The sequence below is a fragment of the Lates calcarifer genome, linkage group LG19 (assembly GCF_001640805.2).
Source record: "Lates calcarifer isolate ASB-BC8 linkage group LG19, TLL_Latcal_v3, whole genome shotgun sequence".
Lineage (NCBI taxonomy): Eukaryota > Metazoa > Chordata > Actinopteri > Centropomidae > Lates > Lates calcarifer.
This window is the reverse complement of record NC_066851.1, coordinates 3,407,389-3,551,567: the sequence shown is the minus strand read 5'-3', so window position 1 is coordinate 3,551,567 and position 144,179 is coordinate 3,407,389. Positions and strand designations below refer to the sequence as shown.

Sequence of the window (144,179 nt, the reverse complement as noted above, 5' to 3'; positions counted from 1 at the left end):
CACACACACACACACACACACACACACACATGCAGAGGGTCAGGTAGAGGCAGTTCGACAAACACCCCTTCCCAGATACGCACGCACTTCTTGAAGGGCAGCCAAACCACACAGAAAAACTGTGCGGTGGCAACTGGATCAGGGTTACACTGTGTGCATGTGTGTGTGTGTGCTTTTGTTTGTGTGTGTGTGTGTGTGTGTGTGTGTGTGTATGGGGGTTTAGAGGGTGCCAGCAACAAAACCAGGGCAAAGCTATTTATACATCACTGATGCTGATGGAGTCTTATCTAGCACCAATGGCCTCAAGCCCCCTCACATGCACTCCATTACCCAACACATACCACTGCCACACGTACCCCACACACACTGCACAGCCACACATTAACAGCACGCAAGTTTGCCCCATTCACACACAGTCAGTGCATCATGAGGGTTTCATATCTAAGTCCAGAGCCCAGTATTGTTATTATTTTCCACATCAGTGGGTTTGGGCCACATCCAAGTGTGAGAATGGGAAAGCTTCTGGCGAGGGACACTCAAAGCGGATTGTAACAGTTAACTGTTTGCTAATTAAGCAAGCTGCACAGTTTGATAGCTCTGGTGCAGCGAGCACTGCAGCTGATGGCAGGTGAGGGTGATGTGTTACGCTGATTATTCTTAGAGCTTATTTGCTCCTTTTTCAACCTTGTTCTTTAACACCCCATGGATGTCAACAACACAGTCAGAGCAGCCCTGATGATGGTAAAGTCCTATTTATAGGTTGGTGAAGTTAAATGAGATAGATACAGACGGCTGACAAATAAAAGGTAAAGAAGCCTTCAGCCTTGGCATAGATTCTCCACCCACTGTCTTAGCCTCTCAACCAAGATACAGTGGTCCACAGCACCAACAGCAGAACTGAGATCTATTAATACAAAAATGTGGTGCTCATCTAAGAAAGCTGTACTTACATAATGATTAAAATGTTATTCATTATTTTGCTGAAATAAAAATGAAGCAGATGTAAAAAGCTGGTGAAGAAAAGATATTAATACAAATACTAAGTAAAATATTTTTAAAAAAATGTATGTATAATACATATATGTTGCTTGATTTCATCACTAATATGTGTGTTGGTGTTTTTGTACATATATAAGAATGAGTCATATGATCTGCTCTGCTCTGCCATGACACTGCATCTACATTATAAGATGGCAGTTGTTAGGATTTGTGCTAATTGGTGATGACAGTTTGTCTGGGAGGCCCTGGTGCAGTGTGATCAGCCAGCCATGTCTGTCTCCACACACCCTTTCTGTACACACAGATGCACGCGCACACACACACACACACACACACACACACACACACACACACACACACATTTAGCTGTAGCTAGGAGGATCAGCAAAGCCCAGGGTGGCTGTGATGGATGGGCAAGTGTTGTGGTGCATGCGTGCATGTGTGTTGTATTTGCTTAAATCTATGGATTAATCTGTCGTTGTGTTAATATTGTTGCATGTTTGAATGTGTGTAAGTGTAAGCTCAGGTGTACATGCGATGGAGAATGACAGTGCTGAGAGGTGATAGGTTTGATTCTGATTCTGATGTCTACAGGCAGCGGGGGTGAATCCGCTCTCACCTTCAGTTTCACTGCTCCACTTGGGAGGTGGTGGTGGGCCAGAGGGGGGGGGGGGGGGGTAGCTAGATAAATGACCTCTCCCTCTCTGCTCTCCTCCCTCTGCTTGCTCTCTCCTGCTCTACCCATTTTGAGAAGGTCAGAGAGTCGGAGGGAGGGAGCTCTTCTCCTCTCTCACTTTGTTCTGAATAAGGTGTCCTGTTTAGTGCACTACACAGAGAGCACTACAGCAGAGCCCCTGAACACATCCTTTCCCAACCAAACAGCACACCGCTCAACTACTGAGTGTGCTTACAAGATGATCACAGTTATTTTCAGCCTGCGCCTTATTTTCCTAGTTGTTGCAGACATGACAATCGATGGTGTTCAAAATATCATCACTTACTTCACTGTAGAGCTTTTCATAACTTCAGGTCACCAGTGGGTTGTTCCTGGATTCACACCCAGAGGGACGGTTGCGGTCTGTAACATTCAAGAAATAATTAAACATATCCTCTCAACACTTCCACTGCAGTTATACATCTTTTAATAGCTGTGTCAATCAAAAACATTTCAGTTATGAAAATACATTTGATGGCTCTAAACCTGAACTCATTTTCCAGTTTTAGTTTATTGGCCAGTATTCTGCAGGTCATATTAGGAGACAGACTTCAGCTGCTTCAACTTCAGGACGCACCTTTTGTGTGATTTACTCGTTTAAGCACTAGCATCCAAAATCATTTGTGATTTGTTTTTCATAAGTAGAATACAATGTATCACCTTGAACATTGAGTAGTGAGTGATTATCTTCATTGCAACGGACAGATACAACATTATGGTATAGAAATATCACCATAGTCCAGAAATTAAATTTATACATATTCTGCACCTCATGAGATGCATCTACAGAAGCAGAGAATGGCTGAAATGGACTTTTTTTTTTTTAATGTCCTCGAGATCACTTGTTAATTATTTTGTTATCTTGTTAGCTTGCTTTCTTGTGATACCAGGTTAATTTATCTCATTATCTCAAGAAAACGAGCTTTCTTATCTCAAGATAACAAGATAATCAACCCGTTATCATGAGAAGACGAAAGGTCACTCCCAGTTTTTAATTTGTACATCAAGAGGTCCCAAAACACAGAGAGGGTTCTGTTCTGGTGGGTCAGAGGAGAGAAGAAGTCACCCATTCAAAACTGGCTAGAACACAGGGCGTAGAAGTTCTTTTTACGAGCACAAAAAGCAAGCAGGCTGGAAACTGAACTAAGTCTTATGTCTGTCTATTGATCTCCTCTGCTCCAAGTGCTATTAGCACAGCGAGGTGTAATGATTGATGTCTATCTCTAAGTTACATTTAAAATGCATTCAAAATTGGCAAACAAGCAATTTACAGCTAACTACTATAACAGATAACATTAAATATGACACAAAAAGTATTTACACCAGCACAAATTTAACCCTGGTTGATTCCTCTTCTTCCTTATAATCTTCTTCAGATATCAGGAGTGCCATGACAGCATGCATACATAGTCATGACAGAGATCTTGAGGGACCAAATCATCGATTGATCTTGAGAAAATGCAATAAATTATCTAATCTCAAAATCTGCCTTTTGTTATCTCAAGATAACAAAATATGACCATAAGAAAAGCTGTTCTTGGTTTCAATAAAATCTATGAATTACGTAGCTTTTCCCCTGGTACTCTTTCTGTCATCTTTCCCTAACCTTAACGTACATTCACCTTAACTAAACTTTCAGATGCCTGACTTTAATCATTCCCAAATTATAGTTTATGTGCCATTACCACAACCTAGCTACTTGTGCTTGTACTTGTACTACTCCAGTATTTCCATATTTCAGAGGGAATTATTATGCTTACTTCACTACATTAATTTCACAGTTAGAGTTGAAGATTTAACATTTTTTAATATTTACATTTCCAGATTAAGTAACCCAACGGTATATGCAGTTGTTTGACAATACACTTTGACAATAGCAAAATGTTGCTGAATGCACCAGTAATAATGTTCCAATAATATATGCAGTATATCATAACTATAGGTTAGGGAACTATATGGGCACATACTCAATATTAAACCACTAAGTATCAGAACATTTGGAATTGGAACAATTGGAACAACCCTACTTTTGACTCCAGTCATCAGCAAGAAATAACAGTCACTGTATACACAGGCTCTGGCTTAGAGGCCCCCTGATTTGGTGGGCCCCTGAACCTGCACCCACCAGGCCAGTTTGATAATTCATCTGTGACCATGATTCTTCCCATCTCACCTTTCATATTTAAAAAAAATTGTAATTGAATATAACCCAAATTTTGTAGATCTGTCTGACATCAGTGTTCTTGTCTGGTGATTAGGATGGGTGTACGAGACAAGCTGCAAAATGTAAGAGACTGCTTAAGAGGAAAACATTGTATAAAGTGGAATACATGGCACAGGTTTAGGCAGGGACATCAAGTAATTACCACACACTTACACACACATACACTTAATAGTGTGTCTTATCTAATCTGTTCTATATATTTTACAGTCGTTGCTATCTGGACTCGCTGGAACTAACTGCCATTCACTGGACAGGACCTGTGACTGCATTGCAAGCTCATTCATGAACTATTGGTTCATCTTATCACTATGACACCGCAGGCATTTGAAAATGTGTTTTATCATCTCATATAGTCTTGTGTGTGAACAGATAACACTGAAGAATGGTGTTATATCTGGCACAGTTTAGTGTGTTCCCACAGGGAGGTTTTGTTTTTACCCAACAAGTTAAATAGCTTCAGTTGCTACTTATCTCACACGAAACAATTAAAAATGAATATGTACATTAACAGTTTCATTTCAGACATTTAAATGTTCAGTTTATGCCTATAATATAAATAGCATATGTGGAGCCCCTTTTCAGAACTATCTTACAGCTGACACTAATCAACATGCTGCGGCTCATTGTGATATGACGTGGAAACAAGTTTCTCAAATTTGTGTTTTCAATGAGAAATTTGGGCAACAAGATCACACATCAACACACTTTTACTTAAGTCTGTGTGACAGCAATAATTCCCAGGTTGAAGTGCCCTTTAAAGTTCCTGTCACAGGTAAGAGGAAAAAAAGAATGCTATAATCAGTAATGTGTGTATATTGTAACAGTTGTCAATCAGTGAAGCAACATCAGCTTACTGCTGTCAAATGATGAGAGGAGCAGCATTGTACCCAGAGCTCTTGATTTAGTGGTGACTGTGCGGCATCAACAACCTTGAATTATCCGTTAGGATAAAAGCAGCACCAAGGTGACTTGTAGCAACTATTGTCAGATGGCCCTCGCTTTTTCTTCAGCAAAGCGTGAAAGTGAAACGACCCACTGAATTCTCCAAGTCCCTCAGCGCTAAACGGAAAATATTAGAATGCACACACTCCTGCATCCAAATTAAACACCACTGAGGAGAAGAGGAGGAGAGCCAACTGGAAATGTAGAAATGCACAGATACCTATTTATAAAGAAAATGCTATATCCACATTGAAGATTAATTGCTCTAAATAAGAACACATCCTATATGTTCCAGTGGGTACACCTGTAACATTAATGGTTGAATTAGAAGTTCCATTGGGACTAATGAATGCTTGGTACTCTGATTTGCCTCTAAATGGCTACCAAAAGGCTACTGTGTTATATATAATAAATGTTCTTTTACTTGTTAGCTGTTGAAATATAAACTGCCCTTGAAAAGTTGCAGTTCTAGATTCATCAGAGACTAGACAAAATAAAATTGGCAGATACGAAAGCCTCTGATCCTTCTGCACTATAATGCTACATGTCTACTTATCAGTTCCTGTGTTTGCAGGTCAGCCTTCTCTTTGCTTCTTACCATGTCCCACGCTCCAAGTGAGCTTCCATGGGGGTTTGTTTATATCCTCATTTGTTTGCTTGTTTGTTTGTACATTCGCTCTGCTCTGCAGCTGAGCTAACAAGGCGCCATTTTGCCCAGGCCGCTGGTACGGTCCAATTAAAGCGTGTTATCAGCCAGAACGCTTTAATGATGGTTGTGTTGTGCTGGAGTTGACCGGCTTACAGCAAGACAGGGAGGGAAAGAGAGATGGCATGCTGTGAGGTGGTGACTGCAGCATACCAGTGTTGTGGCTCAGTGGCTCCACTGCAGACAGCAGACAGGGTAAAATTAGCCTTCTCCTCCTTTTGTCAGGAGGAAGGGAAAGGCCAGCCAGCTGTAGGAGCTGCCTGAAAACTATTGTTACAGTCCAAAGCTATGATCTTTGTTTGTGGGTGAGTTCTTTGTATTGTTGTTTTTAAGTTAAATGAACAATCACTGTGCAACGCTTATTGCAATGCTTATTAAGTTAACAAAAGTCACATCTTTGAGAGTCACAGGCTTTCATTTACACTTTAATTTTATTTATGCTTTTAAACTTTTCCTTTGTGTTCTTTGTCTCAGTTTGTCTTTGTGCTTCTTGGCTTTCTGGGTCTGGTCAATATGGTACAAATGTTCCAGGGGCAGGGAGTCTCAAAACGTGTTTCTGTGTACATACAGGCACCTTACTGTCGTTTTAAGACAGGCTCTAAAAAATAGTGAACCTATCCTTTAATGGAGGAGAGTGATGTAAAAGAAATGACATTTTAGGATCATGCCAACACCTATTTAAGCATTTAAACCCAGTTTCCAAATCACTAGTCACACATCCCATCCCTCGCTGCCCACTCACTGTTATTCTCCATCATACACACACTAGTAAATACACACACACATACACACACACACACAGAGTGACACTATGTATAGTATGTGTGTTTGTTTATCCATAGCCTAAATGTTGGGGCGTGTTTATGAAATACCCTCACGTACACATGCTTAGCTACACACATGCTGTCTATACCTAACTGTGCAAGCGTGTGTGCATGCTTTGGTTTGTGTGTCCATGTGGCACATGTGCAAGTGTGTTTGAACGTGTGTGTGTGTGTGTGTGTGTGTGTGTGTGTGTGTATAGCATCCGACCCTTGGCTCTCAGCAGAGGCCAGCGTCTGTTGTGGAGCCCTCTAATGGACGCCCAGCTGGAGTCAGGCACACACAAGGGCAGCCAAGGTCACAGCCACTGCCTCTTAGGACCCTATCATTTGGCAGAGCTCTGCAGCCTGCAGTCTGCTCTGGTCTGTCTGTGTGTGTGTGTGTGTGTGTGTGTGTGTTTGTATGTGAGCATGGTTCTGTATATGAATGATTACTGTGTATTTTTCAGTGTGATGTTGTATTTTTCTATATATCTGAATGTGTGTGTGTTTTTGTGCCTTGAAAAGAGGCAGCAATAAGGATACATTGTGGATCAAGAACCACACACTCATCCCTCTCATACACACAAAGCTAAAACACTGCAATTTATCTTATCGGTTGTAAATAGCTCAGAATCCACTATTTGCTTTGGCCGAAATATAATATATAATATAAACTATCTAACTTAATTAAAGGCCAGTCAAACAGCAATTGTCAATCTGATTGTTGCCTCTGAAGTTCTTTCAGGTTGTTTTGTAATTACATTGCATGGCAATGGAGCAAACAAAGAGGCAACAGTCAATAGCAGCCCAAAGCAAATACAGTGAAAAATGCTGAAAATATGAGGGTAAAAAACAATGAATATAAGGGAAAGTTCTGAGGATTATTTCATCTCTCAATCAAACTTTGTACATTACCCATTTATTCTTGCCTTGTGTTTTTGGTTTGATGTGTAGAGTCAGCACAGTAGTTGCTGTTCTCTCCAGCACTGTGAGAAAGAGAGAGCAAGCAAGAGAGTGTATGCCAGACTTGTGTGTCTTTTGTGTGGTCCACTGTTTTGATCTCCCATGCAGGCTGCAGGACTTGAAGTGCAGAGCATCAAACAGAATGCTACAGATGGTCAAGGTTCTTCCTCAAGAATCAAACATTCTGCTTAGAACAGACATGCTGCTACTTGATTTGTGTGTGATGCAAAATTGAAACCATTTTGGCTGCAGACTGTGTTTGGTCATCAAAAACACAAAAAGTCATTTGCAAGAACTTGCAACAAAAGCCACTGAAAGAGAATTATTCTTCACAGTTTATGGTTATGGCATGATTTCAGATTGTTTTAGATCAAGAATACTGAGACTTCTGTTGCATTTGTGGTGCTTGCAGGAATGAAACAGTACATATTTTTTTAAAAATTAAAAGCAGTGTGTCTTTCTAGAAACAATGTCCAGGTTACAGACCTGAGACCTGTTGAGCAGTTTTCAGGGCTGACATCACATTTGTTTAGCTTCATAACCCAACATGATCAGTCAAAGCATTTCTTTCACTGGTCTTTAAAAAGTAAAAACATGTTCCTAATAACACGAATGAGTATTTTCAACAAAACTTATTAGAATTGAGTAAATCCATTTAAGCAAAGTTAAATAGTATTCACAGCTCCCTGAAGTTCTTCCAGTGTGATAGTGTGTATACCACGTCATAACTGGATTTATAGTCACTGGTTTACAGAGCCTACGCTGCAGGTTAACATGTTCCTCCCAAACACTGCAACTAGATGTTGGAGAAATGTAGACACTGTGAGTGGCGTGCTTTGACTGCTTGTGTTTTCTCCTACAGCTGCCTGACGCTGCTGGAGATCATCGCAGTAAAAAATATGCAAAATCACAGTGGGGTATGTAATCAGAGCAGCCTTGTCATGGGTATACAGTATGTACAGTGGGATATATGTACCCACCAATGTAATCTCTTCTATCAACTATCAGTCTAGCTTTATCCAATACATCCATCAGTCATCTACACTACAGTGAAAGGCTCATATTTATAATATTTTGTCACGACTGAACTAGGACGTGAACCCAAATGCACGACTCAGACTCAAAGTACAAAAAATAAACAATCTTTATTAGACAAAGTAACAACAGAAAATCACTCAAGGTGAGGAATCCAAAAGGCAACAAAAGTATCAAACCAAAAATCGCTCGTGAGGAGGCAAAACTACTACACAAACAAGGCAGAATAAGACAAACACAAAGGATCAAAAACCTGGTGTGACTGGGACTCGAGGTGTAAACTGGCTTGGCTCTCTGACTGAACAAGACAAACTAGCACAGGACAAAGGGAGACACAGACTCTAAATAGACTCAAGGTAAGGGGAAACAGGTGGAGACAATCAGGGCGGGGCAAGCAATCAGGCAGGCGGGAAACACATGAGGGGAAGAGGCAAGTGACCTGAAACGAGAGAAGAGTAAGATTTCAAAATAAAACAGGAAGTCACAAGACAACATGAAGATGGGACAACACAACAGTGACTTAACATTTCCTGGACATGACATATTTTGTATGTTCGCTTTATTTTGAAAGACAGTTCGATCCTCCTCGGCATGGATGATGATGATATCATTTCAGCTGCTGTTTGCTGGGAGTGAGTTAGGGGTGATTTAAAATATTCCAACATATATTCCACATATTTGAGTCTATAAACATGCATGTGCTGTCTATAAATGTCATCTGTCCTACACCTTTTGCACTCATGCTGCCCCATACCATAAATCTGCCATGTTTCACATTCTGCGCTGCATAGTCACTGTGGTAGTCCTGGTCAGTTTCATCTGATCCTGTCTGATCATTCACTGAGACAGTTTCCACACAAGTGCCAAGTCAGACACACTTATCCATCTGTTTTTGTAAAAATGATATAATTTTTCCCCTCTGTTGGCAGTATGGCATTTCCTGTACCTCCCAATCACTGCTGCAACTGTGTTTCAGTTCATGTTCAGTAGCCTACTGTTGCTCTTCTACTCTCTCTCCAACCCTGTCTCTTAAAAGTTCCGTTCATTTACTGACTGCAACAGCAAATGCTTTTTATGAGGGACTGTAATTTTGACCAGATTACATTTCCCACTGACATAATGAAGATATGTTCCTCACAGTCTGGTTTCTTGCTCAGGCAATTCCTTACCACGTGGTTCCATGTTACATTACACGCAACCCAGGCTGTAGTGTTGGAACCGACTCTAACAGGAAATCACAGGTGTAGTCACTTTTGTTGCATCAGTTTTGTTATGTTCTGCATTTATGTGTTTGTGTGTGCTGTTTTAATGAAGTGTTGTTTTTTTTTTTTTTTTTTGCCTTTAAGGAACACGTGAGCTGCCCACACATCTGTTCCGAATGTGCCTGAAATGCATGTGAACATCTGTGCCTGACACATGCAACTGTCTGTCTATCTGTTACCGTCTTATATGTGCATCTCTTCCATCAGTGTACAGCAGTACGTGTGTGACTGTCTGGGTGAGGGAGAGTGAGCTGCAGGTGTGTGTGTGTGTGTGTGTGTGTGTGTGCATGTGTGGGGGCGTGCGCTTGTCAGAGTTTGAACACCACCACCAGGGATTATTTTCCTTCATGCCTGTGATCTGAGGGGAGAGATAAGTGATAGCATTAGCCCATAGATCAGGAGTAGGCCCAGGCTGGCGAACTACACCTGATCGTCAATTCATCTTGTGTACAACATAAGGCCTGCTCCGTGCGTTTCATCCCAGATGCATTGTCCGTATTGGAGCTGCTGATAAAATGCCTCAAAGCACAAGATAAACAAACAGTATAAATCTGCATTTTCAGAAAAATGTTGAGAATGCAGTAGGAAATCAGATAAAAGCCATTTTACCTTTTGTAATTGTGCATTGTGTTACAGAATGATGAGTTGTTTAGCATAAATCAGTATTGATGTATTTCTCTGTAATCATGTTCCCTTTGGAGCCAAAAACCCATTTCCACCGGTACTGTGTTATTACACAATTTGATCGACAGGTGATTTTTGTCAGATGCAATGCACAAATAAATGCACAAAAGAAAAAAAAAATCATGCAATGTTTCTTGCAAAATAAACCTCCACTAGGCAGCGTTGGGTTGGCATCTTAAACACAATGATGGTTCAATATTTTAGCACCGCATTTAATGAAGCATTATAAACCGGCTACGACATGCTCTTGGATAACAAAAGGTCAAGGCAAAAAGACCCAACTGTGTTCGCTCCAGCTTTGTTTGGAGGTGAGTGTGAAAATGTGAGGTGACTGGTGGTTGGAGCACCTCCAAGACTTGGATAGGATTAAAATTATCCTGGCTGAATCATCAGGGCAAAAGATGAAAATATCTTGTCCTTTTAAAGCTGCACTAATCAGTGGTTTGAAATTACCAATGGAATGCTTGTATGTAATGTGAAAGAAGTCACTTGTAGCCCCAAACCTACAGAGGATTGTAACAGTTTCACTGGTCTCACCTTTCTTGTTTGCATCTGCAGAAAGAAGCTGAAAAAGTAAAAAAAAAAAAAAAAAAAAAAAAAAAACCCTGTTAAACTCACTGCACTGACTCTGATTCTAACTGAATGCTTCTGCTGTTCTGTGTCTGTTGGATGTATAAATATTTGTATCAAACGCTTTGCTAGCTTACATGCTAGCCATAACACCATTCTGTTGTGAGCACCACTAACAGTGAGCAGAAGTTAAAATGAATGTTCTGTAAATACCTGATAAATCATTCAGCTGTTTAAATCAGATCACTTTCAAATCCTGCTTCAGTTGTGTTTGAATTTGGCGCAGTGTTTTCTCCCAGCTGCTGATTCACACAGCTAAGTCACTTCGTCTAGTACAGCTATGGCAGCAAAGGCTCACAGATGATGGAAAAAACATGATGTTTCTGAAAGAGGAAAAAAAAAAACTGATGACGTATCAAATCATTAAATCATCCAGATACTGAGGATACAGCATCATAAAAATATAACTCTGTCCATGTGCAAATAGTCATTCATTAAAGGATACCAATGTACACTTCTGCACATGCCTTGTTATCAGTAACGGTGACATCATTTCTTGTTATCAGCAAAATCCAAGATCTAATTTTGTACATGTGATCCCATGGTAGACTGAATCTACCATCTGGGTGTTTTTCTGTCACTATCAGCACTCTCTTTCTTCCAGCCTGTGGGCTTTGAGTTGTTCCTGTGTTCGTCTTTGGGCTTTCCACTGGAGCACAAATGCACAGAGAGCACATTCCATCACCGGTGAAATAGCTCTGATCAAATAACTGTTGGCAGGCAGGTGGCAGGGACTGTATGTGTGTTGTGCCTATGCCTTTTTAGCAGATTACTTACCTGTCATGTATATCTTCATATCTCCCTCAACTGGGTTTGCATGTCTATATCTGCATGCATGGATCTGTGTGTGTGTGTGTGTGTGTGTGTGTGTGAGGTAGGGGAGGGAGAGAGTGTGAGTGCCCCTACTGCACTGGCATGTGTGGTGGGAGAAAAGTCAACATCATCTTTTAAGTCTGTTTGACGCTGCTCCGTGCTCTCTCTCCCTCTGATCTACGGACTCTTCCTGTATATCCAGCGAGGCCGCTGGCTGTGTGAGTAAATGCCAGGCTCACATTCCCTATGCCCTTTAACAAACCCCTGTTGGGGCTGCAGTGTAGAGGCCTGTGACATATATGGGTGATTCTTCAACACGCATCGACCAAAATCTTATGTCTTTTTAAAATTATGATTATACTCAGCAATAAAATTAACAAAAGATTTTAAAAACAATACCTGAATCACCTTTTCTGCCACTTAATCTTTGTCTCTTAACATCTGACCGTGAGTAATTCTGAACAAAATGTTGCAACAAACTAAAAAGTTTCAATTTTAATTACATTTTATTATAGCGCCGAATCACAACAGAAGTTATCTCAAGACACTGTTCATATTGAGCGTTGCTACACTGTACTCTTTTCTATTTTTTTAATAGCGAGAGACAAAACAGTTCCCACCATGAGCAGCAGCAGTGAGAGTGGAGAGGAAAAACCTCAAACAGAACCAGACTCAGGGTGGGTGGCCATCTGCCTCGACCGGTTGGGTTGAGAAAGACCATGCGTTCTGAAGTATGCACACAGCAAAACTGCTGCCACGCTGCCCTCGGCAGGTTAAAACTTTCAAGTGTGTTGGGCCTCTTTACCAAGCTGATGATGTCACACTACAATAGATGAGCAATGACCGCAACAGGTTTTAATTGTCTTAATCAATAATGAATTAATTAGTCTTATATAAAATATGTACTTATGACACATATAGAAAGATCTCTATGGGTGGGATTTTAACAAATTTCAAGTATAATTCTTCAATTTTGATTTTCTCTGAATGTTGAGCTTAGTTTATCATATGTCATCACATTTTTCCTTTAGTCCACCTGTCTCTCTGGCACACAAAGCACATATTACATTTTACAAATATCAGAAATATAATTTTGTCCACACACTGTGAGCTGAGCTGTGTGTGTGAGCACACGCCTGTTTAACATTCTTGTCAAGGTTTGTCTCTTTGTGCTGCGGTACTGGCCTTGATCAAGCTTCTATTCATGTGACTGCCACTGAATTCTGTTCTATTCTATTCTGTTCTAGTGAATCCAAAGCTGTGGACTCTCCAGTCGTCCATTGTCACCCTTAACCTGAAGCTATTGTGGCATGTTCAGTTCTGGGTTGCAAAACACTGTAGTATTTGCACATGCAGACTAATGTGTAGAGTGGCATGAGGAAATCAACTTATACAATGTGCTCTCTCTTAGTCTCTCCCTCTGTGCATGTCTCTCTCTCTCTTTCACACACACACACACACACACACACACCACACACACACACACACACCACACACACACACTTTTCCACAGTGTCCTAGTGTCCTTCAGACAGCATCAGTGTAACCTGCTTCCCTCCCCTGGGTCCAGCCCAGCGAGGAGTGAGGCTGGCACACACAGAGCGGCAGAGACAGTAACAGAGCACCATGAAATGACTGTGTAACTGTTTCCACTGCTGGGCCACATTCAGACATTTAGTTGAATCATACAGCAGCAAAATCACTGACGGTGACATTTACTGACTAGACTCCTGATACATACTTCTCAAGTTTTAAGTTAATGACTATTCAAAAAGAAAAAGGAATCAACATGGCACTGTAAAGTAAAACATGGGTTTTATTTTTGTAGGTTTGGTCATTGTATTTATCCTGAATGATAAAACTGAATTAATGAATTAATGTTTTCTGGTAAGGTGAACCACTGAAATGTTGGTAATAGTTCTTCTGTTCCCATCATTTCACTGGTTCACTTCTGGTTTTGGTTTGGGGACCTGGCTAAACCATTGGCTTGTTTATAACCGTTGTGATCATCTGACCACTTGTGTGTGTGTGTGACATGGGCATTTTCATAATGGAAAGACATGATAGCCAAAAGTGAAAATGGGATCCAAGTTGTACTGAACCAGAATTATCCTTTAAAAGAGGACATAACCACCTAAATAACCACCTTTTTAGAGCATGGCCTAAGGGACACCCTGCCAAACATTGCTATTTTGTGACCTATTGCGTGTCGAAAAACTTCACTAAGGCAAAGCTAACCTGCTTCCCTGAGCACACCACAGTCTGCTGAAGGAAAAACTCACTTATCCAAGAGGATTGACTGTATACTTGCCTAGAGCTGCAATTAAAAAAGAGCATTTGCCCCCTGATATTTTAAGAAGGATTGGGTTATGAGGAAGAGTGACATTTTTAAGCCAGCTAAGGATTTTTTTTTTTTTTTTAAGGTGTTTTCTTGGCATACAAAGAGGGCATTTCTCAAATTTATTACTTTAACTAAATGGTTTAGAGCTGAATTGAAGTCACATAGATTTCTATATCTTGCACCAAAGACTGTGAGCAAAACTGGAAGCATCATTTTATGTAAAACTGGACAGAAAATGATTAAAAACACCTTTCTAAGCATTTCAGGTTGTGATCTGGGCATAGAACTAGTCCTGTGCCTGATAAAATACAAAACAACAAAAAACATAACAAAACAAACAAACAAAACTGCAGCTGCATCAAGGGTGATGTGATAATGTTTCTTGGCGGACGTATCAAAATGTATCTAATACCCTCAGCAAGACTTTGTTGTAGATATTTTAGAGGGTGCAGGATAAGGGAGAGCCTCAGATAATGAGAAAAAGACTCACAAAAGCAGCAGCAAAATATGCCGGGGACATTAGAAGGTGCCAGAGAGACAAACACGTTGATGGAGAACATACAGGAGGAGGGGCAGGGATGGAAAGAGAAAAGAATGAGTGAGATGAAAGATGGAAGAGAGGGGAAGCTGCTAATTCGGTGGCCAGGCAGGCAGGCGTGGAAGAAGGGATTTGAACTGAGCTCTGGTCCAGAGCCTTGCCTGTTAGACTGACACAGCAACAACCCTGCCACTGGCCTAATCCTCCAAATCACCCCTCCACCATGAGAGCAGAGACAAGCAAGGATTGGAGGGGAGGATTGTGCAGGGAATCCAGTGGATGGATACAGAAGGAGAGGGGAAGAAAGGAAAACAAGGGAGAAAAGTGGAAAGGACAAATGGATGGATTGACAGATAAGGGAGACTGAGAGTGGAGAGAAATGGAGGAAAAATAAAAGATGGACAGATGAGAGGTGAGCACTGTGTATAGAATCAAGTGGACAGAAGATAAAGGAGAAGCTAGGGAAGCAAACACGGAAAGAATAAAGAGAGGAAAGGAAAAACAACAGAGGGCCAAATTGGCTGAGAAGGATGGAGTGAAGACAGCGATAGAGAGAGTGTAGAGACAGATGAGAGTGGGAGACTAAGCGAGCAAGGGAGTGAGGGACATCAGGAGCGAATGAATGAAAAAGAGAGGGTGGGGGTGGGGTCTTGGTGGGGTGCTTTGAGCTGGTGTTTCAGCTCCATCCAACAGCGGGTCTCGCTGGCACTAATGAGTGTGGCTGCTCCTGGGAGTGGTGTGTGTGTGTGTGTGTGTGTAGACACAGAGAGAGTGTGTGTATAGATGCTGCGAGGGTGGGGAGGTGGGGGGCTGGAGGAGCAGGGTGTTTGCTTGGCAGTGCCAAAGCACCCCCACTCCCCACACCACCACCACCTTTTCTTCTGCCTTGCTGCTCACCCTTTCATCCCTCTCTTCTTCTCTTCCTCCCTCCCTCCCTTGCTCATTAGTATGATTGAATACCCCCCTCCCTCTTTTGTCTGCTATCTGCCAGGGTCAGTGAACATGCAGAGCATTTCCAAACCCACCACAACATAACCCCCCCCCACCCTCCCCACATCCACATCTCTCCCTATCTTTCCCCCCGCAAAACATGCACTGCCTCTGGGCACTTCTTACAGCAAGGCTGGCCTCGCTCCCAACATCCACAGAGCTGGAGGGTTGTGGCCTTAAGTAACCCCCCTCTTGGTCCTTTTACCACCTCCTGAGGAAATAACCAAGGACTCACTGTTGTTGTTTTCTTCACCAGCCAAGCTTCTTCTCTCCTCTACTTTCTCCCTTCCAACCCTCCCTCCTTCCTCCTACAGCCACTCCTCCTGAAACCAGGTCTGCCATTGATTGTTAAGGGGTGTGAAAGGGCAATCAATAAGGCTTTCCTGGTGTGCACAGAAACTATAGAGCCTATAGCAGGAGGGTTGGAATCGGTCATGGGGCTTGAGGTGGTGTATGGTGGGCATTTATGTAAATTGGCACAGTAGAAAGAGAGGAAGAAAAGAGAGGGATGCTGTGGTGTAGAGTTGTATTTAGTACGACTTCACACACATACAGTCACAGACACATAGCCCCTCCCACCCCCCAAATGAGGGACCTCTTTAAAAATTCATTCAGTCAATAATGACCCTTCGCCCTCCCAGTCCCTCCTAGGATCTAGCATAGCTGCCTCCTCCCACACAGCCTCTCACTTTCTCTTTCTCCTTCTCTCTCTCTCTCTATCCCTCCCTCTATCTGAGCCACACATAATACACATACTCACACACACACACAACTCTTAAACTCTCAAGCCAATGCGCACACATGTAAACCTCCACGTCCTCTAGCTTTTGACGGTCCTGTGGCATCACCATTAGTTAAGCTAGCACGTCAGGTTCAACTGGTTACACTTTGTTCACACCACCCGCATGCCACAGTTACATATCTCACGATTAACAGTAGTGGTATTTTCTAGTCGGACAGATTTTGAAGTAGTTTTCCCTCAAACGACAGAAGTAGAGTTACCTTGTGACTTCACCAGTGGCTCAACAAATTAGCAATGCTATCTGGTGGCAAGGCTAGCAGAGATAAGCGTCATGGCACACAGACGATGGGGCTTTGATCCAGTCAGCCATGTTGTCTGCTCTCCTCTGAGATGGCTCCCATTTATCTGATTACTTATACCACTGGATCACGCATCTTGGACCAGAAAAAAACACTAAAATGTATTTTAGGAATACTGGAGAGGCCCCAAAGTCTGGGCTGAGAGCCAAGCTTTTCCTTCATAGCAGTGTGTCATTGATGTGTTTTGTGTTTGTGCCATGTTTGGACTTTATTTGGTGGTTATGCAGACTAGGACTACTTATCTTACTTCCTTATTCAAATTGGCTGATAAAATGGACTTTTAATTTACTTAGCAAAGAATACTCTCATACTCTGTGGAGATGTATCCCGCCTTTTTACATAAATCACTATATTTCTCATTCAACTGACTGGAAGTGACTTTTTGTGACAGTGACCTTGATGATGGTTTGATTGTTGGTGCCAAATAGGCTGGTTTGAGTACTTCTGAAATCTCTTGGGATTTTCACATACAACAATCCTTAGAGTTTCCCCAGAATGGAGCAGAAAAAAACCTTGTGACGGTTCTGTCGAGAAAAACACCTTGTTGATGAGAGAGGTCAGAGGAGAATGGCCAGACTAAATGGAGTCCACAAAAAGGCTACACAAACTGCTCTTTGGTGGTGCTTGTTCTACACAGTAAGCAATCTAACAAACACACACACACACATTCACACACCAATAATACATCAGGGGAATTTTTGGGGCCCAAACATACTTCATGGGCTAGAGGAGCCAGGGAATGAACCACTGACCATCTGATTAGTGGACGACCCGCTCTACCTCCTGAACCACAGCTGCTGTAATTTATTGGGTTGTTATTGTACAATTGTAATTTTTGTGGTTATAGTGGATATATTAAATTATCTAAGAGTTTTGTCTTTGAAAAGACTTCAAAACTTGAACTACTGAATCACTGAATCAAGTCCAAAATCAAAACAGGTACTCATGCAGTCATTCCTGTGTGTTTCATATTTGGTCCAAATATCTTGTAATTTACACAAACAGACATTAAAAAAAAATACAGTTCAAATTTACTTTAGGAAACTAAATAACCACACCAGATTATATAAAATAATTTAAACATTTATAAGATATTTTCTGAAATCTTAAAGTCCCATCCTATTTACCTTGACACAAATCCTTTCACAAGTAGAACATCAACACTGAGCCAAAAAGAATATGGGAATGTGGACCTAAAACCCTGTATTCACCTTTGACTTCACCTGTGTCTGTCCCCATTACCACCCATTACCACCCATTACCACCTTTCACAGTTCCAAGAGGAGGTCCCTGGTGGCAGCCTGTTCCCCATGTGCTCAGCATGGCACTGCTCCTCCTCCCCATTCCTCCCTCTTTCCATTCATCCATCATGAGTAGGCTGCTAAATGGAGCAGAGCGCCTCGCCTCTGACCCCTTTCAATGAACCATCGGGTCTTCCAGGGGTGCAACACTCCCGTGGTCCCGATGGGAGCGATTTGGAGTGAACCGCTCGCATCGATAATGTCCCATAGCATTCAGGGTGCATTAAGCCTCTGGTCATCTCCTCCATCTAGACCTTTCTCTCTCTTTCCCTGTTCCTCAATTTTATTTTCTTTCTGCATCCATTCATTCTCTTACTCAATTTTGGTGCACATGACATGGCGAGACAAACTAGAAAGCACATATCAAGTACCAAAGATTCCAAAGTTATTGTCATCATTAAAACCACTCATCTTTAGCAGCAAGAAGAATATTCAGTGCAATTAATGTCTTAATTTGTCATAACTCAATATGAGTATCTGATGAGAACATAAGATCTGAAAGCAGGGGGATAAAACAGTATCGGTTATTTAATCGCAAACAATTCACTGACATGATGCCCACGTAACCAATTCTATTTGATCACTTTCTTAGTTTATTTATGTGTGCTAACCTATCTGAATTAACATGGTGTGACTCCCCCTCTGAAATCTCCTAAAGGTGATCTTCAGCTGCAGTTTCGACATACATCCATAATCAAAAATTATATACAAGTAGCTTATTCAACCAGTAATCATTTATGGATCTTAAAATTCAAGTAAGAAAAAAAAGTTACTTAAATAGGATTGGTAAAATTTAGACATCAAAATTAAAATCAAGATAAACTTCACTAGCAGTCTACCTCTGCGCTAGCAGCTCTGTAGCTACTTAGTCACAGCAATGCTGTGAGCTAAAGGCCAAATGCAAAGCTCATAATAATACCAACATGCTAATGTTTAGCAGGCATACCATGTTAATGGAAATCTATCCAGTAACAATTAAAATGATGTGGTATTTAATTTCAACATTGAGTATTCCACAGTGGTTAAATTTGACAGTCAGGTATTGAATTACTTGTAAAACTGATATTACTATGGCCTGTCTTTGCTTCCATATTGCATTAACATCTAAAAGGGATGCAAATTTGACATGTATATAATGTATTTCTTTTAGCCTATCTTCATGTTAGCCATGTTGACGTTTACATATTTGTCTGTCTCCGTTGTCAGCAGACTGTAAAATCCCAATCCCTCAGCTTATTATTATTATCGTTCCATTACCCCTGAACCATCCGTGCATCTCTGTCTACCCTCCCTTAAATAGGCCTACTTCACTCACCCTGTCTACCACCTGTCCATCCCATCAACACATCCTCCTCCTTCACCATTCCTCCTGCCAGCCATCCATCCACTTGTCTTCCTCAATCCATCAGTGCATTTATTCCTCCCCCCATGCCTTCAGTACTTCTACACTCACCCATTCATTATTTCATCCCTCCCTTCCTATTTCCCTCAGTTCATTCAACCCCTCCATCCATCTATCGTTATCCTCCTTCCATCCCTCATTTTACCCATCCATCCATTCCTGTTGTCAGTTTCTTTCCTTGCTGCCTGAGAGGTCATTTCTGTCCAGTTGATATGACAGTCAAACTCCAGTCCAGTCAACCCTGAGATAAAGTCACTCAGGTCAGGGGAGAGGGGCAGACAGAATGTCCTCAATCAAATGTCAGAGAATCAGTTCTTCTATTAATTAAAGGAATAACTCAACATTTTTGGAAACATTTTTTTTTCCTAGAGTGAAATGAGAAGATCATTGTCAGTCTCACGTCTGTGTTATGTATGAAGCTGGTGTCAGCTGGTGGATAGTAAAGCTTAACATGAAGACTGGAAGCAAGTGGAAACAGCTAGCCTAGCTCTGCTGTTTAACCCATACACAAACATGCAGATTAAAGAGTTATGTGGTGTAACTATTTCTTGGTAAGAGAGCCAAAGGGCAAACAGAACTTCCAGGCTCTATTCCAGAATGAAGAAAACCTCATTCAAAATCACATTTACATTTTGATAACACAAATAACTTAAGCCTTGGAATATAGCCTTGCTCGATAGTATGCAGTCCAGACTCCATATGTAAGACAAATATGGTATGTTTATAGTGACCTAACAAACACCATTTCCCAGAAGCCCTAGACCATCACTGGTTAAACATCATTTTCAGTGGGCAACTGCACTGAGTTACATGAGTTAGTGAAACAGGAACACAGGAGTGGGGGTGGTGGGAGCCTACTTCAGAGTGAAGCACATTGGAAATATCATTTTACCTTATATCTGATATTAAAAAATCAACAACGTGTATAGTTTTTAAAAAATCTTTTTTATATATATATAGTTTTTTATATATATATATTTTAAGTATCCTGACAGTATGCCTTCACATCAGCTCAAAGTTTACAGGAGATACTGAGCATAACTGGCCATAGCAAATTCTGATTCAAGAAGGGCATGTACAATACTGGAAACATGACATGTCATTAATGATGAATATAACCCCATCAAGTACACAGATCACCCACACCAGTTACCAGTTTTAATGTTGTGGCTGAATATGCATGAAGCTAACCATGTTCTGACTCCACTGCCAATATTTCTGCACAGACATAACATGCAGACATGAATGGACAGAATGGTGCAAAAAAAAAAAAAATAATAAAAAAAAAACCCTCTAGTGAGTGGCAGTTCATCGCCTTGTTAATGAGAGAGGTCAGAGGAGAAAGGGCAGACAGCTTGGAGGTGACAGAAATGTTACAGTAACTCAGATAACCACTGAGTAACCTGAGGCTGCAGTAGGCACAGGCTCACCAAAAGGTGGACAGTTGAAGACTGGAAAAAAAACAAAAACATATCCATGTCTGACGAATCTTAATTTTTGCTGAGGCGTGCAGGTAGGATCAGAATTTGGCATCAACAGCTTGAACCAACCTGCCTTGTGTCAGCAGTCCAGGCTGCTGCTGCTGCTGGTGAAATAGTGTAGGAGAATGTTTTCTTGGTCCACTTTTAGCCCCTTAATACCAGTCAATCATTGTTTGATTGCCACAGCCTATCTGAGTATTGTTGCTGACCATATATATGTATATGGCAACAATTTACACATCATCGAATGGCTACTTCAAGCATGATAATACACAAATAAGAGCTGTCTAAAACTGGTTTCATGAACATAACAATGAGTTCAATTACTTCAATGGCCTTCCAATCACCAGATCTCAGATTCACAGCATGAATGTACAGCTGACAAATCTCCAGAAATCACGCGATACAATCATGTCAACGTGTACCATAATTTCAAAGGAATGTTTCAAACATATTGTCACGCCACAAAAAACTGAGGCTGTTTTGAGAACAAAGGCCCCACCCAGTATTAGTATGAAGTTCCTAATAAAGTGCTCAGTGAGTGTACATACCAATCTTCAAATGCTTTGTGCAGTTGCGGAACTGAGTTTAGTAAAAATCATTTTCTCGGAGGAACAATCAGGCCAACCCAAACACAATTATTTGACAAACACACAATCAAGCTGTTTTAGATGCAGCACCTGGATTCTTCTCCAAATCCCTTGATGCATGGAGCAGAGAGAGAGCAAAACAAAGAGTTGGTGTCGTCAGCCTGCAATTGAATCCTCCATTGTGATCCCCTAGTTTTTAATCAAGGCATATAATTACTGCCTATAATACAGCATTAGTGCTCATACCCTAAATTATGATTGCACAGAGAAATTGTGATTATTTCCTTTTCCTAGATCTAACCCTTTCTTTGCCAGGTTCATTATAGCTACTTATAGCTCTCAGCAATGGCATGACATCAGCCCTCAAGTCGGGCCATTTTGTACCTTGTTCCACAGGTGTCCAAGACAGTTCTTAACAAATGTACCTCTGCTGCACCTCACAGAGTGAGAATAGTGCTGGATGAATGTGGCAATCAGTGCTTGGTGGGTATGAAAGAGTCATAGAGGCTGATTGCACGGTGGGAGCCGCAGAGCAGTGCTCCTCAGACTCTCTCCATGCTAGGAATAACAAGCTCCATCGCCCACAGTGTGAAACAACAGACTGCTAATTGGAATCAGCACGCCTCTCCCCGAGCTTATTCTAATATCTGCCGGCTGCCTTGTCCGTGATATAGGTAAGGTATGGGGGTGTACTGTTGCAGCTGTTGTCCATGTATGATGCAGATCTCTTCAGCAGTGTATTTATTGATGCGTTGTGCAGGAATGCCCTTCATGAAAATAACAAGGAAAACCTATCTAACCAAATGCACATGATGAATTTGACCTCAGTGTGCCTCAGCACTTGCATTCTCGGCATCACATACACTGTATAATTGCAATTGAAAGGTCTTAAATCACTATTAGGACATTATTATAGTTCAACTATAATAATAATCTGGCCCTCATTTCAGTTGATACTGTGATTAATTGTCAAATATATTCTCAGTACTAGTTTGCACCACAGCAAAAGAAAACAAAGAAAACAAACAACAACACAATAAAAACAGAACTGACACGAAGAGATGCAGGAGATGGTTTATGGCCCCGGGACAGATGCCCTTCTAGTTGGTAATCCAGCCTTGCTAAGTTGACAGAAAGTTCATACTGGATAATTCTACACAATCCTATATTATGTTCAAAGAATAGAATTTGAAAAACTCAATGCCAGTGTATTTTGAAATCATTTATTCCTACACTATCTGCACATAGTAATTATAGTATAGTTAAGTTTAGGTAATTATTGTTGGGGCATGGATGGTAAGAGCTTCAGTAACAAAGATTGTTCAATAGGCAGGTGTCTCAACAGGGACAGTGATTAAACAGCATCTGCATTTAGACCTATGGAAAAGAAATCAGTAAATATGGTTGAAAAGTGTAGATGACAGCACACATTTTGATGACTCTGTTGTTCATGCATGAGTGTGAGATGTTATCACATATATTCCTCAGGTGACTGAGAATGTAAATGCAGGACGTGATCAGACTGTGACAGCATAAACCCCTCATTAAAAAGATGAATTCATGTTGAGAGTATAGTGGTGCGAAAACCAGAAGCACTGGTCTACAGAGATGAGTCATCCACCACATTTTCAACAAGCAGGTGAGTACATGTATGGCATACATTGTATCTGCATGCTTGACCCCTACAGTGATGGGATCTGGTGGCTCTGTTATGCTGTGGGAGGCACTTGTTGCAAATCAATACAGTTCATCTGAGTGATCTTTTTCCTATGATAAAACATTTCTATATTAATGGGAGTGGTCTTTTCCAGGATGACATTGCCATCCATAGGGCACAAGGTGTCACTGAATGGTTTGATGAATATGAAAATGATGAAAAGTTCTAAATACATTGGACCAAAAGTCAGTCAGACATGTCCAGAACCTATGCAGATAGTCAGAATTTTTTTTTTTGCCAACTTGGCATTGTTGATATGGGCTCTGTGGAGCACAGCACTGCAGTAGGTCATGTCACACATACAGATGAAGAGCGCACCAGACCAAAGATGTCGCTCCATTGGATCTTGGAGATGTCAACACCAAAGTCACACTCCCAGAAGTCTCTGAAAGATACAGTGGGGAGTGGGCTTAGGTATTTGATGTTGCTATTGATAATAGATATGAGATGCTTTTGATCAAAGTCTAGGGTGAGAAACTGATTTCTGATTCAGGGAGACAGTTGGGGAAGTGGGGAAACTGCTTCTGGACAAAATATCTTATTTGGAAAACACAGAAGAGGTTACTGTTCTTCTGTTACTACTACCTTATTAGAGCACAGCATATTAAGATCATAATTCATGTGAAACAACTTCCGTACTTACTATAAATAAGCAGTAATTAGGAGTTTATTGAGGGAAAACTCTTATGATCATGATCATATGATCATGCAGAATAAGGGATTAATAAGTGCTTAATAATGACTAATAAAGAGCCACTATGCATGCTGATGTTGACTGATACCTCATTCAGAATTTGCACAGGTAAGATTTGGAGGCCATGATGTGCTTTGAAGCTGGACCTTGTAGTGTTACATCTGGGAATAACACGGGCATTTGGGCATTCCATCAACCTTTAACTGGACATCAAATACACATTCACAGATTCACACCAATGTCTTCATAATGCATGCACATCCACACCACTCAGCCACAAGCCATCGTCTGCAGGTGAAGACCATAAATAATGCAATGCTGAATTGAGAAACAAAGGAACTGGGTGACAGTGTTGTTTGTTATACAGTGTATCATATCACCAAAGAATTTTAATGACTGTCCAGCAGAGAGGGATATGTGAGATAGTGCATGTCTTGCTTAGATCACTGTCTCGCTGCTACATGCAGTGGATGAGGATGATAAATTACCCAATTTGACAATAGTGGGAGTAACCACTATCATCCATATCTCAATAGCTTAACAAGGGTTATCATGTGCTGTTGTGGTGAGAATGATTGTAGGGGTGGGGTTGGTGCTGTACTGTGTGTGCCTGTTTTGTGATTTCATATCTGTATTTATGCATGTGTGTGTGTGTGCTGTTTGTTTTTGCACTAGCTCAAGTATGTGTGAAATGCTGTGTATTTGTATGTCTGTGTGTGTGTGTGTGTGTGTGTGTGTGTGAATTACACTCCAGCTGCCAGTGCAGAGGATCAAAACAGTGGTGCCAGCGTGTGTTTGTATGTGTGTGTGGAGTAGAGTGGGAACGTAGCCCCTCCCCCCCCAAACAAGTCATTACAATCCTATTGATTTCTCATTAAAGCCCTGGTTAAAATACAGCCTGATGTTGCCGTTGAGGGAAAAGAGACAGTACATTTGTCATCCACCTGAGACCTGAGGAGTGAACACGCGAACTGTGCACGTGTTCAGGCCCACACCTACACAGCTAAAAATATCAAAACATACACGCCTGGCTCAGGACTACACACACATACCTGTAGGCACACACCACAAACATGGTGCATACTCACAACTGTCTGCACACATATATGCTCACAGTCCACCCTTTGTATGATGTGTGACTGAGTGCATGTACACCCCCCCCCCCCACCCCAATTTAATTAAAGCATGCAGTAAGTGTGAAATTAACTCTCTCCTACACCAGGCCTGACAGCTCTGAGTGGGAGGAGGGAGAATCGAACGCCTTTGTCTCTGCACATAATTAGAGAGATGGAAAGAAAGAGAGGGGTACAGGGAGAAAGACAGAGGACCAGCCAGTCCACCTCAATGAGGAACCAACAGCGAGACGGAAAAGATAAAAGAAAGACAGGCTGGAGAGAGAGAGATGAGGAGAGAAGGGGAGAGGAGGGCTCCGAGGATGATAAAGTGGAAGGAGGAAGATAAAGTAAGATCGAGAGTCAGATCAAGGGAGGGAGAGATTCAGGGAGAGGAAGGGTTGGGGGGGGGTAGAAGGAGGGAACAAAGGGAGGAGATGGGGCAGTGGAGAAAGAAAAAGAAAGAAAGAAATGTGGGGTAGGTGAAGGGGTGCTGTAGTCATTACCACCTGTAAAAAAAGAAAAAAACAGCTCATCCTCTCACGCCTGGGGATAATTTGATGATCCGCCACCGCACTGCCTCGTTCTGCAGTAAGAGCGAGAACCACAAGAGAGAAAACCACAGAGCAAGAAACGAACAGACAGGAAGAAGGGAGAGGTAGCAAGAGTAGTGGCGGGCTTGATAGATGGTACAATTTGGAAAAGGAGAGAGGCAGGGAGTCTTATGAGTTTAAGAATTGATGAAGACAAAATGGGCCTGGGTAGCAGGGGTAATAACTTGTGGGGCTTCACGTTGCTCCTTATGGGCTGTGTCCCGGCTCTGCCCACCTCTGATGGACGGTTTCCCCACCTTCCTCCGTCCAGCTGCACCGCCTCTCTGCAGCTGAAATGAGAAAAGGGAGGAGCATCGTGTTGGTTTAGTGGGTAGTCAGTTGCAGCATTGTGAGCTGCCACCATGACCGATTTATCTTCATGATTTGAGCTTTAACTGGGATGTTGATACTTTGGAACTTCTTCTAAATTGGCATCTTCTACTTCAAACACTGAAGAGTATAGGTATTAAGATAGTATACAGGTAGTACTAAAGAACATATAACTACGGTTAAAAAAAACTCTAGAGGACTTGTGGTCATTGCTCATCAAGTATACCATCGGCAATATCTATGACTTTATGTTCCCTAAGACTACAAAAGAAATGATTCAGTGTATCTGACTGTCAAAGCTGTGAGATAACAAGGGATATTCATCCAAGTACAGTTCTTGAGAACTTGAACATCCATCCATCCATTATCTATACTGCTTAGCCATTAAGGTTTGCTGAGGGGCTGTAGCCTAACCCAGCTGACACTAGGTGAGAGGTGGGGTAGAATCTGGACAGATCACCAGTCCATCACAGGGCCAGCACATACAGAGACAAACAACCATTCACACCTGCAGGCAATTTAGAGTCACCAGTTAACCTGCATGTCTTTGGACTGTGGGAGGAAGCTGGAGTACTGGCGAACCGAGAACATGCAAACACCACACAGAAAAGCCCTGGGTTAACCAGAACCTTCTGCACTACAGTGCTGCCCAAACTTACATAACACATAATATCACCATTCCACTGACTTTAAAGGACAACTCATCACCAGTGGAGAGTGTTTTACTTACGGTGGTTTAATGTCTCTTCTCGCAGCACTCCCAGGTGAAGTCTGACAACATTGTTGGGTGTAGTAACAGGTGCAACACAGCTGAAACTCTCAACCAGAAAGGGTGGTAAAAAGTTTCTCTTTTACTCAAATTATTGTATTTCACGAATAAATCAGACTCTTGAGGCACAGTATGATTTTACATATTAAACATACAGTATAGTTCTATATACATCTGAGACCCCACAATAAATGAATACATTACTAATATATAATTTCAAGAGTTTGTCATTTTGACATTGTGAAGCGAAGACTGACCACTTTCACAGTTGATAGTTGATGGGTAATTTCTTATATTTTCTGGTTTTTGTTTGGTTTTTCTTACAACTTCTTACAATTTTGAACTTGCAATCTGGACATATGGCAACATCACTACAACAGTGTTTGATGAGGCAAGTGGCAAGATGGTCAGGCAGGTTGTAAACAGTTTATCCAGATTATCTATGTAGATAGCCTATAAGACCAACAGTGAGTGTACCCTTAATGTTACATGTAGTAAGTAAGGCGAACCAAGAAGTTGTTGTATAAACAATGATAGTCTTGGTAATAATTTCACAGATAATATATATATATATATATATATATATATATATATATATATATATATAATATTATATAATTTTTTTTTGGCAAATAAGTTTAGAAAACCTGGGATTTTAAACCAGGTTTTCCAGGTCACATTTGTACGTGCATTTCACATACACATACAGATTCATAAAGTATTTTGTCAGTCACTCTCCAGATAGATTGTAAGTTGGGAGAGTGAAGGATAAAAGTGGGAGGAAGTGGTGTCATATAGTGGCGGAGAGAGAAACACAGAGAGAGAGGGAAGATGTCAACAGTAATCCCATGTGGATATCTCACCCCTGAGGGCATCCTGCCCTGCAGCTAGAGACGGGTGGGGGTAGGCTCTTCACCAACAAGCAGCTCTTATCTTCAACACAATATCCACTACCTAAAGCTTGGAACAAACCTTAAGATGATTGAAACCTGAAAGACTAGACATCCCAGACACAACTGTTTTCACCAACATACATGGATTTTTTATGAGGAAAAATAATCCTTTTTCACCAGGTATGTTTTTTTACACACACAGGAATTTAATCTCAACATTTTTCTCAGTCATGGACATTTTTTTCCTGACAATCCAGGGAATCAAACCAGCAACCTCCTCAGTCTTACGCTGCGCTGAGTCAGTACAAGTCCTTACCAATTTTACTGCAATTTAAATGCAACAGAGGAAGAAAATTGTTAAAGTTGTTTAATGAACTAAGTGGATTATAAAATAATTCTCACTCATCTGTTAGGACATTTATTCATTTATTGTTACCCCTCTTTTTTGTGCACACCTAGCAAAAGATTTAGATGGCTGATAGCGTACATTAATCTCCCACTCATTCCTACTGATTGCCTTTAAACACTGCCACAGCAGTTATAATGTCATGTTACTGTTAGTCTCAGTTATTTTTTCCCCTGCTTCTCATTCTATTTTTGGTGAGAAATCCTTCCAAGAACACTACTACATCACTGGCAGAGACATAACATTGTGCAATTGTAAGATGCTACTTATTACTGCAACAGGTCAAGCAGCTTCAGGGGAAGAAATATTTTGAAATATTTTAGGTGGCAGAGGATACACTTTTACTAATCAGGAGCGTGTGATGAATGATTATGCAGTCGCACAGGGTTTGTCAAAATATTAATTAAGTTTTTTCATTTGCATTTGTCTTGAGGTTTTCTCTACGCTTTTTGATGAAAATTAATACATTTATTTCAGCATCATTGTAGTTTTCACTGGTTGCTTTCCATTTTTGTTTTAGCTTTGTTTTCATCATGAAAAAACAAATGTCATCATAGTTTTTGGCTATGAAATTAACACTATATATGGCCCTGAGTTGTAAAAATCAAACCTGTTTTATAATGATGATAAGAACAACAGGCAGTAACTGGAAGTTACCTGTTGAAGTCATTAAACCCCACACACTGGATGATTTTATCTCTTCAAAAGCAACATTTGCTCAGCATTTGTAACGTGCCATAATGTGTCTGATTGGAGGTGTTACTTTGGATGGAACTCTCACAAAAGATGCCCTGTGCTAAAGCACTGTTTTCATGGCATCTATAGAAAAATAACATGCCATTCCTATACAGCTGGCCTCATCAATCAGGCAAAAATATGACAACTCATTTTCATGGGAATCATATGTAATTACACACATTTTAGCCAAAATTTTTGATTTATTTTTTATAATATATTTTGGCCTTGTTATTTCAGCTGTCAATCTTTTACACTAATTGGACATAAACAAGAGTAATAGTGTGTTTTATGGGGGAAACTGAGAAACATAATCCTCTACATGATATTCAACAAGGAGAAAAACAGAAATATTGAGTAATTTGCCACACAATGAATTTTGGTCAACTTGTCGATCCACTCTAAGTCAGCCACTTAAACTGTCTAAAGTGTGAAAGGAGGACTGTCAAAGTGTTGAGGGGGAAATCAACTGGTGACTTGACTACACTCTCTCTCATTGATCCCAGAGTCCGTCTGTCCAACCCTGCACCGCTCTCTCTGTCATGTTTACAACATCCCAGCTCTCAGCGTCCACATCCTCCCAGCCTTGCCAATAGCGTCCTGTCCAAGCCGTCCATCAAAACGCCCGCCTGGCCCCGCCCCCTTTTCCTTCGATTAGCTGCACACAAACCCCAGGCGGCTCCACGGGACCAGACAGCCCGCCTCGGCCCCTGGCTCCGGCTATCGATTGGTTCTTACGGTAATGGGTGTCTGTCTCCCAATTGTCTAATTGGCTAAGTGATGGGATTGATCCTCAGATTGTTCACTAAGTTCATTTGCTGTGGCCAACGTCGAGAACAGCAAGTGGACTGCATCGTATGTTCGAAGCTGCTGGGAGCTGTGCAAGACATTCAGTGTAATGGCTCTGTAATTGATCAACTGGTGATGGTGGGTGGGGCTGGATGCATTAGTGCTGGAGGACGTTAAGAGAATGTTGATTAAGGCTCATTATGGCCATCATTATGTGATAATCGATCAAGGTGCACATGTTGTATATGGCCTGATGTGTTCTTTTTAGAACAAACCTTTTATGTGACGTCTTGTCTACAGAATCACTGATCTCCAGTCAGTTTTCTTTCCATCTGTCAGGTCGCAGTGAAGAGCTGGGTAAGGATCCCAGATCACTTCACTTATGCTTTGGGGGTTGAAAAAAGTAGCCATATATCTGGAGGAAAACATCAAACCTCCTAAATGACTAAAGCTTAGTATAAGTTATTCAATATCTTGCACCCAGATGGAATTTTATCCAACTACACATTTTAACTGCATCAAGTATAAAGAGGTATTTTCTCTTCTCAGTTACAATCAGGGCTTCAAAGCTCTTTCTTAACTTTGTCATAATCTATTTACACAAATATTTAAGCAATACGGTGGTGTACACATGGTATTTTATTTTATCTCAAACCAAAATAGTGAGTACGGGCTGCCAGCGGCCTGCAGCCTCCAAGTCCTGTCCCAGTAGTAATAACACATACTTAATTTCATATCTGAGTCTCACCTTGCTACTCCCACACTCCTCTTATTGTTCCTCTCTCCACTTACACAGAGTGGGCAGGGAGAGAGCGAGGTAGACGGCTAGTAAGAGAGAGAGGGTTAGAAACACACAAACACGCGCATGAATCCACAGCACTTCCAATACCCTCAGCACAACACATACAGTCATTGATTAACACAGGATTAACACCTCCAAGCACACACACACACATGCACACACACACACACGCACACACACACACACACACAGAATCAACACCTATTATCATGCATGCACACTTGCCAGCAGCTTCAGCCCTCCACTGCCACCACTATGTGTTATCTCCCTCCCATATGTGTACCTCAGGGCCGTACCCTGTCTCTGTAATAGACTGTCTTGCTCAGTACCACAGAGTTTCTGTGCCGTGCCGGAGGGAATATGCATGCGAGCGTGTGTGTGGAGGTGTGTGTAGAGGGTCAAGGCCACCTTTTTTCAATGCCTGCCACTCTCCCATAAAACAATTAAATCCGAAATCCAACTCCACCCTACCCTACCGCAGTGGCCCGCAGTGACTGTGACACACAGCAGCAGATTCATGTGTGTGTTTGTGCGTGTGTGTGTGTGTGTGTGTGTTTGTGAATATGCATGACACCATATCCAGTCTGCACCAGTTACTGTGTGTGTGTTTGCGTGTGCCTGCATTCCATTAGCGTTCTCCTCCATCAGCCTCATTATGAGTCATGACTCATCGAGATGATGTGAAACTCCCTCTGAATAAGCTTCATTCATATTCAGGTGAACGCTGGATGTCTACAGTATGATCTCTCTTTGTCATGCACAGATGGCAGCCATATCCAAATGGAGTTCAGTGCCTCTGACCACATTAATCTGCTGGTCTCCTGTGTAGACGGCAGACTGGGATCCCAAAAACAGACAGGCAACACTGTGCATGCCATTGTTATCAGTCCCATCTGAAATTTTTAGGAGGGTGAAGATTTCCACACAGGGGAAGAGCTAAGAACAGGGGGAAAAGGGGGAGTGTGGTACATGGTGGTAAAGGAAAAGAAAGACAAGAGAAGAGGTATAGAACAGGATGTTGTGAAAGGAGGGAAGAGGAAAGAGACAACATAGCTAAAAGAGGAGACAGAGATACAGAGAGATATGTCTTCACAGAGGAAAAAAGGTTAATCCATTTAACATGCTGCATATGGTCCCATAAGCTGCAGCAATGATGGTATCTCCACAGTACTACCCTTTAGGCAATGTTGTTTGTACAGCACAAAATTACCCTCTTGAATGCACAATGTAGGTCACTGCTGAGGTCAGCACATACAAGAGATCATGAGATTGGCACAATTAGACAAATGAATTAAAAACCCTGCAATGACTGTCGTTTAGGCTGCAACAAGTCCCATGATGCTGCAGAGTAGCAGGATAGCCACAGCATGGATTAAAAGGAAGGTATAGCCAGAGTACCTGTGATTTACCAAGACAAGGAGGGATGATGAGTGTTAATGGTGACCTGGTGTGTGTGTGTGTGAGGAGAGTTCGTGACCATGAGTCTGTGCGCTAGCTAGCTGGGACTCCAATTATAGACAGCAACAGGAGTAGCAGCAGAATCTATAGGTCATTACTGTGATACAGACCGTGACTGGTTCCTATGTATTTAATGGACACCAGGGTGTCTGGACCATTAGGCTGCTTCTCTACAGCCATCTGGTCATCTGAACACACTACTGTAACATCAGAACATAGCACATTATTATGGCCTTGGCTGGACGGAGCATGAGTATGTGCATGTGCGTGTCTGAGAAAGTGTGTGGAAGTGTGTGCTTTGAGAAACGGAGGTTTGCACTCGGTCGATGATAGAATCTGCAAATGGACGCCACCTTTTGCAGCAGGAGGACAAGTCATTTTAGCAGCCTAATGGAATTTTACAGCATGGGAATACAGTGTATAGAAGAAGATATCATCTCTTGCAATAGGAAGATCCGCGCACTGTGATGAATTCTGATATTTCTATTTATTCCCTCATAGTGGAAGACAAAACTTATTTCCAGTTGAGGTTAACACAGATGAGATTGCCAGGACCTCAGGCACAGCCCACTAGAAGACTTAACATGGTTTTCACTAGTTCTGAAAGCAAGGGACCGCCCAGGTTCCCAGGTATGGAAAACACTCATTGATGTACTGAGAAATTTTAGTGCTGTTTACAGCTCAGCGTGCACTTCAGTACAAACGCCTGCCTCTCTGACAGCTAATTTAAGACCACCTTTCACTTCCAAGTCTGGCTTTTAATAAGCAAAGCTTGGAGTCATAAATAACTACAAGATTTACTAAATCATTAGCCATTAGCTGCTTTTCGTGTGTGTTAACAAAAGGTTCGCCAGGTGTGGTTTATTGACCTTGTGAATATTTAAGGAGAGCTTTAGAGAGAGCAGTAGATCGATAGCTCTTCTTTATACATTCTGCACTAAATCATTTCACGTTTGGAGTCAGGTTACATCTTTTTGACAGTGTTGATCATTGATGTTACAAGCAACAATGTGGCTGCCAGAATTCCTTTACAGGCAATCACTATTATCAGAATTGGAACAAACATCACTTTGGTGCAATAAAAAGATTTTCACTGGTCTTCACCTCAAGATTTTACCAACCAAATGCGACCAAAATGTTTCTGTAGCATTTGTTGAAAACTGTCAAATATCAAAAACTGGCATCAAATATTTGTTTGGACAAAGGCTTCTTTTGCTGCTTGTGTTTAGTTCATATTTGAGAAGTTTGGTTTCATTTGTGTAATTAAATACATTAATATTTATATTATATTATGTTCCTCAAAGACAGACATAAACCTGAAGTGTTGCACACAGCACATGGCTCCTCATATTGGAGCAGCATATTGCCCCCCAGGAAACAAAAAACAAACAAAAAAAAAAAAAACACAGATATTTGGCTGCATTAACATGCAACCACAAATCAGTCACAAAACATATTCAATTTAAAAGAGAACTGTTGTCAAAAAAAGATTTTTCCAAGGATCTCCCACTCGCTCTCTGTGCTCTAGTGTTTCAAATGTGTGCTACCCTTTGCAACCCGCTCACCCACTCCTGCTATAGATCACTGCATCCCCGAAAACGAATACTTGCTGATAGTCATCCACAACATTCTCAGTCCCACACAGAATGAAATGTCAAACTGCCTGTGACCAGCACTGCCTTGAATCCTTGTGTACTGTTGGCATCAAATTTAATAAGGCATTGTGTGTGCTGGCACTCAAGTTACAGACATGAGCAGTAAAAACAAGCAAGTATTGCTAGCATTAGCAATCAATCCTACTTCCAAATAATTCTGAATCAGATACTGGCCTGTAACTCCTCCTGGTTCATAAGGCCATGTGCTTGTTTTGTTTACAGGTAAGTGCGCCTGAACAATGGAGGAAATATAACTATGATCAAGTCACCAACATTTTAGTAAAATTCATCCAGCCAGGCATAAAAGTTCTCCAGCACTCATGTTTACTGCTTGACATCATTTTTGGGGGTAATTCTGATTCTGTGGGTCAAATAAAAAATCAGGAAATAAATTATTTAGTTTATTAACAGTTTAAATTAAAAAAAGTAAAAATATCAAATCCTCATTGTGAATGAATTAAATCATATAAATTGGCTTTGAATGCCAATATATCACATTAACGCAAATGTATTGTTTATGTATCACATTTGACTTTGTATCATGATATGTATTGAATCATCTGATGAGGGGAGAAAGTCTTAAATCATATTCAGCCCCATGGATAATCTGATGCTTTGCTGTTCAGCGTTTGATGAGAGGAGGCACACATTGTACATCAACTGGCTGCCAGAAACATAACTCTTTAGCCATACAACAAAGTCATGTCCACCACCAGCACTACTGCAGGTGGCCAAGTGCTGATCTCAAGCTCGGTTACTGAAGAGGACCAGGAAGCATAAGTCCTTATCTCCTTAGCAACAAGCTGCTTTAAAGGGGCTTCTGAACAAGAAACAGGCTTTTGAGAAGCTGTGCATAAAAAAGAATCAGCCACAGATAAAGAGGGGAGGAGAAGAGATTTCCTTTTCTCCAATTCCTTCCATGTCACTTCTTACCCACAAGGATGCTGGTTGGAGCAGAGAGCACCGACAATAAGCCGTGAGAAACACAACCATCACCATCCTTTGCCTAATTGCCACAGTGGCAGCATGACAATGTAATTTGCATAGGAGAGACAGCAAATGGCCGAATGAGATTTTATTCAAATCTGTCCACTCTGTGGCTATGTCTATCACCGGAGAAATGAAAGAGATGTATACACTGCACACCCCATTACAGCTCCACAAAAGTACGTCTGACCTCCGTTTTGGGTCCATTTGCATCTTGTTGACACATAGAAACAATGCTTCCTGCTTTCTCCCCACAGAGAACAGTTTTGGTGCAAACCTCGTCAGCCCTTTGCACTTCCAATTTCCAGTATTACCCAGATTTGAATAATCATTCTATTAAGCTGTCAGGTCTCAAAATCCCCATGCTAGTTTGGGAGGGTGCAACATTTCCAGACCTGTAAGCAAAAAACAAAACAAAAAACAATTAAAAAATAGTCCAATCATAAGACTAGAATGAAAAGATCTGTCCTTTGTTTTAAAGTTGAAATGGACAAATACAATACACGTCTTCTGTTTCATACGAGCTCTCCAAGTGAAATCCTGGAATATGTAGGCTACTGTATGAACTAGCAAGGAATTAAGATTCAAGTAAATAAAAATAAAACTGTAATTACTCCAGATTAATTAACTGGAACTAAGACAAATACATAAATTAAAGAGTGATTATCAACCAGTGATTATACATGGATGCAGCCTATAGCTTTTCCACATAGGTTAACAAGTTAACAAAAAAGGTTAAACATAGTAAAGGAAATCTTTAATCCATAAAGAGTGGGTTGGAAGGCAGGTGAGTTCCACTCCAACACTACAACTTTTGTGGCCAATAAAGGTACAAATGCTAAAAAAAAAATGTATAAGAATGGTTTGAAATTGGTTCTGTTGAGAGGAAGATGTCATAACTATGTTAAATTTACATCACATTTTAACTGTAGAACTTATGACACTGTAAACAATACCTTGATGTAGTAATTGTGTAATGATGGACAAGAACAGAGCATGTACATACATTAAAGAAAAGGACATCTTATGGCAATGCTCACAGACTTGGTTTATTTCTGGGTAAATGTAATAGAGTCTGACTTTGGTTCTGTGGATGTGGTGGAGAATCCTACACTGAATAATTCCATGTTTGGCACAAACTGAAGATGAGTGGGATCATTTTCCCACAAGCAAACATCTAAATCTTCTTTACACAAGAATTTAATCTTGAACAAAGAGTTGACTGACTGAATTAAGTCATAGGGCTCACATATCATAGTTAGGAAGTGACATTAAGAACATGTTTGGTTAGGGTTGGGAATTCAGTGTTTAGATCATAGGCCATATATATGTACAGTAGCTGGGCTAAACAGCTGGTAAAATGTAAAAGTAGCATCAAAGTATAAGTCCAGTAATGTTTGAATGGTCCAGTTAGTCAGATGTGAAAGGACATAGATTTGTATTGAGTTGGACAGGACGAAGGAAGAGACATGAAATTAAAATCCTTCTTGAACTGCTTCACTTCCACTGGATTTTATCAATATGGCCTGGAATGAGGTGTTTGAGTGGGGAACACAGCCAATAAGGATGGAACAAAGTAGGCACAAGGTGCAGTAAGGAGCCTCCTTACTGTAACCATTCTGGAGGAAGCTGTAAAAAGGGACAGTACTGTGATGTATGCAGATTAGCTGCTCAATAGTAAGACTGAATGTTAGGTATGCATTCTACCCACAAGGAATTTGAGTATGGTTGATGCTTGTTATGCTATACTGTCTCAAAGGCATTATACATTCACTGTCACAATTCAAACAAGATAGAAAAAATCTTGGATTCAATCCGGCTTCGAACTAGTTGAGATCACACAGCTGTTTATTATTACTCTATATGTACCATGCTTGTTGTGAAACTCCAGAGTTCAGAAGTTGTGTGGGCTGGTGAGGGTGGCAAAACTTGTCTGAGTCATCCATCATTGCTGGGGAGACTACCCACCTCTGGTGGCACAGCTGTTTGGGCAGTGACACCAGTGTGCCAACAGTGGCCCCTACATCTGCTGCTGGGTTGGTGTTGACAGGGTCATCTGTGGCTTTGTGGAACACAACAGCCAGCACAGTGCTGTCTGCAGCAGATGGAGTGAGAGACACAAAACATGGGGTCAGAGGGCTACAAGTGATATTTTGGGGGGAAATGAGTTTGAGACTGAAGTTGTTTTCATCAGCCTGTAGCTCTACTGTACTTATCTGGAGGAAAAAGGAATAGCTAGCTGGAGAAATCTAAAATGTAAACTATTCCTTACTGTGGTTATATTCTGTCTGTTTGATCTTGAATGTTCACAGTCTCTCTAATGCAGAGAACATTTAATTTGGTGAAAATGAAAGTATTCTGAGTGAGTGAGGTTGACAGATCAGGTTTTGTCTTTCATTATCCAAAATAATGAAATAAAGACGGGACTTCTTCTGCCCTGTGCTCTGAACAAGCCAACTCAGATTCATTCATTGACTCAGATTCATCATGATGCATCAATCAAAGTGAACAAAGTATAGATGGGGATTTAATGTCAAATTCCACTGAACCATTGAACCACCCAAGAACCACTCAGACACAGATTCATTCTTAAGTGATATATTTGAGTGATTTCTGAAAATTTGTGGCATTCACTTATTTTCTTGTCTTTAGAATTTTCTCTTACGTCCTAATGTAATTCAGGAGTGGTCCAGACTGGTACACGGTACGTGCCATTTACAGAATGTCTGCCTTTCTCCCTGAGGAAAATACATGTCTGTAATATAGTTCCTGAAGTTGGCTAAAATAATAGTTAAAGTGCAAATTAATTATTAATTAATAATTACATTTATGAAATCCAGAAACAGGTAGGTTTCCAAACAAGTATCTTGAATCATAATATTCAGGCTACATACTGTATTTGTAAATATTCACATCCATGCTATTTTAGTAATGAGGATGATTTTTGAAAATAAATGTAATGAACAGAATATCATTTTAAGATCTGACCATGGATCTGTGTGGAAAGACAATTACCCCAAACACAAACTGCTTTTAGTCTAGTATGTGCATATTTACAAAACACTGCAACAGAAATTGACCCTGTAAGAAATGAACCAATGTTAAATAAAGGCCAAATAAATATACTGTCCTCTATGCTCCTGAGTGTTTTGTGACACCATTATAATGCCCAGTATAATATGGTATTACATTTGTCTAATTACAGCCTGTGTTGTCTGTTTTGGATCTGATAGAGCACTGTGTTTGATTTCTTATCAGACCATGATATTTTAAAATGGTGTCTAATACTGTATTATCTATCTTCTATTTAGACTATAATTTGGTATAATATGTGTCTAAGTTTAGTATATTATGGGTCTAATATGGAATTATATGTGGTCTGTAATTACAGTACAATTTAGGTGTATAGTGCCTAATTAGGGTATAACTATGTTTGTTTACTGTCAATAACATATTACTTCTAATTTTTATTTGATTTGATACAAAGAACAGCTTAAGTCTTACTAGTAGACTGTGGAATAAAGTATGACGTCCACAGCGACTTGAAACAGCAAATTTCAGTACCTTTAATAAAAAAAAACACATTCTTTCCCTATCCTTATCCAAAGTGCTTTTGTGGCCTAAACCTAACCACAGACAGGAGTGCGTATGACAGGTCATGATGCTTTGCACAGCTATAATCCACCTAGCCAAAAATACTAATGCTACAAAAATGTTTTTACTGCCAAGTTCAACACAAATATAGTTTACACTGGTGAGTACTCCATCCAGGAATTAGCTGTATGCTTGCACTCTAAAGCTTGGTTTATACCTCTGAGTTGAAAAATGTGCACCTCCCTAGAAAGGTAACTACATGTTGCGGCAATGCAGACCACGATACACTGTTATTATTAATACACTGTGGCAATGCACTGTTACAAAGTGGCAAAGAAATCACACTGCCAACTAGTGTTTGCAGAAACACTCACAAGGACGTAAGCCACTTGCTTAGGCTTTGCGTCGATCCTACACAGGAGTGTACAACAAACTTAAATCTGAAACAAAAGCTTCCACTTTGTCCCACCTACTTGGTGTTCATAAAAAATATGAATAGTGTTAGTTGAATACTTTAGCTCGCTTTAAGCAGTGCAGGTGGTGACTGAGTCAAGTCCCCTTGGACTTACAGTAGCTGTATGTGCTAACAGAGGAGACTGTTCAGTTCTATAAACCTGAATATCCATACGCTGAGGAATGTTGAAAAGGCTGCTTGGGAGTGTCAGGGTTTGTCGGATTTGTTCAAGTACCACAGTCAGTAGAATCAGTGCCTGTTAGCTCGTTAGCCTGCGGATATTTTTTTCTGATTCCTGCATCTGTCGACTTGCTGCTGCAGTTTAGTTAAGTTACACTGGTTGTGTTAATAATTATCTGATCCTATTTATATTTCATTTCTGTCGTGTGTGCACTGCACTCTAGAGAAAGATACACAACAACAAATACTGGAAAACTAAAAATGCTCAATACATTTGGAGGTCAGCAACTGGTACATGCAGAGGGAAAAATACTCCAACATCCCAGGACCACACAGACTTATACACAGAGTTATTCATAAATGTAGCACTTCCAAAAAATGTTGTCTCTGAGCAAAGAAACAGCCAGTACATTTGTCACCACACTGTATTTGGGAAAACAGTTTAGTGATATATGAATGCAATTTTTGGAGACAGGGTTGCTCCTCTGGTCCCACTGATGGATCCTCAAAGTTAGCTCTAGTCCAGATCATATAGTTTGCAAAAAAAGCAAATGTTTCACACTAGAGTCCGCTTATTCGCAAACAAACGTATTCACAGTTTTGTAGTGTAACACTGCAGCCATAAAAATACTTATTTCAGTCAGTATAATCAGGAAATACTGTTGCTTAAATGAAGCACTGCAACAACAGGTACAGAATGCGCGTACTATATATTTTCAAACTGTGTGGAAAGGAATGTTTGACTGAATCTGACATTGCTAAACATTAAACCTGCAGGGAACAAAGCATTAATGCCAACACATATTTGACGTTACATGCATATTTTAAATGGAAGGGCCTTGGACCATAAAATACCACAGACAATACACATGTTTTCATCCTACTGTCAAATCAAATTAAAGTCATCTTTTGAAAGAGGGTGCTATGAAATAGCTTTTTTTTCTCTCTCTCTCTCTATGACTTGGGTTGAATTGCCCAGACTTCCTGAATTTCAAAAACACACCAGCAAAAGGAAAAAAAAAATGGGTACACTATTATTATTATTAGAACTATACAGGTTGCAAATAAGGAAAAGAAACCTTTGTCTGATTGAGATCTTGTGTTTCAATAATCTGTTCTCAGCCATCAGATCTCAGACTTTCATGCAAACACAACTGGAAGAAGCCATTGGCTGTTGTTAGCTGTGAATTCCAAAAACAAAAAGACAACAATGAATAAAGGAGAATTCTGTAGTCAGCATGATAGGGCTAGAGGAAAAAAAAAAAAAACTACCAGGAGGAGGAAGGATGAAGTCATTTTGGAGTTCAAACCCACAAACAAGCCCGAAGAGCTGATGGGAGGGAAGGATGCTGCTGCTCCTCTCCTCAGCTGCTCCACCCCAGCAAGCTTCTCCTCTCACCTCCCCTGCTGAGAAGTCAGCTTTCATGTTCTTTTCAAAGTCTCAGGTAGTATTACCCAGGGCAACCTTGACAGAGCCCGGGGCAAAGGCAGCACTCGCCTCTGTATCTGAACAAGCACGTAGAGCGTGCGGCAGGTACGCTCACTGCAACACATGCACGCGATTATTCAACCACACACCACCAGCCTGGCACTGATGTTCCTCTTCCTACCCACCCATGCGCTGCCTACACACACACACACACACACACACACACACCCTTTGATTGTCTCCACGCCGTGGCTGTCATTAAGACTCATTAAGGGGGATGGTTTTATTGAAGGCGGTCGTGTTGAGGCATCCGCTGAATTATTCATATACGCCTTCCACTGCAGTCTCTCTCTCTCTCTCTCACACACACATACACACACACACACACACATATACCACACATCGCTGAAATGCAGGAAGCTGGTGCAGACGAAAGAGAGAGAAAGAGAGAGGGAGAGAGGGAGGGAGAGGGAGCCTATATAGGTCACTTCCTCCTCCACCCGCATCGTTCAGAAAGTGGAACTGGAAGGCGGCAGGGAGACAAAGAGCGAGGCTTATTATAGCAGGCAGACACACACACACACACACACACACACACACACCGAAGCCCCAGCAGATAAAGGAGCATACACCTCAGAGAGTAGATTGTCACAGCTATGAATGAAGCTCAGAGTGGCTTTTGCCATAAGGTAATACTAATTCATTGTTGAGAGACCCAGTGAGACAGTGTTTTGTGTATGTATGTGTGTGTGTGTGTGTGTGTGTATTAGTGGATGGGGGTGGGGGTGGGGGGGCTGTTTCATGAAGGCCTGTATGGACAGACCTGAAGGATTTGATAAGATGCTCACATTGCATCACATGAACTGTGCTGAACATATGGCATAGAGTATGCACGGAAATGGATACACATTTACATTTAGTTTGATCATATATTCCATAAAATATTTATCACATACAATCAGTGTTAAATATGCACAATCACGTGACTCTAATACAAAGTAAAAAGAAAGGCTAAGTGCTGTGGGTAAATGCACACTGGAGGCTAAAATAATTAGACAGTAATGTTGATTGAGTTTCATTACAAAAGGGTCTTATTTTTCTAATTTGGCCATTATGTTAACCAGTTAAGATACTATTGTACTTACCAGGTTTTTTTTTAATTATTTGTTTATTTTTTGCTTAGACTTGGGGATACAGCAATATACCTACAACTTATTTCAGCTGGTCAAGACTGCAGCACCCCCACTCAAAGTGTGTAAAAATATTACCCAGAATGTTTGGATTTCAAAAAGGAAGGAGATCAAATGGAAGTAAATATCCAAAAACTTATTAGGACAGTGATCATCAACTGGTGGCCTGTGGACTACATCCGGCCCACCAAAGGCATCCGATCTGGCCCACAGAAAAATAATGAATTCAATAAAGGTGAGGAAGAAAAAAGCAATGCATGTCTATCATTTATTTTCTTCCTACAGTGTTTCCCATACATTGATTCATTTACGGTCACAACATATCAATCAACACTTGACCGCCACAAATTGGTTTTTGGACCCGTCCATCATAAGTCATGAGGAGGAGGCACAGAGACAGTCTAGACCTGAGACAGCAAAACAGAGTACCTTTAAGCTGAACAGTCCAACCAGTGTGATTAGTCATCCAATTTATTTATTTTGAATATTTCCAGACTTCAAGCAGAGGATTAATAGTGTCAAAAGTCAAAGTTGGTGATCAATATTTCTCAATAATCAGGACCATATTCTTCAATTAAGCTACTGAAATGAGAGATTTTAACCATCATTCCTCAGTGAACTGCCTCCTTGGTGAAGTCTGAGAGCTTTTTCCAGTTAGGTCTAATGTCTAGCTATTATGAATTTTGCATGTTTTATGAGAGTCTGCTCACACTGAAATAAAAAATAAATTCATTAGTAATTTTGTTAAGAAAAAAAAAATCAATAATAATAGGCTAATTAGGCCTAAATGAACGTAATTCTTTTTATTTTAAAGTCCAGCTCCCACAGGCTCCACAAGATGTTGGCAGCCTGTGAGACGGATGAACAAGCACCAGAGCAGAAAAAAAAAAAAAAAATGCAGCACGGAGAACGGTACGGCTGAGTGCTCTCCGTTCATGCTGCCGGGCTTCAGATGATGTTGTGAGATCTTGAGCTCGAGACCAGGATCTGCATCTGTGTTTAGAGGTGATTTATCATAGGGCTGTTCAGGATCTTCCTTACAGCTTCATGAGTGGTCACTGAGTGTTTTAAACACAACAGCAGGTCTGAGAGACAGGATTGCAATGATATTTACGGGATGGCATCCAGTGATCAACTGGCTCGAGGACAAAAAGATCATTGGTCAGTTGATTTAATATTGTACACACAGATCCAGTAAATGGTTACACACCTACAAAGTGTCTATGAGGAACTATTTGCCAGTATGTGGTCTATATAATCTGGCTAATCTCTTTTTGCTCATCTGATTGTTGCTATGGCAGCATCAGACTTTGTTGTAGCAATGCCTTCATGCTTCCAGATCTCTGGAATTATCTGGGGTAGTGCTGATCAAAACCAGTCTCTGAAAAGAAGAAGACCTGGTATTCAATGTTTCCTATTGGTGGCTCCAATTTCCATGATTTTCTGTGGGTGTACATAACACTCCTTTGAGTCGAGCCATATGATGAGAGCTCTGGAAGGCCAGTTGTCAATGGCGAGGCCTTCACTGGCTTTCAGAGCAGAGAAACGAGCACAGCAATTCCTGCTCATTTGACAGGCAAACACAGTGTGGAAAGAAGAGTGTGTGTGTGTGTGTGTGTGTGTGTACATGTGTAGTGTGTGTGTTTTTGGGTTCACAGGGGCAATATCACAGCAAAGGTTCACTGCTTCTCCTTGTCACCTGGGTTCTTCTGTCCTCACCTGATGTCTTGTCAGTGACCCAAATGTCAAGTGCATCTGTGCCTCTGAGTGTGTGTATGTATGTGTGTGTGTGTGTGTGTGTGGTCAACTGGGCAGAGGAGAAGACAGATCTGGGGCAGGCAGTTCCCATGAGTGTGTCCAAGCACTCCGTGGCGGATGACATGTCTGATGTGAGCAAGGAGGAGAGGGAGAAAGAGTGAGAGAAAGTGAGTGTGCAGCCAGACAGTGGAACAGCCAGGGGTCAGAGGAGGACAGAGCCTTCACATGATCACACACACACACACACACATTTCTGTAGCCTAGTAGCTAATCCACATGCATCAGTGCATCGGTGCTGTGACACTCACGCAAGTGGCTATGCATGTAGTGGAGATCTATAAACAGACAGTATGTACAGACAGTAACACACACAGGCTGTCTGTACATACAGCACATCCTGCATTATCCTCACCAGAGAGCGGTGTAACAAAATTCATCGGCATATTCTTTATATGTACTATCATACGTTCATTTTGAGTTTTTGTTGTGGAAAAATGGATACACAGAGGAAAGCTATATTAGCATCGCTTCATAATAGTCAGCGATAACCAAAATTGGATGTTGCAACATAGCAAAAAATATGATGCAACTCATGATTTACAGCAAGTTTCAACTTATATTTAGCTGTCTTGCCTGCAATTGTTTTGGTTAATTCTGAGTGCTCTCTTAGCATTGTTTTTGGTTGCAGCGGGCAGCTGTTTTCAGTGAAGAAGCTCTGACCTGCTGTACACTACCTGCTCAGCAAAAAACAGGAAGCGCACACAGTTAGCGAATTGCTGGTCAACATAGTGGACATTTCTCGCAGGAGTTGGTAGCTTCCAAAACAAAGTGAATATTGGACTTGGATTTGACAGGTGGCCATAAATTACAAATGAATAACCATGTCGCTCCATAACTACTGGATGTACGAACTATTGCTACTGCTTTCTACTGCCCCAAGTGGCCAAAAAATGTCTGTGGACACTGAGAGACCAAAACTGCTCGGTGTGAGTGCTAGCATCATAAAGCCTATTTGTGTGTGTGTGTGTGTGTTAGTGAATGTTGCAGCCATGCTGTTTTGAGCCGGTAATGTTGCTGTTGATCACTCCTAAATGTCTAACGAGGCTCAGGATACAGTTATCAGTTATTAGAGGGTTGCTGTGTTGTGTCTGCTATAATTGATAACACAGATAACATATGAATGGAGACGACCAGTTATTAAAGTTTAGGCTATATTCAACAGATCATCTCTTTTGCTCAGACTGACTGTGCTCATTGTACCCTGACTTCTTGATGTCTCTTAAATCATGCAACACCCCATGATGTAACTGGTGTGTCGGATGTTATAGACTCACTATAGACTTTGATGTGTGCTCTCAGCAAGTCCTCAAGGGCTGAGGGTTGTTTCACAGTAAGACCTGCTAGTGATTCAGATCTCTGTTATGGACTTTCTGCGAATCTCCTAATATCCAAGACCTTATCCAGGCCAACACCACATCGTATTGATCATGAACAGGTTGGGTAGGTCTATTCTATTGCTGTATGTCTATATGTGAAAATGTCTTAATACCTGATTGGAAATTAATGTATGCACATCCAGTTCTGTTCCACTTGTCTGTTTTAGATCAGATCCAAAATTTTGTGTGCCTCAGGACAAAAAAAAAATCATAGAGAAATCATTCCTTGTCACTAAAGTGGGATAATTTTCTGGAGCTAAAAACACAGAAAAAAAGAAAAAAAGAAAAAAAAAATTTAACATCAGACCAGGCTGGATAAAACCTATGCTGAATGGTCTCTCACTGAGATTTCTTTTCACCATATAATAATGAATGGCACACAGGTCCTAGAAATAATACTCAGCAATCAACTCAAACCACCAAAGTTTTGAAAATCCATCATTAATTCACCATGGGCTGCACGTTCATGGAGCTCTGAGCTGTACGGCTGTGGCTAAATTGGTTTTAATGGATTTCATGGGGTCCCGTCCGTGGGCTGTTTGATTGACAAAGAGGTTTGCAAGTTGCCACAGCCCCCTGCTCCTGCTCTGTCCCCAAGCTATGCACCATTGATCAAACACATACAAACTGTCACTCTGTATTGCCAGGATGCTGGTGATGGACTTACCAGTCACTTCAATCATTAGTCAATCAGCCTAACATCCAAAAGCTGGAGTCATTTCCTTCAGTGAAAGGTGAAAAAGAAAACAACAGAATGCTTGTTTTAGGTAGTAATGAATGACTCCCTTTGTGACAAAAAGACAGTACTTTAGTTAAATTTGCATAGCAATAAGGAGATACCATTGATCTATGATTACCTTTTAAGCCTTTTGCAGTTCAATTTTTTTTTAAAAAAAGAACATACAGTATGAACTACCCTTACTGACAGGCAGTTGCAATCAGCTTTATCTAAATTTCAGGTACACAAACACCTACTGCAATCCAATGTCTGACCTACGACCTGTGATGTCCTTCAGAGGCAAATGGCTCTCAATCTCCATGGAGATGCCACGAGGGCATGTCCATACTGGACATGAGAAATGAGCACAATTACAGCTTTTGAGAGGTAATTATATGTGTGTTGTGGTGGCAAGGGCCCATAAATAACACTGGATCCACCCCGTGTGCTTGTTCAGTAATTGAAGAACAATGAGGTGGGAGAGGGGAGCTGGGTGCATGCCGCATTGCGATAGCGCCTCGTCCATTGTGGTCCCTCTCACCCCGGAAGAAAGGAAGGTCGGTCAGCCAGACAAAGCCGAATGATATCAAGCACCAAGGCAACAACTCCGCCAATGAGTGTCTCTAATAGCATAGAGGAGAGTTAAAAAAGGGGGGGGGAGAGTGGTGCGAAGAGCTTGTCAGCCTTTTAGTTTGTCTTTTGTCACAACATTTGATAAGGTAGACATCTGTTAGTGCTAATACATGTAGTACTCAGGCCCTGGAAGATTTAAAACATCCAGATACCCATAGCATGGAAAGAACATATGCAAATGAATCAGAGATTTGAAAAAAAAAAAAAGCCATCATCATAAAGGTTTATTCAAAAAAATACACTAAATACAGACCCCTCCTGTAATTTCAATAATGGCTTAATAGTCTCTGTTCACCCATTCCCAAAGCAATTTATCTCCTCCAGAAGCGATAGGATGGTAAATAAGTAGCTTACAGCACACAGGAGCTTTTCCCCGACTACAGTTGTTGTCAGTGTTAAGTAGCTATCCTTGCACACTCCAAGCTAACATCAAAAGTGATGGGACCGTGTTTCATCAAGGCTCCCACCGCTCCTGAGCTAAGAGCCTGAGAAACTCACCAACAAAGAACACACTGCAGCTTGGGTGCAAGTAGGTTAACATTTACAGATTTTTTGCCAGGCCTATTCCCATGTACAGTAAATCCTTGCCCATTTCAAATGGTTTGTTTATTTTTAGTCCTCCACAGGCTTTTTGCACTGTAAATCTTGTCTCTTGATACGTATTTCAACCGCAGTGGGTGGAATACTAGCCTTCTTGCCCTTATTGGCAACTTTCTGCCTTACTGAAATGATCTTGTGCAAGTCCCGAATCCCTTCCAGCTCAGTAGTCATATGAAGTAAGTTGCATTTTGAAAACACATGCACTAAAGAATGAGAACATTAAAAATCCAATCCTCCTCCACACACACACACACACACACACACACACACAGTCTCATCTCCATGACTTTAGGGGACATTAAATTGACTTACATTCATTTCCTGGAGTCTTACTCCAACCTTAATCATAATTACTGCCTGCCTAACCCTAACCCTAACCCTTACCCTTACCCTGACCTGAACATGTGTCTTCACCTTAAAATAAAATAGTGTATGTTATGGGGACATGCTTTTTGTCCCCACAAGGAAGACAAGTCTGCATACTGTGACTATGTCAACAGAAGTTAGGTCCCCAAAACGTGTAATACCTGAACTACACACACACGAAACCCTCAACATACGGTGCTTGGTCAGGTTGTTCTCTTCCCTCCCATGGGTGCCTTCTACAGACCTCTGAAGTCCCTCATCTCCTACTATCAGTCACTCATTCTTCTCTTTGTCTTTCTTTCTCCTTTTTGTGCAGAGAGTAACATGTTTGTGCATAATTTTCATTTTGGGCGGTCATATAAATTCGCCTCCATGCAAATGAGTCAAACTCTCTGAGGTAATAATCACCTGAAAGCCCCCACTCACACACACAAACACACAAACACCCCAGGTGGCTCCATATTGCATCGCCGACATGAATAAATAATTAAATGAAATCTAATTTTTTTTATTTCATTTCCACAGCAGCTGAATCCAATTCCGCCTCCACCCTTTGAGGACGACACCCAGGTGACCCTGAGGTACAGTTGCTGCTATTGACGATGTTACACCAACGCTTTATGTTTTGGAAGTGCACTGCATTTCTTGTGTAAGAGATATGTCTGATGTTTGGTGATGGAATAAAAATAAAGTAATATATAAAACAACTGGCAACATCAATGTCATTTACAGAAAGACACAATGGAAAGAGTTGTGCCCACTGATCTTTGAAATTATGAATTTTCTATATTATGTCTTCATTGTGTTTTCCTCATGAATTTAATTTTAGCCTGGAACATGAGATGGAAAGGCCTCCATAATTTTTCCACAGAGTGTACCTACATAATGAAAAATATATTCCAGTAATGTGTACCTCTTTTGCTTGGGAAAAGAACATCCTATTTCCCAGCCACATAAATATTTCAGTCATTTTCTCTCAGTTTCATGCAAGTGCCTTCCCAGGCGAGTGCACTGACTCACGTGAGGCTGCCAGCAGCCACAACAACGCTGTCATCTCTTATTCCAGGCCACAAGGTTCATGACCTGAGGAAGGCCTGGTCGACTGGCATGTATAGCATCTTGGTCATATGACCTTCAGGTGACATCACCCTGGATTTATATGATGCAGCAGCACTCTGATGCATACAGAGTTCTGATATATATATATATATATATATATATGCACATATTTAACATATTTGATTTCTTCATCATATGGCAGTGTCAAAAGAGGCTTGATTTATGTAGATGCTGCTTGTGACCAGCAGGTTATACAATACTTTAAATATGAAAAGATCATGCATTAAATTATTTGCAGCTTAAAAAGGTTATGAGTGGAGATGTATGTATGTTTGTTTTTGCAGTCTGACTCCCCATTCTAAAATGTCTCAAAATCAAGGTGAGAATCTAAAATAATGATGACATATTTTACAGAATCTAATTAATCTTTACATTTAACTTATTAACCTCTGATGAGGGCCAAACCTTCAGTTAACTGGAAACATGGGTATGTATTTGTGTTTTTGGCCACCTGGGGGCAGCAGAAAGAGCTGAGACAACAAAACTGACTTTTTCTCAGTTTTAAAGTTGTTATAGCGAGTGTGTTAGCAAAGTTAGCAAGTTGCAGTTTACACATCCATCAGACATACAGCATCATTCATATTGCTTTAAAATTGTGTTTTTGTTGACATCAATCATTCAGTCTCATTCAATCTCCTTGTAGCTCTATTCTGTCTCCACCAGCTCCATTGAAATCTAGCACTATATCTGTCACGTTACCTGTTCATTTCTCCACCACCGTCAGCTTGTGGTTTACTTTGTCTTGCTATTCCAAATACATGCACAAACGTGTAATAAAACTGACATGTATCTGGAAGAAGTCAAGATATCTCTGTTATGGCCATTGGGGCTATATATATATATATATATATATATATATTATATTATATATTATATATATATATATATATATTTGCTGCTGGTCACAAGCAGCATCTACAAAAATCACGCCTCTTTTGACACTGCCATATGATGAAAGAAATATGTTAAATATGTGTAAATTTAGATTTTTTTTTCCAATATTAAACCTCTTAATAACTCTTAAGGTGTTAAATGATCTGGTGGTTCCTCTCAGGGTTTTCGTCTCAGTAAATCAGAGTGCATCTATGGGGAAATATAAGGTGCCCTTTTGTAAATCCTCATTTAAATGGGAGGCTTTTTCAGTTCTAGAGATGAAGAACTCCTTACTCACAGAAATTAAAATGGTTCGTTACTGGGATTATGCAGTTTTTACAGATTCTACGCATGTACACTGTAAAATAACACCTACTGCCGGTACCACAAATATAGTATATAGCTACCAAGGAAATTATTGTCATTTAGTGAAAAATAAAGCAACCAAACCAATAATGTTAAGTAACACATTATCACCTACAGAGCAACTCAAAGGTACTATGAATCTATTATCATTTATTAATATGATTTCTTTTAACTTAATGTGACAAAATCACTACTACAGAAATGTTAGTAAAGTTAACATGAAATCCCTGTTAAATCCAGTCAAACCATGGTAATTCTTTATTATACTGTTCTACCCAAACTTTATCGCCAATATCTGGGAAGGTAAGCCTACTCCATGGTTGACATGTTAGTGTATCCACTGCTTTGCTTTACCACACATACAGGCAGACAATTACTGAGAGGTTACTAACAGTGCATGTAACTTCTCTTGTGGTGCCAAATATACATTCTTCACAACAGTAACGAAACGACCATAATGTAAAGAACCACAACACTACAGATGTGCCAAATAGCAGCTATAATGATTTAAAACAACATCTAACTTACATTATGTCTAAACCACACTGTCTCAAAGCATGCTGGAATGTTCTGCCCACCTTCTCCCTAACATGCTCCAATATCATTGTGGATGGCCACAAGATAGAAATGTTGTGCTGTTTGCCATGATGGGTTGCAACAATGATTTTATTAACCAGTCATTTCATTTATCACACAATTATTTTTCTTTCCAAAAGCAGAAAATATCTGTAAAACAACACACATTTATAATAAAATTGTTTCAAATTTGTTTTCATGTTTTTTGTTTTTTTTACAGTGTAGAGTGCTTTTACATGTTTAAACTTGCATGAGGGCAAAACCTTTACCTATGTGGTTGTGTTGTATAATGGTGGGAAATGTGAATGGCATGTAAATAGTACAATCATAAAATTATTAATTAATTCCACATTTGTGGATGACAGAAAAGTCTTGTGCTGGCTTTATGATTCATACACCAGCCGCTGTCTTGTACATGCCTCAAAAAGAATGCAGCACAGTATGCTGGGTATTTACAGTGTCAGCAATAACATGTGTCCATATTTCTGCATTGACTATCAATGCATCATACTTAGTGTAATCTGTCCTGGGCAAGGACTCAGGAATACTAAAGAGGTGCCTTCATTGATTCACATGCAAATTCTCCGCTGTTATTGGTAGATTGACTGATTGGTCACAAAGTTGCATTCATATCAGCTGCTAGATATTCTGTATATGGGGAAATGTCTATCTGCTTTTTATCTTCAACCATTTGTCTTTTAATACAATATATGTAGATACATACATTGACATATACTCCATCACACATAAGACCCTGGCACACATGTCTCTCACCCTCACATCTCTTCATACACTGGTGCCCAGAAGATGGTAGAGACGTGACAATGAGTGGTGCATGTGTGTGTCTGTGACAAGCATCACAAGTTTCCAGATGGGCAAGATTCAGTGATTACCTTTTCAGCACTCACCATTCATCTGTATCCCCACCCTGATCCTTCTCCTCAATAAGCAACTGCAGGGTTACAAGGGCTCTATGTGTGTGTGGCACTCTGCGTGTGTGTGTGTGTGTGTGTGTCTGTGAGCAGCTTCTCTGATAAGATAGCCGAATATACTCTGTATTCAGCTACAGCACCGCCTGCCCCGATTGGCATAGCTAATCAAGTGCCTGAGCCCCTCCCTTGGCACTAGTGTGTGTGTGTGTGTGTGTGTGTGTATGTGTGTGTGTGAGCGTGTGAATGTGTGATCCATAGAGTCAGGCTGCAATTAAAAGGCCTGTCAGTGGTGTCTGCCATAACAGAGGCTCTGACTGTCACTATCAACCAGCCTCTACAGACACTGTATGGAGCGAGAGGGGGAGGGAGGGGCGGGCATATGGATGACAAGGAGACAGAGGAGTGAAGAGCGAGGGAAGCAGAAAGAAGGTGATGGAAGAACAAAAAAAAAAAAGGAAAAGGGTGAAGGCAGACAAAATCCACAGTAAGTATTATTATTCCATCTGGTCAAAATAAATCTACAGTCCTAATGAAGGCTACATTACACACTGAATCACAAGTGCTGCACTCTGCTTTCTCTATGGGCTGAAAGTTGCATGTGGTGTTAGCAGACGTCACTACAGGTATCATCACTCAGCTGCTCAGGTATATACCAGCCATATATTGGGACGTTCCAGCTGTTTCTTGGTTTAACAATTGTACCTTGTCTGGGCTTGTAAGCCTGTATTGGAAAGCAGCATTTCTGGTAAAATCGATACAATCATTAGTCAGTTAATCAGCTTATCGATCAAGAAAATTAATAGCAATTTTGACAACTGATTAACTGTTTAAAGTTATTTATATAGCTTTAACAAAAATAGCAATGATTTTTTTTTTAAACAATTTTCTTACATTTTATAGACTTAAAGCTGCTCTATAATCAATATCATTATATTGACAGTAGCTCAAATATGAGAGTAAATACTCTTCAGATTCAGTAATGATGAAAATAGTCATCATGAAAGCTAAAACCTGCGTAATAGGGCCCAGGCTGAAAATGACCAGAGTTATGCTTGAACTTTTGGAAAAATTGAAGGTCATACCACTGGGGTTAAGGTTTGATTCTTTCTTTCTTTTTCATTCTCAATATCTGACTCAAACACTGTGTCTTTGGATGCCAGCATTTAACATACTGCACTTCTAACATAGCGACATTAACAACATTAGCTCCAAGAGAACACATGTTGATACTGGTATTGATAGTTGAGCATCCTGTAACAAATAAGATTTGGACAAAAAAATTCAGTAAATAACCCATGAATGCATATAATCATCTGACACAGTGGGCTTGATGGAATGAGGCCAAGATGAAGATGTTTTCTTTAAAACATCCCTATTTCTGTTCTTACAAGGTTACATCTAACATTTGAGGAGCACACCATGTTTTTTGTGTTCTTTTACTTTAATTGGCATATTCAGAAGAATGTTTACAGAGGTCAATGGAACATATGTCCTACAGTATATTTACATCACACACACTCTTTGCTATTGCTGCCTGAACATGCAGTTTGCAGAACCTTAGGCAGCACACATAATGGAATGTGTAAAGATAGGTCTTTGTAGCAATGGATGCGCATAGATGTATTGTCCTCTCTTCTTTTGCACTCGTACTGTACACACACACACACACACACACACACTCATTCAGATCACCTGTTCCTCTCCTCTCCTCTCAGAGCAGGATGCGATATTTGAGGGCACGGGGGACCCGGTTGATGACGAGGCGTCCGTCGTAGCTGAGTGAGGCGAACAGCCAGGGGTCAGCTGATGACCACTCTGCCGCGTACACACTGTCCTCATGCTCCTCATAGGTGGACACCACACTGTCCTTTAGGGGCTCCTTAGCTCTGGAACACATGTACACACATAGGTGAGCTATGGAACATGGAAGAGGAAAGCATCACATAGCACAGGTCACTGTAAGTCATGACCACCAATGTATGGTGGAGGACCTAGAGATACCAAATTGGCTCATGTTCCCAAATACTTAGGTAGTGACACAGCTGCCTCTGTGTCATAGGTAACATCTCAAATGAATGTTTAATTATTTAGCGTTCTTTAAATGTGTTCTCTTTGACTCTCAGAAGGTATGTCAGCTGCTCCATACCAAAAAAATCATAGACAAGTGGAGTGGCAAACATTTTTTATAATAATATCTGGCATGTTTAATTCAAAAAAATAAATGTAAAATTAAAATACTTAAAAGGTGGATTTTTCAAGCTATGTTTACATTCACCATCCTTTGTCAGAATGCATTGTGTGTATCCTCATTTCATTCCTCATTATATTCAGAGAATAAAGTAAAACCTAAAAATAAGTGACAAAATAAATAATAATGTGAATCCTTCACTGTGACATGATGTTTACGGATGCATTGCTGCATTTCTTTGAGCATTACCACCATCAACTGTCAATCCATGGAATAGCGCAGTGACAGTATCGCCTGCATGCCTATGGGGATGTGTACAAATAAAATACAAACATCAGTGCTGTAAAAGTGTTATTCTATACTACTAGTAGTGGTCAAAAACTCCACAGGGCACCTTAAAGACTTTGTTTTAATATACAGATGCTATATTTGAGTGATCGTGATTCTAAGAACACACAGTCACCCACTCACACGATCTCTGTTTGTATCAGTTTGTCTCTTTTGATGTTGTGGACAGCCCAAATACACCAGTGTCTGCTGAGGACTGGAGAATATTTACTTTGTTTATTCCCTGTTTCTCCCTGCATTCAGAGCACAAACAGAAGCCTCCCGAGTGCTGAGACAGTTCTCCCACTGCTACAACAATGTGACAATAAATAACATTTTAGAATTATGATCTAGCATTATTGCCATCCCAAATTTCTCCCAAACCCACCGATGTAAGTAGTCCTGAGGGAAAACAGTGACATACATATTTGGATTTATTTTACACATTAACTATTTCACACAGATCCTAGCTGCTCCCTCTGGGCTGTAGCCTAAAATAAAAATACTTCAAGTGCTCTGCTTGTATAGATTCATTGTGGGAAAAGAGAACAAGAGGGTATATGTGAAGGAAAGGAGGATCCTGAAAGACTGCAAAATTTTTAGAGATTATGTCATTGGACAGCTGTGCATTCTGGGATGTTTTTTTTTGTTCTACACTGTTGTAAGGGTTAGGGTTAGGGTTAAGGAGTGGTTATCTGAGTTACTGCAGCCTTTCTGTCAGTTTGAAACAGTATGGCCTTTCTGGCACCAGTCTGGCCCGTCTGTCACCAACAATCATGTCATGGTCAAAGTCAATGAGATGTTTTTTTTCCATTCTGATGTTCGATGTGAACATTAACTGAAGCTCCTGACCTGTATCTGCATGATTTTGTGTACTGCAGTGCTGTCACATGATTGGCTGATTGGATAAGTGCATGAATAATCAGGTGCACAGGTGTCCCTGACGGACTACTTTTTCTGTTTCATAAGAAAAGGAAATAACCTGTTTTAACGATTGATTAGTTAACAGTATTTGAAAGCGTATGAATGCGATGTTTTTGCCTGGTGTGTCGCATCTCAAATGACAATAATTTCCTTGGTAGAGAAGAGCTGTAGAATATACTATATACTGTATTTGTAGTACAACCAGTAACTGTTATTTTTCAGTTTTTGAATGTCATAATAGTCTACCTTTTTTTATTGACTGTTTTTTTTTCAGCATTTTTTTTTTACTTTTTCTTTTTCTTTCAAAGACAAACAGGCCAGGGAAAAAAGAACAACAATCTAAGCCTGCTTTGCTTGTGCTTCTCAAAAAAAATCATCATCCTCAAATATGACTGAGTTGATGAATGCCAAGTTACAGAATAGTCCAAGCAGTGGAGGACTTCCGTACATAGCATCCAAGTACTGCAGAGTGGACACGTACTGTACATACAAGAGGGGTCAATAACTATAGTGGAAGGGTTAAAACTAAACCTGAGTGCTGGTGATTAGGAAGAAGAGTTCATAATTGTGGATGAGAGTCAGTCATTGAGTGTAAGAGCTGGTAGTTATAGATGAGAGAGGATATGTGACCATAATGGATCGAGGAAGGCACTGAATGGTAACCATTATACATGATACCCCTGCAATTTTAAAATCAACTCTAAATGCTATAGAGAGAAACTCCTGAAGTATTTTGACAGTAACATATTTTTAATGTCTTACCTCTCCACTTTTATCATTATGTCAAAGCATGTGGACATGAAAATTCAGGCAGTCGGCTTTAATCTTCGGGGGACCAATATCAAATGAACAGTTCAAAATATGCAGCATGTTTTTGTACACACTTTGGTATCTCACAATTAGGCTCCTTGTAGAACGAGAGCGGTACAATTAAAACGAAACACAAACAAAAAACAGCAACTTCTAATTAGGAATGATATGATGAAAGCTGACTGTCTGCGCCTCAACACACTGATATGATTCCACATCTGAATTATAATAAAGAATCAAAACTGAAGAGAGAATATCACTGTCCCAATACAATAAAAGATGTCTAGGATAATTCATAGATCATGATTTGGAAAGAATGAAATTACATCCCTGCTGTTTAAAAGCAGAGGCAGTGAAGGAACTAATGCACGCAAATACAACAGTCCTGCAATAATCCTCCGTTATTAAGATTATAATGTTCAGATAATGTTGTTAACTATGTTAAACAGGTGTTGATTCAACTGTACGATCATTTTGGAGGCTGTAATTTGTAGTGTGGTTGTACTGTACTGTGTTATACAAAGAAGTGTGAATTGTTGAGCCTTCATTGATTCGAATGGGGTGGACAAAATAATAGGAACACCTGTCAACCATAAAGCAACATACATTTCCCAATCAACTGATGACTGAGTGTATTTTCCACCTCTATTTGTGAAAATTGACATCAACAATAAAACACAAAAAATCAATACGCTTATTTGTGAGCACCCAAAGGCTCATTCTGATAACACTGAGCTGAGACATCTCAAAATCCAAGCTAGTTCTGTCCTTACAGTATCACAGAGACTGTAGAACCAACCATTCCCACAGTTCATTTCTTCTGACCACAGCCACTGCCAGGACATTTACTTTCATATAATAATACTACTACTACTACTACTACTAATAATAATAATAATAATAATGTTTTGTCACAGTGATCTTGACCTTTGACCATCAAAATCTAATCATCTTAAGTTCAAGTGAACAAACTTTGATATTGCATTAAAGACAATAGGATATATGGACATACAACCCAGAAACCTAATCCTCAGGCTGTGGCTGCTGTGGTCCAGTTGCCCTTGATTAACGCACTTCTAAATATACTGTGACAACCTGGGCAACTGAGAATCTTCAGATGTTTGCTGGTGCTAGTTTTTCAAATGTGAGAATCTGCTCATTTCTCATTCATCTCTGTTAATATGATTACAAAGTGAATATCTTTGTTTTGGTCTGTTGGTCTCACAAAATAAGCTATTTAAAGACATCACATCTTGATATACTTGACTTGCAATGTGCTGCATTTTCAGTACATTTTCTGCTGCTATGCTACTGCACATACTGTATTATTATATTATTCTATTGCACATATTTAAAGTGTGTTTATAGTTGGTTTGTATTTTAAAGTATTGTGCCTCTTTGTAGCTGAGAGCTACCAAACGAAATTTCGTTATGTGTATGCATAATGACAATAAAGAATTCTTGACTCTTGAAAAAAAATAACTAAAATAACTGACTGACACATAAAAACATACTATGCTCTTTCCCCTGTCACCGACCCTGAAGAATAAACTTTGTATTTACTAGCATCACTACTGGTAAAATTATAGAAATAGCTAACTAATCAATATGTTGTGTCTCCCAACCAACACTTTCATTATTGTTGCATCAACATCACAGCATCTGATGTCTGCTAGTTGGACATTTTAGTATTGCTGAAGGTTCAAATTTAGGAGGGGTTGCTAAACCTGCCAAGATGAACATTAGCACTCACTGACCTGCATTTGTAAAGATTTAAAAAGTATTTTTTATTGCTGATACTTTGGTAGTGAATTGAAGTGAACATTTACTTTTGTCACATGACATCCATAATATCATCAGCAACTCTGTAGCACTGAGGCCAAGAACCTTGTTCATTTATTCATTCCAAAGATAAGTAAGATGCATAACTTCATGTGTACCACATATTTGTCTCTAGTAATATATATATATATATATATATATATACATATACATACATTTTTTTCATGAAAATGTGATGGAGTATTAGTTTAACTTTTCACACTGAAATCTAAGTGACATGCACTAGTGACTATAAAAAAGCAATTACTACTGATTTTAAGATTGCTGTAAAGCATTTCCTTTTCTAACTAGCCCGAGTTGCTCTTACTTGTCGTCCTGGTGGTTGTCCTCCCCCTCACTGAGCTCCTCGTCGTCCACTAAGTGTCCGAACTGGCTCTGAAGAGATAGACACCATATTGGAGAGGATGAGGCGGCTGTCACTGCTGGCTGTCAACACCAGCTGGTCATGGCTGTGGTTGTAGCGGACGCTCCATACCCTGGGATGAAAACACACATTACCACACATGGAGAATTTATCAATGCAGCAATGTGGGGAAGTGCAACACACACATTTTATTTTCAGGAGCCCGCTGCCATATATGCATCTGCCATTGTTCCCAAAAAACGTGGGTGCAGAAACCAGTAATAATCAAGTGGTGAATGCAGCGATATTACTATAGTGAGTATATAAACCCATTCATACATATATGTTGACTCTGTACGTACAGGCAGACCACACATGCTGACACACACACACACACACACACACACACACAGGCGGGCTTGTGTCTATCTCCCTTTCACACACTCATGCCCACACAAATCACGCAGAAAATGCAGCATTCTCACAGTGGGATTCACAGCAAAATATGCCTATCGTAGTGTGTATTCAGATGCCAATAATGGGGATTTGGTACCTTGCAGTCTATATTTGGGCTTAGTTCACGAGTTGATGATCATTATCATAAACTCCCTGATCCCGGTTTTATTTGTTGCTCAGTTTCACTTCTTTTTCAATCCAGTTGTTTCTCACCTTTCCTCCCTTCCTCTCTCCATTTTGTCCTCCTATTTCTATTTCTCTGACTGTCAATACTGTCTCCCTCTTTTGCTCTTTTTCATCCTCTTTCTCTCTCTCTCTTTGTGTTTGCCTGTGTCGCTCTCTCTCTGTGAGCCCCGGGCACAGCTCAGAGTGCGGTCCCAGTTCCCTCACAGGGAGGGATTGAGGGATAACCGAGGCTGTTGACAGAAAAATCAGCCTTGGCCACGCCGTTCCCCGCGCTCCTCTAATCCGCTTCCCTGCTAAAAAATAGTCCCTAATACCCCCAGCAGCCCCGAGGCCATATCCTGGCTGTGCTCCGAAAAATGAGCACGCACAATAAACACATACACACACACACACTCACTTAGGGAAACACCCACACATACAGGCATCACACCACAGGACAAATGCACAGACATATGCATACACAGTATAATGTTGCGTGAATGCAAACAAATGCACATAGCCACACATGGATATAAAAAGCGCTTGAAAAAAACACAGATTAGATGGGGGCATGTGAACACACACACACACACACACACACACACAGGCCTGCACATGCATGCATGTGCGCGCACACACACACACACACACACACACACACACACCTATCTGCTATCTGCAGATATCTACGGTTATGGATATGTTTGCCAAGTCTATCTCTCTTTTGGAGATAACGCCCGCTACAGTGTGTGTGTGTGTGTGTGTGTGTGTGTGTGTGTGTGTGTGTGTGTGTGTGTCTGCCTTTATCAGGTGTGGACTGGTGTGCTGCAGCAGTAGCCCACTTTGGCTCGCAGACACACTGATCATCTATTCAGCTCACACAGGAGAGAGGAGAGCGCGTCTTCCATGCAGTACACGCTTCTGCAGCACACTACGATTCAGCTCTCAGCACTGCCTGAAGCTTCACAGAAGACGACCCACAGCAGGACTGAGTTGTGTTGGACCCACTGCGATTCAGTCCTCACTGACAAAATGAGGAGCTGCCTATTTAATTAGTAATTAGTGTATTACTACTTTTATTGCACCAGCAGTAGTTAGGGCATTTCATTAGTTAGGAGATAAAGCCATTAATAAAACTAGAAACCAATCAACAGTGAAGTCAACAGAGTCATCATGTTTATCATTAGTGTTAGTGCATTTTCCTGAATGTGCCTGAATTATCCTGTAATGCTAAGTAAGAGGTTTTGTCCATTATGCAAATACATTTTTTCACATCCAAATAGTCAATGAAATGATTCATGGTTTTCGTAATATCTCTTGTCGATTTATACCGCTATACAACAATAAAAGTTTTAGATAAAATTCTACAGCACCCAATAATTTCCCCAATAAAAGTTGACACTTGAGTTTCAAAACATTAGAAGTGAGCTGGAGGAAAACTTTGTCGTTAAAAGCCCCGTTGGTCACTGATAAAATCAGAGAGCAAAATATCGAATAAGAGAGAAACTAAAATTTAGAAAACGGTTTATATAACAATCTATGATATCCACCACATATTTTCTTATTTACCTCTAGTTAGACCAGTTGTGTGATGTCTGCCACCTCCCTAAAGTTGTCTGGATTTTCATAAGTGGTGTTCACAGCATTTTCAAACTACATTTTAAAAATTAGCCAGTAAAATCCAAGGTTCAGATCTCTTTTCTGAGGAAAATTACTTTCAGTGAGTTCTGTGTATTATTAAGAAAGTAAGTACTCAGGATATAATTTTTTTAGAAGTGATTGTTTTGTAAATCTAGATGTAACAGATGCACTACATGGGCAAAAGTATGTAGACAACTATACAAATTATTAGGACACCAGAATATCATATGTACCTATATGTTATACTATATTAATCTGTGTACTGAAACTGTCTGTGACCCAGCAGGGTGACAGCAGGTTCTGATTCAGTGTGACACTTCGTGACACTTCAGTAGGCTGGACATTTGCTGACATGGGAGCTTGGTTCAGGTCCTCCTTTTCAAGGACAGTACCCTCTGCACTACCTGAGTCCCCTAACCCCCCACGACCCCCCCCCCCCCTCCCCCCTTTACAATTCACCAACCAGTGGGAGTGCTCCTCCAGGGTCTTGACAGGCTCCTGGACATTGCGGACATCCCAGAACTTGACCTTGCAGTCATCTCCACAGCTGGCCAAGGTAGTACTGGCGGTTGGGGTTGAAGTCCAGGTCACGCACCAGCTGGCCATGGGCGTTCTCTATACAGTAGATCTGACTGGAGAGGAGAGAGGGAGGGAGAAAGAGAGAGAGAGAGAGGGAGGAGAAGATTTAGGTGATTAAAAAGGAGGGGAAGGAAAATATAGAAAGGTTGAGAAAAGAATTAGGATGGAGAGAAAAGAATGAGAGGGAGCAGCCGGGCAGCCAGAGAGAGAAATGATAAGAGAGAAGTACGGAAGAGAGGAGGAGGAGAGAGAGAGGGCGGGGGGATAGGACAGAACAACAAAAGGAGATATGAGAGCGAGAGAGAATGATTCACAAGGTCCACACAAGCGAGAACATTCCCAGGCTAAATCAAAGCCTCCTCTGTGTCTGTGTGTGTCAGTGAAGGCCAGGCTCAATAAAGAAGCCGACACCGGCAGTGCTAAATTATAAAGGTAAGCCTCATAACTGCGCAGCCTTGAGTTCTTGCGAGAGTGAAGTTAACAGAATGACATGACAGAGGAAGAGAGATGCTATGGGTATTGTGTCTCCATCTTTCTGGCCACCACTTCCACCTCCACCTCCTTTTATCTCCTATAACTTTACATTCTCTGCAACCTGATCTCCTCTTTAAATGTGTACTTTACTAAATGTGGAAATGCGTACACATTTATTTATTTCCCTTCTTAGAATCATGTTTTTTAAACGTATTGCCATGACTGGTTCTCTGCACGTTCCCTGAGCTCTATGGAGCATTTTAACATCTTTTAGCTCTTTGTTTTTCTAGCCCACAAACTCCGCTCTCATCAGCCTCATTTCCATACACAGCTGGCAGATATTTTCAGTGAAAACCTCTGATAAACCCACTGTATGCTTCCAACCCAGCACCGACAAAAGACAGACAAAATTACAGACTAACTGGCAAATATAAATTAATACATAATATGTATTAAGGTTGAACTCAATGAATTTTCACAGACATCACAATCAGAAATCACCCCATTCTCAAAATAATAATGTGAGAGTGGTTATGACTGACTTTGGTAAAAATATTTTTGTCCAACCTTCACGATGTAAAACTATTGTGAAACTTTAACTGCCAGCAGTACTGGGGTAGCTCATGATTGTGATAAAATTTCATGAAAATGAAAGTGGGCAGGAAACTTGTTCAAAGATTGTCTAGAGCAGATATGATGAGATCAGCAGCACAACACAGACAGATACCAGTCTTAAGTGTCCCTGGTCAGTCAATCGTCAACGGAATCAATTAATTGAAACTAGACCAAAAGATTCAGCAGACTTTATATATAGATTCTGTGTGTGTGTGTTAATGGTTCTATTGCTAACTGACTGTCTTTGTTGTCTCTTGATACTGTTTTATAAATAAGAGCTTTGCCTCCACCATTAGTGCAACACAAGACTGTAAAATAACTACTCGTTTTCTTCAACACCATTTCCTCTCCAGACTAGCCTAGCAAAGCTTAGTTTGGCACTGTTTTGTTCAGTGGAGTGGAAAGCCACAGTGTTATTGCCCAGCTGGAAGCCAACAGCAGCTAGCCAGCTAGCTAGTCACCCTGCTGATCATGTTAGGCAATTAACATGCTAATTAAAAATCTCATTAAAATAAGGGAGGTATAAGAGAATGACCTGGGGCAGACCGCTGGGCTTCAATTAGGTCAAGACATTTCAGGGACTGTGTGTATGTGTGTGTGCTTGAACTTGCTGTTGCCTCTGCTAGACCACGGCACTGGTGTTGGCATATAGAGCTTGACAGAAAATGTTAAATAACAAGTAACTGAAAACACATTTTTTTTCATGGTCATAGAGTGAGGACACATGCACGTTCTAAATAACTTATTCTATAAAATGAGTGTACATTAGTTGCTATCCGGTTTGCATTTATTATTGTGGATATTCACACTAACACTGATCCCTGTCAAAAAGCATTCCCACTCCGGCTATAAGGAGTTTGTTCTACATGTTATTTGGATATTTTAATTTCAAATACGAGTTGTGTCCCAGTTGCATACTACATACAGTAATCATTTCTACCATGTGTTGAATATGTAGTGCATTTTGTATAGGATGGTGGTCTGTACACTCTGTAATGTATACTGTACAGACCCTTAAATGACTTTTTAAAGGTGCCATTGATAGTGTTGCTCCTCTACGCAATGCATGTCACTGCAGGGGCTACACAAAGCTAAAAAACAAAACAAAACAAAACAAACAACAACAAAAAACAAAAACAAAAATAAATAAATAATCTTACAGTGTTGCTGTAGTATTATTATGGCCCAGTTCTGAGACCAGAGGGAAATACATGCGAGGGATTAACTAAAACAAAGGAATTTTATTTAACAGAGATTGATTATATTTAACTAAGATAACAACAATATTAATTTTAACAGATAAGCCTGGCAGATGGAGCTATTGCCAGACTAAAAAAAGGAAATGTTAAATTACCAACACAGAAAATCCAAACTCCAACATAACACAAGTGGTGCAGGGGAAGAGGAAGCTTCTTGGGTGCCAGGACGAGGCACAGGGCTTTTATAACCTGTTGGGGGACAGTGGCCAGCTGTCCCCTCTTCCTTGATGGCCTCCAGCTCTACCCAACCACAAACCTGTAACACTAAAACATTAATACACACACACACGGGCCCTAGTCAGCATGTCTCCAAAAGACCAAATGTTGAGGTGTGTTCCCAGCATGCTGTGGTCAGTACCTAGCAAAAGTAGTAAAATGAAGGACAACCAGTGAACTGGCGACTGGTTCCTTGGATGCCCAGTGCTTACTGATGTACGTCGGGAGAGAAGGCTAGCCAGTGTGGTCTGATACCACAGGAGAGCTACTGTAACACAAATTACTGAAAACCTTAATGCTGGCTATGATAGAAAGCTGTCAGAACACAGTGCATCACAGCTTGCTGTGTATGGGGCTGTATAGCCATAGACCCCCTGTTCACTACCACAAGTGCCTACAGTGTGCATGCAAGCATCAGAACTGGACCACAGAGCAATAGCAGAAGGTGACCTGGTCTGATGTTCCTTTCCACCTACTGAAACACTGTTGCAGACCAAGTGCACCCCTTTATGGCTGCAGTTTTCCCTGATGGCAGCGGCTCCTTTCAGAAGGATAATGCGCCCTGCCACACTGCAAAAATTGCTCATGGTTGGTTTGAGGAACATGACAAAGAGCTGACTTGGCCTCCAAATTCCCTAGATCTCAATCCAACTGAGCATCTGTGGGATGTGCTGGGAAAACAACTCTGATCCAAGGAGGCCACACCGTGCAAATTACAGGACTTAAAGGATCTGCTGCTACCGTTTTGGTGCCTGATCCCACAGGACACCCTCAGAGGTCTTGTGGAGTCTACGTCTTGTTGGGTCAGAGCTGTTTTGGAGGCACAATAGAGACAATATTAGACAGGTGGTTTTAATGTTTAATGTTTTTATGTTTAGTGTATGTTCCAGTTGCATTTTCCTATGCATTGATGAATGCTTTCTGGAAGATTTATTTATTTATTGCATTCACGATGCATGATTGTAATGAAGGCGGGTCACTGACATGAATAAATACACACAGTGCTTATTAACCAGTAGTGTTCTGATCTGAGTCGGATTGGAGCTTTAGGTGAACTTCAATTTCAAAATAGCAGTTTCATGTGTAATTTTGAGCTGGGGCACATGATTTATTTACAGTACTCCCTCCCTCTCCTGAGTGTGAGTCTGAGGTAAAAGGCGTGACCCCGGGCTGCAGAGTGCCTGGTGTTCAGCCCGGCCTGCCGTGGAATGGGACGCGCCCACCGCGTGAAAAGGAAATGGAGCAGGAAATTGGGTTAGTTTCGCTCATTCCCTCTCTGGTGTCTCTGTGCAATCCCCTCCTCAAAGGCACACACACTCACGCATGCACTCCCTCGGCCCAGGCTAATAGTGGAGAGACCTGGGACTTTTTGTATGTGTGCGAGTGTGTGTTTGTGTTTGTATGAGTGCAGAGGATTAGAGTCATGGCCGGCCTAAGCCACCAAACACACTCAATCTAAAGTCATCCAGCCAGCTAGGCTGAGAGTGTGAGTATGTGTGATGGGGGTTGATGAGGGGACAGGGGACCTATTACACACACTGTTAGGCGCACACAGATAAAAACATAAAAGTGGAAATACGCATTCCCTAAAATACTGTTATATGTGTAAATACAGAAGAAGATTGAGGTGTGTAAGAGGGAAGCTGCAAAGGTAGACAGACAAGCACACATTTGGTCAACACACACACACACATGCAAACACATGTGCACGCACACACACACATACACACACACACACACACACACAAACCTTCCTGGCTTAGTCTGGGTGATAAATCTCTCTACTGAGGGGATCGACTGGAACACAGACGCTCACAGTCACACACAAACACTCTCTCTCACACACTCACACACACACACACACACACACACACACACACACACACACACATGTCTCTGTTTCTATGACAACTGCTGTGGGGAGAGAGGGGGAGAAAAAGAAAAATCGAAAGAGGAGAGCAATCATTTCATCGCTGATCAAAATTAAAGCCTGGCTTTGTGATGGAGCTGGCAGAGAAAGAAAGATGTGAGGGAGAGAAGCAGGCAGGCAGGTAGAGGGACGGAGAGAAGGATGGAGGGAGGAAGAGAGGGGAATAGTCTGCTCATGGATAAAAAGTAAGGGATCATTACATCAAGCAACTTAAATGATTGGAGAGTCTTCATGGTTAGCATGAAGTGCTCACAACTTCTTCACTTCATTTTATTATAATTAAAGATGTCTGAATTCAGTACTTGTCAGTAATACTGCAGCAATCATACTATCACAACTGATAATGTAGAGGTGTGTGTATGGGGCTGTAGTAACAGTGATTTGCAACAGTGGTTACATTTAACAAAAAGCCCCATTTACAACTAAGATGTCAGTGGCTCTGCCCTGTTCTTTATTGGATTTGGGACATTTACATTCTAGCAACCGTCGCCAGTCTTAATGTGAGATTGTGTTATGTTTGTCAAACAATGTCAAGTACTCCCCATTCTAACATTTTTAATTTCAAGGTTAAAATTGAAGCATACTTTTTAAAAATACAAAGTAGCATGTAAGACAAGGATCCAAGCAGGGTTATGTTATTAAAAATCTTACATTTTCCCTGATGATACTTTTAATATTACAACTAACTAGTTCTAGCCTCAATCTTATGTACTAAGTGCATATTTAAATCTTCTTAAAACCTTGTTTCCAAACAAGTCAGTTGTAAACATCAAAAACTCAGCCTGAAACTGTGCTTTCAACCAACACACGGAACTAATATTAGCTCAATTAGGTAGCTAGCTAGGTAAAGCTGATAAAAACTTTTGTCATTTGAGATGGCAAAACTGACTGAGAATCTGAATTTCGTCTAACTCCATCTGAATTCAACAGCCCACTTTTTCAAAAATGACTACAAATTTCAGGTGATGAATGTTCCACCATTATCACTGTAAACTACTACGTATGTGCAAGGCAAGATTGGAAAGTCTGACAGACACAATAAGGCGGGGGATTGGCGCTCCTATCATAAATCTAAAAGTATTCTTGTTCATTTTTATTCTTTAATTTCGAGGTCTGCATAAGGTCATGAATAGACCATTATGAGAGTTACAGCATGATGTCTGGTTCATGTCTACTGAGGGGGAAGTGGAAGTCGGAGCACTTGAAAAGGTTACAGATGATTGATTTGACAGTAGCAGGGTTCAAAAGGTCACCCTCAAATCAACAGTGGCATATGGAATACCACTATTTCAAAAACAGCTGACATCTTTTGCATAAAGGCCCATATTTGAATGTGAAATATGATAGTCCTAATAGGGAACACTTTTGCATAATGGTGCTATATTTGAATATGTGAATAAAATATGATGGAAAATGCTTTTGAATAATAGTTTACCTTGGGTACCCTATCATTATGGCCTGCTGAAGCACTGCCAAATCGGTTGAATAGGTAGAATGAAAAGGCTGTTTTTGGTCAGGCAGCATACGGTGTGAGCAGGAGCCTGTGTTGTCTGTCTGGATGAGGAGTTTTTCTTCTTGCCTTTGTACCAACAGACAGCTGGCTTTTAACCTGGACTCTGAAGGAGCAAATAGCACCACTATCAATCACTTCGCCTTCTTTTACTCTCTCTCTCTTTTCATATCTGTTCATTGTGCTTCTGCTCTGTCTTTCTCGTTCTCTGTCAGACGCTCACACTCTCACACACACATGCACACATACACACCACAGGGGAGGTGTAAAGAGTCCATGCTTCACTGCAGCACTGCACTGCTTTTCAGTATGCACCCTGCAGTGCATGGTATGGCTGCAGGCCTGGCAGCTATTACGCAGCTCAGTGTGTGTGTGCGTGTGTGCGTGTGTCTTACTCCTCAGTGTGGACTTTTGGTCCAAGAGGGAATTTAGGAGAGATGCAGTGAAACATCCTCAGTGACAGGCATGCCTCTCTCTCTCTGTTTCTCTCTCGCTGCCTCTCAGAGAGAGAGAGAGAGAGAGAGAGAGAGACAGAGAGAGAAGATGTATGCCCAGTGGCTAGTACTACATGCCTGTTAGCTAGCCTAATATTATTGAAAGGCTCAAAGCACCCCAGTGTGCCAGGAATGGCACATAGTTGCCAAACCAACGCAACAGTTTTTTTCCCCCATCATTTCTACTCAAAGAAATTTTGAGGTTATTGACAGAGTTGTTAATATTAAACAAATGTACACTGATGTACGTATACTTGCATATACAAATTCTAAACTATGATTGACATCCTGTGTCTTTCAGGCTATAATCACTTTATCTGACCCACATGGTTCCTCAATGCATTTAATTTCAAATTCATTAATTTTGTTCAGAAACTCGAAAATTTGCAGTGAATTTCAGACAGTTAAATAAATAAAGTTTTGCACCACAAAAGGATGAGCACTTTTAAAACCCGGCATTTAGGAAGAGTCATTCTGAGACCAACTGGGCCAATTATAGCAAGAAGATTAACTTGTGCCTGTGGAAAGAGGGGAGACCAGCCCAGACCCACTGTCAACAGACACTCTTGGCCTGCTTAGATGAATGTAGCCTATAGTCATAGAATCAATAGAGACTGCATCTGTGGCAGAAAAAATCTGTTCTACTCGCTATCACTGTCAATAAGCCACCATGCACCTGTGTAGCACCTCTGTGAACTTGTAAATATCTAGTAACAATATCTGAGTGTAGTTTTTATGGGCTTTATAAAAGACAAAGACAAACAATACAATGTAAAAAAAAATGTTGTTACAATACCTCCATGAAACTGTTGCCATGTGTGACATTGTCTGTTGTGTGTGATTAAACCTATCCAAGCAGATAAAACAAATTTACAGTTTGTGTGTATTTTCTAGACTCAGTCACAGTATGAATTTATAAGTGGCCGCCAGTTGAACTTTTAACTGACAGACAAGTTTACTTTCTTCTGCTGTGGTTTAGATATATGTTTATATCCCTGCTGCAACAAAGTACTTCATGAATACCAACTCAAATTTGATTCATTTGTAATTTGTCTAAATACACGATACAAATAGCTATCCCAATTCTTTAACCCAACTGATGGATCCACTGAATATTAAATCTGTTTTATTGAAAGCCCCAGTGAAACTGGAATGCCTGTGTTCTATTTCAAAAGTAAGAAAACCCCATTCAAACCCCCACTGAAAATTTGTCATGGCTGATGGAAACAGCACAGGCAGAGAGGGCCCAAGACAGGCTGTTGCAGTTAAGTTACTTTATTTGATGAAGAAACTGGCTTATAGGCAGAAGGTGGATAAGCAGGCAAGCAGACAGGTACCGGCAACAGGAATCCAAACACAGGCAGGAGGAACGACGGTAAATACACAGGAAGTTAAACATAAACATAAACAGATGAACTGACAAGGATCTGGTGACAATGGCAGGTTTGAGGGAACTGGAAACAGATGTATGAGTGGGGAGGGAAGCTCAGGTGATTCAGGATAGGAAACAGGTGAGCAGATGGCTATGGGAACAGGAAGAAAGTCTGAGGACATCTTGTGGGTAGATGGGAAATGGCAGGTCTGGGGAAAACATCGAGATGAGGGGAAATGAGCAAAGGCTAGGGAGAGTGGCCGAGGGAAACAAGGAAGCAGACTGTGACAAAATGATCTAACATCACTCTTTATTCAATTATATTTCTTTTTTTTAGCTGTCTTTAATGAATATCATTTCCTATAGAATTTTGAAGGCTCATCATCATGGCTAGAGAAGAGGTGAGTCCATGAGAGTCTAAGGCTAAAGGTTAGTTCAGACATGTCTGCAGCAGAAATTGTAGACAACAGAGATTACAATTAGAAAGTTGGAAAAAAAAAACTTTAAAGGAGAATTGGTGGTTTTCTGGATATGGACAAAAAAACATACCATGAAGTAACTGCAGTGTTGTACTTGTAGTTTTTTTTCATGGGAGCTGTAGTTTTTTTGTGCTCACAAAGTAATCATTGTTAAAGTTTTGATTTTGTATAGAAATTCCTTCAGTAAATGTTGTTTTAAATTAGTTTTAGAATATGGAAAGTAAAGCCCTGGAAGACAAACGAAATTAGTAGAACAGAGGCTAGTCTGAATACAACATTATGCCTTCAGCTGATATGTTTTAATAATGTTGTGTGGTAAAGTCATAGTTGTTAGGGCTACCATGTTCTTTATGCAAAGGTACACTAATAGCACAAATTGTTCATAGACGGAACTCTTGATGAACAATATGATAACAAAACGCTGCTAAACACTCTCTGATGACCTATGGCAAAAGTAAAATACGACCTTTCAAAAACACATTACTGAAAAAGGCCTTGCCCAAAAATCACGACAGCAGCCCTGTACAACAGGGATTAGTCTCTGAATAATGTAAAAGCCAAGGTACACTGAAAAAGACAGGCTGAGAAGAAGTGAAAATGTGTCAGGATTTTCCATTAAATACTGCTTTCTGTCCCCAATATCGGAGCAGAGTATTCCATAATTTACATAATGCTGCATATTACATCAGTACAAACTAGAACAGGATCCATATATGTTTTATAAGTAGTGTTATCGTTATATTTTTTTTAAAGCACTGTGTGTCTGGGAGACAGGGTGCTGTAGATATCATGTTCCTCTCCAGGGTGTTATATAACTAACTAGAGGTGGGTGCTACTACCAGTCTGGTGTCCCTGTCCTTATTTCAGAGCAAGGCAGCAGTGTTTGGGTTGGTGGGTGACAAGCCCCGGGACTGGGAGTGGAGGCGTTGAGGAGAGAGGAGGAGAGAAGGGAAGGGAAGAGAAGAGTTTGCCGTGCGAGTACTTTCATGTGTGCTTTTGTGTGTTTGTGCGAGTGTGAGGGGACACCTCAGAGGTTGTCTGAGGAGGCAGTGGAGCGTGCTGAAAGGCTGCCATCACACAGCTGCCACACCAACTGGACACACACATATACACAAAATCACAAGCAGGCAACATTTATGTACAGGCAGGCGCGCACAACAACACATACACACAAAAGCGGGAAAGGTACACATAGCAAAGAGCAAATACAGGCGAGCACAGTCACTTGTCACATGCAAGTCACTTACTCAAACAGACACACACACACACACAGACAAATGTGATTCACTGCTCATTCACACTTGCGAGCTCTCCACTTGCAACCACTTCACACTTGTGCACAGATGTGCACGCATGAACACACACACAAACACACACACGCACAGTGCCCTTGGCTGCTGTCTGCGTCTGTCTAAAACCTTGGATTGAAGGAGGTTAAAGAAGGCTACAGAGATTCATTCAGTTAATCGCTCCAATGGGCAAATGACTAGATACCATAGAAACCACAGACCTATTATTTACAATACAAACATTACCTGAAGCTATTAAAATGATTGGGGCTTATTTACAGTTTGCTTTATACATTTTATTATGTTTATAGCTTTCAGGGAAACTAACAACTACATTCTTTATTGATTCATCTGACGATTATTGCACTATAAAGCATCAAACAATAAAGGAAAAAGCCCACTGCAATTGTCCATAGTCCAGGATGATTTATTCATATGTCTTGTTTAGTCTAACCAACAATGGTAAAGTGAAACAAAGAGATTCAGTTTACCAGCATAGAATAGAAAGAAAAGCAGCAAGTCTTTAAATTTGAGAAGCTGGAGTCAGATACATTTGGTCATTTTGGCGTACAAAATGAGTAAGCATTTATTAAATTACTAAACTGCTGCTGATTATTTTTTTTGTCAGCTCTAAATAAATTTTATTCTACGTCTTTGTACTATGTCTATACTATACTATGTCTTCCTCATGTATCCTCCTCAAGTTCCTCTCCTTGTCTTTTTCTGTTTTATTATGTTTGTAAAGTTCTAGATAAAATAATAACAATAATGATGATGATGATATTAATGATTAGTATTATTATCACATTGCCCAGCAAAGAGTTACTCTGGAAGGCAGGAAAAAACCTCAAGTACCTCATTTAGTGGGGATCCACTGATGGGCCATTCTGTAAAAACGTATGCTGTGCCGTCAAACACTGCAGAACTATCTTCAATTCTAGTGGCAATCCCAAAGTTTTGAAAGATATCAAATGTTCGGCTGGTTTTCAGCAAAAATATTTAGAAATTCATGCACAATACATCTAGAATACTTCCAATAAAGGGACTGGTGAAAGCATAAAAAACATGCAGTCTTCACTGAAGAGCAGGGACAAGCTGAAAACAGGTCATTTTTTCAACTTTACAGCTACTTATTTTAAGGAAGAAACAAAAGGGAGAAACTGTGTAAACTCACTCTGCAGGTTGATCATTTTGATATTTTTGTTACAAGGCATCTTGATGCTCCCTCTATTGGCTGCAGGTGTCTCTTCAAGATAATAATGGTGTGTTGTCAGTACACTCTGATATCAGACATGAGACTGTGGTCTCTGCTAACAAGCCCTGTGCTGCCGCCCCCTCCTTCTCTTTGTGCCGATGGCCAGATCAGCACTGTTGCATCTTTCAAAATAGCACAGCAGGGGGAGAATGGCCAAAACGGAGTGTGCAGGAACTCTTTAATTTATTATGTGGCTGACGGGGAGTGATATCAATGATTCAGCTATCTTATCTGGGCTTGTGATGTGCATCTTGTAAATATATTCTCTCATTCCCCGCCTCTCTCTCCTTCACTTGGCACCCCTCTCAATTTCTTCGGTACTTTGCTGTTATCATGGCGATCAATAGTGAGGTGATTATTATTCCTCTAGCAGGGCCCACACATAGACACATGCTGACCTCACTCATCACGTATCACAGAAACACAGGAAACAAAAAAACAAAACACACACACACACACACACAGCTAGAGGTTGTAAGGTGGACTGAAGATAACCTGCAGTTACAAGGTTAATGTGTGGCACCGTAATGCTCCATGTCAACCAGGAAAATTAGTGTTGCACAGACTCACACTTTATCATGTGTTGAGGAGTGGCACGCACTTCATTAGATTCATGAACAACCACAGGACTGCAAACAGACAAGGAAATTCACAGAGATTCCCTCTGCCAGTCATCCTGCTGTTGCTACTGCTTTCCTTGCATTCCCACAGAGAACATAATGCCAGATGGACACTTCTGGCTGCAGAATTGAGATCAAAATCGTAGCAATGTGCAGGTTTTTTTTCCCCTCCTGACTTTAATTTTCCTACTTACATCCTGAAAAATAAAAGTGGTAAATAGTTTTGTCCATGACCTCAAGATATGATTTGACTGCAGTCCTATAAGTCATGATTAGGGTTGAGTATAATAACTGGTTTTAGTATCTCACATTGTGGAAAGCTGACATTTTTTTCAACAACTTTATTCTATGTATTTATATAAGTCACACCTTTCAAATGCATCAGTGTTTAAAACTCCTTGCCTTATAATAATGCATGTTACATTATTCCTTAGGTGTCAAGTTCAGCTCTGTGTTGTCAGTAGTAGAAAGGACGTACTATGTAGGTGGAAGCAGTGTTAGCACGACAGTATGTAAGAGTCAAGGTACATGTAACTGCGCAACAACTGTGGACAAAAAAGTGTTGATTTTTGTTTTTACAAATATTACACCAAAAGAAAAGAGAAGATTAGAAAACATGAATGATGCGAAGAATCTAAAAGACAGACAGTGACTCAAAGTATCAGTGCAGTGAACTGCTGAAATACAACAACAAAGTCAGTGAAGCGCAATATACAGTGCACGTCAGTTGTTATGTTGATGAAATTCAAAGAAATCATGGAGTAAAAAGTTTTTTACTATATTGTACCACTAATAGTATTATTTCAGGAAAATTCAGTGATTATCACCATAATACCATTTACCATGATATTTCTAGCCACAGTAAGAGAAATGAAATTTTGATACTGTCACACTCCTAGTCACTGTGGTTCAAGTTCAATTTACTTTTTCTTCGTAGCTGATAAATAGCCTGATTTTACTGTCAGTCTTTCATTGACACATACTTTTTAACCTGCCTATATACTGCACATTTCACCTAAGAAATATGTGGTGTGTTCCTACTGGCAAATTGTCTTTATGCTATCAAGCTAACCAATACTGAGGGTTGGAAGGATCCTGACTGTGTGTTGATAATCTCTGGTTATTGTGTTTTTAACAGTGCTGTTTTGCTTAATGGTATGACTTGTTAACTCCCATCAGTAAAGACTGTTGTGTGAACGTGGAAAATAGAATTTGGTATAGCAGGAAAATCTTGCATAAGGATCATAATGTGTCAGCCCCTCACAATAATTTAAATTAACTGATTAAATTTTGGTCTGCACCAATAGCATAGCATCAATACCCAGCTGTAGTCATAATATGATTTGAGTAGATAACACTGAATACATAACACATTATTAAAATTACATAATATGTGAATGTGGATAAAATGAATAAATATGGCATTTTTAAAATATTTTAAATACATGTCCTGACGTGCAAAAGTTGTGGCAAAACTCATCTGTAATATTTTCACTCACCATGATGAGTCAAATTAAATGCATATTTCTGTGCACTGCACAGAAATATCTTGTAATGACATGTAAACACATGCTGAGAGCTAAGCTCTAAGAGTTTAACTTACATGACTCTTACATGACTCACTTCTGTCAGATTTAAATGCAGGCTGTTGGAATACATCTGACTGGTTTTAAGTCAGGTGCATGTAGAAATTTGCCATGTAAAAAAAGTGACTTAATACTGAGTGGCAAAGCTTATAGAAAATGTGTCTCATGTTGTTCTCTTTGAGTTTTCTCTCCTCCATGCGACCAAAGTACTACTTTGGTAAATTCCTCTTCCTGACACTGGTTTAATGGCAGCCACAATATTATTGAGCAGGTGTGGTGTTATCAAGCTGGGACATCTGTGCTTCTTCAAATTTCCAGGATAAATTCAAACAGGAGGAGATGTCTTTACATATCTCTATATATATAAAGAAATAATAATAATAACTAGATAAAATGCATTTCCTGTGGAAAATGCGTGTGAATGCTTCAAGCATCCGCACTATTGCTCTTCAAATCTTTATTTGTATTAGTAATACAATTTTTTCAAAAGCTATAAACACCCGTCCACTGCTGGACTCGAAACCGGCAATTGCATGATTCAGAAGCAACTGCTCTACCCCTTGCGCCACAGAAGACCACAGGAGGTAAGGCAAGGTGTTACAATGAATTGTAGTGATAGTAAAATTGCAAAATTGTTATAAATAGCAAAATAGCATAAAAGCATAAAAGGTGGAATAAGCAAAACAGTAAAAAGCTTCAAAAGTGAAAGATTTTCATAGCAGAATGGGTTCTACAGCATAAAGAGCAGTGTCTGAAGAGGGCATCAAACCGGCAATCTCAGGGTTCAAAGACGATTGCTCTACCCGTTGCGCCACGGAAGACCACAGAGTACGACAAGGTGTTACAATGAATTGTAGTGATAGTAAAATTGCAAAATTGTATTAACAGCAAAATTGCAAAAAGCGCCAAGTATTTGTAACAATATCTATTATTATTATTATCATTATTGTTATCATCGCTTTTATCAGGAGAGGTTTTTGATATTTGTCTGGAATCGGGGCTTGAACACGAGACCATGGGTTGGTAGGCATATGCGTTACCGATCTCGCCACTGAAGTCCACAGTGCAAAACCTGGCAGTAAAAGCAATTGTAGTGATAGTAAAATTGCAACATAGCAAAACTGTTGTAAACAGCAAAAAGCATAAACAGTTGCAAAAAGTTGAATAAACAAAACAGTGAAAAGCTTAAAAAGTGAAACATTTTCACAGCAGAATAGTTTCTTCGGCAGAAAGTGCAGTGAAATTTCAGTGTCTGAAGCGGGGTTTGAACCGGGAACCTTGGGACTGGGAAAGCTCCCATAGGATCCATTTCATTTTTAAATTCATTCAAAAAATTGTATAAAATCATACAAGCATAAGATCAAAAAGTTGTATACATCCTGGAATGTCCTGAATGAGCTGAACATTTTGATACCTGAATGGTTTTAATAGCACAAAGCATGCGGGACTAGTTAGGGGCCGAAAAACGTACGGAAGAAGTGGCCAAAAGTTTATGGAAATAGAAGAACAATAGTGTGAATGCTTGAAGCATTCACACTAATAATCTGTATTTCCTGTGGTGATTTAAATCATCAGTATTTGAATTGCAAAAAAGCCACAGAAACAAAAAAGAGAAAAACAGCTATGTGTGTGCAGAGTGTATTGTAATACTGTATTTTCAGACCAGCCCCAGCAAGAGAGCTCACCTCATAGTGCGAAGGTCCCAGCCTCGTATGGCCGTGTCATTTGCTGTGGCAAGCTGACTGCAGTTGTGGTGGGGGCTCCACTTTCCTGAGGTGAACTTCAGCTGACCTTTACCCTCCAGTGTGGCAGTGCTGGAGACCTGCAGCAACACAGAAACGCTTTCATTAACATCTCTGAGAAGAGGCATGAATTTCATCTAAATATCTGTGACTGGTTCAGCCAGTATTGTGCATTCAAACAGTATAATTAGGCATTATTAGAGGTCATTTTCTCTGCAGGCTACATTCAAGACTACATTTGTTCAATATGACATATGGCATTACTAGAAAACCAACTCCCTGCCAATTTACGTCACGCTGAAACATGTACGCACTCACTACAGCTGCTTTCACCCATGCACTGCAACCCTCAACTTATCTTAACATTACCCAGAGAAGCTGAATGGGAGAACACACATGTCTGAATCAGCTGGACTAGACATTAAAGAGACTTTGTTCTGCCAACTTCCTAGTACAAAGTCTGCGTAATGTCCGATGTGTGAATAGAGCCAGTGATAGTCCGGAGAATTGACAGCAAGCAAGTGGTTGTGTTGATGACTTTTCTATCCTGCCTCCTGCACGCTCTACCCAGGCCGTACCCATAACCGAAACCAAACGGAGTATTTCCAGTGAGTCAGAACGTGTCTCAGAACATGTCTTAACATATAACCATATAACTTGCAACAAACATCTACCACAAAATGTGATTTGGTCTGATTCAGCCTTTCTTTTAACACTTACAACTAATTTAAAGCTGCACTAATCAAATTTTATGACAGGATTTTACACATAGTAAAAGATCAGACGACTATGTGAAATGGGTTATTTACAGAGTGCTGTTTCTGAACTCTGCAGTTTTAAGCCTCTTTTAGTTTGTCGACCCCTCTTAACTGCTACCCCACTAGATATGGGTAGCAGTTAGGAGATTTTGGAGCCAGGGTATAATCATATTTATTTTACTGAATAGGAGATATATGTTTTTCTCAAGAGTTGGTGGAGAGGAAACAACTGTATAATTCTTAAAATAATTCTTCAAAAAATAATAATAACAATAAAAATTGTTAGGGTGCCCAAAAAAATATCAGTTTTTGCAGTTTTAAATTACCTGCTAAGATATAATATAGGCAGTGATGGGACAGGATAATAAAGCCGCATCAAATTCCATGTTTTAAAAAAGAAATTTCAACAAAAATGAAAAGATACCACAATCACCAAAAGTTTTATTATTATTTTCTCATATTTCTTGCTATTAAATTTGTAGCATTTAAAAAAAAACTGAATGCAACAAACAAATGGATCCCTCTTTATTTGTAGAGCTACACTCTCCTGTTTGCAGGAAGCTCCAAACTGCGGATCAGTACGTTCTGTTCTCGTTTCAGTGCCTGAGAGCATTTGAGTTTTTCTTGACAGGACCTACACAGCAAGAACCCCGTGTGGAGACTGAGGGGCAACAGCATGCACCTGTCACGCATCTGTCCTGTAGCCTCCTGCTCAGTCAGCAAACCCCACTGACCCCTGGCTCTCCTTGGTCCCAGTGGTGGAGATCTATACAACTCAGATCTGTTATATAGATCTGAGTATAGATCTATACTCGAGATCGCTCAGAGTTACTTATGGATCAACTGTGGAGTCAAAGATGAGCCCTCAGAGCATTTTACTGATGATTGCTGAAAGCTGAATCAAACTAGTCTGTTTAGGCTGGTTGAAACTCATTTAAATTCATTGTAATGTCTTTGGTATTTCAAGAGAAAAACATTTAACTGACAAAATGTCACTGGATACAAAAATTAGAACAGTTTAGCTGAAAGGCAGTCAGGTTAAATTGCAACATTTAAGGCTTTTCAAACAAGATGACATGCTTGTCATTGGATATTTATCAAACCTGCTACATATATTTCACAGGGCAACAATAAAGGTGAAATTAATCAAAGTCAAAACACTTCAAGGGCTTTAAATTATAAAGCATATCACTTCATCAGGCTACTTTAAAATTGGAATCCAATTAATTCATCAGGCTGGTTATGGAAATGATTATCTTTCCCTTAAACTAGGATGCATCTAATAATTCTAAACTGCAGCATCACACTGCTCCATTTTTCTCTGCTCTCTCACTATCTATGGGTTTTTATCCTGATCCCCACACCCCACTCCCATTTCTGCCTGTTGGAGCAGGGATCATCGATCGCCCCGTCACCACACAGCTCCCTGGTACACACTCATTATTTCAGCTAGAGAAGACAGAGGGAGAGCAAGCAAGAGAAAGACAGGCCAACAGAGCAGAAAGGAGGGAGGGAGGAAGACTGAGAAAGAATAACAGAGGATAAAAGGAGGGAGAACAAAGAAGGTAGAAGAAGAGAAAAAGAGAGAGGAGCCGAAAGAAAGCAGCTGAGGAGAGGCTGCGGAAGATGGGAGACTGATAAAATCAGACAAGGAGAGAAGCAGGGTTCCCTCTGTGGCCTTGATGTAAAATTCCATGACTTTTCCATGAATGTTACTGATTAAATCGGACTGCCTCCATAAACTAAAAATGATTGATTTATTAGAGGTGATTCACAAGAAAACATTTTTAATGTTGGGTTAGGATTACTGAGCATGCTGATCAGTTATAGACAAGAGCAAAACAGACATGGTGAAATATTAAAGACAAAGAGAGAATCTTGAGAACTAAGGATGTTCCTAATGAAAATTTTCCCCATTGATTAAATGTAAATTTAAAGTTAGACTAGACTAGTCTAAAAGTAAGAAAACAATCAGAAAAGGAAACATTTTCACTGGGATCAAAGCATCTGTGGGAACCAATGCTGTTGTTGAGTGTGGCTAACATTAGCAGCGCTAGCACCTGCAGCCTTCTTTCCTCGCGGGTTAATGTCAACATGCCTGTGCTGAATGTGGTTATGTATTGCTCCATTCGAGTGGTTTTATGCCACTTTATTTGGACACTGTCAACATACAAACTTAGTTTCATTTTCTAGATCAAAATACTGCCAAACCTAACTGTGCATGACAGCTATCCCTGCATGTCCGGCAGCAGAAGCCGTTGAAATATGCTCCTCCGGAGTGGTACTGGTATCTACTGGACCACCTATTAGTCATAACATGACGATCCACATTGAATAATTTTTTTTATATATATAAAACTAATGTTTCATCACCACCATTTACACTCAAATCTCTCACCCAAGATGTGTTACTCTGACTCATGAGAGGAGTCAAGTCGTACATAGTGGTCGCCAGATACATTTATGCATATGCCCTTGAGATTAGGATGGGTCTTTTAATATTTTACATGAGGAGAGAGAATAAGAACTTTGACATAAAAATACCCAAAGTGTTTTTTGATATATCTTTGGTATATACCAAGAGAAAAAAGAACAATTAATACAGGGATTTTCACTGTCTTGAATATTTCTTGTAACAGACACAGCTGGGTTTCTGTTTTAACTTCTGTGGGGAAGACAAACTCAAAAACACTATGTATTGCAAAGAATATCACAACAAGAATGTAACATGCTGCCCGACACAGTTCAGGATCTTCCTGCAAAGTGACTCAGTTGCAGAACTTGATGATAGTCCCTGAATTCTTCAGAAAATTGATTGTTCCCTTACTTTTTCTTGACAGAACAGAAGCTCAGCAAGCTCCATGATCAGTGGGAGGCCTGGTGCAGAAGTCTCCCTCTCTGCGGCTATGCCAGTGGTACAACAGAAACGACTGAGTTTCGTGCAGCCCAGGTTCCCAGCTTTATTAGTGCACTAACCAAATTAGGGGCCCTAACAAGGCAGCACACACCACACTGGGGGACGCATTCATTTAGGATGCAAGCGGCACTAATGCAAAGCTATCTGTCAAATCGCCATGCATTTATGCTTTCTCTAGACTCCAGAAGAGAGAGTGTGTGTGCATGTGTGTGCGGTTGTGTGTGTGTGTGTTTGTGCGTGTATGAGCAGATGTGCAGGACAAGGTGTGTGGGTGTGCCGTGAGCCAGCAGAGATGTTCCACCAGCAATTCTAATTGATGAGCCATGCACACGGAGAGACACACACATACGCACAAAGACTCAAATCTTACTTCAGACAGTGCACACTGATATGCTTATGCACATGATCCTCTCTTATATATGCATACACAAACTCTCGCACGGAACACCCACACAGAACACACACAACTCTACACCAGGCCCTTGAGAGAGAGATACATCCACGCTGCAGCTGGACACGGCTTGAGATGAACACATCACCCTCTGACAGATAGAGGGAATGGGAGAGAGGAGAATGGGATGAAAGCAGGGAGGAGGAGGGAGGGAAGGAGATTAGCATTCTCATCAGCCGTGGAGGAATTTGTCTTGCCTGCCAAATTCTTTCTCTTCTTTTTCATTCCCTTTCTCCTCATCAAGCCCACTCTCTTTCCTTATCCATATCCAGCCTCTTTCTCTCTCCTAATCTCCATCTTTGCAATCAGCAGGGCCCTTCATCGCTCCCTCAGTCTCTGTCTTCCCTCCATCTTCCCTTTCTCATTATATTCCTTTCCTGCACATTACTTTCCACCTCTCTCCTTCTCCCTCAATGCAGGATTTATGTGTTGTCCACTGTCCGTGTCAAAGGACAGGATCAACAACCCACTCGCCTCCCTGGTCCTACTCAACCTCACACCGGGGTCACTGCACAGTAAACCCACACAAACACACACACACACACACACACACATATAACAGTACTGAACTGATCATGAGCAGAAAGAATACATGTATAACAGTAACAGGCACTGAGGGACAGTTCAGACATGAGTAGAAATTCATTAATGTTGAATACTCCTCTTTCAACATTCATGGTGTCATGTGGACAAAGGTTAAATTAAAATAATCACATTTATAGTGGGTTTATTTAACATTGTTAAACCTTTTCCAGAAAAAGTAAAGGTTTAAATTGTCCACCAGGTGAGAGGTGAGATTTGTCTCTAGCAGCACTGCCATATCTAGCTTGTAAGACAAGATGGTATGTTGTAAATATAACAGTGCAATTAGCCATATTCCTGGCCAGCTGAAGAATGTGATGTTTACATTTCAGAATTCAACGTGTTTTCTGACAATTGCATATAAAAATGCACAGACTATTAACATACATTGTCCTTTGTGGCACAAACTGAGGTGACAATACATCCGCAATCTTTCAATCTTAAAAATCTTTCAATTTCTGCATAAACTTTGTACCTATCTAAAGGCTTTATGCCACAGGATTGCAGCACACAACTGGTGTCTGTACAGTCTGTACAGTGGATGGTTGCTGTAAATGAAAAAAATATTACAAAACAGACCACAATTTGAACAAAGTGAGGGGAAGAGTAGCTTTGAGTTTAATCTTGATGGACCTTAGAATGAGACTTCCTGTGTTGGTGAGTAAAATTAAAGTTCTGTGATTGTGAAAAAATGGCTTAATTTTTTCATGTTTCATGCACTTGCCCACCTGTTGAGAATATGGTGAAGGATGACTCATCTGACTATATCACTTTTTTTAACATCTCTGCAGACGCATGCCTGTGGCCAATGCCTTTTGCTCCATCGCAACCCTACAATAATATCCCTCTGTATGAAATTGTTGAGAAACTGTTCCTCCTGACACAGTCTGAACAGGATCATTAAAAGCTGTCAACTTCAATTTCCGACCTTCTGTACTGATGTCTTTCCTATAGATCTCAATGCACATAAGTCACTGTTCCTACTGAAACATTAGCCATTAGTCTTTGTGACTGAAGCTCCTGGCATTCATGCCCCAACAATGAACCTTCTTTCACAGTCACTTAGATATTTTCCTCTTGCCATCTTGGTACAAAATCAGAATCAGATGAGTCTGCTCAACATTTTTGCAGCATTTGCGTTCCATGCAGTGAACCCCAATGAAAGCATAGGGCATTTGTTATGTTTCCTCACTCATTTATTCAGGTTTTTCTTTTGTCACCCATCTGTTCACATGGCTAGTGCCCGTATGCATGTAGTAACAAATTAAACCCATTTTAAAGCAGTTAGAAAACTTTTTCCAAACTTGAATTTGCCAACAGAGCCTGAAAACTTTCAACACAGATGGAACAACGCTAGCTTGAAGCTATTATCCATACAATAGGCATGGTAGGAACAAAAACTTGCCTTAGGCCATGTTCTTAAGGAAGAGAAATGAACACGGCAGACCTTTCAGTCATCCAGGAACACGACGAACCTCCACAATTCGATATTTACATCGCATATTTTTTCCAACTGCCTGACAGAAATATATACAGACAACTGGCAGCTCCATCTAGTGAACAATTCATATCACTGCATTTTCTGTAAAACTGGGACGATATTAAATCACCTAGAATAAAACTTACCGTTGTGATTTGAAGAATTAATTCAAAAATTAATCAATAATCAACTGATCACATGCCTGGCTGACACATTGACAGAGCAAGAGACTGAGACAGCAAGGCAAGGCAAGAATTTTCAAAAGGTCAGATTACTGACTTCAAATGAACACTGCACACAGACAAACACATTCGTACTATCTATTAGGTGCATGGCCTGGCTGTCCCTTTGTGTAAATCTCTCAACGAGCACATGAATTACCAATGACTCATCTATATTCTTCATAGCTCATGGTTTCTAATGGAACAACACACACACACACACACATTAAACCATGGACTGACACACCACTCTATTACTTCTTCCTCACACACATGCACATCTGACACACACAATTATCTTGAGTCTTTAAATACATAATGGGCATTTTAATTGCAAAGCTGGCAGGTTGGAGACAGGGAATTTACAGTGAAGAGCCTCTTCACCTTGCATTAAGAAGGACACAACTATAAGTGAACTGACCAAAAGTACTTACACATGTGGTGATGCATTTACTTTTAGTCTATTAAAAGCTATTGTTGTCGATTTCTGTAGATTAGGGATGAGAAAAAACTCAACATAAAGCTATTGTCTGTGGTTGTCCCTTAACAATGTCTTTGCAAGTCAGGTCCATAAAGAAATTGTTTTCCCAGTTTGGTTTAGAAGAATTTGTCTTGCCTGCACAGAACCCTGACCCCAACCCCGTCTAACACCTTTGGGATGAACTGGAACCCCAACTGTGAGCAAAACCTTACCTCCCAACATCAGTGCCCAACCTCACTAACACTGTAGTGGCCAAATGGGAACAAATCCCTGAGGCCAGGTTCCAAAATATTCAATTCAATTCAATACAATTCAATTTTATTTATATAGTGCCATATCACAACAAAAGTCATCTCCAGGCACTTTTCATATAGAGCGGGTCTACATAGACCATACTCTTTAAAATAGGTAATAGATATTGTGGAAAGCCTCTCTAAAAGAGTGGAGGCTGTTATGAAGCCCTTTTCAACCAAGCAGTTCCATGAACTATCTAACCATAGGAACTAAACATAGGGACTAAAATGAGATGTACAAAGTCCCTTTTGCACATCCCTGTGTTACAGCTGCATCTGAAGAACAATGAAGACCAATAAGAGATTTAGAAACGGAGAAGAAAGTAGCCACAATAAAACAAATCAACGTTCTATTTCTCTCATTTACTTGCTCCCTCTTTCTCTGCATTCAGCTTGTTCACACACTCTCTCTGTATCTCTCTCTTTTCTTAAACTAGTTGGGAAGCTGACAACACAAACAAGAAATGTCCCTCAACTTATTCCTCGTAATGTTCAACCCTAATTCAGGGTTCCTGAACCATCTGAAAGTACAGACTGTAGAGCAGCGTATATTGGCACTAAGAACTATCATATAGGAACTAGGTTCAGTCCCTGATTTGGATATAATATATAATATGTATATAAAACTGGCAATGCTACTTCAGTGAACTGTGAAAACAGTATACAGTGAATGACTTTTCCTTTACTTATCAAACAAGACCATTAGTAGAGTGGAGGAGACTTGACCAAAATAATATTTAGGAGCCACAGCTTACAAACCTGACCAGGCTGTGTTAGAATGTGTGTGTGTGTGTGTGTGTGTGTGTGTGGTGGTGCATGTGTGAGACAGAATGAATAGTGGACACTCTGCTGTTGTAGCAGAGTGAGGATGTTTGCGTCTGATAACACCAAGACGATATGGTGGTTATCAAATAATGAGTTAGCTATTGTGTGATACTGTGTGTGTGCCTATGTATGTGCTGCTCTTTACAATGTGTGTGTGTGTGTGTGTGTGTGTGTGTGTGTGTGTGTCTTACTGTGGCCTGTGTGGAGCTCTCCTGCAGGTCCCAGAGTAGTGCGTGGTTATCAGCCAATGAAATCACACGTTTGCCATCTCCCATGGGTTCCCAAAGCACACTGAAAATACACACATATATATACATGGTCAATCGGAATCCAGATATTGGCCAAGCATGTATACAGGCTAATCCCTGCATGATGCAGATATAGGAGAACAGAGCTTGTTGGTCAAATTTCAGAAGCTTGCTAAATACAGCACAGCTTAACTGATTTCAAACATTTGTATGCATTTGCAGATCATGTTAGGGAATGCTTGCAGATGCATGCATGCATTTACCCTACACACATTTTACAGGGTAACAATTAAGGCTAATATATTTTTGTAATATGCTCACAATGACAATACTAACATGCTGATGTTAATCAGGTATTATGTTTACCATGTTTGCCATCTCAGTTTAGCATATTAGCATAATAGCATTTGTTAATTAGCACTGAACACAACTGGAACTGGAACTATTTCTTAGGGAACAAATACTGGGTATGGTGAGTGACTGTGAGCAGCTTCCTGAAGTCTTGCTGTCAGAGCGAGGTTACCAGGTTTGGCATCATTGAGCTTATACAGCAATCAAAACCAAAACCTGTTCTCACTGACTGTATCTGGCAACATTTGCTATTCTCAGACAATCTGCACAAAAGTACTAAGCTTTTGATACTCCTTTTCTCATCTTCAGTCTAGGTAAGAAAGCAAATATGCATACTTACCAAAATGTTTTATTATTCCTATACAATGACTTAAGTCAGGTTTTGCTTTTTTTTTTTTTTTTAAATCTTACCCTAGTTCTCCTAAATCTCTAATTTTGTATGATTTCAAATGCATTTTCTTGGTTGCTATCCAATCCTTTCACATTTAGCAAGCTTCTGTAATGCAGACTCAGGAGTCAGTGTCATCACCAGCCAGAGGAGGTTGTGTGTGCATGTCACTTCATTTCAGCATAATAGAGTCCTTCAAAAAAAAGTGTGACGTCGCCTAGAGCAGGTTTGATTTTCACAAATTAGGCTGCAGCATCATTACGTTGCCAAGAAATTGACGATAGCATACAACTGAGTACTTACTGGCAAATCTAGCAGCCCAATTCTGTCAATCTAGTGTTCAGACACAGCAGTGGGATACAGGGTTGCCTCAGTGGTGTTCAAGAAGTGGTAGCTTTAACTGCATACTTAACTTTGATTCCTCCCTGCTTACCGCTCTCTGCAGAGTATTGATTCCGCACTGCATGCTTCGTAGAGTTGTGGTTCTCCACTTTGCTCTACCTAAAGTATGTATTCTGTGTGCAAACCTCAGGGACCTAACCATAGCTGACATGCTGGAGCCCAAACTGTTGCTTTATAATTCCCTTGGTGTTGATTGAATCACTTTGTTGTTTGGTCTTAGTATGGATAGGTTTAGCAACTAAATGTAGGCAGAGATGCAACTACATGGTATAAGAAAGAGGGCAAAACCCAAGTGAGAAAGCAGTGCTTTTAACTTTTAAGTTCTGTCAACTTTAAAAGCAATATGTCAGTGCAGTTAGAGACCCAGCAATAAACATAACCTTGGTCTGGAAAAGCTGCTATATGCTTGTTAAGGTTCCGATTTAGTGTGACTTTTCTACTCAAAGAAAAAAAATCTGTGTCTAATCTGGGTTAAAGGATGTAAAATGTCAGGGAGGTGCAGACATGGTCTGGCTGAAGGTTTGGATGTCTGAGCCTGTCACAACTGCAAAGCTGCCATCATTAGAGGTTTACGAAAGGATGCTATTTATTTAAAGAGCTCATCAATTAGACAACTCCATTTCCTTGGACTCATTTGTCAATTTTAAGCGGCAGCTACAATTCCAGTGTTTTATAGAGAGCGTATGTATAGAAGGTGAGAGTGTTGGTGAGAGATAAAAGAAATGTCAGAGGAAAGGAGGGGAGACAAAGTTAATGTTTAAGTTTGGATTTAATCCAAATTTCAAATATGCGTAGTCCCATTAGAGAGGTGGATTGAGGAGGATAGATAGAGGGAGGAAATGAAGGAGAGATGAGCTGTGTTTAGAGGGACTGTAAATTCTTGGCTGTTGAGGGACAGCTTTTACTGTCGTCCTGAAGAGCGGGAAGTTATAGGCTTGGGATGTACAGATACACACACTACAAACTTGTTTTCGTCATTTAGGAGGACATTGCACTGACTTGCATTAGTTGTCTAGAGCCCAAAGAATATTTAAAATGTTTTACTATTCCTGTAAGATGACTTAAGTCAGATTTGGCTATATTTCTAAATCTTCCTTTCCTTTTTATTTTTTTGGTTGTATTCTGCCTAGTGTCAGTTGGCTTCACCCTTTATCTGTTCTCTTCTCTCCCACTCTATGCTTGCTGTATTTTAAAACAGCATAATTCCTAATAAAGCCGTTCTCATTTACACTTTTTCCTGTTTCTGTTGACAATGGAGCAAGTATGTAAGTAGTAACAGTGACTGAAAGACAGCAGGCTGCTGCTGTGCAATGCTGAAATCCTGATTTTATAACCACAGTGTCATCATGACAAAATCACCACATATATGTTAAAACAATGGCTGTGCTGTGATTTTGGCTATATTTACTTTTGATGATGATCACTCAGAGAGAGAGATAGGAGCTAATACATGTCCATGTCAGCCGATATGCAGTCAATTGACTGAGACTCATCGAGAGAAAAGCCCGACCTTGCACTTGCAGGGCAATACTGGCGAAGTTTGCCCAAAAAATTGCTAGATTTGTCACATTTTTGAAAAATAAGTCACTGAAGGGGTCTGAAAAGTCGGTAAGTCTAGCAACAAAGGTGCTAAGTTAGCAACACTCCCTCTAAATGCCTCCCTGGTGGCATAATAGAAACCATTTATTCCAATTCATAAAATAAAAGAGCAACATCCAGTGGGGAAACTGCAACACTTAGCGGGCCAACCAATGGTGTAACTTCATCACTCACTCATCACTCTTGTGTCTCTGTCGCTAGCCTCACTGTTGTTGTCCAGCCAGACAGTTACTGGTTGCTGTAATCATTCCACCTGTTCATACTGGCAGTAAAGCATTCACTTCCTAATGAAACTACTGAGCCATTGTTCTATGCCTAAATGCATTTTAAGGTACATTAAAACACTGACAGGTGAAGTGAATAACATTGATTATCTCATTACAATACAATGTTCAGTGGCTCTTGACATTCATCTGGATGTTACTTTGTACCAGCCACCTAAACATTGATGCAGACCAAGCCAACAACCCCCCCCTCCCATGGCAACAACACTCCCCAGTGGCAGGGGCCTCCCCCAGCAGGGCAATGCTCCCACCACACCATAAAAACTGTTCAGAAATGTCTTATGGAACATGATAAAGACCCCAGGGTGTTGACCTGGCCTCCAAACTCCCCAGATCCCAATCTGATCCAGGATCTGCAGGACCTGCCCAATATTGCGTAGTTGCCCTTGTGCCACCAAAACAGTTCCAAGAGTTAGCTTCATAGACTGACAGGACAAGCTACAAAAGCATCCGAAGCCAAGTGCAAATATTACAGAGCTGGGTATGCAGCGGACATATTTCCTAGAAAGCAGCTACAATTTATAGTTTGGCCAGCTTCAACAATTGCTTAGCTGCAGCTGAATACATTTAAAGGTGACAGATGCTCAGGAATGACCAGGTTAAATTATGAATTACCTAACCCTAACCCTAATCCTGAGCCATAGGTATATAGCTGCATAAATCTAACCCCAACTCTTACCCTAACCTCAACCAAAACCAAACCTAGAATGTAATGTTTTACATTGCAAGGACCAGCATTTTGTCCCTAAATGGGAAGTGAGTCCTAATAATGTGTTTGTGTGGGCAGATTTATGTCCCCACGCTGTGATTAATATGAGTGAACACACACGCAGCTTGGTTGGGTATCTCAGTGCAGCACACAGAAATTATAGATGGAAACTGTGAAATATAAGACACCACCTCTCTTTTTCTTACAGAGACATTCCCAGCATACCATAGCACTACTTAAAATAACTCCCCACTTTGGGATTTACACACCTTGTGCTTTCCTATAGTATCAATTATATTCATGCAATAAAGGAAGAGGCTGAGACAGTGAGGTGTACAGTATTACATATTGCCTCCTCTCTTAGTAAGAATGTGCATTTGACCTTGGGCTCTGCAACAATCTGGCACACTGGCTACTGGAATGGTATGTAAATACTGTCGGAGAGAGCTATGGAGGTTTTACAGCCCCATATATCTAAGCCTGGGACACAGATGCATCTCTCTCTCTCTCTCTCACTCTCTCTCTCTCTTTGTCTCTCACTCATCAGACTGTTCCCCCACTTTGCTGTGTTTTGCATCCATATAGGCCCTCATATATATATAGCCGACAACCAAGACAAACAAAGTGTGTGTATGTGTGTCTTTCCTCCTTCTGGATCAGATTTTAGCATGGATATAATGACACCAAGGGCAGTGTATGCATGGATGTGTGTTGCAGTTTGTGAGAAGGGCTGAATTTTGAGATTTAGTTGTTCAGAAGGATGACATTTTTGCAAAGTAGCTACGGATTCCAATAACTGGTTCTATTTTGGATCTGGTTCCGCATTAGCAAAATACCAGGATTCCTTAAGCTCTGCAGTCCACGAATCCCTTTCTGAATCTTTCATCCACATTCTCTCCTTAGTTAGTCTCTTTTACATCTGAAAGGCACTGGCAAAGAAAGAAAACACTGATGACATCAACGAAACAACTTCAAATTGCAATATTTGCAGGAGGACTGTCAGGTCCGTTGTTTAAGTATTTATCTACTGTCCAACATGTAAGTAAGAACTTCAGTAGGGCTTTAGCTTAAATAACTTCTTCATTTTATTAAATTGGAATAATCCTTTATTGCACCTGGCACTTGCATGGACATCACCAAGATTTTTTCTTTTTTTTTTAACCAGACCTGCAGGCCTGCATCATGGTGTTTAATCTAAGAAGCAGCTGGATTGCAAAGGGCCTATAATCCACTGATAGCCGCCCCATCACACACACACACACACACACACTCACACACACATCTGCATGAGAGCCCACTATTGGGGTCCAATTGATTGGAACTAGTGACCCTCACAGTGAAAATAACACTTAGTGATCACCAAGAATTTGACCCGCACACACATGACCCGGCACATACACAGATAAAAAGCAGAGACGCTATCGCAGCACAGGATAGAGGAGACTTGACATACATACGGACAGATTTTTTGAGTGAAAGACTAGAAGGACTGAAAGCCATTCAGTTGCAATGATCAAACATAATAGACATGATTGCGTTCATGTGTGTGTGCACAAACACACACAATCACACCCACAAACACCTCCTACCCCCTCCTGTCACATCCCACTTTAGAAAATCAACCTTGTTGCCTTTTGCGCTTTACCATTCCCTCCTAGGGCCCTGATTGGCTCAAATAGCTCCACGGGAATCGATTTGCTCAACTGGCACAGCTCTCAATCGAAACCGTGCACGAGAAGAATAAGAAGAAGGAAAAAACAGCCAAGGTGCACACATGAGCACCAAAAAACAAAACAAAAAAAAAAAAAAACGTGATTTTTTCCCAAGCTCTGTTTAGCCCCATTTTGTTGGGTGTATTTTGCCAGTATTTCCATTCAGAGCACGCTTCACAACAGGGCAGAGGCTCAAATGTTTGCCCACCCAAACAATGAGGGGATTTGGAGGAAGGAGAAAGTGTTATTGTTAGTGGGAGTGGAGGGACACCAGCAACCGGAAAACACACCCATGAAGGATGCAGGTTACACACAGGCAGACACGCTACTGTAGATGCAAACACACAGACACACAAGCAGGTGAACAAACACACAGACAAAAGCCTCATAAGAATACAAACTCCATTCTCTTTACTCTTTGTCTGCTCACACTCACAAACATGCACACACACAATGGCGCAAGCTGCCAGTATTACAAAAGTGAGTGGGGATAAGCGTGTGTGTTTGTGAGAGTGTGTGTGTGTGTGTGTGTCATGGAGAGATGGAGGAGGTGGGCAGCAGACCAAAGCCATCCATCTAAGGAAGCCAATAGTGCACAGCATCGGCTACAGGCTTCACAGCGTGCAGTGCACACTCCCACCAACCACACAAACACACACACACACACACAGTGTGGTGCCCTTGTGAGGGTTACAGCTCTCAGGGTGTTAAGATGGTGGAGCCCAGAGCCATCCATCTTTACCCAGCAGCCTTGCTTGACCTGCCTTCTGACACACACACACACACACAAAAACACAGACACACACAAACAAACACACACACACACACACACACACACTCGGTGCACATGGGTGGACCCTGCACAAAGCCCTCCGGTTTCCACACACAAGCACAAAACACACACCAAGTTGCACAAACTCCCCCTGGTGCTCTGTTTTGTGAGCTTCTCTCCATCTTTCTCTCTTTATCGTCCTCGTTCCCTGTCCATCTTTATCTCTGCCTCACAGATACCTGCTACAGTATGCCTCACACTAACTGACTGGCGCCTCTAAAAATGATAGCAATCATGAGGCAGCTGATGAACAGCGGACTAAAAAGGGGAATGACCATTGATTTTCATTCTCATAGGTGGTGAGTTATAGCGAGGCATTGTGCACAGGAGCTCCGACTGTAAGACAAAAGGATTGGGCCATAACTACAATCTAAGATGTGGGCCAGTCAATAATCTGAGCCAAAAAAAAATGAAAATACTCATATAGAGAAGAAATACATAGAGAGAGAGACAGGTAATGTTAACATAAGGTAATGTAAAGCAATGTTAGGTACTAACTAAAAGCCAACCAAAGAGCTTTCTTTGCCTGTAAGCTTTCTCCCTCTAAGAAAATTCCACTAATAAAGACTGTTGAAAGTTCCAGATGACTAAACATGATTCATTGTTTGATTTGATCAGTTAGTTACTAAATAAAAAGATTTTATTACTTATTATTATTACTTTGCTGATATATCTTGAAAATGTTAACTCTTACAGGTGTTTGCCCAAATGCCAATATTCCTCACCAACACCTACCAGGCGGCGTTGCCGTGGGCACTGTCGTCTAGGTGACATAGCAGCTCCAGGATTTGGGGGTTGTGGGCGGTGTCGTCAGGTGACTCATGGCTACCTGTCTCCCAGTCAGAGGGCATCCGCCATACTGCTGCACAGGAAACCACCCTGCTGTCACTGGCTGAAGGGGGACAACACACACACACAGACACACACAGTTGTTCACAGATTCTTAAATTATAGTGTGTGTGCTCGTGTTGTGTGTGTGGCGGACAGGCACTACTGCAGTGACATTCATACACTTTCCTTCAAAACCACATCACAAATGAGTTATTTTGGCACATCCACACCAGGGCTGCTAATTGGAACCAGTGGAGTAAATGTAGAGCTGATACAGTAATTGGAATAAAAGTTTGAGGCTGGAGGGCATAACCTATCACAGAGAGAGAGAGAAAGCAGAAAGAGAGAGAGAAAACACAGAGAGCAAAAGAGCCTAATTTCTTTTTGGTGTAGCTATTGACAGCGTGTGGGCAGGCGTTGGGCTATGAAACACTGGCGTTAGGCCTATTTGTCAAATTAAAAAGCAACGTGGTGCGAGTCCACAGGCTCTTGAGTGGTTTTAGACAACCTTGCACTTGGAGTAAGTGGGCAAGCAATCATTTTGAACAAAAGCCTTTTCTTACCCACATATTGGAGCACCAGTGGGAGGCAGTATGGAAACTCTATAGGAATTAACTTGTGTGTGTGTGTGTGTGTGTGTATTTGTATGTACTGTATGTATCTGTGTGTGAGTGTGTGGTGTGTGCAGCAGTGCATTGTGGGCTGTCTGAGTTTCAGCCTGGTCTAGAGTGGCTGTCATCCTGTGAACTCAAGCATGTAGAAATCACCTGACAGAGAGCGAGAGACAGTGGGAGACAAGAGAGGGAGCGAGGAATGAGGGTGCTGGAGGTTGTGATGCTGGTGGTGGTGGTGGTGGTGTGTGTGTGGGTGTGTTTATGTGTTTGTGTATGATACAAATATTCCATTCTACACCCAAATGTGTTCTATTGGATTCAGATTTGGTGACTGGAGAGGCCAGTGAAGTACGGGATGGACATGGCCAACAACAATGCTCAAGATGGGCTGTGGAATTTAAACCATGATTAATTGGTATTAGGGGGCCCAATGTGTGCCAAGAAAACATTCTCCACACCATTACACCACCATCACCAGCCTGGCCTGTTGACACAAGGCAAGTTGGTTCCATGGATTCATGCTGTTGATACCAAATTGTGACCTTCAACTGTCCAGTTTTGGTGAGCCTGTGCCTCCTGCAGCCTCAGATTTTTTTTCTTGGCTGACAGGAGTGGAACCTGACATGGTCTTCTGCTGTTGTAGCCTATCCAACTCAAGATTTGACGTGTTGTGCATTCTGAGTTGTTTTTCCGCTCGCCACGATTGGAAAGGGTGGTTATCTGTGTTGCCGTAGCCTGTCAATTTCAATCTGTCTGGCCATTCTCCTCTTACCTCTATTATCAACAAGGGACTCCCATTCACAGAACTGCTGCTCGCTGGATGTTTTTAGTTTTTCCCACCATTCACTGTTGCACATTAAAGTCCCAGGAGATCAGTTTCAGGAATACTCAAACCAGACTGTCTGGCACCAACAATCATATCAGGGTCAAAGTCACTGAGACCACAGTCTTTCTTCTGTTTGTTGTGAATGTTAATTGAAACTCCTGACCTGTATCTGCATGCTTTTATGCCCCGCACTGCTGCCACATGATTGGATAACTGCATGAATAAGCAGGTGTATAGGTGTTCCTAATAAACTGTGCTGTGTACACAGGTGAGCCAAAATATTATTATACTGCAAAACGTCATCAGTCAGTTCCAATTCAATGTCTGCATCAAACCAAGTACAATCAAATATGCTCAAGTTTTCTCGCTTTAACCATTTTATTAAGGATAATTTGGGAGCTGACTTGTGTGGACTTGGGGCAGCTAAGTGTCCCAAAGCGCACTGCATGTCAATCAGCAGCAATGGCAGAGATTTTGAGCCACATTTCACATACCTTATATGTGAAACCATGTCCTCAGGGGTTTTACCGAAACTGCTAATTTTACGTGTCTGGGTGAAAAAGTGGGCAATATACTGTGTACAGATTAACAGTTACTGATACTGACATCAGAATCAGTCAACTGGTTTCCACTTTCGGTTTAGTGGAAAAGTGTGGATTTGTGCAATTAGAAGAAAACCTTAAGTAGCAGGATAGACAATGTGCATGCGACCTTCAAGGATTTTCTCCTGCCAGACAGTGACTTTGCAGCCATTGCTATTATCCCTCATGTGGGTCATCATGTCCACACATTAGTATTGATTCTATCAGGGCCTGAACATGACTTCTAACACAGCTGCTACTGTCAGACCTGTGAAGACAGACTGGCTGTTATTGATCACCTGTTAATTACATGTCTCAACTAAACTTGTAGTCAGTATAAGGTCATTAGATGGAAGAAATATTGTACGTAGAAAAAGGAAAGGACAAAGTATATGCAAAAAAGAGACAAAGAAAGATAAACAGAAGGAAAAAAAAGAGAAACATGATGAATAAAGAGGCAGAGAGAGGAGCCAGAGACAGAAGGAAACAGTAGGACTCACTTTTGTTATAGCAGGTGGTAAGCACAGCCTTATCTGCAGGACTGGCGCCAATGTGCCATATCTCCCCAGCTTGGTGCAGAAGGACATTCTTATTAATGATGTTATTCTCATCATCAAAGTCAATGATGTGGATCTGGAAGTAAAGCAGAGACAGAGAGGAGAGATGTCTTGAGGATGAAGCTGGAGTTAAAGCACACTGAGTGCACCTCCCTCCATACACCAACCATAGTTCAAAGCTCCACTCATTCCTCTGATTCCCCCAAAAAGAAGAAGGTTCATCTTTTAATATGACAGTAAATGTAATTTCAAAGCAGGCATCTTTTTCCCCATCATCTTCATACGGCTGAAGACTTTTCATCTCGATTTGGCCTTTAAAGCGACAATTAAGACACTTTTAGAAGTCACAGTGGATTCATAGGAGTTCTGCATATGACATGGAGTCAGAGGAAAGGTACAACAAAGAGCAAATCAATAAAAGCTCATTCCATCTTTTTTCCATCTTTTTTTTTTAAAGCCAAATGGCCCTATTAAAAGAGGCTGTGAATGAGGTGCATTTTCCAAGACTGTTTCTGCAAAAGGCCTTTAATTGTCTTTTTCAAAAAAAACATTTCTTGTAAGCAAACCTTTGACAGCAGACAATGATTTAGCTGTAGGTAAGCATACTCTTATTTAGCATGTCTAGTACTGCTCTGCACAGCGTGTAGCTTATAAGTAAGTACAGTATGGCACTCATGAGTGGGGCAGCAACAGTGTAGAAAACACTTCCTTCCTTGAAAATATTGACAGTGATGAAGCATATTTCCCAAAATTTTGAGCCATTTTTTAAAGATACATTTTAAGATGGATTTTTCCTTTAACCCAGCAAATTTCTCATACTGCTGACGTGAGGGAATGTCTGATGACATTTTGTGTCTGAAGTTTGCATTCTCTAAATATAATTCAGTAAAGCTGTAGGCACATCTTACAAGGGTGCAGAGTGCTTGGCTTTTGTTTAGTTCCATTACAACTGAACCAAGCTGAGCTGCTCAGAAAATGAGTAACTGATATTTGTTCAAATTCACGATGCCTGTATTTATCCCTTGATCTTACAGATCATCACAGATCATACATCATACATCACACATCTAATATACATATTTTTTAAAACTTATTCATATTCGTCAAAGTAATAATACACTTTACACCTTAATCACTGCTGGTTTTGATGGTTCCAGTTTATTTGTTCTTTCATATTTTCATAATCCGTCTGGATTAAGGATGCAAAAGATAAATGCTAAGAATTTGTGAACAGTTACACCTAAATCTCTCTCCTCAACTATAAATACTCCTCAGTCCTCAATCTGGTGTAATACTGAGGCCTTGGCTGCACTTGAAAACACAATCAACAGCTATACAGACTTTACAGCACTCAAGTTGAACAAACAAGCTAAACTTTTATCCATAAGAAGTTAATAGAAACTCCTCCTTACTGAGCTCTTTTCATTAGATGGAAATCTATTCTATGAGGGCCCTCGATTGAATGCAGTTCAGGGCCCACGATGCCGTAAAAGAGTAAGGGTCTCAAGGTTTGATCAGACAATATATGGCAGTTTCTCCCATAAGAGAGACACTTACAGCACCTTGGGGGACTGTTAATGGGGTCGCACTGGACAATAACTCCTGCTAGGCACTTCCACTCCCCTTGCCTGTACTACTTTTACAGGCTGAACAAGAGGATGAAAAGAGGGGGCGTGAAGAGGAGGAAGAGAAGAGCATCAGAGCAGCAGCATCCTTCAGCATTTTCAAAGTCAGCTAGGCGGCTATTAACCTTGGGTTGGACTGCATCGAGCAAAAAATTATTACGCAAAGTTATAATTTTATGGTGGTGGGGGAGCGGCACAAATAAATTCAGGCCGGCGGGACAGGGTAATTGGAAGGCCTAGTAATAGGGTCCCCCCAAATGAACTCAGGTGTGAGGGGAGAGAGAGGTTTTAGCCCCCCCCCCCCCCCCCCCCCCCCCCAGGTGATTTATCCATCATTCTTCCAGGCCTGGGGAGTGACTCATAGCCTTCAGCCACTTTATACAGAACACAGATGTTGCCAGGTCGCAGACGCAGTCACAGTGACAACCACTCGCTGTCTGAGAGCACCTTCAGTTGAGCAAACAAGCACTTTTGTTGGAAGCATAGTGAGACCTTGAATTTTTATGCAGACTGTGTTTGGTCATCAAAATTCTATATCAGCTGTCAATATACTTACAGTTAAGAATGCAACAATCTGTACTGGACTCAATTCTAACTTCATTAAGTGGATACTGGCCAGTAGTGACTGATCCACATTAAATACAGGAATCAGTATGAGGTGACAAAAAGTTGGATCAGTGAACCCTTATATATAAGTCAACAATAAGAACACTGTTGTGGACCAAAGATTTCATCCCTTTTCTCACCACTGTTAAATTTCATCTGAGGCAGCCCTAGAGTGGCCTCAAAGCACAGTCTATTGAATAAATGAGCAATAAGCACTTTCGTCACTACAGAAACCTAATAATTATACTAGGATTAGATTAATATGGTTATGAAGAAAACACTTCTTTGGTTTTCTTGTGTTTCAGCTCTGTGCTCATGCCAGTGTGGAGGAAAGTGTTAGGAGGAGTATGTTAAGCTACTGACAGGGTGTAATAAGAAATCACACAGATTGACTAGGACGCATTGTCACCATTCCCAACAAGCTCTGTATTAGACCCGCAACACAAGACTTGGATTGAACTACGTCTGTATTCAGTGCCAGACCGTTTTCACACTGAAGTCTGCCAGAAAATAGACTCGTTTTTATCAAGGCACAAATCTTTCTCTCCCTCTCTCTCTCTCTTTCTCTCATCCCTCATTCCCTCTTGCTTTCAGAGAGCTAATTATTTCTCCCCCCATTTAGAGCCAACTGTTTCTGTCATCTGTCTCTGTAATGACCTCTGCATGCATGCATGCACACACTCTCACTCTTTCCCCTTCACACACACAGACATATAAACACAGAGCCCTCGCTAACACTCAGACACACAGAGACCTTTTTGAGAAACCATACATATACACACAACATGGATGCAAATGCAACAGATCTGTCTATTAAGTAGGATGACACTGACTTAAGTGCAGTTACTGATGTGAAACAGCACAGTGTTATCAATTAACAATCAACACATAATTGATCTACAACAATTCTGATAACTGATAAACCATTTATTGCTGAATAAACTATTAGCCTATTGACAGAAAAGTAATATGCAGTAGTTTGATAATCATTCTGAATTATTAGTTGGACAAAACAGGCAATCTCTGGATGCTAATTTGGGCTGTAGGAAATAGTGATGGGATTCTGCACATTTTCTATACAAAAACATGAATTCATTTTGAACTGGAAATAATTATACAGATTATTTCCATTAAAAATTATTTAATAGATTTTTTTATTAACTATTTGGTCAATAAAACATATATTTTCAAAAAGCCCATCACAAGTCATCAAAAACCAAAAGTGACATTTTTCAATCTTGCTTATTTTGGTCCAAGTGAAATATTCAATTTACAGTGAAATTAATCAGAGAAATGCAGCAAATCCTCATAAGATAGGAGCAGTAGATAATTCGATGCTGCAGATTTAAAGCAATACATGTTGCAAAATTTCTCCATTTATAAATGTTATTTAGTCTTTTGGTTGTTTGTCATTAACTGGCCAATACAAGTCCACACAGACTTCTTCAGCCTTCCGTCTATGAGGTAATAAAAATAGGCTCTAGTCTGCAATTAAGTCCTAGTGTTTTATATCTTGTTGCTCATATGTTTCCATGAAAATGAGATCTATCTTTAGGGATTCCTAAAAATGAATTCCATGAAAAAAAAACACAAACAAAGTATATCCCACAATTCATCACAGACCCATCCAATTGTTGGCAGTAGTACACCAACAGGCTGGTTTTAGGACCAACATTAATCAAAACAATTATGAAAAAGCTTAAGTTTGTGACATGTTAGATCCAACGTGAATATCATAATGCATTTCACTACAACACTACAAAATTATATAGGAACCTCAGATGGTTATCACATATTAACAATCTGCATGTCTGACACTTTTGGAATAAATATTAAATATAATATCCATTTTAAGAGTTTGAGAAATATGATTAATCTGGAAAAAAATTATGTTAGTCATCTGTGCATGTGCTGTATGCATTATTTGTAGTTGCTGGAGCAACATGATGTTCTTACTGACCCAAGTGTGTCTCAGAAAGCTCTGAATTTCCACACATTTATGGTTTTGAAGTGCGCTTGAGCACTGTGGCAATTACCTGAAACTGTGACTACTTTTTACAATTTCCCTTATTTAATATTATTACAACACCACCTTATCAAATACAGCTCAGCTTTTCTGCAACTCTTGACTGCCTTAAAGGAAACTTGAAGCTGACTACAAAAAAATCACAAAAATCTTGATATCTCGTTGGCCCATACCATGCTCTTTTCCAGAAACATAAAAACCATCTTTGACTGAATCGAATACGATGAAAAAAATTAACATGGAGAAAGCTATTCATGACTTTATGCCATCCTTTCTCAAGTACTGTAAATGCTCTTATTGTATATTTTGTTTTGTACTAGTGTAAGAAGGAACTTTCTCACATACAGTTGGTTACAAATGCAGCTTTTCATTTAAGAGAACCCATAACCCCCATTTTGGCCATTTTTTTTTTACTTCTGACTCTTAAAACATTACTCAAAAGCAAAGTACAAAACTCAATCCACTGTGGAAGACTATGAGATGTGACTGAAAGCTCTGGAAAAAGGCTTGTAAGTGGACTTTGAGGTATCTCCAGAATCTTAATTTCTTATGTACACTCTTATGTACTGTCTAATCATGAGAAAAAGCTCTACTCTCAGCTACATTGGCAAGAGACAGAAACTGCCATTTAAACTCTGTGCAGCCTAATTTGAACCTTCTCATCACTACCTTAAAATGAGATAAAAACACATATTTTTAACCCCATCTTGAACCAATGATTGTTCAGATTCATTCAAAGTACATTAAATATTTTTGCTTTACTTCTGGTATCTTTTTCAGTTTACCTACAATTGGTTTTAAAATGTCCAAATATGGTATAAACTCATCCACTGCTATAATTTCTGAGCCCAGCAGATGCTACATCGTGTATCTCTCACAGAGAAAAGGTACTGCAGTAAACGTCAGGATATTTGCGCAACACTTTGTATTATTATTGTCAAGACAAATAGCTAAAAGCTGCATATGCTCACAAACTACCACAAAGCTAATAAATGAGTAGGAATAAGCGGTGCTTGATTTCAGTGGGAAAACTTACCTCCCTGCTTTACATGGACTGTGACATCTGTCATCACCTGTTTTTCTTACCTGGTTATCAAATTTCAGTGACTGAGTGCCCACGAGGAAACGAATGGCATCAGTTTCAGCTGTCTGGGCTGTGAGTGCCCGTGCCTGTAAAGCAGATGCAAAAGAACATGTCTGAACATGTCAAGAACTGTCTATTCACATAAACATGTTTTAATGTGCAGAACAGAATAAAAATAGAATAATGCCCGCCCCCCCATGCAACCAAGAAGGCAGACACTATTTATGTAACAGGTGTGACAAGGAATATAATAGCTAACATGATCAAATAAGAGAACAAAACATAAGCTATTGTTAGCTGTCAGCCAGGAAAAAGCACTGGATGATATGAATGTGTAGCAGTGCGTACCTGAAATTCGAGACCATAAATAACAGGAGCATCGTCCTCCATTTTCTGTCTGTTTAGGCTTTCCTATCCTGTTAAAACGCCGTCCTACGATGAAAATACTTGAAAAATATAATAAGTATTTGTGCACGCACTGCACAAAACACAACACAGTGGCAACACTTCCGCGATTTAAAACTCGAAAAAAAAGAACCGTGCGACTAAAATACGTAATGACAGTTGTTCAACGTTGTTTACGCTATTCAAAATACGTAGAAGAAGTCAAGAATACCAAAAACCATGGCGGCATGAAATTTGTCAGCTGTGGGACACCGTACATGTAGCTTTCCTGTGGAACTCCTAGTAGACAGTCTGCAGTAAGGTAAGAAAATATAGTCGTGTTTGTGTTTCAGTTTTTTATTTGTTGTCAGTCACTGCGTAGTGGTGGTGTAGTATGTTCCATGTTTAATAAAGCGTGATCAGCTAATAGAGATCAGATATGTATGCGTATGTTTGCAACCAGCTGCTCAGCTAAGTTAGCTTACGATACCCCACTGGCTAACGTAGTATTAGCAACGGAGCTAAAACCAAACAAACCACAAATCCCCGAGATCCTGGTTAACGGCTCTTTCGTGGCAGCACTTTTAGCAAACTGACTCGTTGCTGTCGCTGTAGCTGTAGCTCGGTGCTGACTGTAAGAACTTGGAAAATTTAGCGTTTGCTTGCATTTACAGGAAATGACTAAGACAGAAGCTGTACAGTGTTGTGCAAGAACACTGGTTAGACACTAATATCACATGAAAACGGTGGAAGCGTTTATTGCTGTGTTTTCATTGTCAACAGCAGTAAGATGGATACTGGGGAGGCTCCTGCTCAGCGGCCAGTCACCCTGGACATCACAGTGGAGGATGTAAACAAGGACGCTCCAGGCCCCCCGCAGCCAGACTCAAGCGAGACCCCTTCCAGAGACAGCGTCCTGCCCCAGGAAGACAGTATCGACCTAGGTGGGGAGTTTGCCACCCCCCAGGAGGACAGCAGTGCCACACCTTCTGAAAGCCTGATGGACAAGCTCAATGACCAGATGATGGAGAGTGTCATGATTTCTGACTCACCCAATAACAGTGAGGAGAATGATGTGGCTCCTATTGACTCTTTTCTGGATGGAGGGGAGGAGGAGAGTGGAGGAGAGACCTCAGGAGACAAAGAGGAACAACTTGAAACTGGACAGAATACAACTGAGATTAAAGTTTCTGTGGAGGAACAGGACATGGATGGTTCTGAAGAGAAAGTAGAAGAGGACACAAAGAAGCAGGCAGACACACAAGAGGAAGACACGGCCCGTGTTTCACCTCAAGGTGACACACAGAGCCCATCTGATCTTAAAAATGAGGAACCAGCAGCACAGTCAGCCAGTGGTACTAGCCCAAAAGAAGAACCTGTACCAGTGTGCACCATATTCAGCCATGGCACTCAGCCGAAGTCTCTGGTGCCTGATGGCTTCCAGCCCACCCTTATCAAGTCTCCCAGTTTTAGCATGGGGAGTGGTGGGGGAAGCGATGAGGCGGTGACCCCCAGCAAGCTGACAGCCCCCCTTGTGTGCCAGCCCAGCCCCAGCCTCAGTAAGTTTTTCACTGACAATGGGCAGACCAATCCAGCTTCTGACTTTTTTGATTCCTTTACCACCCCGTCCTCCTTCATTTCCGTTTCCAATCCCAACGCAGAGATCCCTTCAGGTGCCAGCCCTGCACCCATAGCCCCTACCCCTGATCGCCAGCTCTCTTCCACTTCTTCCTCTATTTCCACTGCTGGAGGATCCTTGGACTCTGGTACTCCCACCCCTAGCACAGTGTTTTGCCCTGCTCCTACCGATTCAACCGCCAAGCCCCAACCTCCTCTTCCCCAAATGGTCCCAGCTCCAGCGCAAGCCCCCGCCTCAGCCCCAACTACTCACCCACAGCCCTTCAACCAACTGCAAGCTGTATTCTCGGGCAATGACGACCCATTTGCGACAGCACTGAGCCTGAGCGAGGTGGACAGGCGCCACGATGCCTGGTTGCCATCTGAGGAGACCAGGAAGATGTTGATCTCTGTGGCCACCCAGCAGTACAGCCCAGCTTACATAGAGTCCAACAGACTCACAATGCCTGGACTCAAGTTTGACAACCTACAGGTAGGAGAAGCACTTATGCAGTAAAATGCTAATCATACAACATGTGTCATTACAAAGGCTTGAAAGTTCTCCTTACAGCGTGTCAGTATGCCTTTTTAAAAGGGGAACTCCACTGATATTATCATTGAAGTTCACTTTACTCATCATGGATATTACAACTCAGCCTCAGTTGTATTCCTCTGTGACTCTTTAAAAATGAACTCCCTGACCCTAAATCAATGTAGTAGTCCTTCAACTAAATGTGAACACACGTATTTAACTCAGCAATAACTCAATATTACTGTTAATTATATAATTAATCGATTAAGGCTATAGTCTCCCAGTTGACTGGTTGATTGGCTGGTCAATGCGCTCTCACAGGCGTTACTTTTTGGAAGGAGAAAAGTGCTACATCAATAGCCTTCCAAGATTAACCTAATGGAGACTGCAAGGTCTGACTTCTTTAACATTTAGTGAACTTTTACTCAGAGTCCACTCCAAACTTATTAAGAAGTCACTGGTGTGGCTGGATTTTTTTAAAGAAGATTACCAAAAATTTAGTGTGAACTTTGCTCATCTGACTCACTGGATGTAGACTGTGGGTATAAGATCGCCATTGGGAACCTATTTCACACAGCATCCTCCTCCAAACTAGCAACCTACCTGCTGAAATTGGGAAGTTTTGACAACTAAATTTCCAACTAAATGAACTCTCCCCAAACACTTATTTGCAGTGGCACCTTCACTTAGCACAGCCCAAGACAGTTATGAAAGGTCTTAAGAAATACAAATAAGCAAGAGCGTTTTTCTTCTCCTATAGCAGAATGGCAAGGCAAGACCATTCTCCAGTGCCAACACAGCAGACAGAAACTTGAGACTATTTGCCATTATTACTTAATTAAACAACCATGTCAGTTATCAGTTTTTGTCAGTTAATTTTCTAACAATCAGCTAGTCAATTAATCAATAAATTATTTCAGATCTAGTGTAGTTTTCGTCACAACACTCAGCTGTAGTGTCTCAGCTTGGACACATTCTCTCTGAAAAACTGCTAGAACCCTTACCAAGCATTTTCTGTGCGTTCTTGGTGGTCCCGGTGTGCATAAAAATATTGCAGTAATGTGTTAAAATCAGTCGGTCTTTGTATGGCAAGAAGTTCAGCCTGGGCTCCACCTGATGATCTTGATTTATTTTAGAAATTTGAAATCTACATTACATTCTCTCGTCTGTCACTGAAAGAGGGTAGAGAGAGTAACCTTTCTCCTGCCTTGGTATGCATATACAGTGTGGAGACAGTTATCTGTAAACTTTCATACATATGGCCTTCCACGCTCCCTCCACGCTCCCTCCACGCTCCTCCATATCATGTTTTTTTTTCCCTCACAAACATCCTCTGAGCTCTTTCAACAGCAACATTTATCTGTAATAACAAGCCAGATGAAGCAACAATTTACTTATTTATTCAGTTGAATCTTATAGTGTGCGTCCACCTCCCAGCTCAGATTGTGTTCATTATCCCCTCAGAATGTGTTGAATGCCTGCTTGAATAAATGAATAAAAATCACGGATTTTCCCATCATCTTGGTGTTTTTGCCCACTAACAGCCAGTTTTCAACAAACAAATTAGACTCACTCTAAAGCTGGATTAAAGATAGCATTTTCTGCTGTGTGTTTTTTGTTCCATTCTTCTCAGGGCTGGTTTGTGATTCTGTCCAAACTTAGGGATGTCCAGATCAAAGTTTTTTCCCCTGCCCCCAATCCACTTTGTATAATGCAGAGTAACGACCAGTGACAAGGCCTGATCTGCTATTTTAAAATCTTAGCATGACAGCTTTCAGGGCCCTTGATGTATAATTCTGTTGTGTCCTTTTGCATTACACTGAATTCAGATGTGTTTTGATGCAGGGTGATGCTGTGAAAGACCTAATGCTTCGTTTCCTGGGAGAACAGGCAGCAATGAAGCGACAAGTTCTCACTGCGAACTCTGTGGAGCAGTCCTTCACAGGCCTCAAACAGCTTGTGGTAAGTCACTCCCCATACCTTTTGTGCATGTGTAATTTGATGTTCTGTTCTGTTCTGAGGTTCAGAACATCATTCACTTTGAAATGAAACCTGACATATACAAAAGAAAGAAGAAATCGGTGCCTTTTTAATTTTGTAGTATAATCGTCATTTTTGCTTTGGTGGTCATTTTTCTCATTCCTTTTGTCTTTGTGAGATTTGCATGCAGTTGAAACAACCTGCTCGCTTGGTAGTTTAATCTTCATCTTGGAGACAGCTTTTGAGAAGGAGTCACTCCTCAAAGTCCACTTATTTATTTGTACAAGAGCTTTGTAAAATCCTGTTTCAGGTATAAGCCCAAGGCTGCTACAACCAAAATTATCAGTGCGAAGAGAGATTTTAAACCTGTTTTTATAAGAGAGGTTACACTATGGTTTGTATTACACTTATGGGCTACTTTAGTCTTATAGATGGACAGACGTTGACCCCAAATGTCTGGAAGTCAGACCAAATTATCAGCATTTTTTTATGGACACTTATCTGCCAAGGGTGGCTTTGCTGGCAGGGAGGCTATCCCTCCTCCAGCATCATTGACAGTCATCCTAGGGGAAACACTGTTATAGTATAACAAGCATCACTCTGGTGCATGCGCAATAGTTGCTTTCTAAGAACAGCACATCATTTTCTGGAGGTAGATGACAAAACCACTGGTAGGTTACCACAGCTTAACATCCTGTGGTGTCTGCAGCTTGTCTGACCTTTTGACAGTCAGTGATTCAACTGAAACTGCTGGGCGGTTAGGCTTTAGCTGGCTGAAAACAGTAAATCATTTGTCTCCTTTCTCTTCATATTGTATTTCTTCTTCTACCAAGCGTATTTCTTTGTGACAGCGCAGTCTCACCTCATTCCCTTTCCTGCTGCCATCTATCTATCTCTCCAGCCCTCATGCGTTCATTCCATCATAATTTCTAACCCACAAGTGACCCTGAGAGACAGTTGTTATTTAAAACATATGCACAGCAGCGGCAGACAGTGTGATGGAGAGAGGGGAAAGAGGAGAGGAGGGGTGGAGTGGAGAGATGGAGAGGTGGAGATCCACTCGGCTCACAAGTTCTTTTTTCCTGCTGTGCCCATGTATTATGCATGGGATTGCTGTGCATATTTCAAGGGCCTTCTGGACTCGGTGTATATGTACACACACACACACACACACACACACACACACACACACACACAAGATGGTACTTTCAGCTTGCAGTCAACTGCACTATATGGTGTAGGTGAGTGTGTGTGTGTGTGTGTGTGTGTGTGTGTGTGTGTGCGCGTGTGCGTAAGAGGATCACACACTGTCTGCCAATTGGTGTAGGTGGCTCCCTGGAGCAAGAGGCAAAAGAAAGGAGAAAGACAGTGAACCAGAAAGGTAACATAGGCCTACAGGAGAGATGTCACGGAATGACAAGCAGAAAAAGAAAAAGAAAGCAATGTTGTGTGAGTGAAAGATATGGAGGCAGAAGAGAGTTTCACCTGGCCCTAAGCACACACAAAGGCATACTTTTGTCTGTGTGTGTGTGCAGGGCTACGGTGTGTGGGCACTTTCTTGATTATTTGAAATAAATTGATATGAACATTGGCAACTTCTTAATCACAACATTTATTTATTTTATTTTAATTCCAGAAATGTTAAAATGTTGAAATTTAATTTAGTTTCAATTAAGATTATAAGTTTGTTATCTCTAGTAAGTTATCTAGGCATTTAGTCATTTAGAATCACTTTATGATAAACCTAATGATGCAAAATTTTACCCTTTTACAGCTGAGAAATAAACTTGTCATTGCTCTCTGACAAATGATTAATCTGAGGTACTGTTCCTACATTACCTTAACTATATCTCTGGCATTCATCCACTTCATTTTTCTTGTTCGTTTTCTGACTATTTACAGATTTGACTCTGATGCAGAATCATTCTAGAGAGGCATCTAAGTAGAACTGCAAGTAATATTTTGTTTTTTCATTGTTGGTAGAGCTGGACTTTGGCACTGATCTCCCCACAGTTTTAATTTACTACAATCGATTCAGTTTGATTCTTGATGATTTAGTTATATCAGATAATGTTGCGTAAAGCACTTCTCAGAATTGGGAAATGGGAACTTAAATTTCTACATTCACCAAGTGAGCAATGCTGTTGTTTCCTTGAATATAAAATTATTCATTTAATAAAATTATTTATTTGCAGAAACTGCAACTACTTCACTAATTCATCTGCACTGTTTGTGTTGACATGATCCTGATATCTGCACACCATTGGCTGTGGGGATAAATTTGTCCATCTAAAGAAATGTGGAATGGCAAATCAACCAACAAATATTCCAAAATTACTACAATTCAAAAATATTACAAAAAGGTGTGAAAGACAAATAAATATGATTTGCACTCTATAATCACAGGTTGTTTTACCCACAGTATCTTTTTATGTTTGATTTGTGAATCAGTTTTTTCATTGCTCTTGTCAGTTTTGTCACTATGGTAAATGGACAAATGCTGTTTGCTAGCTTGTTAGCTACATCATTGCCAAAATCAAGTCAAGTAGATGCACAGGACAAAGGTTTTCTCTCATATAATTGTGATTGTCACAATACAAGATTGGTGCTCTAAACTGCATTACAAATCTCTGGAGATGCTTCATATTTTCCTTGATGAATATTTCATTACCATGACAGTTGTATGCTTTATGCCTCTTACTCCAGAGGCATCACCAATGAGGAAGTGTTCTTTTTCTTTTTTTTTCACTGCGAGTCCAAAGGTCAGAGTGAGCTACAGAGCAGCTCTTTTGCCGCAGCTCGAGATTTAATGTCTCGTCTAAGAACACCTCAGTAAAGCAGATGATTGCCAACACAACAGATTTGATACCAGGGCCTCAAGCTGAAGTACATCTCTACTCACTGCATCAGAGACTGTGGGGCCAACAAACCCTGCACCCTAATAAGGAGCTGAGTTCGGTCTTGATCAGAGCAGCCCCCGTGTGATGGTTTTGCTGACATAATAATCATTGGCTGAGTCACTCCCACTGATGAATGGATCAGACACTATCTGCCTTCTCTATCTACTACCATCTACTCGCATTCAACTTTTTTTACTTGCAAATAAATTATGAAATTACCAAACTCCTAAGATCAAACAAACTCATAGATCAAAGCTGTCGTAGGTGATGTAGTTCACTGAGCTGGGAGGGGAGGTTGAAATTTAGAAAAAGAGAGGATGTACACAAGCAGAATACACACACACACACACACACACACACACCCTTACTCATACAAACAGAGAAGAGGAAATGTCAGTAAGCTTGTGTCCATTGAAAGTGTAGCCTGCTGAAGCTTGATGCTCATGAAGACATCTGATCAATCACATAGACACACACTCATTCAGTGCAAATATGTGTATGTGAGTCATCACCACTGTGTGTGATTGTATTCACATGTTAGGGGTGTCAAGTACATGTATGTGTTTGCACTCAAGTACATTTCATGTTGCTTAATATTTGTTGCCAGCTGTGATTATCCTTTGTGTACAGCTGTTTTTTTTGGATGACACTAGTAGTCATTTGTTTGTGTTGTGGTGTGTGTGTGTGTGTGTGTGTGTGTGTGTGTGTGTGTGTGTGTGTGTGTGTGTGTCTGGAGTATTGCAGTGCTCTGCTCCGAGCTGGCAGAATGAGTCATGCTGCAGAGCCAGTGTGACTGCACCCACTGCCACCACCACACACTCCCTCCGTTCATACGCACACAGACACACGCATGTGCACAGAGTATAAAATGCACACTGAATACACTCACAAGACATGAGAGACTTGAGAAGAGTCTGCATTCCCTCTCTCTCTTTCTCTCTCTGTGTGTGTGTCTCTCTCCCCTCATCTGGTGAATGTGGACACCACTCAGTTTCTGTGGGAGAGCTGCCATTACACACATAGAGACACACTCAGTACTTCTCTCTGATGGATCGTCATGTAGAGTAAGACTTCACATGCTTTTATCGAGCATACTGTAGCACTGCAACACACTGCTGGGAAGGATCTTTAGAAATATCCTCAATACTTTGACCACAGCCTCATGCCGTCTGCTTTCATGTCATATTAAGGAACTGAAAAGAGTCATCCCACATGTGGGGCAGCTGGGGTTGCAACTTAGGATTCTTTTCATCGTCATTTATTCAACTGTCAATTTATTAAACTGTCAATTTATTATTTTAAATCAGTTGTACAGTCAAGAAACTGGAACTAGAGAATGTTTGGCATGTTTTTCTTTTTTTTTTTTGATAAATGACTTATGATTAATCAGTGTCCTAATTTTTGTTAATAAGATTTTCCGTCAATCAATTAATCAATTAAGCAACTTAATCGTTTCAGAAGTAAAAGTGTTAAATTAAGAAAGTTCACAGAAAGAAGGAAGGGGAGCTGTTGAATACAGAAGGGTGATTTTACACAAGGATTCCATAGCTCACTTAGTGTTCAGTTTAGATGGACTGGGTGGACAGATTTACAGCTGTTAAATTATTCACTGACTATCTCTAATTGGCTGCTCTCCTTGCAGTAAATGCAATGTGTGCTGAATAGAAAAATTAATTTCTGAACTGCTGTAAACATCCATTGCAGTGATTGGACTGATTTTCTGGTTTTAAGTTTGACCAGTAGGCCTTTTTCACAGCGGATACTTTAAATTGCCATAGTATGAAAAGTCAGAATCGACTAAATGGAATTCTGTCATCATTCATACCTGTACTTTTACTACTGTCACATGTAAAAATCTCTTCCTTAGAAAAAAAAGCTTGTTGTACTCAACCTTGTTGGGCACAGACACAGTTTTCATTAGTGATGAGTAATTATTACCAACATTTCAGGTACATTTTACACTCTCTGATAGAATGCTTTAGATAATCTGTCTGAACTGTTGGCTTGTTTACAGCCTGTCTGATTGTCTGCCTGCTTATATTTCTTGCACCATTGGACTTTCCCTTTGTTTTGTCACCATTCCCCAGTTGTACTTTGGCAAGTACAGTGGCCAAAGTTCTGAACAAAAATTGGTACCAAACCAGAATCTGAATTGTATTTCTTTTTTCCTTTGCAATGACAGCAAAGCCATTCATTTATTTTAAAAAATGCTTATTTAGGTTGGATGATCTGTGAACTTAGTTTGGTTGGCTCCTGGCCTCCCCTCTACTTCTCCCATTGTCTTCCCAATGACCTCCTCGCCTGTCCTCGCTGTGGTGTGGTCAGCAGTGGGCTAATCTCTGGCTCAGCACCACCCTGTGCTGGCCTCATCTGTCTCTCTCATTAGCAATCACCCCCTCCCTCCCTTCTGTCCTCATAACCACCCACCCACCCCCCGTTCTTCTCCTTCGTCTCTGTCTTTCTCTCTCCCCTGTTCCCTCTGTACTACCCACTGGAGACTCTCTCATTCCTCCCACAGCATGATGCTGTCTGGGCCTGAGGCCAGCATATATATATGTGTGTGTGAGAGAGAGAGAGAGCGAGAGAGAGAGAGAGAGACAGAGAGAGAGAGAGACCCACCTTGGCTGGGTCAGACAGACACACCCCCATAATCACTGCAACGACCCAGCTGCTGCATCGCACTTTGATATCATTGCTGTAACCTTTAGTTGTCATTATCATAACCTTCCCACATAGCTGTCATTTCCGCCACCAGTTACACTTGCAAGCTGAGGTCTGGGTAATGCACTGTCAGCTTTTGTAGTGCTGAAGGGCATGTTTAAACTCTAGTTGGTGGTTGTTCTCACCTGGCTCTGTTTACGTTGGCTGCAGCCATATGATAGATAGATACGGCTGCTGGTCTGCCAGCACAAAGGATAATGTCAGTTTATTATAACTTCATGTAGGTCAATACTTTCTGCCATAATTCATATTGATGACCTTAATTGCACCCAAGTTAATTGTACCACGTTAACTGCAGTGACCTAGAGTGATCCTGAGATCACAGAGTGACTAATGGTATGCCACTATTGTACAAGGGGCATATGCTGATTGTTAGTTAAATGCCACTGCCATTGTACTGGTTTCTGGCACTTATGAAACAGATGTTGTTTTCCACTGGTACATACCACTCCAGTTATCACCCCCTTTATACCAGGCTTTTTCCACAGCACCTTTGGTTGTGGCTGTTCTGAACAAGTATAAACACGTTTAGCACATCTTAATCATCTGACCATTCACATTGTACTTACTGTTCTATGTACAGTTTTACCATAATGACCAGAAAGATAGAAATGATGGCCACTCAGATTCTTTCCCAAATCATTCAGCACTAAACTTAAGTTCTTGTATTGGGAAAACTTATTGTGTGTATTGTACTTTGGGAGTCATTGGTTGTGATTCAGGCCTTAAAACGGAACTTCTCTTGAACGCCGTCTTCATTTACAATCTCAGAGGGAAAGGGAAATGGGACATGCTGTTATTGTTGACAACCAAACCATCAAAAGCTATCCAGTACCCCACTAGTCAATCAGTGGTTGATATTACCCAGTGGATCATCACTTAGAACTTGGAAGCTGTGTTCAACCATCTTAGGGAGTGTTATGCGGAGTTCTCTTACAAGCCAAGAGCTAGTACAGTGTCTTCACATAATATATTATGCCAGTTTGTATCTCAGCGTCTCTCAGTGATACTGTTTGAAGAGTCCGGCAATTGCCTGTGGGAGAGAAAATGGCTGTTGTGTTAAGTTCATATCAGTCCAATAGTCGAGCAGGCCGTCCCCCAGCTTGAGGGCAATATTCTGTCCCCTGGTTGTCGACTAACTACAGAGGAATCAAAGTAAAGTTAGTCTCCATTGCAATGAATGGCATGCACTTTTTGCATATTTCTAATTTTTTTTTTTTTTTTTTTTTTTTTTTTACTACATCCTCTGTGTAATCCAAAATGCCAGGTCTTAATTGAAGTAGCACTGAACCTCCCTGTGTTAACTAAAGCTGGTGTGCGAGCCTTTTTAAGTCTGAATCGCCCGAAGGCTTTGGGTCTTGTGAGAGAACAAGTGGGCGTTCGTTTGTTCATCAGGCTTTGTTATGCAGGGTTTGTTTTTTTTTGTTTTTTTTAACTCACCAAAGGAAAGGTGCAGTGAACTGGCGATCTTCAATACAATTAAGGAGTCTCACCCCTTTTAAACTTGTGATGAGACTAATTATGTATATGTGTTTGTGTGTGTGTGAGAGAGAGAGAGAGAGAGAGAGAGAGAAAGAGGATGTAATTTGTGCATATTTATGTGTCTGGGTGGATGCGAGTATGACGTGTGTGTGAAACATTGTAATACTAGTGAAGTTAGACTTGGTAGTGGCAATCAATGATGTTGTGTTCTGTAGTGCTGAATGTACTTCAGGCATGTTCTCTCTCTACATTTAAGATATTTATAGATAAATCCACAATAAATGATACTTGTCAGAGTGAAGGCCTACACTTTTCCTCTCTGTGCAGCCTCAGTGGCTCTTAGATTTTAGACTTAGACTCTGGAACTATCTTGAATGCTGCTTTATCACCCAATGAGGTCATCTGATTTCCTCCATATTCTTTCTCTCCTTTCTTCTTTTGTCTGGTGATTTGTTATGTCAGGAACAAAGGCAAGTCTACTACCCACCTTCCCCAAAAAACAAGCACCAGCAAACAAATGAAAATGGCCTTTCTTCACCATCATGCCAGAGACATAACTACACAATCCCAACACACACGTCTTTCACCAAGCCTCTGTAGTCAGTTCCTCATTTAATATCATTGGCAATAAATCACCACAGTAATGCCTTCTCATTTGATTTGGGAGGATCTGATTATGCTTTATTGCAGAGTCATTTGTGCTGAGCTAAATTATTAATCACCATCAGCCTATTGTTTTTCTGTTTTTTTTTGTCCTCCTACCTCCCATTCTGTGTGAATTGAAATTATTCAAACCTGAGGAGTGACAGCGTGGTTTGTATACATGATGGGAATCATGGATACAAACTTTCCACTTTCCACTAGCCACTTTCTGCAGCAAGGCTCTAGCAATGGCATTGTCAGTCATTTCACTATTTTGGTACAAACTGAGCTATCTCAACAACTGGGCTTGATTGTCATGTAATTTGGTATAGACATTCATGGTCACCAGAGGATGTCATCTCCAGGGACACTAGAGGAAATGTCAGACAACCACCTGACTGATTCCCTGACATTTTTTCTGTTTAACCATTAGATTTACATTTATGGTTTTGAGTGAAATGTCTTGACAACTATTCAGTGTTTCCTGTGGATCAAAAGGTTTGGGGGGCAAATGTGACCATAGGGGGATCTGTGAGGGCTTTACAGATCTAGTCTTAAACCTCCTGAACTGCTTGTAGACTTAGCAGGGCTTCCCTGATAATATCAAATACGTCTGATATTTGGGAGTTAGCATTTGGATGGTCACGAATACTCCCGGAGCTGATGGTGTTACAAGCAATGGTAATTGAAATTAAAACTGACTTTCTCACTGTACTACTAATGTCACAGCAAGTTGTACCACGGTCTCCATTTAGTTTGCCCCTGCTTCACCATGAGATCATGTAAGGTGGTGCACTGCTCCCTTACTGCTCCCTCGGACACAAGAATCTTAATAATATCTTGCAGATTGTGATGTATCATTTTCAGATTTTTTAGTATGTGCATGCTGGAGATTGGAGAGAGAGACCCTAACTTTAACATCTGTGAAGTTTCTCAGGAACACGATAACAGGGTCAGTATGGTTTTTTCCCCTGCTGTGTGGCTGCAGTGGAAATGCATGTGATCACAGATCATAGGGCATGGCTTAAGCAGGCTATACATCGTCTGTAGAAAAGTGTGATTAGAAATTGAAAAGGCAGAATATGAATTTCACTCACTATAATGTATGCTGATAGCTGGAGACAAGACCCTCACATTGTAAATGTTATATTAGCATCTTGAACACAGTCTAGTCGTTGATTGTTCCTCCTCTTTTTCATCAGTGGGGTCAGACCTCAGGTTTAACCATCTGAGATGACAGTTGAGGAGAGATGTCCATCATTATCCCATTCCAGGGCACTCTCAGTCACATACCACATACTTTAATTGAGACTGTCCCCCTGACTTTCTGGTTACAGAAGATCACTACTTGAACCACAGAGCCTGCCTGCTGTCTACTCAGTACATAGCTAATAGATCACTACATGCCTGTAATGTTTGGTTTGGATTTATTTGGTTCAGTCAGCACGTCATACCATAAAGCTATGCATAGCAGCAATGCTGCATTGTTAGGTAAAGCCAGAGCTGAAGTTCACTTCTCAAGCGTTGGGTTTTTTTTAATTTACTTTGGCTCCTCGCTGTGCCTCTCTGCAGCTCCTTTGGCCCTCAGCTCTCTTCTCCTCATCTCCTGCTCACACTGCTACCCATTGCTCCTTTTTTCTCCTTCCAACTCCTTTGGCCCAGAGCTTCTGCCTTTTTTTTTTCTTCCTTCCTCTATGGCCAACTTTGACCTCTGTGCTCTTTCACTACATGTGGGCCAGATTTCTTCCATCCATATGCTGCTTATCCTCTGTTGAAGCTCCTCATCCCTCTGTGCCCTGTCTGTCTGTGTGTGTGTGTGTGTGTGTGTGTGTGTGTGTGTGTGTGTGTGTGTGTGTGTGTGTGTGTGTGTGTGTGTGTGTGTGTGTAGGAATGCAGCTACAGTACACCACTGCTGGCTCACTGTGGCTGTTCTAATTTCCCTACTCACCCTCTATCCCAATCTCACACAGACACCTAGAAACACACACACACACACCTGTCTTCCTATGCCCTGTGGCAGGGCAGCAGTGTACTGTAGCGTACTGTAGGATATGTGTGTGTGAGTGACTGCAGCTGCTTTTGGCCATCCAGGCTGCCTCCTCGTTTTCAGCTTCATTTCCCCCCGTAATGAAGATTCAGAGGCAGCACAGCTACTGGCACAGGGCAGGGGAGGGGAGAGGAAAGGAGAGGAGATGAGATGAGAGAAGGGAGGAGGAAGGAGTGATAGAGAAGGAAGCAATGGCAGCAGGAAGAGAAGAGAGGCAGAAATGAGAGTCAGGGGGACGGAGGAAGGAGATGGGGAGGGGAAAGAAGAGATCATGCCACGATGGAGGGAGAAGAAAGTATGGGAGAATCCAAAGGAGGAGAGAGAAAAGAAAAGAGAATGAGGAGAAGAGAAAGAAGGGATGGAGAGAGGATGCCTGGGGAAGAGGGGACAGCTTGAACAGAGAAAAAGAGAAAAGGCTGATGAGTTTTGTGATAAGGATGACTAGAAAGAAAAGAGCCCTCTCTCTTTCTCTCCCCCTCTCTCTCCTAATTACCTCCCTGGCTGTGATGAATGGCATAGCACTTCGGACCCAATCGGCAAGCCGACCTTGTCATGTGTGTTGATGGGGTGGGGTGACTCTACACACCCCTCCCACCTCTGTCCCCCTCTTACCTATTGTACCACCTCCTGTGGAAGCAGATGCTACTAATATATGTGTGTGTGTGTGTGTGTGTGTGTGTGTACACTCACTTTTCCATGTTGTGTGCGTGGGCATTTTATCCTCCAGCCTCATTCTGCACACTGGTGTTAACACTTTCAATTGTGCACTTACACATACACCTGCCTCATTTCATATGTATTGAGAGTTTTCTCATAGTATTTGTAATGCTGGATGTTAATATCAGCTTGGAGCCGACGCTGTCATATAAGATGATTAGTAAGAGCATCCCTTCATTTTACATATAAGCTGTCCTAAATGTTGACTGCTGTAAATCCAAGACCTTAAAAATGTGCTTATGTTTGACTTTTGATTTTCAGAAGTCATAAACATCCTGCTTTTTGTTATTTTACTGTTTTTCCACCAATAATTCTCCCTGTTTGTTCAAATGCCTTCTCTGCTCTTGTTTTCCCCCCCATTAGGTATCTGTGGTTTGATACATTTGATTTAACCTTGTTAAAACAACTCTATTACATTAAACCATATTCCCAGCTTTATTACAATTTGGGTCTTTGGCCCTCAATCCTATCTGTAAGGACAAAATTGTACTTAACAATAACTGCTGAGATCAGGGAACACCTCTGACTGGACAAGAGCAGAGCCTCAAACAACTGGTTGGTTAATGTAATAATTTCAGTCATTTATCAAACAAGAACAACAAATATTCTCTGGCTCCAGCTTTTAAATGTTAGGATTGTACGGCTCTTCTCTGTTTCATAGCATTGTAAAATAAATATCTCTTGGATTGACAGACTAGAATTGAAATATTTTTTTGCAGACTGAAACTGCAGTTTCCCAGGCTTTGTAGCTCAGGTTGTAGACCCATTTTTTCCTTGCTGTACCTTACTGTTGTGATGTTGCAACATTCCCAGAACTCAACAAATATTGGATACTGGACTTGATACACAACACTTGATGATACATTTATAGTCATATATTGTCAGGTTCATGAGTATTTAGACAGTGACACAATTTTTGTATGTTTACCATTTTACCTCCCCTGCAGACCAGTAAGAACTGGCGGGCAGCTGTAGACCTGACGGGCCGGCTGCTGACAGCTCATGGTCAGGGATACGGAAAGACTGGCCAGCCAACATCCCACACCACTGACTCACTGCAGGTAAGATGCCAGTGACTATCTCTTCATCCATCCATTCCTGTCTTGCTACTAACCCACCTATTTTTATGTATCTGTTGGTGTTAGAAAGTGTTGAGTCAAGGCTTGCCTTGTACTATACAGTGATATAATAATTCCCCTCATGAAATAATGGCAATTAAATACATTTTGAAGATATCTTAGTTGAAAATAGACCAAAAACTATAATATATTTTTACGTGAAAAATAATTTAATGAAATTTCAACACTGATATTGTATTACTGTGTTGTATTTAATACCCAGTTATTTGGTTAAATGGTTTAACATGTTCATTTTCACACATATGTATATCAACATAAAGGAAAACAAAATGTTGAGTCATGGACCACAGTGCAATATAGTACATTTAAAGACAATAAGTGCAACAAACAAACAACAAAAAGATTTACAAACAGCCAATAGTCTTTACTGAAGGAGTCAGTACTTTTACTTTAGCAAAAACAACTTACTTACAGTTGTAAACAAGGTGTGCAAGATGTGTATGTAGTCTCTGTCTATTCCTCTAGATCGATACAGTCCTCATAGGAAGCTGACTCTTTGGAAATTCTCCAATCAGTGCTTTTGATGCTGTCCTGCAGGGCTGAGACAGTTACCACTGACCAGACCTTAATCTGTTTCTGGATCAGTCTGTAAAGTTTCTGCCTGTATGCTGGGATTAGTATGACAGAGATATGGTCTGAATGGCAACGGTGGGGGTGGGGCAATGCTTTGTATGGATTCTTTGTGCTTGATTAAACAGGGTGCAGTGTATTAATTAATTTGTCACCTCCCATGATACATCTGCACAGTATGTTGGACAGTACTAACACAAACATCTCTAAGAAAGGACAATCCAAGACCATTTCTGTTGTTGGTTTTCTTCTTCGCAGTACTGTCCTTTTATATGTTTTGTCCATGTTGTTGCAAGCACATTTTTATGTCTGTGTTTCGTGGTGTTCCATCCAGAGGATGGATGGCTGAATAAGCTCTTTAAAGTGGCCATCCCTGCAGTAGGCTCTGTGCATGAGACTTAAATTAATCGACCATGTCGTTGGCTCTTGCTATATATTAGTTTGTTTTTTTACGTTCTTAACCATCCTGGCACAATTTTGAAGTCCTTTTTAATGGTGCTTTTAAATGTGTGTGTTCTTGTTTTTTGTGTTCTTCCTAAACTGGCTTGCCCAAACTGTAGAAATAAGGTCTACAAAATTACAAAATTATCACCGCATCCCTAAATGCATCATAGCAAAATTCTGTCTTTTGGGCATGTTTACCTTTTACCACCCACTGTAAACCAGCAGGCCATGACTGAGTAATTTATGTACTGATAGATTAGTCTCTCATCTTTTCAAATGGAAATTAGGCGGCAAATTAAAACATCAGGGCTGTGTCCGAATTCTTAGGGTGAAAATATATCCACTATACAGCACAGTGCTGTCAAAATTACACACCATATTTAATAGATAAGAAAAGGAATGTTGAAATGAAATAATGTCTCACGTTATAGATAAAAATGATATTACTGTACAGTGGAAGTCAGGGTACTGTATTACATTATTGCTATTATTGTTATTACACATTGGGTTTTTACCAAGTTAACAGCATAGTGTTTCTAATTTTAGGACTAATATCATAATTTGGAATTACTATCTTATTGATTACAACGTTAGAGTCAGATGACATACAAGCACACACCCAGACTGTATGTAGACTTTGTAGATGATGATTTCAGTGATGGATCTCTTTTTTTTATGTGTTGCTTTTTACTTGAAATATATGATTAATGTTGCCTACATTTTCCAAATTTGTGTGTGTTCCAGCTTTGGTTTGTGCGGCTGGCCCTTCTCACCAAGCTGAACCTTTTCCAAAATGCTGAGCTGGAGCTTGAACCCTTTGGCAACCTGGATCATCCAGACCTCTACTATGAGTACTACCCCACAGTTTACCCTGGGAGGAGAGGTATATGCACAAACACACACATACACACATACTGTACTTGAACAAAACCATAGCATCATCTGTCCTTTTGGGTCATGACTATTGACCTTTATGTAGGCAGAGCACTTTAGATATTGATCACAGAAACTTTTACATAAAAACTATGTTATAAGATCATGCATCATTTCATATCTCTTTTCATATTGCACTTGTCCAAAAGCTGCTCTATGAATTCTCATGGAGACCTGACTTGACGTTGAATACTGCTATTCATGATGGTGCTGAAAAGCTGCTCCAAAACTCTTATCTGTGAGTTTTGAATGTGATATTAGCCTGCTCTCCAAAAGGATTTTGCATTTTGGATACACAAGCATACCACCACTGTCCTATTAAATATTCAAAGGAAAGTTTCTGCCAGGAGCTTGATATAAGACTGTATCGTCAAGAAGCTCCAACAACTCCACTTGTCTCCAGCAGTTCTTTGGTTTTGTTTTTCCTCTTTTTACACTGCATGAATTGCTCTCTAATGTATTCCCATTACTTTGGATCTGCTTTGCCCCTTGGGCTACTACAGTGAAGGCAGTAGCAGAGACACAGCTGCATGCAAACACACACACACACGTGTACAAAAAAAAAAAACTTGAAGCTACACCACACAGCCTTCTAAAGAGAGCACCAATTGACTTTCCATTGCTCAATAATAAATGCTTTGTGCCCTGCTAGGTGCTTGCAGACAAACTGGCACTAGTTGTGTAGCCTGGCATCAGAAGTCAAACATTTCTCCTGCCCAGCGGTTGCATCAGCTATCTGTTAACTATGATCGCATTCTTTCAACACCTTAAGAGACAGCTGCCCATGTATCGCTCTTTCAAGAATTAAGATAAACTGAGCGCTCATGAGTTACTAACTAGGGATGTAATGGTATCGTCAGTTTCACAATATTGCGATAACAAAAGTGTCTCAATACCGTCGTGGGCCTTTACAGTAACAAACCATAGATTTTCTTGGCAAAATTGTTTTGTTACAACCACGGTGGAGTAGAGCGAAGGAAAATGACAACTACAGAGACCATAGTCCCATGCGTGCGCACCATCCTTTGCACTCTCCTCCAGTGTTGGAGGCGAGGGAGAACAGAGCAGGGAAGAGAGAGACGATGCTCCTGCATCTTTTGGATCTGATGTGTGGAGGAATTTGGGTTTCCCCATGTCACGAAATGAGAGCGGGAAAAGGTGACAGATAAACAAAAACAATATGCAGACACTGCCAGACTGAGGTTACCTACACGTCAGGGAATATGACTGATGTTTTTTGCACTTTAAAATGAATGCCTTGTTCATTGTTCATCCATCCATTATCTATACCGCTTATCCGTTAAGGGTTGCGGTGTTCCTGGATCTATCCCAGCTGTCATTGGGGAAGAGGCGGTGTACACCCTGTACAGATCACCAGTTCATCACCAGGCCAACACATCTATGCAAACAACCAATCACACTCACATTCACACCTATGAGCAATTTAGAATCACCAATTAACCTAACATGCATATCTTTGTACTGTGGGAGGCAGCCAGAGTAAAAAACTCGACTCAGAAAATCCCTGGTTGCTGTTAGATGACAGTCAGTGCTAACCACTGCACCACTGTGCCCCCTTCATTGTTCAATGAACAGAATTTTTCTTTTCTTCATTTGCCTTTTTTTTTAAATAGGTAGAGGTATTATCATATCAGATGGAGGATTATATAAAATTGGATGGTGCTACGCAGTTAATATGACAGCTTTCTCTATTTAGGTCACACTAGACTCTTCCTTAAAGTCAGAACTGTTGTGGTGATGTGTTGTTGGTCAATGGCACAAACTAGTCCGTCAGAGTAAATCCACTGAGATAGGTAATTCTAGTCAAATCAACTGCTTTTACTTCAAAATTTTGAACAAATGCTAGTGGATCTAATCACCCATATGCTCTGGCATACACGTGCACCCTCTTGCATGTGCTATAAGAAACAAGAGATGGGCACCCACAATTCTTAAATGCTACTAGTCACAAAGAGTACCTTTAAAAGGTATTAACTAACAGTTAATTGCAACAGACACTTTAAATGTATGAATAGTCTAAATTTTAAGCTGATGAAACTTGCTGATACTCAAGAAAGCATGAAGATATAACAGTGTAACAGAGGGCAGAAACAGAGACATTGGGTAGATGGGGCAAAAGAGTGTGTATTCTATACTGTAGATGGATTCTGGAAGACAGAAATGAACTAGCACATAGACTAGATAGATAGAAACAGAGATACATAGACTGGCAGAAGCAGCAGCCACAGATGGACTAGCTAGCTGAGTTTCAGGTCTGATGACAGTATCAAAGAGACCCTGATCAAAGCCTGGGGACTCACCTGAATATAGGCTCTTCCTCAGGGATATGTGTGCCTCTGTGTCTGCCTGTGTGTGTGTGTGTGTGTGTGTGTTTGTGTGAGCGTGAGTGAGACGGTGTGAATGATGTAGAGGCAGAGAGAGACAGAGGGATGAGGCAGAGAGATGAGTGATGGAGCTGTGCAACACACACAGAGAGAGAGATGAGAGGGTTTAATAAGCAGCCATACGTAGCTCAATGCCATCTGTAGGTTCCTGCCTCCAGGGCTGTGTGCAGTCTGTGTGTGGGTGGATGGGTTTATATTCTCATCTCGTGCTCTGTGTCTTTCTGTCTCTCTCTCTGCCTTCCCTCTCTTTTTTCTCTCTTTTCCCTGCTCTGTCCTCATCCCACCCTGTTTCTTATTTTCCCCTTTCCCTCACACATTTTCTCCCTCTGTCTCCTGTTTTCTTCTCGTGTCCCCTCCCATCCCTCCCACCCCCCCTGTCCAGGCTCCATGGTGCCATTCTCCATGCGGCTGCTGCATGCCGAGCTTCCCCAGTACCTGGCCAAGCCCCAGGAGGCTCTGGACCGCCTGCACAATCTGAAAACCGTCTGCCTTGTTGTTAGTATACACACATACACACACAGCCTCTGGATGAACATAAAGATATGCATACTCTGTAGCATGCACACAATAAAACTACACACAGAAAAGCACATTAGCCATACTAATCCTTAAGCCCACCTGTATAAACAGCCAAATATGGTTGGATTTTAGAGTTATTGAATATGCAGATTCTAATACACACATAAAAAGCCTTCAGTGATGGCAGTGAATTAACTTCCCCCTCTGTTTGAATTCTCCCCTCCCATTAACAGATTCTGGAGAACTTGGAGAAAGGCTTGGCTGAGGATGGCAGCATGATCACTCTAACCCAGGAGAACAGGCAAGGTAAGCACACACACATGCCCACGCACAGAGACATTTGGCTACAGACCTGGCCCCAGTCCCAGACTGCATCACACTGTAGGAAGTGAGTGAGGTCATGGGCACCAGTGGGTAATATACACACAAATACACACACACACTCTGAGGCACAGGCACAGGCACAGGCACACCTGGTGCAGGACTGCAGCATACCTTGGCCACACATATATATACACACTCTGAACCACACTCTGCTCTAAAAGTGTTTAGCACCTCACTGATTCGGTACTTGCACTGAATATCAAATGGTCTCTCCAGCCCTTCACGCCAAGCAGATCAATACAGATCAATCCTATCCAATCCACTCACATCTGCCCAAGTGTGCTGGGGAAATAGGCACCTTCATCTAAAATTCACCAGGTTTAGGTAGACACACCTCCATATAACATGATGTAAATAGACCTTTTCTCTTCTCTTCTCTTCTCTTCTCTTCTCTTCTCTTCTCAACACAGCAGTACATCTTAATGCAGGTTTCTCAGAGTCCTATGCTTGCTATCCTGTGACCACTAATTTAGCAACTTTCCCAAAGGTTGTGTGTCGGGGTTTTTTAAAGTGACTAGGACCTATTTAATCAGCTAATTCACAGCAATGAACAACAACAAGCCACTTGGTGAAGTTGAGCTAAATGTACCAACATGCTTGCTTATAATTGGGAAAATTGGCAGGGTGACGTGTGTACAAATGTGTGTGAGGGTGTGCCGGTTTCTCCCCTTTCTAAAAGCAGAGTAATAGCTGTGCCCTCTGTCTCTCCTCTCCCTGCCCACGCAGACAGTCGACAGTCAAGTCAATAACGCAGGGCCTTGCCTTCACACATCAGACCCCTACTGAGTGATTAGCTCTTCTCCCCAACACACACGCGAGTGTAGCGATGAATACTAATAGGCCTGCACACAAGCTCCTCCACACAGCGCACTGTCTGAGGGAAAGAGGAAAGCGGAGTGTGCCGCAGTGTCTTCCTCACCACCTCGCCTTAAAATAAACCCTGGTGTTGAGGGGGAGGATGGGATGGGGAGAGTGGAGGTGTAATGAGAGGGATGGAAGGATATGAGGGATGGATGGAGGAGAGGGGGGAAAAAGGGTGACGTTACAGGGACATCCAGAAAAGTGAAAATAAGAAGTCACCCCTCGATAAATAACCCCCCTGTCTCTGTCTGTCTTCTTCTTCTCTCCCTGTTTTTAGCATCTCTTAAACTGTGGCAGTCTCGCCTCAGCCGGGTCATGTACTCCATGGCCAACTGTCTGCTGCTGATGAAGGTAGGTGTGTGTGTGTGTGTGTGTGTGTGTGTGTGTGTGTGGGTGGGTGTGTGTGGGTGGGTGTGTGTGGCTGGGTGTGTATGTGTGTGAGAGAGAGAGAGAGAGAGAGAGAGTCTCAGAGATCTCTGATGCCAGGCTGGTGGAGGATTCACAGTGAAATCCCCCTAGACTGACCACTAATTGGATTCGTGGTCAGTGAGAGAGAGAACAAGACAGAGAGGAGAGAGAGAGAGGGAAAGAGAGAGAGGAGAGGATGCAGTGTGGATTTGGTCAGAGAACCACAGTGCCATCTACTGGTGAATTACAGTATTTTTCAAGTGCTTTGGCTCAGTTTTAGCTTATGCAAAACTCTTACTTTTAAACTATCATACCAGTGACTTTACATGTTATAGCACATTTTCTACAAACCGTAAGTACTATATTTTACGGCCGACTGTGTAGCAAACCATGCTTGAGTATTAAGTATTTTCTAAATATGTGTTTTTGATACCTTTCAGACAGCCATTTGTTTCTGTTCATTATTGTATGGTATAAAAATGAAAAGTCTGACTCTTGAAATTTACTCAGGCTGTGTAATCCATCACAGTTTTAACGATGTGAGGAAATGCTCTATAGCCTAAACAGTTTTAAAACATCACTAGACTAGAACTCTGAAAAGACAATAAGGTAGACATGCTATTCTTAAAAAAATAAGAAAATCTGTAGCACGCATTGGAAAATTTTCAACAATGCAATATATGAACATGAGCTGTAGTTAAAAGATTGTGCTGATTTTATTCAGTGTTTTCTTGTTTCTAGAAAATTACATGAAAAAACAAAAAACAAAAAAATTGTCTCTTCATACTGAAGATTTAAATCTTTGATTCCCTGGTGCACTGGTGCTCTAGTGAGTATTTAAAGCAGGAAGATGTACGCAGGTCTCAGTCAAAATGAATTACCATGTGTGCTCAAGGTAATGAAGGAACGTGTTACCCAGTGCAATGCGGCTTACTGATGTGTTTTTAATAATGGAGCTCTGGCATATGTCAGGTTTTGGATATGCACACAGTACTTGGTAGAAGGATACAGCTATTATTGGTTTTGGTCATTTAATGGAAATTATTTACTGTAAGAAATATATATATATCACCAGACCCATCCTATAGGAGCTAAAAGCAAAAATAGTGCATAGAGGTAACATATGAGCAGGGTCTTGAATAAACACAAACTTCGTCGTGAACAAAACTGTAGTGTAAAGTCAATCTCCATCCATATTGACAGTTATACAGTAAAGTCAACAATAAATTAAATATTACAAGTTGCATTTGATAGTTTATTTTGAGCCCAAATCTATTGAGTCGTAAAATACTGTACCATAATGTTCACACACCTGCAGGTGTACACACTCACGTACACACTTTCTGTACTTTGTCCCACCCCAGTTCACACTTTATCTCTTCACACACACACACCTCTCTGACCTCTCTCTGTCGCCCTGCTCAGCAGTCCAGTCACCATGTGAGCGATGTGTAGCAGTGCAGTGCGGAGGTGGAAGAAGGGTCACATCGTCCCGCTAATACTCCATATGTTTGATTAATGACCTCTCTCTCTCAACTCTTCTTTACCCCGCTCAGCTTCACCTGTCTCTGCGTCCTACTGTTTACCTCTCCAACTCACCCACTACTAAATTATGTCTCTACCTCTGTTGTCCTTAATTCTTCATTCATGTTTTTCTGTTCTTCTTTTTCTTTTAAATCTCTCTCTCTCTTATTCACAGGACTACGTTCTGGCTGTGGAGACCTATCACTCCATTATTCAGTATGAACCTCAGCAGAGAGTGCAGCTGCTCAGTGGTATAGGACGCATCTTCTTGCAGGTTTGGAAAGATTACAAGACACTTTTTTCCCTGGCTACAGACATAGCTGGGATCGAGGTTGATAAGCCTTGCTAACTGGAAGCAGGGAGAAACAACTAAAAATATATCTACTTGTACCGTGTTTGTTTAATCTGTGCATGATAAGAAATGTAAAAATTAAAACTTCACTGTGTTTTTATGGTAAGCTAGGCTAATTGCGTTCAAGTCTGTACCTAAAGCACTGACATTGGATTGTTATCAACCTTCTCATTTAACTCTTGAAGCAAATAATACATTTCCCAAAATGTTGAGCTTTACTGTCAAGGAAGGATTGGAATCAGGAGCAAAAATAGGATTCCTAGACATCCCTACCTCTGACCATGCTCTTTGACTGAAATGGTCACATTCATGTTAATAATGTTAGCTCTCACCGCACCCCAGTCTATTTTTTACGTATGCTTATATCTTAATTCAGAGCAGGATCTCCGAAGCCTTGTATCCTGCTGTAAATCTGTAAACAAAGGGGTGACCAGTGTCTCACCTGGTTAAGTGCGTACCATTAAGGATAAGTCCTTACTGCAGTGGCCCGGGTTTGAAATTGGGCCCTTTGCTTCATGTCATTCCCTTTCTTTATCCCTTAGCTTTCCTGTCTATGTCCACTATCACTGTCTAATAAAAGCAGAAAATGACAGAAAATAATATTTGAAAAGTCAGCAATCATTTTGCTAAGTCAGATGACTACAGTACCCAGGAATCCCCGCAATTGATACCATGAAAGAAATGATAAACAGAGATCTATCTAATTCAGAACTCTTTGTTGATGCAATTGTGAACTCAACATTGTGCCATAATGTAAAATCCAACTAAAACTTGCCTAGAATTGGTACATAAACTACACTGCGTGTACAATTATTAGGCAAGTAGTGTTTTTGACGATCAGTCTTATTTTTTAACAACTACAGTTAGACTCAATCCAAAATGTTAATAAACCTGAATATTTAAGAAAGTAAAAGTCAGGGTTTGTCTTTCTTAAGAGAATATCTCAGTGTGCACAATTATTTGGCAAATATTGGTGCACAGAATTGTTAGGCAACTAAATGAAAAATGAATATTTTCCCATCTCACTTGTTTATTTTCATCTGTTAAAGTGAAAATAATGAACAAACAACTGAAAATGTACAAATAAACATTATTAACATTTCCACAAAAATAATCAGTGACCAATATAGCCACCCTTCTTTTCAATAACTGTCATAAGCCTTCCATCCATGGAGTCTGTCAATTTCTTTAGCTGTTGACAATCAACTTTTTGTGCAGCAGCAACCACAGCCTCCCGGACACTGTTCAGAGAGGTGTACTGTTTTCCTTCATGGCAAATCTCCCGTTTAAGAAGAGCCCCCAAGTTCTCAATAGGGTTTTAAGTCAGGTGAGGAAGGGGGCCATGTCATTTTCCTGTCATCTTTAAGGCCTTTACTGGCAAGCCATGCAGTGGAGGACTTTGATGCATGTGATGGAGCATTGTCCTGCATAAAAATCATGGTCTTCTTGAAAGATGCAGGCTTTTTTCTGTACCACTGCTTGAAGAAAGTGTCCTCTAAAAACTGGCAGTAGTTCTGGGAGTTGATTTTAAGTCCTTCTTCAACCTGAAAAGGTCCAGCTAGCTCATCTTTAATGATACCAGCCCATACCAGAAACCCACCTCCACCTTGCTGACGCCTGAATCGAAGTGGAGCTTTGTGCCCATTACTGATCCAGCCACGGGCCCATCCATTCATTTTCAACAGTTCTTGGCCCAGTCACAGTGACATTTTAACTTATTTGTCTTGTTTAGTGGTGGTCGGATTTCCTAATAATTATGCACACCTTGATGTACGGTGTTGATCTCCTTAGGCCACACCCTCCCTCATTACACAGATACACATCACCTGATATGCTCAAATCCAATAAGCACTCAAGTTTATACAGCTTGGAGTTGGGAAATATGCATAAAAATGATGATATGGTCAAAATACTCATTTGCCTAATAATTGTGCACGCAGTGTAATTGAAATATAGTCATTTCAGGAAACCTGAATCCCCAAAACCTCACTTTTAACTCCATAGTGTTGAACTATATACTATATATTTATTTTGTCATCATTGTTCTTTCTTCAAATGTTCCTGTATGTATTCTTTGTTGTTGAAATGAGTCAATTTTCCTGGGGGATCATTAAATCTTACTTAATTTATTTGAGCTTGTCCCACTACATTATAATATACTCAAACCTTAAAATGCACACACAGTTGAGTGGTTAATGCATTACTGCTGTTTTGTTCTTGGCCAGATCGGAGACGTTAAAACAGCAGAGAGGTACTTCCAGGATGTGGAGAAAGCCTGCCAGATGAAAGGGAGCCAGTCCAGTCACACCACATGCATGCTGATGAACAGGTATGTCTGTGTCATGCATTTAGCACCTCCATACAGTGTGCAGGTGTGTGTGTGTGTGTGTGTGTACTTTACACCGTTCAGGATCATTTTCACTCCATGGACGTCGTACGTCCTTTGGGGCTTTTTGCAAGTTGGTGCTTCCTCCTGGCATGTGATTAGCACAGGAGGTCACACCTCTGTAGCTCTAGCCTGAGGAGATGTGGAGTATGAGGCAAAGCTCAGACGATGGGACCTATCTCACTCACACTGGGTGTGTTGATGCTCCCTTCTCAAAGGCAGTCACATTATTGTAGCATTTAGTTATTGCTTTCATTTCTACCGTTTTACGTTGTGTTATTTAATAAAAAATACATTACAAAAATAATATGCACATATACAATATAGAATACATGTAAAAAATATGGATAAATGCAAAAGAATTGTTTTTATTAAAAAACAGTTGATATTGCCATAAACACCTGATGTATCACATACAGTACAAGCAAAAAATCATATATTCAGTTTAATATTACATAATATTTTTGGGATTATGTTAAAAGCCTAAAAAAAATACCCAAATCATTGCCATAATCATTTGAATAATTTCAATAACTGGATACCAAATTTTGAAATGTAATCACTTCTGAATACTTATTACACTATGTACTGAATAATGAATGAAGATTTATTGCACTGAAATTTTTGAAAATTCTTTTTCTGAATTTATGTGGTTTGAATTAAGTCTCTCTTTCAGTAAGCTCAATTCAGACATAAAAATAAAAAGAGTCAAACAAGAGTCAGACAATAGTGTCTTTAAATCTTTATGGCATCACAGTTTGTGATTGGCTTTTTCTTGTTTGATCATAACAATGCCCCTCTCCACAGTCAAGTCAGGTCCATAAAGAAATGGTTTAGATAGAACTTGACATGTGTGTGCGCGCTTGTGTGTCTTTTCCAGGGCCTTTGTCTACCTCAGTCAGAACAACTACGCTGAAGCACATGCATCCTTCACTGAAGTCTTAAAAATTGACCCAAAAAACCCTGTTGTAAGTACTGAAGTACTGCCATATCCACTACACTGTAATACAACATATGTCATTCACTCTGCAGTTGCTTTAAAATCCAGAGGATGGGTCTGCTCATGTTTAGTCCTTGAAACATTTACATTATGTCATTGAAATGTTTTGTGGAGTCGCTGCAAATCCTGTAGAGACTTACCCAAGAGGAGGTTTTGGATTTTTAATAAATTTGCAAGAATTTCTAAAAAACATGATTTCACCTTGAATAAATGGCAAATTTATTCATCCATTTAAAATCGAATCTACAACATAATAAAGTGTAACACTGTGGGAGCCTGAACACTTTCTGAAGCCACAGTAATTATATATTGCTGTTTGATTCTACATTTTAACTATAAAATAGATCTTGAAAGCAATACTAGGTTGTATCATAAGAAGCCTTCAGGAGACAGTTCATCTTAATGTGGCAATGTTTGACCTCTACTGTACTGTACAATGTGCTTAGTGTCATTTGATTTGTGGATTTGATTAGTTTTGGAGTGCCATAACAGTAAGTAATATTCCAAATAGAATGACACCATTATTGACAAGTTCACATTTAAACTCGTCTGTCCCTGCCTATTCCCTCTTCCTTCTATACGTTCCCAGGCCAACAACAATGCAGCAGTGTGCCTGCTGTACTTGGGCCGTTTGAAGGAGTCCCTAGGCCAGCTGGAGGGTCTGGTGCAACAGGACCCTGCGCTTTACCTCCACGAGAGTGTCCTCTTCAACTTGACCACGATGTACGAGCTGGAGTCATCTCGTAGCACCCAAAAGAAGCAGGCTCTGTTGGAGGCTGTGGCCTGTCGAGAGGGGGACAGCTTCAACACACAGTGCCTCAAACTGGTCTAAGAGGGCAGACCAGGAGGGGGACTGGGAGAGGACACACACTACTGCATTCCCCTCCCTTGTGCCTCTTGAGTGGACCCCCCCCCCCCCCCAGAGCAAAATCTACCTACCAGCTCCTCTAAAGCTCACTGATTCACAAGTTAAAAATTGTTAGTTTGATCTGGACTAAAGCAGATGTGTGAAACGTTGCAGCTAGAGGGAGTTATCTACTAGACTATTTCTTGACCAGGCCCAGTGATTTCCAGAGGTTGCCAAGCAACAGGCAGAGACTCGTTAAAGTCACTGCACCCAGAGAAGAAGTAGGAGACTGAGGGGCCGCTACGACCTGCAAGGTGAGAGTCATATGACCAACGGGGATTGCTGTTAATGAGCTAATCATAACTTCCTAATCTGCTAGCATCTAACTGTGGACTGCAAGCCATTGTCATAATGTAATAATAATCTTTTAGACCGTGATGACTGCGTGTTTAACAGTGTTTTATTAAATTTTACGGATAGTAGGAATTCACATTTACATTTTCATTATCTGATATTTCTACAAACAGACATTGTGAACAGAACTGGTGAAGAGTCTTTCACTACATAACACACACACAGAGCTGTAAAAGTTTTTTTAAATTTTTGGCATGAGGTTGTCTTTAGCTTGCTTCTCTGATAAGCCCTTTCACATTTGAGACCTTTGTTCTGATTACACTTGAATCAGTGATAAGGTACATCTTTGTCAAAACTATATACTATAATAGAAGGGAAAGAATAAAGAAATGTGGTAGGTTCATGAACAAGATTTACCCTATTTCTCCCTTTGCTGATGAGTTTCACAGTTTTTTTCAGGGGCAATGGTATTAAGCACTTCTCTACTTAGTAGTTTAGTACAAGTTGACCGGTTAGTAAGGTTACTGAAAACTAGCCTACTGAGTGGCCCTTACCTTGCAGGTCATAGCACGTAGCGGTCTCTGAAGAATGTTTCACCAAGAAACGGTCCAGCACTTGACATGGGCATTAACCTGAGCTTCAGTGTCCTTTAAGACTAATAAATATCCACAGAGGTCCTACTCAACACTCCCCCGTCAGCAGACACCTGTAATACTGGATTAACTATCAAAGACCACTCAGTTTTCACAGCATGTTTCTACCAGGTTTATTAACTCATGCAGTGAAAAATAGATATTCTCAGATTGCATTGTATCCTGTAATCTTAACAAAAAAAATCATGTAAATTATTAGGAATCCAAAATTGTACACAGTAGATTTTGTTTAAATTATTATATAAAAATGATTGTTTTGTTAAATCTTTTATTGATTTGTCATGGTTGATCTTTAATTATCACTGTTTACATATTGTGTTGATCATATTTATGTATATTAAAAAAAGGCATCTGGTTTTACCTGGAATAAAACTGTTGTTTTAAATCAGCTAGCATATTTGGTAGTAACTGGTCAAACCTCCTTTGGCAGCAATAACCTCAAACAAGCACAGCCAGACCTGCACAACATTCAGGAGGAATTCTGGCCCATTCTTCCTGCTTCAGCTCAGATGTATTCTTAGGTCCTAAGAACTCAAGACCTCTAGAGATCTCTTCTCAGACATCCTAAGTCTTAAGACGGACTAAACAGTCACCTTTTGTATTTTAGTTTGATGACACAGCTTGTATACAGAACTAACAACTAAATACAATATCTAAATATAGCTACATAAATGAACCTCTTCGCTTGACAGATGCAGTTGACGCAGTAGTTGAAGCCATTTTGTCACCTGACAGCCACCATAGACTCTGACACACTTGGTGAGGCAGGAGTGAAGAACAGGTACTCAGTCAGTTGCAGTCTGTGTTCTCACCACTAGATGCCACTAAATCCTACACACTAGTCCTTAAAAGGCTGCACTCAGACTGGCTCACTCCAAAAGGTGGATTGTCTTAGTTTGAGGTCATTCTATAGTAGACTTACTTGCATATTTAGGGTCATGGTCTTACTGCATCAACCATCTTCTACTGAGCTTCAGCTGGCAGACAGCCATCCTGTCATGATCATGTAAGACTGTCTGATAAACTTGGGAATTCATTTTCTCCTTGATGAAAGCGAGCTGTCCAGGCCCAGAGGCAGCATAGCAGTTGTGGACTGTCAAAGGTAAGGCCATGGTAATGTTTGATTTGGAGAGAAGCAGTTTCCTCTGTGGTGTCTTGCCATGGACACCATGCTCCATGCAAACTCAAAATATTTGAGTGGTTTTAGAGGTTAACCTAATGCTAACCCACACCTCCAATGTTGTGTCACTGATTGGAAATGAATTTAAACAATTTTAGCACAAGGCTGCAAAAAAATGTGAAAGGTTGTCGGAATACTTTCTGAATACATTGTACATTGCAGGTGACAAATTCAAGTCAAAACCAACACAATGTCCCAAGTGTCCATGAGCTGCCAGAGCAGCTTCAATGTGCTTTGGCATTGATTCTACAAGTCTCTCTACTGGAGGGATGGTACACCACTCCTATATGGTGTTCTGATGATAGTGGGGGAGAATGCTAACATGTCAGTCCAATATCTCACATAAATGTTCGGTTTGAGCTCTGGTGACTGAAAAGGCCAAAACGTATGATTCACATAATTTCCATACTAATTAAACCATTCAGGGACCCCTCCTGTCCTATGGATGATATCATCATCCTGTGTCTCCACTCATTTTTCAGGTTTTCCTTTAATTTGTCATCTGTCTCTATATACATATATTTCCACAAAAAAAAAACCATACACACACACACACACACACACACACACACACAAATTGAAATTAGCAGCAGTTTTATTTTCAGTTCAATAAAAGGTCTGCAGCACCTCACTCACATTCAGACATGACCAGCTAATGAACTAGAGATGTTACAATATGATAATAGAGAATAATCCTGGTTGGTTGGATAATTCATTTTTCTAACATGCTGTTGAAGCTAGGTTTGACAGTATTTAGCCTACAAAATAGCCAGTTGTGGATAATAAGGCACTACAGATTGATTCTTCAAGACAGAAGTAATTAGACCTTCATGTTAGAGCAGCAAGGTGCTAATTATTACAAGTCAAAGTTCTGCATTCAAAATTTTACTTAAGTAAAAATACCCAAGTATTAACAGCATGTACTGTATACTAATGTATCAAAAACAGGACTCATTATGCAAAATGGCCTCTTACTAACTGACTTGTAAGCAGCATTCCAATGCAGCTGGTAGAGTTGGATCTCCTTTTAATTACTTTATATATTGTTGGATGGTTTAGTTTTAGTAACTATAGTTGTCAGCTGTGATAAAGTGAGAAGTATTTCCCTCTGAGATGTAGTGAAGCACAAGTGTACAGTAACATAAAAAAGAAATACTTCAAATTACCTGATTAATTTAGATTTCCACGAGACTGTCTAAATGGCGGCTTCATTGTTTATTACCACTTAAAATCAACTAAGTGTATAGCCTGATCCTGATCTCAGTCTCCTTTGCAAAAGAATGTTTTTCAACATCCTATTTGAAAACCTGCTTTATTGGCCAGGCAGAATCACATTAGATATCCTGATGGAGTCCAACCTGTGGATGATGATGATGTGTGCTGCCATCTCCCTCAGGATCCCTGCAGAGAAGCCACGTACTTCTTACGGATGTCAAAGTCATCAGCTGGGCGGTTGTAAGCCTTCCATACAGGCTCTCCCACAAACAGCCTCATGGCTTTAGTGTAGTTCTGCAGAAACAAAAAGTATTACGATCAGTCTGAATATGGCTGCATTTAGGACTGTCAACTCAAATCATCATTTTGTATTTCTCACAGAAACCAACAGACCTTTTTCTCAGCAGATATTCTGGCTTGTCAAAGCAGAAGCAGCATAGGTGTAATCCATATTATGCATGCTATTTAAGTAAGTTATTATGCATGCTGGCTCACTGGCATGACTTACAGGGACACTGTTAATGAACCTCATTTCACCTGTGCTCTTCCTTCTATAACAAATCAAAATGTCTGTTTAAAACCACAAAGTAGATTTACTGTAAGTGCAACTAGAATGCCTCTGCCAACCACTTCAGTTGCAATTACTTAGCATGTGAATAGCTATAATTATGAGAGAGTTATGGCCAAAATTTGTTTTGAGATGTCACAATGACCCTGACCTTTGACCACCAAAGTCTATCAGCTCATCCTGAAGTCCAACTGAGCTTTTGTGCCAAACTTGAAGAGATTCCTTCAAGGTGTTCCTGAGATGTCACAATCACTAGAATGGGACAGCTGCAGCTGCGACACTCTGAGGAAATAGTAATGTTGTAACTGCAATGCATGCATGATAACACCAGTCAGGCTGTGCTCTCAATATCTCCCCAGGCATCATTTAAATTTCATCTATCCTAATCCAGTATACCGAGGTGCATTGTTAAAACTGTCTGATAACCAAATAACATCATATAACGTCATTGCCATGTTTTTTGGCTTCATGTAAATGACAATAACATATGATACTCAAATACTGAATCACCAGCAGTATCACCACTGCTCTTTATGAGACTGATTCTTGTGTCTTCTGGGGGGCAGTAACATGAGGAGCATATTTTCTAGTTTTGTGTCATTCAGCAGATGCTGTCAGACGCACAGTCTCATCCAGGGTGAAGCGGTGGTAGATTCCTGCCGGTAGGGTGATCAAGTCTCCTTTGTTCATAGCAATTCTGATCCATCGGTCCTCCTTGTCCCTGACATCAAAGTAGGCCCGGCCGTCCAGGATGTAGCGGATCTCATCGTCCAAGTGCAGGTGCTCTTCAAAGAACATCTTCAGCTAAGGAGACAGCCAGACAAAAGAAAACAGAGAGGCCTCAATAAAGGTAGTCTCTGCATTGAATTATAAAACTGTGTGTCAAGTTCAAGTGGCAGCTGTCCAAATGTCATTGTCTTAACCAGTCACTGCAAAAAATGTTCATATGAATCTCATAAACCACTGTATACTAATTCTCTACAGATTATAAAATCTTCCCATGCAGTGAGGACGTTTTTCCAGTAACCCCCGTTATTTTCCACTGCACTCTCTCAGAATAACAATGATCATTTATAAGATATAGTCTGATCTGAGATGTACAGCTTTTGCTGTGTAAAGCCCTCAGATTACCTTATCCTCATAGTTTGGTAGTGTGTCCTTGTGAATAGTGATGATATCCATGTAGGAGTAGCCTTGGTCTTTGCGGATGTGCTCCAGCTCTGGATCTGTTTCATAGATATCAGCATTCAGCTGCAAAAAAAAAAAGGGGCAACAGCTTTCATCTGTAGACAAACCTGTCTGTAGACAGCACCTGATGCTAAAACTATTTGTCATAGCGAAGTAGGTCACACACTGTTGCACATTACATCACACCATGCACGCAGTTTGCCCCCGTTAGCACCTCTCATGTGATGAAAATGCATTTAAAAAATGTAACTAGTGTGTTAATTTCCACAGGTTCCAATGTTTGGCCACAACAAAGCACCGTCCGTAACAAAGCTCAACAGTTAATCAAATGAAACAACATGTCGACATACTTGTTAAAGAATTCGTTATGAAGTTGTAGAGGGTCACAGCGGTTATGTAACCCTAAGTAGAATGTACAGAGGCTTTGAGAATTAATCAATTACATGCAGCTAAAATACAAAGTTGAGCTACTTTTAATTTTAAAAAGTCTATTTACCCCTGGTTAATGTGGAAGCTAACAACTGTGTGGAAATTTTAAGGCAGCTACGGTGGCTGTGATCTTACCTTCCAGTAAAATACACCAAGCTTTTTTAATTCGTCCAGGGAAACAGGCTGGTTTGGAGTCTGTCTGTGCGGCTTCCTCTGGTCTTCATCCGAGCTGTCCATGTACCAGGCCTCTATGCCCATGTTTGTGCTAACTGTGGGACTCCTTGACGAGAGAAGAGAAGGCACGCTTTAAGAGTTCTGTGTTGTAGTTGCACGTCATGTGGCTACAGCCACACTTCCTGTGTACGATGGTGACGCGAGCTGCTTTCACGTGTCCTAATCATATCTCTAAAAAACAGTTTGTGCACTGTAATTCAGGACAGAGAGCCCAGTAGAACGTCAGTAATAATAATTAATAACAATTGATTTGATTTATTTTGAAGATTACCACCGGAACTATTAGTTGCTGTTTTTTCTGTCACAATTATTCTTTATAAACACTATCGTTGCAGCTATGAATGTTCGTATTAATACTCGCGCATTAATCGTAATATTCATGGTATCTATGTTCATTATGAATCTTTACATGGAGAGAGAGAAATATTTGACACGTTTATGGTTTCTACCTGTTTTGGTTGTTTTATTTTGAAAGTCCTCACCGAATGTATATGCTCCGTTGTAGAGGCTGTACATTTGTAAGCTTTTGTGTGGTCGTTAGTGTAAGTGAATAAGTGAGTGAGTGACTAATGTGGAAAGTATACATATTTATATACATTACTAAAATACCACTGTGTGTTCGTGAGGTCAATGAGGTGTTTAAGAAAGGCTGAGCAGTAATGTTGGTTTGCCAACGAGATTTTTCGTGGAAGGCTGATACATTTACTGTCCACGTGTGCCTGTGAGTGCTAGAGAAAAAGCGTTAGAAAACAACGGAACGCCGACGAGGATGGGATTCGAACCCACGCGTGCAGAGCACAATGGATTAGCAGTCCATCGCCTTAACCACTCGGCCACCTCGTCGTACGATGACGTCGATTCTACAGTGCCCTCCTCTGTCTAAACATCAGGATGGCATTGTCAACGGACAAGTGTATGCTGTGCTCTGTGTCCACTACTGACGCTGCTGGGAGTGTTTATTTGATAACCAGCTCAATGGGTTTTATGATATTTAAACATGAAAATGAAATTATATAAAATTGATTGGAGTTGGACAGACTTTATGTTTTTGTTTGAAGCTTCAGCTGAAGGAAATATCCAGAAACAGCAGTTAGAGCAACTGTGGAAGTCAAGACTAAGAAAACTTAGAGATAAAATGAAATATATGTATTACATGATGTATTATATATTATATGAACTAGGCATGGTCAAACAAATGCTATTGCATTGCATTATGGGAAAACTGATGTTTTTAGCATGTATGAACTATAGGTAGTGATAGTCAGGGTATCTGACTGCAGGGTATCAGCTTCCGCTACTCAGTGTTGACCATTTGTTTTTCAGTCTGTCTCCTTCAAGTCCCTTGACTTCATAAAAGCATAAGTGACAACACAGAATTGTGGCAATGAAACCACCAGAGGGCACCATGCTTCAAGAGATAGATCGCACTCCTCCTGGCTTCACCTGGGGGGTGTTTCATAAGGCAGGATTAGAGAGCTGGCCTGAGAGCTGTGAAAATGATTGTGCTCTATGACTCATTTCAAATCAAGCAGACAAAGCTTAAATATCAGGTGCAGGATTATGTTTCAGTCTGAAAATGTTTTTTTGTGTAAAATATCTGAAAGAGGCTCACCTGCTCTTTATTTCAAGGTGAACCCAACACCTCGGCCTCGACAGGAGGGGAAGATGTCGTGTGGATGTGTCATATCAGCTGGCACTACTTGCTGGTTCACAGACATAAACAGAACTGTGTGTAAAAACTGGAGGCAAACCAGAACAGTAAATCTAAGCATGAGTCACAGAGCTGGGACTGATTTTACTCTTCCGTCATAAAGCACATAATGAATTATATGAGTTACTGTTCCCATGATCATCTATACCCTTACCCGTAAGAAAAAAGAGCATAGAAAGCAACACATTTAATTCAAGGATTGTTTCATTCTGCTGTAATGGAGCACCTCATAATTCAACGTTTCAGCTTCTGTTCAAGAGAAAGAAGCAATGCACTCTTTAAAAGCACATAGACAGAATTAATGAGTCTACTTGTGGAAAAATCTTAAGTTACTGGTGAGATTTCCAATGATGAAGTTGTCATGGAAGCCCACACATACCTTTTGCTCTATTTCAGCTCAGTCACAGATGGACCATCGGGTTATGAGGTACTGACAGTTTCCCTGTGGGCTCAGCACTTACACTTCATGAGATCAAAGAAATGACCTAGAATATGTTGAAACACTGTCTCAGATTCAGTTCAGAATTTTGACTGTCTATGATATGCATGATGGGATCCACGAATCCACCAATAAAATGGGATTTTTAAATTGGCATAAAAAAAGACAGGGTGGAACAAAAGGTACCCAAGACACCCAAGAAGTCAGACCCAGGTCTGTAAGCCAATAAGAGAGTCCAACTGCAGACCCCAACCTCTGGTTTGAGAGCCAGTGAAAAAAAGCAGGATCCTGGGCAAGGTCCATGACTTCCTTTTTGTGTCAAATAGAAAAGTAGACAGGTTTTACTTCTCCAGTATATTTTACTCCTACTGTAAATATAGATAGACAACATGACAACTCACCAGAAGTGTAGCCAAAATATCTTGATTATCCCCTGGTGGCTGGTTGGAGGACTGTTCAAAAATCCCACCCCTCCATGGTTGCAGATGGATGAGCCAAAATACAAATACAAGTCAAATACATTTTTACCAAGAGTGGTTTCTGTCATTTTAAATAGTTCACATCATTTTTATACTCATCAAACCAGTCAGTGACCTGTCGATATACACAGGTGTGAATGTCAGTATGAATGTGTGTCTCTGTATGTCAGCCCTGTTATAGACTGGTGACCCGTCCAGGGTGTACCCTACCTCTCACCTCCAGCCTCCACTGCCCCTCAACATCCTTCACAGTATTTCCCCATTAAAATCTTTTACCTTTTCCTAAACCTGTTTCTTGGGTCCACATAAAAACAAAGCCGTAACAGAACAATCTGGCCACATGGACCCAGCCTCTCATGGGGCCTTGGTGGGGCAGCAGGAACCTGTCCTCCAGGAAGCCCTCAGAACACTCAGGTCCAGCCTCACTCAACTCACCGCCAATTCAATTGACCAACCTCTCCATGGATGCCACCTCTCCTCAGTCCAGATGATTTGAGCCTCTGTGACCTGGCACATTATTGTGCTGGAAGGAGCTATCAGAAGATGGGAACACTGTGGTCATAAATGGATGGACATAGTCAGCAAACAATATACAGGTAGGCTGCTTCGTTTAAATGATGCTCAGTTGGTACTAAGGGGCCCAAAGTGTGCCAAGAAAACATCGTCCACACCATTACACCACCAGCAGCAGCCTGAACCGTTGATAGAAAGCAGGATGGAGCCATGCTTTCATGTTGTTTATGTCAGACTCATCACCGGGCAACATTTTTCCAATCTTCTGTTATCTAATTTTGGTGAGCCCGTGCAAATTGTAGCCTCATTTTCCTGTTGTTAGCTGACAGGAGTGGCACCTGTGGTCCTCCACTGCTGTAGCCCATCTGCTTCAAGGTTTGACGTGTTGTGTGTTCAGAGATGCTCCTCTGTATATCTTGGTTGTAGCAAGTGGTTATTTGAGTTACTGTTTCAGCTCGAAGCAGTCTGGCCATTCTCCTCTGACCTCTGGCATCAACAAGGCATTTTCATCCATTCTCTGTAAACCTTAGAGACAATTGTGTAGGAAAATCGGTAGACCATCAGTTTCTGAAATACCCAGACAAGCCTGTCTGGCACCAACAACCATGCCACATTCAAAGTCACTTAAATCACCTTTCCTTGCCATTCTGATGCTCAGTTTGAACTTAAGCAGGTTATCTTGACTGTGTCTACATGCCTAAATGCACTGAGTTGCTGCCATGTGATAGGCTGATTAGATATTTGCATTAACAAGCAGTTGAACAGGTGTACCCAATGAAATGGCCGGTGAGTGTGGAGTTATTGCTACTATTAGTATTACATCATAATTGTCATTACTATTATTGCTATTATTACTCTCATTATTACCACTTAAATTCAGCATTATGCTATGTTCTCCTTTCCCTGTACTCTCCCTCCCTCCCTCCCCCTCCTCACCCACCCCTCTCTCCCTTTGTCAACCCAATCAGTAGATGTGGCCACCCACCCTGAATCCAGTTCTGCTCAGAGTTTCTGCCTCTTAAAAGGAAGTTTTTCCTTGCCACTGTCACCTAGTGCTGCTCATGGTCTCTCTTTGTAAATATAATAATATGAAGAGTATGGTCTAGACCTGTTCTATATGAAAAGTGCCTTGAGATAACTTTTGTTGTGAATCGGCACTATATGAATAAAATTGACTTGACTTTTCAAGGTTTTATTTGACAGCACAAATCTACCCAGATATAGTTCCTCAGAACAGACAATTACCAAATTAAGTACTCTGATCTAACCATATGTATCTTGTAATAAAGGTTTAAGAATATGACTCACCATCTCTGGCATTTTAAATTAATTGTTTCCCCTTCTTGTTTCAAGTTTTGACAGCCAGGAGAATATCATTTCTAGATATCAACAAAATATAAACAGACTTTTATTAGTTGTGGTAATGCAGACCCAATTTAAATCACGTCAGCTCCAGGCTTGGTATAATTTTAAAAAGTATTATACCCTGCAAACCAGGCAGCACATGATGTTTGTGTTCACAAATACCTCATTTAGTTTTATCTCTTTAAGGGATAGGTCACCTATTTTTCATGCAATTTTCAGAGTAGAAAAGCACTGAGACAAGGCAATATGTGTATATATATATATATGACAGGCTGCCCTACTGCACTTGTGAAGGTTGTTGAGGCTGTAAGACACTACTGAGAGATGGATGTAAGTACATTTTACTGTCATTTTTTCAGTTAATGTTCTCTAAATATATTATAACTTAACATCTTAACATGAAGATAGTGTATTGAAAGTGTATTGTCACATCTATAATCTAACTAAAAACAATGTTGGTATGGTTAGTGAATCAAAAACAGAAAGTTTACATTTCTATTTATTATTATGGATATTATGAAAAACAACATGGCCAGTATGTGCAAATATGGGGGATATATATATATATATATATATATATATAGAGAGAGAGAGAGAGAGAGAGTCTGGATCTGTAGTAGCAGTATAGTATAACAATTGCCTTACATTTCTACGTGGAATTTGAATTGCACTATTTCCTTCTCCCTCTTTACCTGTCTCTCTCTCTCTCTCTTTCGCTTTCAGTGACTCTCACTTTGTCTCTCAATGCAACTGGTCGAGGCAGATGGATGCCCACTGTGACCCTGGTTCTGCTCGAGGTTTCTGCCTCTTAAAAGGAAGTTTTTCCTTGCCACTGTCACCAATTGTTGGGTCTCTGTAGATAATATTATAAAGAGTGGTAGACCTGCTCTATATGAAAAGCACTGTAAGATAACTTCTATTGTGATTTTTAAATAAAGTTGCCTCTGTTGGTCACATCACAAATCTTACTGCTATTCACCTTGGTTTTCCCAGGCTACACGCAAGTCAGAGCAAGCTCCCCCGGTGTGAAGGGTGGTGGTAATGCATCAAAGTTGTTTGGAACAGTATGCACTTTGGCAGTGATAGTAACAGTTTAGCCTGCAACATTTAAAAACTAATACTATCAATGCTTTGCTGCAATTTACACTTGGTCATCTTATCCACCCCAGATGAATGAAGTGTAAATAGGGTCTCAGATATTTCCCTCAGGAGTTGGTGGAGGAGCTAAAAGGAGAGTGACACTCTCAAGAAACTGTTGATATATGATAGTATGTCAATGTTTTGTTAAAAGCTTAAGCTAGAAGAATCTACAAGTTTAAGAAAATAAATAATAGTACTGCAGCACAGTTTGGGATAGAGATAATCAAAAAACATTAGACTAATAAAGTGTCTAATATTAGGAAATATAAAATCTAGGCTGAATCCACATCACATCTCCACTCTGTCTTTTATATGTACTCTCATGTGAAGCTGGTGAACATAGAGAGGCGATGCAAGCTGGCAGCAACAAAGCTCTTTTCAATAATGTTTTTCAGTCTTCAAGAAATAGCAGCCATTTTATCTTTGAATTGGTTCCATGTTGAAATCCCTGCAGGAGGGAATTTTTATCATCTCCCTCATCCCAACAAGATATGTTTATCTTAACTACCATCACACCATCACATACACACATCCTAGTGTTTATGTCTCAATGTGCTTTGGCTGTTCATGCAGGATTTGTTCAGCACTGCCCATTTTCTGCAAAACACTGAAAAAAAAAAAATCTGGATTTTTTTGGAATGATTTGACCAGGAGACAAATGTGGAGGTGCGTCGCTGTGACAAAAGCCCTAGTCGGCATTATGTAATATGTCTTTAAAGTCCCAGTCCGCTATCTGCCAGGTTTCTGCAGGGTGGGGAACACACGTTTTACACACACACAAGCACAGTTTGCTGTGATGGCCAACATATCAGCCCACACTGCTTCTTTCTCTGAGCTCTAGCCCAGGTTTAAAATAGCTCCACTCCCTCTCAGGTCTTTACCATGATATTTGTGATGGTCTTATATAATCGGCACCTCCTGATCTCCTCTTCCTCTTCATCCTGGTGCTTGTATCCCATTCTGCCTGCCTATATCTGTTTCTCTCTCACTCTCCCCTTTGTAGTTTTGACTGAGGCAACATAAAAAAAATTGTCAGAGTGATTTTCATGGCAAAGGTAGCTGGTCTGCTTCAGCCCAGACAGACTGGCAAACATTAAAATCCTCCTGTTTGTGGCTGCTTTTGTCATGTAGTAATTTAAGAATGCCTTAAACATAGAGGATGTCAGTGTGGTAATAATCCTGGGTGTTATTCATTTTACATGTTCCAAAGAGCCTGTTTATTTTGCGACATCGTCATCTCTTGCCATCCGTGTCAGCTGCTAACCAATTCCTTGCATTCTGTGGAGCTCTCTTATTAGAATCTGAAGATATTTAACTACTAAACCTGCCAATGCTGAAACTAATGGAGCTTTTCCATTGCACAGTTTTAGCAATACTCACCTCTACTCGATTCGACTCTACTTGGTTTCGATCGTTTTTCATTACAATTGAGTACCACCTCGACGTGGGTGGGGATCGTCATAGCAAGGTGGCCCGAAACTCCTGTGACATCATTTCTATGCACTGTCGCTGTCACTGTTGCCAGGTTTTAAAAACGGCTAGGTTAGATTCTTGTGAAGATGAGTCGCTCTCATGACTCATCCAGTGATGTCACTCCCTGGCCAATCAGAGGCCTGCAGTCTGTTGTTGTCACATTTTCAGCTCGACTCAGCTCGCTCGGAACATTGGCCGAGTAGGTACTAAAAAAGTACCTAGTCCTGGTACCAGGTACAACCACCTAATGGAAGACCCTAAAAACCAAGTGGAGTCGAGTCAAGTAGAGCCGAGTAGGTGCTGGTGGAAAAGCACTTTAAATGTGTTGTTGTGATTTCTCCTGGGCTTTTGTTCCAAAGCCAGAACCAAAAAGACTGGTAACAATGCACACTAAAAGACAGGCCAATCAATATCATGACATTATTTTAACTAATGAAACACCCTGTGTAGATGTATGCTATAACTGTGTTCTCTCATTTCTGTATCCTATTGCAGCATGACGAAATTAGGACATTTTTAGGTAGCACAAGTATGTACTGGTAAATACTGATTATAATGATGATTACATTTATTATCATTATCATGAATGGGATTTGGGAGTGTTGTTGTCGACGGTGATAAGAAGCCCATTTTATGAGCTTACAGTATGATTCTGCTGTACAGCCTGCAATACAACCTTGAATCCTGATGCCTTCCTCTTTATATTCTTGCATGCTTGTTTGTGTGTGTGTGTATCTGTTCTGCTGAGCTACAGCAGCTCCTTTCGTCGTCCTCTCTTCACACATGCAGTGCATACAAACAGCTAACACCCACACAGAACAACACACACACACACATAGACAATAAAAAAGCCAGCAGGCACCCACACACACACACACACCCACACACAGTGAAACACAATGTGAAGGAGAAAGACACCTAACCGAGAGAGAGGCAGAGCAAGTTACTGATGGACAGAGTAGATATATATTCTGCACTCCTTCTGTTAACATTAACATGTACTGTACTGTATGTAAGATAATCACAGAAACTATGAAGACATTAGCTACAGTCAGAAGAACAGCGATGGGCTTAACTCAATAATTTGCTGGTTTTCCCTGCAGTAGGTGAGTTTAAATGTCCACTGCATACACACAAAGCCATCAACATCTTGTCAGTGGGAAGATGAAGAACTGTGTTTTTATGACACTACACAGTCATGTTTTGGCTTTTTCCTTTGGCACATGCAGCATTTATTCTCATCGGTACTCGTGATATCACCGTGAACATGACTGCATGTGCACAAAAACAAGGACCTTCAATCTCAGCAGACCTACCATGGATTCTCAGGCAGTGTAGTGCAGCCACCCACCTGCTCATACCAGGTCAAGAAACACCTGGTGAAAAGCAAACTGCTACTCGCAACATTTTCTTACTGTCCAGCTGCCAAGACCCAGATTAAAGAAGAGAGGAGGTTATTAACATGTTGATTCAATCATCTGAGTTGCTTCAGTCTATAATGTAACTGAAAATAATAATTGGTGCGTTAGTGAATCAAAAACAGAGTTTACATAGCATTTCTATTTTTATTATACTACCATTATGGATATCATGGAAAGAACAATGGGCAGTTTTATCAGTGAAGTTTGCTCAGATGTCATGGAGATAGCTCAGGAGTCAGCTAAATTGTTACTGTTTGACCTAAGTATGGAATTTCTGTCACATGAAAAATGTGAATATGGGGGAGACAGTAGAGATAAGTCGGTGACAAAACTTGCATCATCATCATACATCTTAGAAGCACAGACATGGAAGGTCTAATTTGGGCTTAAACCATCATCATCATCATCATAACTTAGAAACTCCATCCACAAGATGTGGTTAAAAGTTTTAGAAAACATTAACATTTAGAAACATTTAAGTCCGACCTTATATTGTTTGTTTTGGAAGCACTGACAATCTTTTTTATCATATACGTTTTAGCTGGGCATGTCATCCTGCTGACAGGAGCACTTGATCATGTAGGTACAAGGACTTATATTACTTTGATATTTCATTCAAAAAGGAATACAATATGCAATGGTTATATGATCTGATTTTCATCTAAAAGCTTGGGCTGAGTGAGGAACCTAACCTGTGAAAAGCCCTTTGAGACTGAATGTATTGGACGATACAAATAAACTTGACTTAAAGGGCAACTAAACCAGTTTTCTTCATAAAGGTCAGTACTGTAACATTTCTGACAAAGACGTATGGACTCAAAAGCAAGACTCCAGAAACAGGTAGGTAAAAGTCAAAAAGCTCTTTGCTCAGTTCAGGTAAGGTTAGTAATAGGCAGGCTATCAGGAAAGCTGTACAAGGCAGACAAGGAGCAGGCTGGACCGTTATAACTACAGAAGTTCAAAGACGAGCCAGTAAATGACTGAGACAGGGCTGGTATATATACTAAGAAAGTAATGAGAGAATGAGCAGCAGGAGTGCAGATGGGCTTGGAGGTCAGGTACTGTAACTGCAGGGCAAGTGATAGTGGCAGGATCTAAAACAACAGGAGATGTTAATTAGAGGCTATGTCAAGAGCCAGATGAGAAAGAATGCTAAAGGGAACCAAGGCAGAGGTGGCTGACATGACAGTCGCCCCAGGAAAAGGAGTCTGGGGAGGCAATGGAGCATAGGCTGGTCTTCACCCCCTGGTTAAACCGCTCTAGCCACTGGACTAGGGACAGAATCCTGAGGAGAAGCTGACAGTAGTACATATTACTAAGAACTGCCTCCGGAGGTGAACTGTGAAGCTTGGTACTTGGGAAAACCATATTATCAGAAAGCTTGGTTTAGCATAGCGTGTGTAATAGGTACACTAACATTTAAATACATTTTGTTTAGAAAATATTTGCACACAACAGCTAACCACAGACAAAACCAGTCTTCTACATGAAATGCTGTGCAATTTAATTAACAGTAGATGTTGAACATAGGCTACATCACACAGCCAACACACCCATTCACATTCAGCCTGACCATTAAATGTGCATTGCAATTAAATTATGTGTGCTTTAGCATGGATATAATGTTTAACACTCCAAAATAAACAAACCTCTAAAGGTGAGGTTAGTGAAGGTTTGCCAGCTTAGCTGGTTGGACTTTTGACTTTTCAGTGAGACTAATCCGCCCACCTACAAGCACTATTGCAATGTCCCATTGTGAGATGCTAATACACATTATATCAGTTCCCTCAGTGTTTGGCTTAATATGGATTTAAAAGTAACATGGTGTTATTTAACACCATAATGCTATGCTTATGTCTGTGATGAGCCCTGACGTGTCTGCCAACCTGATCTTTTCCCATCACCCTGATGTCCAAGCTCCTACAACTGCAGCATTAAAGTGGATACACTAAGCTCTGCTCGTGTGTAAAACCAACTGGAGGACTGGAGTAGTTCATTCGGAAAAATGTGTAGTGCAGTCATGTGAAGGACATTTGGACATGTTTTTTCATCAGAATTCACTGTAGTTTTTATTTTTAAACTCCATTTTAATCTTCTCTTTATTGCCAATACTGTGTGAAGATTTAGTCACTTATTATTGTATTATTGGTAAATGATTTAAAAAAAATTAAAACTACCCTATGGATGGCTTCCTACCTCATCAGGGTGACAGGTGAGGTAGAAATGTCCCCACTGGATTATCTGACACCTGCGAGAGGTTTGAACAAAAAGGTGACTAGGTGGACAACCATAAGGAAACTGAGTATTACTTAAAGCATGCTTTACTATGTCCACAATACCCTGGGCGACTGCTCCAATGACACAGGAGGAAAGAAAGATGCCTGTGGGAATTTTGGGGAAATCCTCTGAGACAGGGTGTCAAGTTTAATATTGTTGCAACCTGGGAATTAGGCATGTGTGTGATTAGTTGACTAGTTGACTATTAGAGTTAACTTGGGAGTGGTTGGAATGTCTAGGCAGTGGTGAGTTTGAGATGAAAAATATTAAATAAATATTCAAATTCTAAATATTAGAAGACAGCTGGGTAAACATCCATTGTAATCTGTGCCAATTAAAAGGATGAGTAACAAAAAGAGTAAAATGAAAAGTTTTAGTGGATACACACTCTTCGAACAAAACCTATATAAAAATAGCTCATGGGCATTTGTCCAGAACAGTTCTTGTTTGGGGAAAAAAGCCTGAAACTGCCTGTTCTTATTCCCCATAGGGATGCTGGAGTACACACATCATTGTTTTTTATGGATTCCAAGATGAGGAAAATAATGACCTCCACTTTCAGCCTTATAGATCAACAACCCCATCAGTCCCTGAAGACATATTATGGCCGACTTATTTCTGCCTCACTATGATGGGAGTGGCAACAGTAAAATATAGCAGCCT

General features: G+C 40.7%; 3 protein-coding genes and 1 non-coding gene across 4 annotated transcripts; 1 reads left to right on the top strand and 3 right to left on the bottom strand.

The window, feature by feature from the left end:
* Positions 1-52,106: 52,106 nt before the first annotated feature.
* eipr1 (EARP complex and GARP complex interacting protein 1) lies at positions 52,107-98,614 on the bottom strand. The gene is given in 11 exon segments (XM_018695092.2): positions 52,107-52,570; positions 57,083-57,144; positions 57,146-57,251; positions 59,844-59,935; positions 59,937-60,012; positions 74,744-74,880; positions 83,000-83,099; positions 90,069-90,225; positions 92,686-92,818; positions 98,086-98,169; positions 98,432-98,614. Coding segments are annotated over 11 exon segments (1,164 nt in total). The 5' UTR covers positions 98,474-98,614; the 3' UTR covers positions 52,107-52,395.
* Positions 98,615-98,682: 68 nt separating this feature from the next.
* Positions 98,683-128,272, top strand: trappc12 (trafficking protein particle complex subunit 12). Its single transcript, XM_018695091.2, has 12 exons — positions 98,683-98,789; positions 99,251-100,577; positions 102,462-102,578; positions 114,053-114,166; positions 116,003-116,141; positions 118,979-119,091; positions 119,349-119,421; positions 120,638-120,711; positions 122,468-122,566; positions 124,870-124,973; positions 125,911-125,998; positions 126,620-128,272. Exons 2-12 carry the CDS (start codon positions 99,258-99,260, stop codon positions 126,860-126,862), a joined length of 2,484 nt encoding a protein of 827 aa, XP_018550607.1. The 5' UTR covers positions 98,683-98,789; positions 99,251-99,257; the 3' UTR covers positions 126,863-128,272.
* A 1,369-nt stretch (positions 128,273-129,641) lies between these two features.
* adi1 (acireductone dioxygenase 1) lies at positions 129,642-132,818 on the bottom strand. The gene is made up of 4 exons (XM_018695093.2): positions 132,600-132,818; positions 131,979-132,098; positions 131,472-131,651; positions 129,642-130,573 (listed from the first exon to the last, which is right to left on the bottom strand). The coding sequence occupies exons 1-4, from the start codon at positions 132,720-132,722 to the stop codon at positions 130,457-130,459; spliced, it is 540 nt and encodes a 179-aa protein (XP_018550609.1). The 5' UTR covers positions 132,723-132,818; the 3' UTR covers positions 129,642-130,456.
* Positions 132,819-133,459: 641 nt separating this feature from the next.
* Positions 133,460-133,541, bottom strand: trnas-gcu (transfer RNA serine (anticodon GCU)). Its single transcript has one exon. It is a non-coding gene; the product is annotated as a tRNA-Ser (tRNA).
* Between the last annotated feature and the right edge of the window lie 10,638 nt (positions 133,542-144,179).

Bases quoted from the DNA above. Each gene is read 5' to 3' on its own strand.
- trappc12 (XM_018695091.2), top strand. From the start codon at position 99,258: ATGGATACTGGGGAGGCTCCTGCTCAGCGGCCAGTCACCCTGGACATC. The intron at 119,422-120,637 runs GTAAGCACACAC...CCCTGTTTTTAG, and splicing joins AACCCAGGAGAACAGGCAAG to CATCTCTTAAACTGTGGCAG. The intron at 124,974-125,910 runs GTATGTCTGTGT...TGTCTTTTCCAG, and splicing joins ACATGCATGCTGATGAACAG to GGCCTTTGTCTACCTCAGTC.
- adi1 (XM_018695093.2), bottom strand. From the start codon at position 132,722: ATGGGCATAGAGGCCTGGTACATGGACAGCTCGGATGAAGACCAGAGG. The intron at 132,099-132,599 runs GTAAGATCACAG...TTTTTTTTGCAG, and splicing joins TTGGTGTATTTTACTGGAAG to CTGAATGCTGATATCTATGA. The intron at 131,652-131,978 runs GTAATCTGAGGG...CTGTCTCCTTAG, and splicing joins TACCAAACTATGAGGATAAG to CTGAAGATGTTCTTTGAAGA.